The sequence below is a fragment of the Myxocyprinus asiaticus genome, chromosome 27 (genome assembly GCF_019703515.2).
Source record: "Myxocyprinus asiaticus isolate MX2 ecotype Aquarium Trade chromosome 27, UBuf_Myxa_2, whole genome shotgun sequence".
NCBI classification, from domain to species: domain Eukaryota; kingdom Metazoa; phylum Chordata; class Actinopteri; order Cypriniformes; family Catostomidae; genus Myxocyprinus; species Myxocyprinus asiaticus.
In genome coordinates, this window is record NC_059370.1 from 26,917,584 (window position 1) to 27,028,013 (window position 110,430).

Below are 110,430 nucleotides of genomic sequence, written 5' to 3' on the forward strand. Positions count from 1 at the left end.
GAGTGGAAGGAAAAAGTGTGGAAGAAAAAAATGCACAACCAACCGAGAGAACCACAGCCGTATGAGGATTGTCAAGCAAAATCGATTCAAGAATTTGGGTGAACTGAGGCTGGGGTCAAGGCATCAAGAGCCACCACACACAGACGTGTCAAGGAATTTGGCTACAGTTGTCGTATTCCTCTTGTTAAGCCACTCCTGAACCACAGACAACATCAGAGGCGTCTTACCTGGGCTAAGGAGAAGAAGAACTGGACTGTTGCCCAGTGTTCCAAAGTCCTCTTTTCAGATGAGAGCAAGTTTTGTATTTCATTTGGAAACCAAGTTCCTAGAGTCTGGAGGAAGGGTGGAGAAGCTCATAGCCCAAGTTGCTTGAAGTCCAGTGTTAAGTTTCCACAGTCCGTGATGATTTGGGGTGCAATGTCATCTGCTGGTGTTGGTCCATTGTGTTTTTTGAAAACCAAAGTCACTGCACCCGTTTACCAAGAAATTTTGGAGCACTTTATGCTTCCTTCTGCTGACCAGCTTTTTAAAGATGCTGATTTCATTTTCCAGCAGGATTTGGCACCTGCCCACACTGCCAAAAGCACCAAAAGTTGGTTAAATGACCATGGTGTTGGTGTGTTTGACTGGCCAGCAAACTCACCAGACCTGAACCCCATAGAGAATCTATGGGGTATTGTCAAGAGGAAAATGAGAAACAAGAGACCAAAAAATGCAGATGAGCTGAAGGCCACTGTCAAAGAAACCTGGGCTTCCATACCACCTCAGCAGTGCCACAAACTGATCACCTCCATGCCACGCCGAATTGAGGCAGTAATTAAAGCAAAAGGAGCCCCTACCAAGTATTGAGTACATATACAGTAAATGAACATACTTTCCAGAGGGCCAACAATTCACTAAAAATGTTTTTTTTATTGGTCTTATGATGTATTCTAATTTTTTGAGATAGTGAATTGGTGGGTTTTTGTTAAATGTGAGCCAAAATCATCACAATTAAAAGAACCAAAGACTTAAACTACTTCAGTCTGTGTGCACTGAATTTATTTAATAAACGAGTTTCACAATTTGAGTTGAATTACTGAAATAAATGAACTTTTCCGTGACATTCTAATTTATTGAGATGCACCTGTATATATGATCCATTACTAATTATATTATCAGCATAACAATTTGAGTGAATAACTGAACCTAAAACATTTAGATGCTTTTCAGAATTTGAATGACTACAGTACACAATTTTAGTATAATTACACTCAGGCTGGCATGGACTCTACAAGTTTGTGCAAATCCTGATGATCCATGCTATTCCTACATGATTTGGAAATATTCTAAAGAAAGAATGGATGCAAGGAAATACAAACTTTCATTCACACAAATTTGCCCATTTGAAGAGTGATCTAAAATGTCCTTCTTCCTTTTGCAACATATTATATATATATATATATATATATAATTTATTTTATTTTTTTAACTTGTTTATGCCCAGGTTTAAATGGGATCCTAAAGTTTTTATGTGGTCTCAGACCTTTGGACTCTGTGCAGTATATGCATTTGAAAACTGAACATTCACTGATAAATGCTAAAATCTTAAAAGCATTTGACAGCCTGGTGCCAATTTACAAAGTATATAGTGATTGTATGACCCCATCTAGTGGTTGCTTGGTAAAACAAACGCAACTGCTAGTAATATAAAGATTTCATTGTTATTTCCAGTGACAGAAAAGCAAAGACATTTCGAAAGAATTATCTTTTATATAACATTTATTGTATAATGTCATTAAGAGTCAGAGACAAATCGCTGAAAATATCAATGATACAGACCCCTAGTTTACACCAGGGCATACAAAATTGTAAGATACTCTGGCTAAGGCTGCCTTAATTTCAAACACATCAATACGTGACATTAAGAAGAATTAGTGATAAAAAAGAAAGGTAAAGGATGATTTTTAAAGCAATTTCAATACAAAATGATTTTGTAATCTGGCTTATTGATACTGCTTTGACTAATTTATAGATTAAACCTAACAAAAGACTCTTTTTATAGCCATTTCTTAGACTGGACAACTTATTTGAGGGCTGCAATAGCACCCTTCTCCTGGTTTATGAGACTATCATTATGAATAAAGTCACTCTCCAAGACTGCAGCTGTACTATCTTAAAGCAACACCACAAGATTTGCCACCTTTACATACACGTATCCAAAAGGCTGAAAAATATTATGTCATATGTGACTCAGGCAAACAAGTACATTTTCAAAACATACCTATTGACAGATGAAGCAGTTCTGAAATGTTGAGAAAACATTTTTTAGTATTTCAAGTCCTGTATTCTGAAAATGGAAGGTATTATCCATAAAGTGTGCCCCTTTAGATACGAAACAACACATCAAGTTTCTATTATTAAATTACATTTAAATAAAAACTATTCTGATTTGAGTCCCTTTTATACAGACTGATGTGATTTTTGTGCACGTTTCTCTGGATCACTGCAGTCTCCATTGAAGTCATTAGTAATGTGTGGCTCAGCATGTGTTTGACCATGGAGGTGAGATCATTAACAGCTGTGATGACAAGTTATCTTTCTACTGTGTGAAGAGGAATATAACTACAGCCCAGAGGATCTATGAAGCTCAGGTTTTGGATGAACTATTGTATATCACAAAAAATTGTGATTTCCACTTAAAAGTAATTGTTCAGTACAGGTTCAGCCATACTGCATTCAAAACAGGGTTGAAAACAAAGCACCCACCCTTAAGTAACTGGTTTTCAAGAGCAAAATGGCAAAATGACAGTAATCATCTTTAGAACAGTGCACAAAATATCAAATCTGAGAACTTTAAATAAATTAACAGTGCAGGTGGGTGCCTGTTTACCCTTGTTGAACACCTAGCCATTAGAGCTAGACACACACGGAAAAAAAAAATTATGGCACAATCACCAAAGTAGAACATTTGAAAAAAGTTTTCACCCAGTTTCAAGTCCATGTATACAAGTATGTTAAATCCTGTGTAACATTGCAGTTTTAACATTCCTCGGAATGTGACACTCAAACACAAGAGAGGAGAAATAAAAAAAAACATGAATCCTTAAGGAATAGTTCACCCAAAAATGAAAATTTGCTTATAATTTACTCACCCTCAGGCCATCCAAGATGTATCTGAGTTTCTTTCTTCATCAAAACAGAATTTAAGATTTTTAGGATTTCATTTCTGGCCTCCTCATTTTTTTGACAGTCCAAAATGCATATTTAGGGTGCATCAAAATAATCCACACGACTCCAGTCGACAAATAAAGTTCTTCTGAACGCAAACGATTGATTATTTTTAGAAACAAAACAATACTTATATACTTTTTAACTACAAATGTTAGCTTCCGTACATCTCTGTGACGTGCGCTCATGAGAGGGATGACATAAGCTCGCTGGTAAGGTCACGTGTCACGTGGAGTCAGGACGTTTACAAGAGAAACTTGCACAGACCAAGCACCGTTCACAAACCAAAACAGTCCAAACCAATTTCAAAACAATATATAAGAAAATAAAAAAAACATTTCCAAATAATAATAATAATAAATAAAAAAACAATGTAAACAATGATGCACTTCCTGACTCCTCCTCCACGTGACTCATCCCTCTCATGAGCGCGCGTCACAGAGATGTACGGAACAAGTATTGTTTTGTTTCTAAAAATAATCAATCGTTTGTGTTCAGAAGAACTTTATTTGTCAACTGGAGTCGTGTGGATTATTTTGATGCACACTAAATATGCATTTTGGACCGTCAAAAAATGGAGTACATTCACTTGCATTGTTTAAAGGAGGAGGCCTGAAATTAAATCCTAAAAGTCTTAAATTCTCAGAAATTCAGATACATCTTGGATGGCCTGAGGGTGAGTAAATTATCAGCAAATTTTCATTTTTGGGTGAACTATTCCTTTAGTTTTTAACCATACATCTGAAACTAGATTAAGGCCCTGCACAAGGCACAAGCACACAAAAAATAGTCCATGGCTTGGATAGAGAAGGTTGTAGAGCTATTCTGTTTAATCAGGTCTTCCAGACAGTTAAACCTTTACAACACCTCCCAAAACTGCTATGGAGACCATCACAAGTCTGAAATGATCTTCTGTTTAAAGGGATAGACCACCCAAAAAAGAACATTCTGTCATCATTTAACCCCCTCATTTAATTTCAAATCTGTATGACTTCATTTTTGCCTTGAACACAAAAAAGTTATCTACAGTAGCAGAACATGTGACCCTGGTCCCCTTTCACTTTCATTGCATGGAAAAGAGCACCTTAGACATTCTGCTAAATATCTCCGGGTATAAAAATTATATGAGGGTGAGCAAATTATGACAGAATTTTCATTTTTGGGTGAACTATACCTTTAAGAGTAAAGTACCTGCCTCCATTCTCCATTATCATGCCAGAAAGCTTGCCACACATAATGCTCAGAACGAAAAAAGCACAGCTAGCAGCTTTCATTCATCAATTCATAATATTGCAACAACAACTAGAAAAAAGCAAGCTTTGAAGTGTATTCTCTGCATTACTATTGCAGTATTTCAATCCTTATAAATTATTGAGGACAAAAATATTATTTCTGATTCTACCAAAGTTTATGGTGATCATGGCCAGAATTGTGACAGAAATTAGCAGTGAGATTTCGAGGCTGTACTCATTAGCACCTCACTCATGCATAATCAATGAGCTCTTCTTCAATTATCAATCTCTTGGGCCAACTGTTTGCCTCCCGGCCACAAATGTGAGCTACACATAAAAAAAGATCTGGCCAAGGCCCAGCAGTACTGGCAACATTTAAATCTCAAATATATTTAAAAAAAAAAAAACTAGCTGTTGGTATAAACTGCATCAGCTGCAATATTTGGCATCCACTCTGACGTTAAATGAACCAAACAGTGTAAACCAATAAACAGCTGTTCTATATAGAATGAGTCTTTGATTCTTTGGTGCTCAACTCAAGTTGGAATTAAGTTGACTAATTCAACAGTTGTTCAGCCCATAAAAATGCATCAATCGATTTTCAAAATCTTCAAAGCTCATCAAAACTAGAAAAGCAAACACCAAAAGCATGTAATCTTGTTTTTAACAACCCAGATCATACCGACGTGCTGTCTTGCAAAGTGTTATACATCCAAGCACAAGAGATCTTTTGTATGTATAATGATCAAGAAAAAATTGATCAAGATTTATCCAAAAGTGATCAAGTTTTGTGGCGAGAGGAAACATGAGTGATCACTGCCTCTTGTAGTTCAATCAAAAACGTAGAGTAAAAAAAAAATTAATTCAAATTTGTTCTTCCATGGTACATGCATGTGATGACAAAAGAGATAAAACATACAGGCATATAATGTGTCTCTGTCCTAGCTCTGAGAGAAGTATTCTAATACAATGCGTAGATGACCCAGTCTGTCCTTCAGGGAGGTAAGAGACAGTACGGTGGTCTGATAGGCTGGATCTAACTGTAGCACAGACAGCAGCCACCAGCACCAGGCTGGCCCATTAGCAGAAGCCTGCAATACAAAAAACACATTCATTCTCATTAAGACAATTACTATTCAGATCATTAATATGTGTGTTGCTGACTCTTGTGTTATATGCTATCTAGAGGCAGACCGATAATTGGTTTGACTGATATTTTTACCAATATTAACACTTTTCTACCTAATTGGTAAGTGTTTCTTTAAAGTGATAGTTCATTAGTTAAATTTAATCATTGTTTACTCACCCCATGTTGTTATAACCCCATATGACTTTCATTTTCTTAACACAAAGGGAGAAATTGTGAAAAACTTTTGTGCTCAGTGATGTCATACAATGGCGTTTATAGTGACCACCTCTTCTTGCTTCAAAAGGACGCAAAAGTATAATTCAGAAGTCTAATAAATTATTTCATGAGAATCATGATTATTCTGAAAGCATACGATAAGGTTTGGTGAGAAACAAACTGAAATCGAATGTATTATTTAGTGAAACTGTTGACCGACCTTTGCTCTCCTCTGCACGTTCTTGAGACTGCACAAGAGCAACTGTAGTTTGCAAGATGGGGTGTTCAAGCGAAAACTTGTCTTGTTTATCTAAAAACAGGTCTGCCACAGCCATACTAACAAAAGAACACAACACAGCTGCACACAAACCAGAGAACGAACTTACTAAATATGTCTGATGATGAGTTTGTAGTCAGAGAATAGATGCATTTCTATGCCCAACCTTATTTGTTTGAAATGGAGTTCTGAATTAAACTGAGAGAGAAAACATGATGGCAAACGACACGTGATAAAAGGTATATTTTCTATGTTAATCAGAGTTTTTGTCCTAACCAGCCATGACAAGTGACGGTACATTCTGTCGATCACTTGATTTCTATTTTTGGCATTGCGCTGGGTAACCCCATCCGCTGTGATCTGGCATCAGTCCAAAATTGTTCTCATAACAGTATATCGAAGTCTGCATCTCACTTGCCAGTTAAAAATTACTTGATTTTGGCCAAGACACCTACTGAATGTTTTCACTGATGTCTCTCTCTTCAGTCAGAGATATGTCACAAATACTCACCGGTTCAGAAAGGAGAAGAGGTGACAGACAATCCTGCCTCCTGTAACTCTCTGTTTGATTGAAATCTCAGTTTCAAACAAATAAGGCTGGGCATAGAAATGCATCTATTCCCTGACTACAAACTCAGACATACAGTATTTAGTCAGTTCGGTTCTCTTGTTTGTGTGCAGCTGTGTTGTGTTCTCTTGTAAGTATTGCTGTGGTGGGCTTGTTTTTAGATAAACTATTTTTCGCTTGAACGCCCCATTTTGAGAGAGGGGGCTGCATGAACTTAATCTCGTGCCCTGACATGAGTATAGCAGAGGAGATCAACGGTCAGTCAACACTGAGCACATTTTTTCACAATTTCTCTCTTTGTGTTAAGAAAAAAAAAAAAAGAAAGTCATATGAGATTATAACAACACAGGGGTGAGTAAACAACGACTGAATTTTCATTTTGGGGTGAACCATTCCTTTAATATTAGCGCTACTGATAAATGACACCATTTGGTGTGTCTCAAAAGAATAGCACCCAACAATGCCATTACATTAACGGTAAAACAACAGTGTTCACATGTAAAGTAACTTAGTTATGTAATGCATTGTTTGCAAAAAATACTCAACTTTTCTACATTACAAGCACTCATTCTCAAGTGTGAAAATTGTTGCATTTCAAATTTCCAATTAGACATAGCCCAAAACAAAGACAAAAACACAACACAAACCCATTTAGATTGCAAAACAACAAGAAATGTAATGCCATAAATAAATCACAAAAATATATGCCGATTTGTTTTTTTATTTGTTACTGTTAAAAATTAAGGCTATCAATAGGTGTTTCTTCCACTTCGGGCAATTTCATGTCCCAGAAGATGATATTTATTGTACAGATTTTAACCTCTTTATTTTTGTTATATGAAATTCACATTTAAAATCACTTGGAAACTTTTAACTAGGCCTTTTCAAATGCCTTTTATGTTAAATTTATTTTATTTTTTTGCCTTGTCCCAGATGTGAACTTTCAATATTAAATTATGAAAATCCATTATAAAATAACAAACTATTATAAATTATTGTTTAAAACTATGATAGTCTAAACAATGAGTGAAATAAACAAACCATTTCAATATGTATTGTGTGAAAATTAAAAAAAAAAAAAAATGTTTACAATTATGATAAAGTGTAAAAATATTATGTAATTGTGTGTATTTTGGATACATACATTGTTAGCTATGAAATTAGCCTCAGCAAGACAAAAGAGTTGGACATTTTATTCCAAAAACATAAAAAATTTCATTTCCACTATGGAACACTATTAAACACAATACCGCCACACTGTGGTGGGAATTTGCAAGAAAAAAATAACAAAAATGACATAAATCTCATGTGATGCATGTTCATACACTGCTGAACATTGCTAGTAGACAAATTATATAAAAAAAATAGCGAGAATGTGAATTTATTTTTTAAACAAAACTTTCTAGAAGTCCACAGCAGTGCTCAAAGTTGAAGAAACAATCCAACAGATTAAGCGACTAATATCCCTCTAGCACCTGGAGGTCCCCGGAGCAGTTTGAAAACCACTGATATATTAGAACAATAATCCAAAAATGGTTCTGCATACTGGTTATCAAACATTTAAACGTAAAATAACTAGTATCTGTATCGGTCGTAAAACAAACAAACAAACAAAAAACAAAAAAACAATATTGGTCACTTTCTTTTGCTAACTGCAAATGAATGCACGTTCTGTGTGTGCTCTGACCTGAATGTCGTCCTCTTTGTCAGGCATGATGCCGTACTGGCGACTGATCTGCTCCTGAATTCGGCTGTTCAGACGGTGGTACCACTCCCTTGCCTGCTGATACACACTGTCGTGGAGAAGCTGCAGCAATTCAAGCTCTGCATCTTCAACCTAAAATAGATGCATGAAACAAATGACAATTACACTTAGCTTGTGATTTAGGTCCTGCTATCAACTCGTCCTCCAATGCATTAACAAATGTCAAAATAATGCTTGCATAATCCATTTATATAAATGGGTTTGAAAAAGCTTGAATTTGTCTCTAATTATGGCAATTCAAGAGAAAAAACACTAACACTGTTGCATGGCTCTACCGGCCTGAACCTTAGGCTAATCTAATGGAAGTAATTGCATAGCCCAAATAGCTTGATTATCATAGTGACAAAAAAGTCCACACCTTGGTGTTCTGATAACTTCTGGGTGGCAAAACATCAGTCATACAATGAAAACGGGTATGGTAAAGGTTACCAACCTTAACCTTTCGGTTTCTTAATTTACATAAGGGCCGTAACTTCATTTACATTAGGACTGCAATTCAATTTACATTGGGCAAAAAAAATTTGTGTAAACTGGGTAATTTTTTTTTCATGTTTCGATACAGCTTCAATATAGCAATAAAAGACTAAAGCATCTTCACATAAATGGAATGGCTTTATAAATGGAAGTGTCCATGTGGTTTTTAAACTTTATGGATTGTTAAACAAGTTATGGCAATTTGTAATCTTCAACCTTATGATCCTCCAGGTACTCAATATCAGCAGTGTGGTAGCCATCTCTCTGTCCTCTCCGAAGCACTCGAAAGCGACTGCCTCCCACTGTATCCACATAGGAGCGGCCATCAGGAAGCACATCCAGATCCAAAATCTCCAACATGCAACCATAGTCTGCAAAGCTGTGACAGAGAATTCAGGTATGAACCTTTGAATAACTCATTCTGTAAATAGTCTGAGAAATAATAAGGCCTAAACATAAGATAAGTGTACAAAAGCTAATTCATTCATTCATTTTATGTGTGTACCCTTTGCCATGCTCATAGCTGCACATGCCAAACTTCTTGGTGCCCGTCTCCATGCATCGTCGCATCATTAGACGGTAGCGAGGCTCAAAGATGTGCAGTGGGCATGGGATGCCAGGGTAAGCCACCGTGCACACAAAGATTGGGATGTCCTTAGTCAAACTGTAGATAAGTATACAAAACAATATAAGCTCACACATGTCGCTAGTCTTCTGCTATTCTAGATTGTGCCTATAAACTATATGTTTTATCGCATTTCGTGAAGAAGGGGAACACTGGGGCTCGTCCAGATCTTGCAAGAAAATTCTGATGACAGTAACTTAACTTGCAATATATAGGTAGGATCACTGTTGTTTGTTACTACGGAGAGAAACACTCACTTTGAGAGCTCTGCCATCTCTGCCTCATGCACCTGTTTCCTCTCAGGCAACTGCTGGGGGAAGAGGCGGGACATAATCTCCTGCAGCAGCACTGTGGGGTTGTACTTCCTGTTCTTAAAATACTGCAAATAGGTAGTGATTCAGTGAGACCTTGTTATGTAATTAGATGTGCTCTGTGTAAAGATTTGTGTCTGATTTAAAATGTTTTAATCTGTACTGCCATGCAAAGGTGAAACAGTGACTTAATATTGGTCAAAACTGAGTAATGACCGAAATCTGGTCTCTTGGACTAGGATCTTTCACATGAGAAACGGTTTGGTTGAACTATGCTCCAATTCAGAGAAAACTGAGTGAGACTATTTTATACTCCACATTTGGCACTAAAATCAAAACAACCTTCTTTTCTGTTTCAGTGTTGGCATAGTTACTGCCTTGTGGCCTTTTAGAACAGTTCAGGTGAAAACAGTATTTAAAGGGATAGTTCACCCAAAAATGAAAAATTCTCCAATGATTTACTTACCCTCCTGGCATCCCAGATGTGTATGACTTTCTTTCTTCTGCAGAACACAAATGAAGATTTTTAGAGAAATATCTCAGCTCTGTAGGTCCATACAATTCAGGTAAATGGATGGCAACATCTGTTGAAGCTACAAAATTCACATACTGTAAAGGGAGCATAAAAGTAATCCATATGACTCCAGTGGTTACATCCATGTGTTCAGACACAAAATGATAGGTGAGGGTCAGAAACAGATCAATATTTACATCATTTTTTTCTCATAAATCCTCCTCCCTGCACAGTATGTGGCAATATGCACACAAAAACAGAAGAAGGAGAAAGTGAAAAAAAAAAGGGCTTAAATATTGATCTGTTTCTCACCCACACCTATCATATCATTTCAGAATCAGTTGTCTGGAGTACTTTTATGTTACCCTTATGTGGATTTTGGAGCTTAAAATTTTTGGCACCCATTCACTTGCACTGTATGGACCTACAGAGCTGAAATATTTGTCTAAAATCTTTGGTTGTGTTCAGCAGATGAAAGAAACTCATACATATCTGGGATGGCGTGAGGGTGAATAAATAATGAAAGAATTTTAATTTTTGGGAGAGCTAACACTTTAAGTGTAGTTAGACATGTTTCGACTAAAAAGCAATCAGTTTACGTATAAAAAAAGGTATGTTTTTAAAGTACCTCCTGCAGCGGTTGTTTGCAGAGCGGACAGCGGAGGTTATGGTCGAGACTTCTCTCGATGCAGTTTTTGCAGAAGGTGTGACCACAGGGTGTTGTCACTGGCTCATAGAACAACCTGTAAAACATTGATCATGAGATGGGCGCAAATCAAAAAGAATAATAATAGATCAATTACCCTTAAATGAATCACACTGCCCTCAAATCAACAGAATACTGAATCACTGAATTTCATCAAACCATTACAATACAGTGGGGGAATACTATGGAGAAAAATACTGTTTTCCCCGTGTCTTCAAACTAGCAAGTGCCCACTATAATCTAACATTTAGCTTCTATAGCAAAGTTAAAAGAAATGGAAGCGTCCACTGGCCAGAAATAAGGCCAGTGAAGCAGGACACACTGTAAATCTCCACTGACCTGATGCAGAGAGGGCATTCAAAATCAGCAACTGTCAGAACACTGAGGCAGGACTCTCTGCCCACACTACACACACCTACAGAGAGAATAAAAATCAAATCATTTAATTACAAAGAAGTCTGAATGGTCATCCTGTAGGGCTGCCCCGACCAAAGATTTTCCTAGTCGACTAGTAGGAGTTAATTTAAGCCATTAGTCGACTAGTCACACGTTTATGATATTCATTTAATTACTTTAGTATTTTTTTTGGGGGGGGGGGGTCATCAGAAAATGGTTTGAGTTCCAGGGCTGAGAAAGAATGTTATAAGTTACATTGCTAACACTGTTCTACATTACAGCGAAATACTAAACCGTAATAATGTAAATTTTACAAGTGTACACATGAAGTGAGCCGCAGTGACACCGGCAAAATCGGTAATGATTCTGAATGTGTCGGGGAAAAACCAGCAAGGAGACTGTCTGAACGTTTTGTTAATTTATAGAGAGAAATGCACATTAGGGTTGTGCCAACAGACAATGGTCAGAGTGGGATCGACGATGGTCAGAGTGATCGCCAATAGCTGATGCCTTTGACGATGTCAAGACGATATCTGGCTCGTTTTCCCATTAATGTCTTAAATTATTATTATTATTAGGCTATTATTATCAAATTAATATTACAAATAATTTGCCTGTAGACACACAGACACGCGCTTGAAGAAACACACTTTATTATATTATTAAGAACAGATGACACGCTGTTTGTACGGAGGCGTGCATTCTCGTGGAACACGCGCATGTAAAGGGTTCTCACTCCTTCTTTGTTTATGTTTTTTGAATTTATTTATTTTTTGTGCAAGAACAGTCTCATCTATGAGTGCTGCAAATGACCTCAGACATCTCAGCTCAGGAGGTGTTTTGAGTTCAGTTCACTTTATTTCCAGAGCTGTGTTCACTGTATTGTGAACACAACTCTGCAGCCTATACATCTGTGATTAAATCATAAAATAATACAAAAACATGCTCACCTCGAACCATGATTTATATTTCAGTGATTATTATCATCATTATAATTATTATTTTTACATTTATAATCGTTTTTATGTCTTCATTTGTGTAAGTAATTTTCCGCCATGATGTTAAGACGGATACTTGCCTGATGGTAAATGGAAAGGTGTGTGTGTGTGATATATATATATATATATATATATATATATATATATATATATATATATATATATATATATATATATATATACTATTCTTTTATCAATTCATTGTTTTAATTGATTTTTCATTTCGTTTGGAGTGCAATTTGAATTTAGAAATTGTATTTGATTTGTATATGTATTACAAAGAAATATGTATTTGATTTAAGTTTTTCATTTTTTTAATAAATTAATGTAATTTTCAATGCAAAAATCACTAAAGCAAGAATATTCACTGATCCCTCAGCCCCAGGGTTGCCGATGTAATTGGATATTGTAATATATATATCGTGAAGGAGGGAACAAAACAAATTTATTCACACACAAGATGTATTTTCCCGGATAACGAAATATATACCAATATAGAATGCACAGATGAAGTAGGTTTTTTGCCAGAGAGATGTTGACAACTGTTGTAAAAGTTGAACAACACACATTTTAAATGCACTTATTTTTTTTTTCAGTTTCATCTGAATTTTTTGTTAAAATAAATAAAAAATAAAGTTCAAAGTTTGAAATCAAGGTGTCTTGCTTTATTGTGTAGGCTTAACCTAACCCTGCTTAATGAAAATTACCACATAGAACCACCTAGTGTCCAACCAGCGGTAATACTGGTGTTCATCGTTTTTATGTGGAGTTTTTTGACAAACCGACCAATCAAAACTTGGTCGACCAAGACTCTTCTCATCGACTAACCTTTGGTCGACTATCAGGGGGGCAGCCCTATCATCCTGGTTTACTTTCTAACCATGCCTTTGATTTCATCCATATGGTATCAATCATTTATCTGCTACTAATAAACAGTGAACTTACAAAACCTCCAAGTAATCTCCAAAATCAAAGTGAACATTACTCATGTATAATTTATAAACTATTACTAACATGTTAATGAATACATTTTTATAGCACATGCTTACTTGCCTTATTGCTTTTATAAAACAGGTACTTTCATTAAATAACAATTAAACATTTAAAAAACATTAAAACATTACTTTAAGCAAATTAATTGGGCTCTATTCTCCCACCAGAAGATGTAGTCCTTGACATGTAAATAATAACAGAATGCTATTCTGTGGGTACTTGCAGTGATATATAAAGTATCTACTGTAGACAAACAGGTGTTTCAAGTCCATTTATTTATTTATTTGGTTTGTAGCCTTGTAATAAGCTCTTAAAGTTGGGTCCTGATCATCCAATTGGCATTTATTTTACGAGCTAGTTGTGATTAACATAATATCTTTACCTCTGCTCTGTTTCTCCTCCTTCTTCATCATCAATTCCTCATCTTCCTCTGCAGTAGGGAGGAAGGACACGGCTTGACACAGACTCAGACAGCACTCGCCACTGGAGCCATGCTTCACTTTAGCTGCATTCTGGGGCAGAACATGGTAGAGGCAGAGTGAACAAAACTTTTTTTGTAAGTACAGCTTCAGATAAATTCTAGGAAGGAATTTGATATATATAGCGCACATTACAAATGTTACATACATAACTACATTACATAAATTACACAACAGCGTAAGTGCAGTAAGTACATCGCACCAGGTCAGAGTCAGTTTGACCCTCAGCACTGTTATGGGGGAAGCGCTGACCATCTGTGCATGAGGGGCTTACAGTGCTGGTGATAGGACAGGGGTCTTGCAGGTACTCGGCCACCACATGCAAGATCTGTGGAACCTCTTCTGGTACAGCCATGCCCTCTGCTTCCAAGATCTGCATATAAATCAATGAATTATCCATTTTATAAACCATTAATTCATGTTATTTAAGCAAAGCATGTTCCATAATTGAATTTTTTTAATCAAAGTTAATCCTCTAAAAATGTTTATCGAAACGTGTTGGTCTTGATTTCTAAAGACTTAAATACGTTTATGGCGAATTTATTCTTCTGCCTTTTCTGAGAGATAGAAAAAGGGGCAGAGACTACTGCTTGAAATGTGAACATTTAAACACCACTGGGGCCAGCCTTTAGAATATTATTTAAATATGAGTCGCATGCTGTCCTGTGAACAGACTACATGTGAAATATTAATGCGGACCAATAAGAAGAAGGTGTTTAACATCTGTATGACGTTTTCCTGAAAATGCGTGCTAGCAATCTGTTTCGACCATCTCAACGAACTCAAACACCTTCTTTTTGGTCAGATTTTGTTCGAAATTACATCATAACCATTCTTTCTTTGATTTGGCACCTTAAGACCCACCTTCTTAATCTGGTTTTTAGCAGGGGCAAAGTCAGACTGCTGTTTCAGGCAATGGTTGAACTGGATGAGGGCATCAGTCTGTCTGCCCATTTCAAGAAGCACATTCCCTTTACGAAAGAAACCCTACAAGCACAGATTACAGAAAAAAAGATTATAAACCCAGATAATCCAAGCAAGCATTTGTAGAAAAAAGAGAGAAAATCATTCAATCTCTCCCTCAACCTGCAATGATATATAACAGACTTACGCAACATGTCCGAACTTTTATTTTATTTTTTGTGGAGCCTTGGAATCTTGGTTCTTTACATTTATGTCTATTGTAATTCTGGTAATTATATTAATTTTATTGTAATGCTGGTAACCAAAATTCATTTTTAATAATGAAAAATGAGTTCCTGACAATAGGAGTTATTCTTATAAAATATTCTAATCAGATACCATTACCATTACAAATAACGGTAAACTCTTTTCCATACAGTATTTTCAGCAGTCCATCTGTAAAAAATGTTCAAAGTGCCCTGCCAATAACAATCTAGATGCAATAACTATGAAACCGTGGCAGTCATCATCTCAATGCCATGCCATGAGAGTGCATAATAGTGACAATCTGGAAAACTGACATGTATCCACAAAGTACGTAACGGGATATACAAACAATAATGCTAGGAGTTGAAGTGAAACTGATACATATTTTAAGCATGACTGAGTGCAGGGCACTCTGCTGTTACGCATACTGGCACTGTTACCATAGTTCATCACTGTTGATGCTAGGGTTAGGTGATAGGGCGATGTAATCGGATTTCGGCAATATCTGACAATTATCTACAGATGATGATCGGCAACATCGGGAAATTGCAAAACCATAGAGCTTGGAAGTCGCCAAATATATTAAATAGCAGCATAGGGTATGAAATTAGCACCCATCAAATGCGGGTAGCCTATATCATGTGCATGACGGACAATTTTGCTCATCTACCAGCTACTGTGTCGGGCGACCTGTAAGAAGTCTCGGAATGACACATGACAAGAAATGCTGTTAAACACAAAGACACGTGCTTGAAGAAACACACTTTATTATATTTTAAAAACAGACGAAAGAAAAGCTGTTGATGTGTGTGTCTGATGCACTGTTTGTTCAGTAATTTAATTTTTCAAAGCAAAACCGATAAAGCAAGAATATTCACCGATCCCTCGGCAGGGGGTTGGCGATGCAATTGGATATCGCAATATTTTTTATACAAATATCGTGAACATATTTCTTAGATATCGCCCAGCCCTAGTCGATGCCATTCCTAAACAGTAATCAAGCTTAAGCCTCGCCCTCCCTGGACCATATAAATAAGTACTGGTAAAAAACATGTAATCAGCTAATAGATGGCCCTCACCTCAGTCCAGTTGGGTCGCACACAGCAGAGGTCATCCAGGTCACGGAGGGCATCAGAAAAGCGACGGAGGCCCATGCAGGCCTCGGCCCGCCAGACTTTTAGGCTCACATCATCAGGGGCTACCGAAATATGAAGAGATAGACAGGTAGGATTCAATACATCACAAAATATCACATTTGGATCGCAACTGAAACTGCAGAAAATGCATGAGAGAGACCCAGCCTGTCTGAGAAAGCAAAAGTGAATCTGTGGGTTCAGTTTCAATCTGTCTCAAGCTTCACAGAAGCGACTCTGACCACACTGAGAAAAACTGGTTTCCGAGTTTGTGCTTTCTGTAGGACTTGATATGAATACAAATATAAATAACAATATCAATACAAGGATCTAAAGTATTGACACAATTTTTATATACAGGTGCATCTCAATAAATTAGAATGTTGTGGAAAAGTTCATTTATTTCAGTAATTCAACTCAAATTGTGAAACTCGTGTATTAAATAAATTCAATGCACACAGACTGAAGTAGTTTAAGTCTTTCGTTCTTTTAATTGTGATGATTTTGGCTCACATTTAACAAAAACCCACCAATTCACTATCTCAAAAAATTAGAATACATCATAAGACCAATAAAAAAAACATTTTTAGTGAATGGTTGGCCTTCTGGAAAGTATGTTCATTTACTGTATATGTACTCAATACATGGTAGAGGCTCCTTTTGCTTTAATTACTGCCTCAATTCGGCGTGGCATGGAGGTGATCAGTTTGTGGCACTGCTGAGGTGGTATGGAAGCCCAGGTTTCTTTGACAGTGGCCTTCAGCTCATCTGCATTTTTTGGTCTCTTGTTTCTCATTTTCCTCTTGACAATACCCCATAGTGGTTCAGGTCTGGTGAGTTTGCTGGCCAGTCAAGCACACCAACACCATGGTCATTTAACCAACTTTTGGTGCTTTTGGCAGTGTGGGCAGGTGCCAAATCCTGCTGGAAAATGAAATCAGCATCTTTAAAAAGCTGGTCAGCAGAAGGAAGCATGAAGTGCTCCAAAATGTCTTGGTAAACGGGTGCAGTGACTTTGGTTTTCAAAAAACACAATGGACCAACACCAGCAGATGACATTGCACCCCAAATCATCACAGACTGTGGAAACTTAACACTGGACTTCAAGCAACTTGGGCTATGAGCTTCTCCACCCTTCCTCCAGACTCTAGGACCTTGGTTTCCAAATGAAATACAAAACTTGCTCTCATCTGAAAAGAGGACTTTGGACCACTGGGCAACAGTCCAGTTCTTCTTCTCCTTAGCCCAGGTAAGACGCCTCTGACGTTGTCTGTGGTTCAGGAGTGGCTTAACAAGAGGAATATGACAACTGTAGCCAAATTCCTTGACACGTCTGTGTGTGGTGGCTCTTGATGCCTTGACCCCAGCCTCAGTCCATTCCTTGTGAAGTTCACCCAAATTCTTGAATCGATTTTGCTTGACAATCCTCATAAGGCTGCGGTTCTCTTGGTTGTGCATCTTTTTCTTCCACACTTTTTCCTTCCACTCAACTTTCTGTTAACATGCTTGGATACAGCACTCTGTGAACAGCCAGCTTCTTTGGCAATGAATGTTTGTGGCTTACCCTCCTTGTGAAGGGTGTCAATGATTGTCTTCTGGACAACTGTCAGATCAGCAGTCTTCCCCATGATTGAGTAGCCTAGTGAACCAAACTGAGAGACCATTTTGAAGGCTCAGGAAACCTTTGCAGGTGTTTTGATTTGATTAGCTGATTGGCATGTCACCATATTCTAATTTTTTGAGATAGTGAATTGGTGGGTTTTTGTTAAATGTGAGCCAAAATCATCACAATTAAAAGAACCAAAGACTTAAACTACTTCAGTCTATGTGCATTGAATTTATTTAATACACGAGTTTCACAATTTGAGTTGAATTACTGAAATAAATGAACTTTTCCACGACATTCTAATTTATTGAGATGCACCTGTATTACTGATCAGACCAGCCCTACTGAAACCCGACACCCAAGTTTTTCACTCATTATTACATTTGTGTATATTGTGAAGTAAATTGATTTGATTTAATATTTTAGATATTACATGTGAATTCAGGCTTTTTTGGAGCATTTTAAATGTTTATAAGCAAAAAGAGAGCAACACAAAAGCCTTTTATCACCCTCTGAACTGCAGTTCCTTGCATAAGCATTGCTCCCCCCCACCTTTACGGAATATGAGGCATTGAGCCTCTCAGTTTCCAGGTATTAAAGCACACGTAACTTCAATGTACTGTAACTTAGATCACTTGGATGTGGCTGCATTAGACATGCACCATCTAACAGTGAGGAAAAGAAACTACCTTCTAAAGATTAAACACAAGGTCCTTCACCTGCTACAAGATAAACAATAGAGGGGGTGGATGAGCTTGCATTAGAAATAAACAAAATTAAACTACAAAGTGGTGTGACAGTGACTGGAAATCCAAAATCCCATAAGAGCAGAGTTGGACAGAAATGCAAACTGTATCTGTCACGCTTATATATGTGCACTTCGACAGATAAACAGGAATAAACCAGTGCAGTTGCCAAAACAAAACAAGATTATGTCATCGGATCCATGGTTACACAAGAGGGAAAGTATACGTGGGGCGGAACTCTCAGCATACAGGAAACCTCTAATTAGATTAAAAGAGCTGACAGACATCTAGGTTTTATGAGGAGGGTTTATGTTACTAGACATTTCACTAGACATTTCAGTGTAGTCATTCAGTGTCATTCACAGCCATTAAGTCACTGTAAAATGAGACATGGTTCACCAAAGGACAAAATGGTACATTTACTGTAGGAGTAGTACTATACATACAGTATATTAGAAGAACTATATGATATCAAAACAAAAGATATTAAACAAGTAAGAGATGCAGACCAGTTATGAAACTGCTAGCTCATTCTGTCAGGGGATGCATTAATTGCACCTGACTCCCCACAACTACATCCATGCATGATATTACAATACTTTCTATGATATAAAAAGTCTCCTTTGTGCATATTGTATGTCTAGGGGGACTTGTTATTTCACCTACGTCTACCCTGGAGGTGCTTCAATTTACCCCTGGTTTCTGTCAGAGTGTGATACATATATTAGCAGCTCACAACATGTTTTAACCCACTTTATCTGCTCATTAACCCTTTAACAGGCCCAAGATTATGAAATCACTGTCACTTTCAACAAGCAAATCACCTCTCTAACTCGTTTGCAAGTAGGTGGATCACAAAGTCGAACAGTATCTAACAAAGTCTTCAACAAACCCACACTGTAAAATGCAGCAATCTAGGGCAAATGTTTCTAAAAACAACAGATCTCCAACTCCTCTATGCATATGGGTTTCAAGTTTGTCTCTAGGGGCTTTCTTTCAATTTTAACTATGTCTACCTTTGTTTATAGGCTGTAAGGGCTTGGTCTGTAAATCAAAACCATACACAGAATTAATTAGGCTACATCACTTATCTGCATTCACCACATAGTAAGAACATGAACTGAAATTAGCTATGCACTATATCTCCAGTCCCCTGTAAAATTATCCTCATTTAATTCAAACAGTGTGAGTGAATGTTAACTTGACCAGATGTTGGCAGTACTTCAGTAGTGAGTGGTAGGTTTGCAAAATCATTGGCCTTCGGCATAATTAAGTGTGCTGTCATTGCTGTTCCATTGTTGCACTGCTCTCATACTCTGGTTTTGAACTAATGGTGTTTCGTTCATAAACGTAAATTAATTTTTAGTGAATGAATCGTTATTCACTTCCAATTTTTTGGTGGTTAACAACTCTGAGTCAATAGACGGTTTTCCATCATCAGGCCTAATGATTACCATGCTGAAGCAATATGGGCTCACTGGCATGGTTACAGTTTCTTTTTCCATCTTCGTGCTTCAAATTCAGGTTTGGAATCAATGGACTGGGTAAGTTACCTGATTGAAAGTGGAGGCCACTGCTATGTACTCCAAACACCCCCCTCATCCCCCACCCAATGGGGGTGCCAATAGGGATCTCGCCTAGGGCGACAGAATGGTCTGAAAGAGCCCTGGATCACTGAATGAAATGTCTAAGTGTTGTTTGGTCTGTATATCAGCACTCTTGGAACGGCACTCATCCAATCAGGTTTGAGGACAAAAACTAACTGTTGTACAGAGCTCAACAGTTGGGATCCAGAAGTAAAAATCCTATAATTTCTTTCCATATACCAATTGATTTTTACCGATAATTTACAAATCTTTAAAGACAGACCTTCCGTGAGCTCCAAGGTTGTTCATCGATGGTATGTGCTTTTCTTGAAGCCACCTGTCCGCATTATTTCAACATCATTGTTTAGAAAATCGTTTTTAATAGCAACGTTCATCATGAATACTACCCCTGGTCCAGCTGAGAAAGATTTTATATATAAATATATATTTATACATATAAGTTTTATATATTTCCATCGTTTAATATTCGATTACGTCTTTCGCAGTTCTTCATGGGATTGTAAGGGGAGACTAAAAGAGGTCCCCCTGTTGCACAATGTATATTTTGCGAACAGACATCAAGGCGGTTGCATAAGGTTATTTTTCCTCCAAAACCGGGTTTTCATCAACAGACATGCTTTACTTACCCATCTCTATCCCTTCATCCGCAATACGCAGCGCTTCAGTAAACTCGCTCGTTTTCAGTTTCTCCTGAATGTGACACTTCATCTTGGTCTCTTCGGGGCAACATTTCTCAATGACGCTGAAGAGTAACACATTGTTTTTGATGTTCTTTGCATCCCTCTGTTTTAATCGTTCTTTGCAAGTGGGGCATCGTGAGGGCAGTAAAGCGCCCATGCATCTCCTGCAGAACGAGTGACCGCAGCTCATGGTCATCGGCTCGCACATGAGGAACAGGCAGATCGGACACTCCAGCAGATCCATGCCCGCGTTTTTCATCCGGTGGCAGCTTCCTACTAAAAGCTGCACAGCTGGTCAAAAGTGAAGGAGCTCAAATTGTGCCCATGAAAAGTGGCATGATTCAAAAGTTGGATAACACGAGTCTTTTTCTTTACACAACGCAGATCTGCCCTATCTCATTTCATGAACACTCCTTTTATAAGCTCCTAATGGCCGATGGCAGTTTCTGCGAAATGGTGCCAGATTTTTAGGACAACTGACTTTTATATCAGACGATGGATTTAATATGTATGGCTATCCGTTGTCAATCATATATCAGTCTTTGTTGTAGGAGTACCGTTTTCCCTTTTTGTGCATGATGAATTGGTTCACTCCGCTTCAGTCCGATCACGGTGGCTTTGCTGACTCCGAAGATCTCCATCAGCGCAATGCACAGACAAAAGAAAGGTCTGATTTAAACAACGGATCTATGTTTTCTGCCTTGCAGGACCAACATCTTTCTCTCGCGCTTTGCATGTATTTGATAACACTGGGTTCGTTTCTGACACCATTATATTACATAAATAAAAAGCATGTGACGCGTGCTGAGGCTTTCCATTGGCTCCGCGCTCCACGTTGACACCCTGTTGTGAAACAGCGACCGCTGCGTTTCATAACACGGAATCTCGCGCACTAATTCGACGACTCAACCGGGCAATATTTTTTATTAAGGAAATTGCGTCATACGCGTACAGGAGTTCAGTAATTTATGTCGACGACGACATAATGGAAACTATTCCCGGCTTGTTTTCTTTGTGTATTTCAGTACGTGCATAAGAGGTTTTCCTTTTGATATCAAATGCATGCAGTCCACTGCATTGTGCAGTCTTTTTACTGGATTTTGCATTATAGGTCAGTGACCACTAATAACCTTGACCAAGCATTAAGATTACAGACTGAAGATAACACTGTGTGACCATTTCCCCTAATGTGCCCGTATGTAAAAATAAAATAAAAAAAATAAATAAGCACTCTACACTTTTGCAAACCATTTCTTACCTAAGTTTCATACATTATATGATGTGTATGAAAGCTCATTTTCTGTATGTCAAGGTACAGATGGTGGCATCCTTGTGTAGCTATATAAGTTTAATTTACTGTTCAATGACAAGGAAACAGCATGTTAAGATCGCATTAAGAATAGAGCAGCATTGTGAATATTGACCTCATGGACATGTGAACCAAGGATACAAGAATAAGAATGAGCTTTATTGACAAGTATGCTTACACACACACACTAGGAATTTGTCATGGTGACAGAGGCTTCCAGTGCAAAGAGAATGCGAAAAATATACATATACAACATATGCATATAAACATTACACATATAAACATACATATAAACAGATATACATAAACCGTGAAATAAGAATAAAAAAATAAGATACAACAGATATAGAGGAAACTACAGTAGGGCAATAATGTTCAAAAAGGTTATATAGCGATATACAGTTATGTGCAAGGTGATTTAATGTATTGGAAGAGGTAGGATGTCATATAAATAGAAATAGAATATAAATATGAATGAATAGTTGAATATGCACATGATTGTATTGCCACAATGAATTGTTCATAAGGTGAATGGCCTGAGAGAAGAAACTGTTCTTGTGCCAGACTGTTCTGGTGCTCAGTGCTCTGTAGTCCATTTGGTTAAAATGTGTCTCTTATTAGACTAAAGTGCACTTATGTAAGATTGCATAAGTGCATTAAAGGTTGCATAAAATTTGCACCACCTCCAACCATTCTACATGAAATAAAAGTGCCAGTGAGAATAGCTAAATAATAGAACATCACATGGCACATAAAATTGTCCTCTAGTGTATTTTACTATATGAACAAGCCCAGTTTCAGGTAAATTGTGTGGAAATAACTCAACTATGTGGTAGTTTACCACCATAATTTAGTCATGCCTTCACTACTACACTACAATATTCTATAAAGTTTGGCTAAAGCTTGGGAAGCAAAATGTAAAACTTAAAAGAACATTCCGGGTTCAACACAAGTTAAGCTCAATCAACAGCATTTGTGGCAGCATAATGATTACCACAAAAAATGATTTAAATTTCTCCTCTTCATATATAAAAAAAATAAATAAATAAAAATAAAAAACATATCAAGGTTACAGTTAGGCACTTAAAATGGAAGTGAATGGGGCCAATTTTTGGAGGGATTAAAGGTAGAAATGTGAAGCTTATAATTTTATAAAGCACTTACATTCATTATTCTGTTAAAACTCATGTATTATTTAAGCTGTGAAGTTGTTTAAATCATCATTTTTACAGCTGTTTTAGGGTTTTGGAATTTGTTGACATTACATCGTCATGGCAATGAAGTTGTAAAATTGGCTATAACTTTACACAGAAAAGGTTAGTAAGTTATTTTACCACACTGAAATCATATTAACATACATATTGTTTACGTATTGTGGCTATACTTTTGAAAACTTTTTAACGTTTACAGATTGGCCCCCATTCACTTCCATTGCACTGTAATCCAAATTTTTGCTTTTATAAAGAAAAGGAGGGACAAGTCAAAAAATGTTGTGGTGAGAAATCTTATGCCACAAATGCTGTTGATTGATCTTAACTTGTATTGAACCCGGAATATTCCTTTAAAGAGTGGGGTAAAATGTGTATTTTTGTTTAATTCATATGACTGAAAAAAAGAAACAGCAATCAAAAAGCACAACAATTCATACATGAAAATGAAAAGATTAGTTGATCTCTTTTTTATTATTTTATACATACAATTCTACTTAAGTGACAGTGTAGGCTATCAGCTTGCTGGCAGAGTTTCTGTGACAACGATGAAGAACTGGCATTCCCTGAATAATAACAAAAACAAACATAACAAATTCCTTAGACAGCTCAAGTCATCTCATCAATAATACTGCACATTGCAGCATCCTTATCCCACACTTTGTCCCTCTTAGAGAGCATATTCTGGTCCATTTGTGGAACCATGCAGCTAACTCCTGCCTCATCTACATCCATAGGCTCTGTTTTCAGTCTAGAAGCTCCAGTTGAGCCTGCAGCCTCCCCTGTGCTGGAGTTGTTTTGTTGTGGCAAATCATCAGGCAAGGAAGCAAGACACCCCTGGATCATCTCCACCACTCGCTCCAGGTGCTTCTGGAAACGCTCTGCTGTCTCCAGCCTCTGTCTCTTCTGAACCTCCATCATGACGCGAAGCGTCTCCCTGGCCTGGTGGGGTCGGTACTCATTTATGAGGTGATGCATGTGGACAAAAATGAGTTTCAAGTCCTCCAGCTTCTCCTCTCGCTTAATGCTGCCTGGGCTTTTAATGAGGATGTCCAGAAGGTCGAGGAAGTTTACCAGGATGGACATATTTAGCTTCTTCAGCTCTCTCTTGTGGTCAAACTGCATTGGGTGGAGGCGCTCAATGCCCTGGCTCTCCAAAGGCCGAATGATGAGGTCATCACATTGGAAATGATTACCAAACATCATATAACTGTCTCGAATAGGTGGAGGGGGTTTAGGGACCAGTCCTTTTCGCACATTCTCATCCGTGTACTCCTTGATGTACTGCATAGGAGGTGGCGGAAGAGCACTGACCTGCTGTGGCTCCCCCATTTTGACTATCTAATAAACATAAAAGGGGACAAAATCAAATATATTTATTAGATACATCAGTGGAATTACTCATTACTATTAATATTCATTTAAACTTTGCCTAAAATATTTGCAATACATGAGAAATCAGTAACACGTCACAACAATGTTGCATTAGTTAAATTAGTTAACATTACCAACGAGCAATACTTTTACAGTACATATTGATCTTGGCTAATGTCGTTTTTAACATGCACTATTACATTTTTAATATTGTTTAAAAAAGATGTATACTTAAATAAGATGTTTATTTTAACATAATTGTATGTAGATAACATACATATCTTAATGCATTATGAACTAACAACTCAATTAATATTAAGCAAGATTATTACAGTCTTTAAAAAATAAAATACACTGTTCACTGTTAGAGCATGATACCTAATTCATTAACTAATGCTAATGTAAAGAACCTATTGTAAAGTGTGCCAAAATAATCTGTTCCAAACCGAATTTGCTTTTCTAAAACATTTTATTGTAAATCAAACATAGTGGAGAGTATAGCAAATACGTTTTCCAACAACGTAAAAATTACTTTTTTAATCAATAATACCGGTTTATAATCAATAAACACAACTAAGCTAACTGCTACCGTTCACCAAATAAACGATACAAAGATTCACAAAGCATTTGTCCTTACGGATCTCATCACTGCAGTATTCAACAAAATAACACATACCGAAACTGCAGCCTTTATTAATAATAAGTCAGCTACATAAAAAGATAACTAGTAAACATAGAAAAGACGCTCGAGTCGTCTAGCATGTCTCGACTGCATCAGATTTAAATATGGAGCGACTGGATTGGTACCCAGTGCCCCAGCAACGATTAATTTCATTGGCCAAAGATAAATGAGGCGGGTTCAAAATAAAAGCCTGTTAAATGTCGTGATAAACGTTTGAGCGGACATGAATTATAAAATTAATCATGCTGACGGCATATTTGCTGGAAAATGTTCTATTTTCTTGACATAATTTCGCACCTCTTTAACCCCCACACAAAACACTAAAACAATCTCATTTTCAGCTGTCGTGTATGCACTAGCAGAGGTGAACAGTAATTAAGTCATTCTTTGATAGCTATTATGACACCGATGCGGTTGCCTTATAAATGTCTGCGGTTAGAGAATTTCACCCTCGGCCCCTAATGTATCCTCTTCAAAATATTACTACTCATGCAAGAGAATTTCTAGGGCAATCATATTCTAGTTCACTGTTTCCCTGACAGTAAGTAGAAATGGTCAGATGAATCCTGCAAATGAACCTGATAATAATGTATTATTATTAATTATTATTATTGTTAGTAGTAGTAGTAGTAAAGAATAATTATGTAATATGTATGCATAAGTTATCTCATATGTAATCATGTCATTGTGTGTACGTGTGCGCGCGCGCACGCCTGCATTTGATTGTTTGAGAGTTTCTCTTGCAGCCTACCTCAGGAAGAGGTTTAGTCAAGTATCAACTCCGGAAACCTATGCTTTATATATCAGTATGAATTCTACCAGTGGATAACTAGTGATTGCCTCACATCATGAGCTTCGCCATGAGTCAACTTTCCATGTGGTAATTAAATATCCGAATTTCACCATGTACCCACGGGTTATCTTAAAGGACACCTTGTACAAGAAATCACAGCAGAAGAGAAGAACTTCACCATGCAATTACAAAGAGAGAATTTTCGTGTTAAACACACAGGATCTGACATACTATGAACATCGACCTGGGGTAGGTATTCACACCTTCTGAAGACATTTTACTGCAACTGTCATGCATTATTTGCAAACGTGAGCAATGCTGTAAGTACATATCATAGCCTACCTGTGATGTACCAGTAGAATAGAATAACAAGCCATGCCTTTTATATTGCCCTAGAAAAAGCCAACTCAAAAAGGTTGCATTGAGCTATCACACATCAAGTGTGTGGAGATTGTACGCAGTGATGTTCCCATACCCTGTAATTACAAGTACCCTTTCCAGGTAAGAATGAGGTGAAGTTCTGCTTAATGTCTTTGTTGGGGTAAAAGAGCACATATAGAAGACCTAACTAAACTTAATCAGTGTTTCTCATTAGAGTCTTATGACTGAAAACAGAATAGGCTACCAATAAACATTGTGTGTTTGATTTTTGTTTAAATTGCACACATTTTTTTTTTTCCGTTAATATTTGTTGACAGGTCGCCCATGACAGCTACTATCTTTACATCTTTGCTCCAGACAATGACTGCAGGTTAAAATGGGTCAGAGCTCTGAAAGAAGGTGAACAGCTGTTACAAAGTGCTATACACATATTTAAGAAAACAGAAAAGTGAAACGGAACAAAAAAAAGTTGAAAAGAAAAATACATTCTTATTTTTTGTGTAACATTATGGAAATAATATATGATCTTTTTAAATCAATACTTCAAATGTAAATACTTAAAAACTACCAATTGAAAAACTTTAATTTTTTTGTCTCATTTCTTTATCCTATCAAGCGACACAATGTAACAACTTGTTTATGAAGTATCACCCTGATTTCTGGGGAGAAGGGAAATGGAGATGTTGTCATCAGACAGATAAGCTGGCAACGGGATGCAGTGAATATTATCCCAATGGAGGTGCAAACTGTTTTATTGTTGCATTATGTAAAACAGCTGCTCCCACAGCTGCAACAGTAAATTTTCGTCATTGTCATAAATTTATAAGATTTTGCATTTTATCCTACAGCCAAACCTCTTCCGCCAACTCCAGATCCAAAGGTTTGTCATTCAATGTCTCTCCACTGGTTTCTAACTGAAATGCTTATGTAAACGGTTTCCACAGTCATAATAAACCTGGAAATATCTGGGAATTGAGATTTCCAGGCCTGGAAAAATAATGAAAGTGAATACAATCTTAAAACGTCATGGAAATTTCTGTAGTGAATAAAATTGTTATCGTTATGCTCATCTCTAAATTCATTATAGACATGTTTAATGTTTTAGTTAGCTTTAAATTTCAAGTTATTTTTACATTTTCAAGTTAATTTAAATCTGTGTTTTGGTTGTTAGAACAGTTAGAATGCGAAGTATAATCGGGATGGTGTTTTAATGAAATGCTTTTAATTGAGCTGTTTGTGTTTTTTCTTCCAGCACCGATCTTTAGATTCAGAGGAGAGAATTGTTGTGGCCTTAAGAAATTTCAGCCCTGAAGAAGATTCAGACCTTCCACTACATAAAGATGAAGAGTATGTTGTTGTTGACAGTTCGGAACCAAACTGGTGGACTGTGAGAGACAAAAATGGGTAAATATCAAATAACATTTTTTTGTAATCTTTTAAGTTTGATTTAGGTAATGCCTTGTAGATGTGAAGAATGACAGCATAGTACATACAATATTTTGCATTGCCAAATGAGATCATTAAACAAAGTACATGCCACACACTTTCAACCCACTCTCATGTATGTCAGGCACCAAGACTCATTATGTGGATAGATATATAGTCTGAAATACAATTAGGCTATATATGATATATGATTATATAATGTTTTTAGTTGTAGTCTTAAAAGCAAAATAAATTTCATGGTACATTAATTTGATTTCAACTTGATTTCCATATGGACCAGTTTCAGGTTATTTCAAGATTAGTTCCTCATCCAAAAATGTAATTGCAAAAATACTACAAAGCCTCAAAATAAATACATAAATAAATACAATAGGGTATTGATTTTCAAACATGTGAAATTAATTACAAGAACATGTAATGTATTTCAGCATAATTGTCTGGAATATCACAATGTATTCACTATAATTGATAGTTTACAAATTTGAGCAGGCTTCATTTAGACATCCACACTGTTTAAAAAGATTAAAATTATAGGGTAGAGACAACTATCAATGGATGAGAATCAAATAATAAAAATGCTAAAAACCACGATGTGCTTTGTTGGTTCATGTATATCCTCTAATCGGCAAGACCACCATGAAATGCTTTGCTTGAAATCAGGTGAAATCTTGTCCATTTATTATGTTGTTGAAGTATTTAGCATGAAACAATGAGAATTTGTGAGTATTTTACTTCGGTGGAATTTATTAGTTTATATAACAAATCAACAAATGCCTAACCATGTTGCACTAATGCCATGATACTAAATCACCCATAAATTTAAACATTTAAAAACTTTATGACTATTTAGTCAAGGTCAAGTTTACTCCAGATCCAATAGTACGCCATAAAAAATAAAATAAAAAGAAGTGTAGGGGGAAACCAAGCAAACCAGAAACTCAGGGCCCGACACTCCGTATAGGAGCTTATGGAACTCATTTACAGAGAGTGAGGGGCAAAGCCATGGAAGCCTCGAAAGCAATTTTGAAAATTGGCATAGATTAGTGTCATAGATTAGTGGAGGTTGTTCTAGTGATTGTGACGGAACTTTCTACGTCAAACTGCTCAAGATATTGTATTAGTGCTTTAAACGTGAATGGAAATGGTTTTGACCAAAATACAAGCAAAGATCTGATTTTCTGTTCTATTTCAGAAATGTTGGACCAGTGCCTTGCATATATATTGCAGAAAAAATTTCAAACAACATTGAGAAATTTGAGTAAGTTTTGTACCATATATTCGATGAAGTGTGTGTACATGTTACTGTACATGCATGTTCACACTATAATGTTTTCTGATTGTTCAAATGCTTTGTTCTTTTATAGATGGTACAATAAGGACATGACCAGGACAGAGGCAGAAGAGTTACTAATGAGAGAGGTAAAGCAACACTAACAGCAATTAAACATATCATATCAACGCTGAGAATGTTTCCATGTCATACTAAGTCATATAACCGTAAACTTCAGCTTCTTAAATGTTTGTTTGTTCAGTTTGAAAAAAAACAAAATAAAACACACTTAGTCAAAATGTGTACATCACTTCAATAAATTTTCACAGTTTTTGGGCTTTGCAGAAAGTTGGGGTTATCTGCAAACCTGCAAGAGCATCATCTGCAGACTGTGCAGGCAGTGTGCAGAGTTCAAACAGAAATCTACAGCCTTTAAACCAGAATGTGGCTGCTATATTTCCTGTCATGCCTGTCTTACATGTTATGTTTTAAATATGAGAGCAGATCTCAAACATGTATGTGAGGTTTGAGTCAGGTCAACATGTCACCTTTAGTACCCATTAGCAGCAACTGGCATGAACTCCACCTCAGCAACAGAGCCATTACTGCTTCCCAGATAACAAGTGCCATACAGATGCTTTAATCTTTACACTTATCTGTCATAATGAAATAAGAATAATATGTTTTTACATATGAATGTTTGTTTGTATTTTTCATATTCGATTTTAACACAAAAAGATAAGTATTGTTATGAACCATATGAATTTATTGTGAACATTTACAGAACAAGGACGGAGGTTTCATGGTTCGTGACTCGAGACATGCTGGAGTCTACACAGTGTCAATATTTACCAGAGCTTCAGGGTAAATAATTGAACACAGTTAAATTAATGTTGCGATGACTTTCATCACTACAAATACTGTTTCTTCCCACTTCATCGAAATGATCTCTTTTAATATTATCTTACATTGGTGCACTGACTCTTGATGAACTTTACTCATCCACAGGTCAGATGGAGAAAAGTACCCACTAGTAAAGCACTACCAGATCAAAGAGACAGAGGGTGAAAACGTCAAGTATTACTTAGCTGAGAAATATGTGTTCTCGAGTATTCCTGAGCTCATCCGTTATCACCAACACAATTCAGCTGGTAAGGTGTTAAAAACGTACTAAATTTAGAGTTAAATGTGAATAATAATTCCACCTGTACACCACAGATAACTACATGAGAGTTTCCTTTTTCTACTGTGCTTATAATCGTGGCAGGTTTGATAACCAGGCTGAGGCACTGTGTCTCTAGAAACAACAAAAACTCTTCAAGGATCAAGGAATTGTCATCAGGTATTGTACAGTAGAAGTTACACTTTAATGATGTGTTAATATGTGTTAATACAGAATAAGACCTACAGTTGGGAACCACTGGAAAATGTCCTACCATTAGGAGTATTTATAGGTGTGTATACTAGTGTGTAAGATGTGCCATAACCTGGTCAAAACTTGTATATCTAACAGAGAAGTGGGAGATTTACCCAGAAGAACTGATTTTAAGTGAGGAATTGGGCAGCGGGCAGTTTGGCTTGGTATGGAAGGGATGCTGGCATGAGAGGCAGGTGGCAGTTAAGACTGTTCGAGAGGGTTTCATGTCAGAGGAGGAATTTAAAGAGGAGGCGCATATTATGATGTGAGTAACTAATGCTGTTTGTGATTCAAAGGACAAGGAAATGTTGAGAAATGTTAATTCCAGAACACTAAAATGTAGTAAAAGTAGTATTTAATACTAGTAGTATTTTATGGTCTCCCTCTCCAGGAAACTGTCCCACACTAAGCTGGTACAGTTGTATGGAGTGGTCACTCAGCGCTCACCAATGTATCTGGTATTTGAATTCATGGAAAATGGCTGCTTGACAGACTTCTTGCGTGCCAAAAAAGGCTGTCTTTCCCAGGAGGTACTCCTTGGGATGTGCTTGGATGTAAGTGAGGGGATGGCCTACCTGGAGAGCTCCAACTTCATCCATAGAGACTTGGTAAGCATATACTGTATTATAATGAGTAATAAGGGTCTACGGTATTTACCTTTTTTTAAATGGAATTTCTTTTTTGGGATGAACTATTGTGCATTTGTTTTAAAATCTTGTTGTTTAACAGGCTGCAAGAAACTGTCTGGTTTCTAAAGATCATGTGGTGAAGATATCAGATTTTGGAATGACCAGGTGAATATAAGTGCCTCAATATTGAAGACACCCAAGTCACTACTTTTTTAAGGCCTCAAGGCATGTGCAATGGAACATTTTCACCTGTATCTGCAGGTTTGTCCTAGATGACCAGTACACCAGTTCATGTGGAACCAAATTTCCAGTCAGATGGTCCTCTCCAGAGGTGATAAGGTTTGGGAAGTACAGCAGCAAATCAGACGTGTGGTCGTTTGGTGAGTCCATATTGATACATTCAGGTAATGTTAATAAAAGGCTTTTGAAAAAGCAAGCTTCAAAAAAGGAAACATTAAAGCTGAAGTTTCAGCAACGTCTACGGCACTAGTGTCACCAAACTGCAAAAATATATAATTTCTTTAACAGGTTGTCCGAACACTCCCCCGTCTGCCATTGGTCCTGCCCCAAACTCATGCCATTAGTTGAGTCAATGTTGCTGTGTTATGCTGGATGGGATGCTCAAACAAACAGAGCAATGTTTTGATTGTGCCACTGCTACAGAGCCAGTGTTTACACTTTTTGGAAAAATATACCTACAAATGACTTATACAGTAGTTGTGTCTGCATAAGTTGGGATAGGATAAAGTATTTTAACATTATAATTTTTTTTACATACTTCAGGTTTAAATTAATCACCACCCATCAGCATCAACACATTCTAAAATTGATGGGTCCCCTATGTATATCTTGTTTAGAGAATAATTTGTACCGACCAACGTTCCATTTCCAGGTGTGCTTATATGGGAGGTGTACAGTGAGGGACGTATGCCCTATGATAACCGTAGCAATTCAGAGGTGGTGGAGACACTCAATGCAGGACTGCGACTCCTGAGACCCCGTCTCTGTCCACAGAGTGTGTATGAGTTAATGCAGTGGAGCTGGAAAGAGGTGAGGGAGGAAATTGATACACCTTGCAAACATATGTCCACCACAAAAAAAACATCATGACATATCAATGTCAATATATATGTTATCAATGTGTGTTTTGTTCACGTTCTGCTTTAACGTGGTGTTGTTTGTGGTACGTGTTAAAGGGATACTTCACTCAAAATGAAAATTCTTTCATCATTTACTTACCCTCATGCTATCCCAGATGTATGACTTTCTTTCTTCAGCGGAACACATTTGAAGAAAAATAGAAAAATGTCTCACCTCGGAAGGTCCTTAAAATGAAGTGGATGTTGATCAGACCTTTGAAGCTCAAAAAATCACAGACAGTCAGCATAAACATCATCCACAGGACTCCAGTGGTTAAATTAATGTTTTCTAAAGCAAAATGATTGTTTTTGGTGTGAAAAAGATAAATATTTAAGTACTTTTTAACTATAAACCATCGGTTCAGGTCAGCAGCAGTATGCACGTTCACACGGTCTCTTGTGTGACATATTCGCATTGGCATGTTACGGATGTACTCTCATGTTTTTTATATCAGTTGAGACATCCAGGATAAGCACACAAACGCACCATTGTGAAAAACATACAGATACAAATACAAAACTAACTACAGCGTTCTTTCAACTAAGTTGTAAACAGCACTGCTCTTCCGGGTTTGTCGCACGTGCATCAGTTCTTGCATGAACATGCCAACGGGATTATGTCACATGCGCATTCTGCCAATGACCGGAAGCAATGCCTTATATTCAAAAAGTACTTAAATATTCGTACATTTTTTAATAAATTCATATCGCTTTAGAAGACATTAATTTAACCAGTGGAGTCGTATGGATGACGTTTATGCTGACTCTCTGTCCTTTTTTGAGCTTCAAAGTAGAGGTCTGCTTTCTGGCGGAACTCCCACAGGACCCGATTAGATTTCTTGCGGCGTGGGACTCAGTTTCAGAGTTGAAGGCAGGAGCGGACGGTACTTCCATGAGATATGGATGGGAGCGGGCGGTTTAGGGCTGGGAATCGATTCCAAAAAGAATAGATTCCGAGGTGTTGGGAATCGAGAATCGACTCCAAACTTTGAAATTGAGTCGATTCCTTCCGGGGAAAATGGTTGATATTTTCAGACTGTGTTTATTTCCTCGACCACTGAAATACTACACATTTTTAGAAACCTAACAGCACTAATACAATTTACAATTTACGTTTGTTCATCTGTATGAAGTAATCCCACAAACCCTTCAACGCATCTGCTTTCCAGACCTGGATAGTCTGCTGGTATTTTACTTTGGATTAAACTAATAATCAAGTAACATGCCAAATTTGTGACAGTAATTTGGCATACAATAATAACTTCCCCGATGTTACAACACAAGTCTACAACAAGAAGATGGCAGAGTTGAGTCAGCTTCCCAGTTCACATCAATAAATCTGTATGTTAAAGTTTAAATGATCAATGTGCTGCACTTATAAAATCGAGAATCTAAGGCTTCTCTACTCATTCTTGACATTTTTACAGTGTTTTAAAACCTTTTGCATATATTTATTTTTTAATTAGCCTACATTTTACACAATTTTACATTAAAATTATATTTAAAAAAAATTAATAATTCAAAAACTAAATGTTAAATACAAGTTAAAAATTTATATATATATTTTTTATATTTTATGAAATAAACCAGTACAACATTTGTATTGATAAAAATAACCATGACGGAAACTTTACAACTCATATCCATCCGAGTGGTGGATAATTTGTATTTGAAGCACAACCTCTATCTGTGGCACTCAGTGGCTGACACATTTTTTTACAGTCATATAATTTTAACCGGTATATCAATGGACGAGCTTAATCCTGGAACAGCGAACAAACATTGTGACATATAAGGGGACAGCTTGCTCACATGTGACTTTTATTGGCATAGTTTTGGTCCGTTTTGAAAAGTCTGAAAATACCCTTAGTTGATTTCAGTTAATAGCAGCATGGCTATAAGATCAGCACCAAAAGCTGAATACCTTTCATGTGCAGTGATTTCAGTTCTTGATAAGGGGATATCCAAGCAAAATACCCTTGAACATTTTAAGTTTTTAATAATCTGTTGAAACCAGTGTGATATTGAGCAATTACTGTTATCTGTTTAGTCAAGTTTCTTTTTAACAGTTTTAAATGGGGATTATTTTCATAAGTGATTGTTATTTGTTTAGAAAGCCTTCTTACTGTGTGTCTTTGCTCTTGTAATTCCTGACAGCAGATGGTGTTCTTAGGTCCTGACGTGTTTATTAATTTATTTGCTTATGTGTCTCGTTACTGTCATTTCTGCCATAGCAAAATAAACATGGCAATATTTGTTTAACAGAAACCTGATGATCGCCCCTCCTTTGCTCTGCTTCTGCACGAACTGGCCTGCCTTGATCAAGATCCTTGATTCTGATCACACCATCATCTTTACAAGATGATTTTGAAATTATGAAAATATTGTATATTGTACAAATTACATATTGTATTTATTTGTATATTTTATTTATTTACCAGATTCCTTATTTTTACAATTTATTTCACATTATTAGTCACTGAATGGCATTTATCCTGTGTTTCTATACACACAAGACTTGCATGATCCTACACATTCTACATTTGTCCCTTAGGAGGCACACATGAGTCATAAAAATAAAAATAAAAAATAAAAATGTCTGTTGTTTATTAGTGTAACGCTGTTACATTTAACAAAACATCACATTTTCAGTTTGGAGCTGAATCCATGTGCAGTATTTATAATTTTTGCACAAGGTTGTCCACAAAATAAACTCAAATACATTTACCTGCATGAAGTAAAAACAAGTAATATTTAAGCTGAATTGTTGATGTGATTTGATTATAAGTATTTCAAAGGTTTTAATAAAAGTGGATTTACTATAAATGTCTAAAGACTGTTTTTTCTTATAACTGGCATGCAGTTCTAGGCACATGATGTGGACCTGCTGTTGATGCTAATTGGTGCATTGTAACAAATGCCTTCACTGGTTTCTGTGACAACGGCACTGAATAGAAACACCTCAGCATGCCAATGTTCAGTGTATATCCAGCTCCGGGCCAACTAGGCTCCAAAGAAGCTCATATTTATTTAATCTGTTTCCAGAGGGAAAATTATATTTTAAACTGATGTAAAGAAACAAGGAAACAGACATATATAGGCACAATCAAATCTTGTATATATACCTTGATGTATTTGTGGAGTATCTGACTCTTAATCTTTATGTTCATGAAAAATGTAAATAATCAAAAGTGCATTGTGAAAAGAGGGCTAAGTGTGTCAGAAGTACAGCAGGAAATGCATATTTATGACCATGGACACAAACACACACACACACACACATCTAAAATCTGCACTGCTCTAATATTCTTTGTTTATGATCATACTCTTTTTCTGTGACCCGATTACTTATAAAAATCGAGCATGTGAACTGATGATGACTCACTCTAAAGATGCTGTTTTATATGGGTGCCTGTCTCTTTAAGAGCATGCACTTGCAGCCATTTTCTGCTTTTTGTGTGGGGTGGATAAGCGGATAGATACCGAACCCCGAGCATCAGTTCTACTACACCGAGCGAACGTTATTTCGCACAGTTTCTCTCCGCTTTGCATTAACCGTCCGTTATTTTAAGAGCGGACATGCAATTAGCAGGTAAGACCATTTGATTCTGTTTATGAATTACAGTGATGAGAGGGCTCATTCGACGGTGCGCGATGGATGATGGCACGGACCTGCTCGTGTAACGTTATTCCCCATGCAAGCATGATGCTCAGTCATTTTATCACAGCAAAGGAAATTGCATATTTGTTTTATAGCTAACCACACGTATGCGCACATCTGGGGGCGCTTTACACTAATCGGGTGAATATTGTTTAATTGCTGGATTCATGATGGAGAAGTGCCGATAGCATCTCTTCGTTTTATGGGTGGGGTGAGGGACACTCTCTCTCTCTCTCTCTCTCTCTCTCTCTCTCTCTCTCTCTCTCTCTCTCTCTCTCTCTCTCACACACACACACACACACACACATACACACACCTTGATGTGAGATCTAAGGCGCTTTATCTCTATTTGTTTACATAAGTGCATGATTAGATTACTTAACTGTCAGTAACGTTCCATTCCATTGTGACGTAAGAAAATTAGAACGTTTCTGTTTTACTCAAGCTGACGAACGTGCTGATGTCTGGCGACTGGGGGGGGGGGGGGGGGGGGGGGGGGGCTTTGCTGTATTATCGCCAACTGAACTGTTATTTTGACGCCTGCAACGATTAAAAATCGATCTGTTGTCTGGGTGCATGACACGTTGAATGACTGATTCCAGTCTTGCTCACTAATTGAGTATTTTTTGCTCATGTTATTATTTTATTTAGAGTTTATATGCTGTATAATGAGGTCTGATGACAACGACTAAGCTGTAATACTAATTTGTTTATTTAAAAAAAAAAAAACAACATAAAAATTTGTTTATTTTGTATCAAACATCATTGTGTCGCGTTGAGCCACCTCATGTATATCTCTCATATCGTGTACCTGTTACAGTTGAAAAGAGAACAAGGAACCACAAGTTTCCTGAATATTAGTGAGTTATTTAAAACCATACGTGTTCCTTTTTAACATGAGTAAAAATTCACAGTGTATAACAGAACGAGACTGCTTCACCTGCTGATGGAAAAGATACATACATAACTACATTATAAACATTCATAGAATCTATATGCTAACGGATTGTTTCAGTGTATTCTGCCTGTACATAAGGGTGATTGTCTCAGTCAACCATCTATTACATTTCCTGAGACTCCTGTCTGTCTGATTGTGGCTAATTGTGTGCAAGGCTTGCAGAGAGGACAGGGGTATGTTGTCCCAGATAGTGGTGGGACCCAAATGTGACTTTCTTTTAGTATTGGAAACTCTGTTATGACCTATCTAATTTCTTTGGTTAGATGTGAAGGCATAGCATGCATTTCAATGGATTGCAGTTCCATTCTTATGTTAGAATCGGCAGAGAGAGCTCATTATTGAATGGTTGAACCGGGGCCTGTTTGAGAAAGTTTTAGGCCAGTTGATGAAACTGTCACTTGCCCTACTGGGTCACTACTTCTTACATTCATTGATCATGTAGCCTGCATGTGTGTGTGTGTGTGTGTGTGTGTGTGTTTTTTTTTTTTTCTTGCAAACTGCAGAAGAAAATCCCTTGTTGTTTTTTGGTCATACCATATGAGGCAGCTTTCAGCTTCAGAACATGTTTTGGAGTACCTGAGAGAAAAGCATGTGGTCTGATTTTGTCATGCAAGCTTAACATGTAGGAATTAGGGCTGAAATGATTAGTCGACGTTATCGACAACGTCAACAATAATTTTCGTTGTCGAATAGTCGTTTGATCTCATTTAACGTAACATGAGATCACATTAAACTCTAATGATGGCGCGCGAGAGCAGCACTGCAGCTCGCGCCTGACTGAATAGGGGAAGAATTACACAGATCACAGTCCAGATGCACACTAAACTTTCCAAACAGCTTCAGGTGATGTAGATCGCAAAGTATGAGGGAATTATAATGCAAAAATACAAAATAAGTAAATACAGAAGCACTCTCATTGTGGAATAAGTGGAGCTGGAGCTGCGGCTCTGCTGAAGCAAAACTTGCGTGTCGAGCGTCTTTAAAGGAAACACCCCGGTGTTACATCTTAAATGCAGTTATATTTAATGTGTTAGAGCTTTATTAAAGTTCAAATAATATGGAAGCAGATCATGTAAATAACTACAAAAATATATCGGCGCCTCTTCTATGAGTTGCGCGAATGTTCCGATCTAAGGGGGAGAGATTGAAACTGCACACGGCTGATGAACACTGTGTTGTGGGGACACTCGTCCCTTACACACGCTTGCTGCAGCTAGATTATAACGTGATGTCTCACGACTTATTGAATCATAATATATGTCACTGTGCATTTCTTAAAAAGAGAGAGATTTTTTTTTCTTTTTTTTTTTGTGAGTTAAAGATGGATTGAAGTGAACAGAAGGGTGAGAGAGGGTAGTCTTCACCCCATTACACACTGCAACAAAATACGTTTTTGTTTTGGCTTGTTTTCCGATATAAATATCTAAAACTCCTTTAAATTAATGTATATTTTCTTCAGCAGCTATACTGCAGAAGAAAAAATGGTTATCTGAGAATTTTGAATATAATATTAAAAATACATATATTTTAAAATATCTAAAGATGCATTCACATGAGAAGCAGCATATAAGATATTTAGACTTTCTTTTAGAGAATAGATCTTGAAAGTATATTTTGTCTTTACTGCACTCGCAGAAGTGTAACCAAGTGAAACAATACACCTATATACAAATTACACTTATATTTAAGATACATTCTCTTAAAGCAAATCTAAATATCTTATATGTTACTTCTCAAGTAAATGTATCTTGTTTTAAGGATTTTTAGACCATTTAAAATGGAAAAAAGACAAAAACACTTGATAAAAATAGGATTTTTTGCAGTGAAATTCTTTACTGAATTAAACTTAATAAAAAGTATTTTTTCCCCTTTATTTTAGTGAATGTCATTAAGAGGTATTTTTAAAAGATGATTTTGTCCTCTTTAAGTCGGAGCACAAGCTGAATAATCGGTTAAGAGCTGATGATTAATCGTTGCAATAATCGCTGAATAATCGATATAATAATCATTAGATTAATCAATTATCAAAATAATCGTTAGTTGCAGCCCTAGTAGGAATGTGGACAGTGTACCCTAACGTACTGTGTCCTGGGAATCAAACATTGTGGGAAACTAGCACCATCAGCATCCATTCCCACAGACAAAATTAATAAAAAAGAATGTCTAATTAAATGAATTCGTAAAACTTCATAATTTATTCAATGTGTAGCCATTTGTTAATAAAATGAAAATATATTAAGTAATTTATATCAATACAACAACTTAATTCAGAGTACTTGCAGAGCAGTTGCTGTCCTTATTCATAGGATTTGTTAGGATGCTTTGCTTTGAATTCAGAGTTTTTTTCCACAAACTTTTAAGGGCGAAACACACTATGCAAGGACATGAATGCAGACGCGTCTAGCAACGCAAGCTCGATTTCATACGTTGTTGCTTTTCAAAATGTGTGAGACCGTGCAATTCATAACACAAAACAAGTATGCATTGCATTTTCAATATTGCCACAAGGGGTGCTACAGTGGACATTCTTGTGAACCGTTTTTACTGTGAGTTTTCTATTTCAAGTCGGCTGTTGTAATGACCGAATTTGAAGAGAATATTGCAGAGCAAGTAAGTTAAAGTCAATATTTATTGCAACTTAACTTAATCTTCTCTTACCTTAGTCATCTCAGACGGCTTCTTTGACATGCTGGTTTCTCCTCTCAAAATCCACTTTTTTTTTTTTTTGGAAGACAGAAGTTGGAAGCGTCAAGCACTCAACCCAATGACACAAACACAACTGTACAATCATAAACAGGGAAATGTTTCTCTTTACAGTTTATATATACAGGTGCATCTCAATAAATTAGAATGTCATGGAAAAGTTAATTTATTTCAGTAATTCAACTCAAATTGTGAAACTCATGTATTAAATAAATTCAATGCACACAGACTGAAGTAGTTTAAGTCTTTGGTTCTTTTAATTGTGATGATTTTGGCTCACATTTAACAAAAACCCACCAATTCACTATCTCAAAAAATTAGAATATGGTGACATGCCAATCAGCTAATCAACTCAAAACACCTGCAAAGGTTTCCTGAGCCTTCAAAATGGTCTCTCAGTTTGGTTCACTAGGCTACACAATCATGGGGAAGACTGCTGATCTGACAGTTGTCCAGAAGACAATCATTGACACCCTTCACAAGGAGGGTAAGCCACAAACATTCATTGCCAAAGAAGCTGGCTGTTCACAGAGTGCTGTATCCAAGCATGTTAACAGAATGTTGAGTGGAAGGAAAAAGTGTGGAAGAAAAAGATGCACAACCAACCGAGAGAACCGCAGCCTTATGAGGATTGTCAAACAAAATCGATTCAAGAATTTGGGTGAACTTCACAAGGAATGGACTGAGGCTGGGGTCAAGGCATCAAGAGCCACCACACACAGACGTGTCAAGGAATTTGGCTACAGTTGTCGTATTCCTCTTGTTAAGCCACTCCTGAACCACAGACAACGTCAGAGGCGTCTTACCTGGGCTAAGGAGAAGAAGAACTGGACTGTTGCCCAGTGGTCCAAAGTCCTCTTTTCAGATGAGAGCAAGTTTTGTATTTCATTTGGAAACCAAGGTCCTAGAGTCTGGAGGAAGGGTGGAGAAGCTCATAGCCCAAGTTGCTTGAAGTCCAGTGTTAAGTTTCCACAGTCTGTGATGATTTGGGGTGCAATGTCATCTGCTGGTGTTGGTCCATTGTGTTTTTTGAAAACCAAAGTCACTGCACCCATTTACCAAGAAATTTTGGAGCACTTTATGCTTCCTTCTGCTGACCAGCTTTTTAAAGATGCTGATTTCATTTTCCAGCAGGATTTGGCACCTGCCCACACTGCCAAAAGCACCAAAAGTTGGTTAAATGACCATGGTGTTGGTGTGCTTGACTGGCCAGCAAACTTACTAGACCTGAACCCCATAGAGAATCTATGGGGTATTGCCAAGAGGAAAATGAGAAACAAGAGACCAAAAAATCAGATGAGCTGAAGGCCACTGTCAAAGAAACCTGGGCTTCCATACCACCTCAGCAGTGCCACAAACTGATCACCTCCATGCCACGCCGAACTGAGGCAGTAATTAAAGCAAAAGGAGCCCCTACCAAGTATTGAGTACATATACAGTAAATGAACATACTTTCCAGATGGCCAACAATTCACTAAAAATGTTTTTTTTATTGGTCTTATGATGTATTCTAATTTTTTGAGATAGTGAATTGGTGGGTTTTTGTTAAATGTGAGCCAAAATCATCACAATTAAAAGAACCAAAGACTTAAACTACTTCAGTCTGTGTGCATTGAATTTATTTAATACACGAGTTTCACAATTTGAGTTGAATTGCTGAAATAAATGAACTTTTCCACGACATTCTAATTTATTGAGATGCACCTGTGTGTATATATATATAGCTGTAAAGGATGTAATACAGTGAAGAGGAATGCATATTTTATTAACCAGACCCCAACCGCAACCTTAAACCTAACCGTCAGTGGAGTGAAAATGTATTTTTAGTGGGAAAATGGAACCTCCGAATTGCGCTTATCACTGATTAGCCAATGCGAACGCGATTACTCCCTGGTCTCAACATGGGATGGGAACCCGGGTCTCTCAAACGGCCGACACAGTGTGCTTCTGGTCATACTACAGAGCAAGGTAAACACGTTTGAACCAATGCAAAAATGTCTCATGGGAGTTGCTGCTTATCAGTAACTCGGCATAATGGGGCTGATGTTAGGGTACTGTAACATTTAGAAGCAATATTCCAACTTCCTTTGTGATCATGTTGCTTGGAGTGTGGTGGTGTCATAGATGTTTTTCCAGAGTCCGTATTTGAATAACAATGGTTCAGCTTAGTTTGCTCTGAGGTTGTTATAAGTCTGAACATGTCTCACACCACCACCTTACATGATGAGCCCTTTTAACAGTTTAAAATGTGTAAAAAAACCAAAATAGTTTATACGGATGGGCGGATCGATACTTAAGTATCGATTCTCCGATACTGATGTGGTATCAAGAATATCGATCCTCACATAAAAATATTAATTCTGAAGTTTTTTTTAACAAGTAATCTTATTATTTAGATTACATGAATATTAATGCATCTCATAAGCAATTTTCTGTTTAGGCCCATAAATATATATAACAAAATTAAGTAATAATAAAGTTACTAATTTTATCCAAAGAATTCGTAAAAATTCAGTTTAATAGAGGTATCGGTATTGGTATCGATATCAGCGATATTGGCCTAAAAGTACTTGATATCGGATCGAAAAGAAAATAAGTGGTATTGCCCATCCCTAATAGTTGAATGAAATTGTGAGGTACATACACATTGACAGGAAGCCCCACCATTGAACAATAGCAGTGACATGTCAGGATTGTTATATTGCTGTAGACACAGTATGCATTTGCCATCTGGTGGTGGGTGAATTGGGTAAATTTACTGATCATGAAACTGTATTTTGCACAACCGTTTATTTAAAAAAAATGTCAATGGAAGTATTTTGCTGTTTTTCCTTTCATAATCCTTGCAACAGTTATGAGCCAGTCTCCATCTCTCTTTTTGAAATTTCACCTGTCTAAAAAAGCTTGAAGACCCCGTAATGATGTTTTCCATCTTATGTTTGTTATGGTGACTTAATACAAGGATTGCTCTATGTATGTTTTTATGGAGAAAAAAAAGCTTTAAGCATTCTAGATAAACTTAGACTATGATGGGAAATTTTCCAGTGATGTAAGGGAGACATTATTACAGAGATGAAAAGATGAAAAAGTTATTTTGAATATACTGATCACCATTTTAAATCATAACGTATGAAACAATTACATTAAAATCAGTTTATGTGTCAGGTCTAAATTGCCCTTAATGCCGACAGAGCGAGTTATTGTTGTGCATAAATGTTCAGAACAATGCAAAGAATTCAAAAACAACTAAAAAAAGCAGAAAAAGACTGTCACTTGGCAGTTGGCATGTCACATCCCGCACAATAGAGGGGGTATACAGAAGGGTTGGGCAAAGTTTTTTGGTACAGGGGCCACATCGGGCTTTAAGTCAATATGGGGACCTGGCTTGAGCAAGCTAAACTCACATGACACGATCAGACTGGCCTTCTTCAATGCGAAAAGCTCTTTCAGATTCGGCCGTGGATGTTCAGATGTTGAACTGCTGCTTGAGACATCCTCCACATCCATGATTAATAGCAGTTTGGCGCCAGTCAACCCGGTCAGCTGCCCTTCAAGTTTTCTATGCATGTTTTGATTTGATGGGATATCAAAATAAAATCAGGCAGGGAAGTAGCAAGCACAGATTGTGGGAAAATAGCACAGTAAAAGTACAGTTACAGGCCTTAAAATGTACTCAAGTAAAAGTATCCCATTTTAAAATTCCTGGGAAAAACTACTTTATTACAGTAGAAAGAGTATTTGTAATTTGTTACTTTACACTCCTGGGCAAATGACATGTTAACAATGGCCTTTTGCATTACAAGGTGTTTCCTGAAGCTTACACCATACACTAACCCAGTAACATGACGTTGACTGTCGTGATATGGCATACATTGTTAACTGGACAAGATCCTGCTTACAAAGACCTGATTTTGCCCCATCTTTGGTCCTCTGAGCTACTCTAAGAGATCTGAGACCGTTATTCCATCGTGTTATTCAGCAATGACCTCCAACCACCTGATCAGTGCATAGGGATCATTCCACCAGACCTGTGATAGTGGTTGCAGGGTGCTACTTATGTTGTTGCTTGCTAGACAAATCATTGTCGGTCATAGTTTTTGGTGATTTTGAGACAATGATTTCATTTGCACATAGAATAGATTTCACTCTGTGCATTGTTACTGTGGTGTGTACATTTTTTCTCTTTATATAGTTCACATTTCTTTGTCTCACAAGCTCCACACATAGTTCCTGTTTGCTTCTATTTTTCATAAGAAAACCTTTGTGCTGTTCCACATAAGCTCCATATTTAATCCCACAGTGCCCACAGGGGATCTCTCTTCCTGCATGTGTCAGGTGTAATGGTCAAACGGACACCTTGTTTCCCTGCTGCTCTGTCAAGCTTTAAAGAAGATAAATCTTGAAAATCAGCCTTCTTCTTGGACAGATGGCTGATAAGTGCCTGCAGGAAGAGAATTTCACTTCTAGCCACCTGTTTTGGAGTGCGTTTCCTGTACAACAATGTAACTCACTGCTTAACCATCATAGTACGATGCATCGTTGGAGAAATGAACAAGCTAGTCGCAAAAAAACAAAAGTTTCCCCAAAAAATGTAGTAACTATGTCACATCTATTATTGTAACCACGTTGGTTCTACAATAAAGAGCTGTCATTAATGACGTCATGCAGGGGGTGGAGTATAAAACTTCTGCATATATTACATTATGGTAGCTCATTTGTCCTACATGTACTGCAGAAAGCTAGCTAATGCACAAAAGCTGCTGAAGACAATCTGTGTAATGTGACATCAGACATTGGGGTTCCCCCGATGTACTTGAGAACACACTCTTCAAAAACATATAAGAACGGCACTTAGGATATGCGTTAACATGGACAAATAAGTTGTGTTTTCCAAGAGAAACCGTGTGTTAAATTGCTTTCTCTGAACAGCCTTTAATCCCATAAAAGGCGTTTGTGACTTTTCAGAATGTTTCTTTCTGCAAAACCACATAGTAAGCAGTTATCTTCAGTGCATATAAACGTCAGTGCAAAGTCTTGACAGAATGAAAGATATTCTAAGCACAAGTGGAGAGCTGTAGTTCCAAACACACAACTTTTTTTTTTTTGTATCCCCTTTTTCTCTGAATTTGGAATGCCCAATTCCCACTACTTAGTAGGTCCTTGTGGTGGTGCGGTTACTCAACTCAATCCGAGTGGTGGAGGACAAGTCTCAGTTGCCTCCATTTCTGAGATCGTCAATCTGCACATCTTATCATGTGGCTCGTCGTGCATGACACCATGGAGACTCACAACATGTGGAGGCTCATGCTACTCTCCGCGATCCACACGCAACTTACCACGCGCCCCATTGAGAGCGAGAACCACTAATCGCAATCACGAGGAGGTTACCCCATGTGACTCTACCCTTCCTAGCAACCCGGACAATTTGGTTGCTTAGGAGACCTGGCTGGAGTTACTCAGCATACCCTGGATTCGAACTCACGACTCCAGGGGTGGTAGTCAGTGTCAATACTCGCTGAGCTACCTAGGCCCCCACAAACACACAACTTTAAAATGCTGTTTGCAAATGTCCGTTGGAACTACAGTTTTGGAAAACACCAAATCGTTGAGCTATGTTGGTAACTCTCAGGAATGCAGAGGCTCAGGACCCAAACGCAGAGTTAAAATAAATGAATTTATTAATACAAACAAAAAGGGCAAAAATCAAACCAAAACTCCCACAAGGGGGAAAAACCAACATAAACAACCACGTAGGGGAAAAGCAATAAAGGAAGTAATCCGGGCTGGGGAAGAAGGTAAACGAGGCACAGGACTGACCGAACAGGAACAAGGTAGGGGAACAGGACTGACAAGGAATGACCGAAAACACATACAGGACCGACTAGATCACAAGACCTACTAGCACTGGACAGCACACATGAGAAGACTAAAATAGGGAGAGAAATCAAATAGGTTTACAGGGGACAGGTGAGGCAAATGAACTAATGATAAGCAAACAAGGAGGCGGGATATGATGTAAGACAGAAAGACACATGGTGATACAGAAACAAAACAAAGCCATGTGCTCTCACAAGACAACAAAACACACGAATGGCATGAGCGCACATCGCCAAGACAATAAGGCAATATACGCCGATGCCAACCGACAAACAAGATGTGAGAATGCGTAGCAGTGCCAAACAAAGCGATGACATGCATTCTCACACTAAACGAAACAGGCGACAAAAGCAATACAGGACACCTGTGCGAGAGTTCGGCCACACACACACACACACACCTGACACCTTAGACCGAAGTGACTGATCCTCTGCACAACATGAAGACAGCGACCCAGGCGCGCAACACAAGCGTGACGCGAGGCGCACCCCTGTTCGCGAGAGACAAACTATTGACGCGAGTGCATGCTGCCAAGATGATATAAATGCGATGCACCCATGTCAATAACAGACAGACATGGAGCACGAGTGTCCAGACACCGTGCTCTCGACATGAAACAAGACAGACCGAAGAGTGCACGGCAGGGAATACAACCGAAACTGTGCTCTCACACAGACAGACACTGAAACACAAGACAGACATGGAACGATGATGCCATGGTCCTGTCAGATAAAACCCCAGACTGACAGAGTGACAGGACAGTGACAAGTAACGATTGAACTTGCTACGATAGGTCGCTAACGATGCTTTTGGAAAATGCACCCCTGGGTGCACCCAAAGATGTGGTCTAGTGCAGGGGTTTTCAAACGTTTCGATGCCAACGACCCCCAAATATGATAATCTCCTTGCGAGGGACCCCCTTCCTAAATTATTATGGCATCTCTATATTTTCATTTATAAAGACCCATTTATAATGAATGAGAAAATTAGTAAGTGTGATATTTTAAAGACAGCTTGTTGTTTGCAAAATTAAATAAATGGCTTTTATATCGTCATTGTATTAAAGTCAAAAGCAATTATTTAAATATATAGAAAATATTTACTTAAATTGTTATGTTACTTGTATAAACCTGAAGAGGAACATTTTCAATTGAACTGAAATTTATTTGTGGGCTTTAGAAACCAGAATAAAATCGTAATGTTAAATTTGGTAAATGTTTAACTTTTTACATAAATTTTATATACAACTTATTGTTCTCTGAAATTTCTGCACACCCCCTTGTGGTCCCCAGTTTGAAAACCCCTGGTCTAGCGCACATTGAGCTTTTGTGCCTTAAATCGTTATATATGGCTCATGACATTTCCCCATCCCATTTCCCCTCACTCTCCTCATTTTTTCCTGTTATGTTCCTGTAGCTCAACTGGTAAAGTATAGCGCTAGCAACACCAAGGTTGTGGGTTCGATTCCCAGGGAATACACCGATAAGCATGCTGATAGCATGTAGGGATGGGCATTTTGGCCATTTTGTCTACTCGAGTACTCGTCGAATAGAATCTGAATAGAATCTTCAGCAACTTCCAGCAACTTATTTTGAGAAGGTTGTAGAAGGCTTCCCAAAACATTTGACCCAAGTTAAACAATTTAAAGGCAATGTTACCAAATACTAACAAAGTGTATGTAAACTTCTGACCCACTGGGAATGTGATGAAAGAAATAAAAGCTGAAATAAATCATCCTCTCTACTATTATTCTGACATTTCACATTCTTAAAATAAAGTATTGATCCTAACTGACCTAAGACAGGGAAAGTTTTCTACGATTAAATGTCAGGAATTGTGAAAAACTGAGTTTAAATGTATTTGGCTAAAAATATGGTGTGGTTGTTTCAAGGAGCACAATACGAAGATACTTGACGTACAAAAATGAGCTGCATGGTCGAGTTGCCAGAAAGAAGCCAATGCCACAAAAAAGCCCGGTTACAATATGCCCGACAACACCTTGACATGCCTCACAGCTTCTGGCACACTGTAATTTGGAGTGACGAGACCAAAATAGAGCTTTATGGTCACAACCATAAGTGCTATGTTTAGAGAGGGGTCAACAAGTATTGTGCTCCTTGAAACAACCACACCGTCTTTGTGGATTTTTCTTTGTATCCTGAACAATTCTTCTGGCAGTTGTGGCTGAAATCTTTCTTGGTCTACCTGACCTTGGCTTGGAATCAAGAGATCCCCAAATTTTCCACTTCTTAATAAGTGACTGAACAGTACTGACTGGCATTTTCAAGGCTTTGGATATCTTTTGATATCCTTTTCCTTCTTTATAAAGTTCCATTACCTTGTTACGCAGGTCTTTTGACAGTTCTTTTCTGCTCCCCATGGCTCAGTATCTAGCCTGCTCAGTGCATCCACGTGAGCGCTAACAAACTCATTGACTATTTATACACAGACACTAATTGCAATTTAAAAAGACACAGGTGTGGGAAATTAACCTTTAATTGCCATTTAAACCTGTGTGTGTCACCTTGTGTGTCTGTAACAAGGCCAAACATTCAAGGGTATGTAAACTTTTGATCAGGGCCATTTGGGTGATTTCTGTAATCATTATGATTTAAAAAGGAGCCAAACAACTATGTGATAATAAATGGCTTCATATGATCGCTATCCTTAAATAAAATAATTTTTGCATGAACAGTCATATTTTCAAAATCAATGCCAAAATTTCACAATTTCTGCCAGGGTATGCAAACTTTTGAGCACAACTGTATGTGTATATATATATATATATATATATACACACACACACACACACACACGTTATTTAAAAATAATTTTTTACCACTCTCCGCCCCTGGTTATTATAGGCTGTTATAAAATAATCTGTTACAAAATGTAAAAAAGATTGCATAATCAAAATATAATACATAATATTTTGTCATTATGTGAAGATTCGCTGCCCAACTCATTAAAAGAATGTGCACAATGCACGTCTCTGTCTGTTCTTCCTTCAGGTTAGCATAGTAATCTTAGTAAGCACGCACCAGTTTTTTTAGGACTGTCTGAACCGTCTATTTTCACATCGCGGTTGGCTTAACAGGAGACATAAACATCGCATTTTTAATATGCGTGTTAAGTTGAAGTTCAGTTTTGAAGACGCTGTTCCATATAGCTGCACTCTGTCTAGCTGTTTGAAACACTCGCAATGCATTGAGTCCACTGCCACATGCCTGGTGTGTGTGTGTGTGTGTGTGTGTGTGTGTGTGTGTGTGTGTGTGTGTTCGCTCCCGTGGGAAAGCCATGATGCTCCGTATTGTTGTTGCTGTGATGATTCATGAAGCGTTCCATTCAACTCGGAGAGTCGGAATTTCCACCTTTCAACTGGGGAAGGTGCAACGGAATGACACTTTATGCCGGACTTCTAACTTGGAAACTCGTGCGGAAATCTTTGACTCCCATTTTGTCGAAATGTAGGTGTGTGTTACTTCACGCAAACATTTCGGCACCCAGGACAGGGTGGTTTACAGTGAGTGACAAACATTCAAAACAAAAAGTGAAAGTTCTTACATTAAATGATAATAAAACATGTTTAGCAAATGTTTTGCAGAGACAGGTGTTCAAATTACACTCTCTTTTATATATCGTAACTATAGCATTGCAGCGTCGTATATCAGTTTTGGTTGCATTGAGACATCTCTGACAATCAATGTACCCCTCAAAATCATAACGTAATCAATCTCAGAATTAAAAATAAGCTCCCTCTTTGACACGCGTGTTTAGTTGTCAGGTAATTGTCACTGAATTTTGAATTGAATGAAAAGTCACATCATGCGTGATCACTATCGATCATCGTTTTCATGATTGATCATTGCTGCCACGTCCGAGTACCCGAGTACTTGTGCCCATCCCTAATAGCATGTAAAAACTGAATGGACTGTAAGTCACTTTGGATCAAATTGACTGCCAAATGGGTAAATTTAATATGAATAAAAAGTGGCTAAATAAAAAATGGCAAAAAGTTGGTATAGCCCAAGACTCTTCTGAGTCATAATATAATTTACATTTATTTAGTTAATAATATAATATTAATAATGCATTTTTAATTTTATATCTTTTTTTTTACTAGAACATGCGTTGTGTGGAAAGGTTTCATTACATTCTTTTTTCTTGTAATTTGTAGGCAGTAGGTTTCACCAGTGAAACCAAGTGAAAGTCTTTAACTAGAAATCTTTTTAAGATCATAACATTTCTCTTTTTAAATACCAGCCAAACTGTGTTGCGGCATAAACTTAGTCAGAGTGCATCATCCTTGCAAGTTCATGGCCTGATTTTCTTTCAGATTGGGCTGTTTTGTGAGTGAACCTGTGTCACCATGACAACCCACGTTACCCTGGAGGATGCGCTGTCCAATGTGGACCTGCTGGAGGAGCTTCCCCTCCCAGACCAGCAGCCATGCATCGAACCCCCACCCTCCTCCATCATGTACCAGGTACAGCCCATTATTCATGATCACAAATGCATTTTAATGTTGATTTTATATAGGAGTGGGCCTATTTTTGTGTCCATCACAGTTATGTTTTTCTGACCTTCCATCTGTTTCTAGGCAAACTTTGACACCAACTTTGAGGACAGAAATGCGTTTGTCACTGGTATCGCCCGCTACATTGAACAGGCCACTGTCCACTCCAGCATGGTAAGTAGAAAGAAGGACTTTGTGAAACAGCACATTTGGATGGGAGGTCATGTGACCAGCGCAGCAATAATGAAAGGATGTTGCATTATAATGTTGTAACAAAGCTGCTCTTTTGGTTCTTATTGAAATGTTTATCAGTAGGGCACTGATAAGCAGAAACAGTTGGTTTATCTGATGTAGCTGGGCATTTATTTGTCATCGTGATAATTAAATCAGCCCACATCTTTTAAGTTGGATACCCTGTAGTTTTTTTTTTACATTTACCATGGCATTACCATGTAAATACAGTACATGTATACATATACAGTATATGTATGTGATAATCATTTAGTACCACTGAATATCTAAGTACCATGGTTTTCCATCACTATACTAGACGTTGTACATTGATACTCTGCTTTTACGACTGATACTAAAACCAGTTGTTTTGTTCTGTTTTTTGACATATTTAAATAGTCATTATTCTGCAACAATAAAAATGTGCATTCTGAATATTTTAATAGGGCTGGGAAATTTAAAGGTGCTATATGTAATATTTGTACTGTACTAAATCATAAAATGACCATAATGTGTCATTAGAGATTTAGGAAACATGCTAAGTTGAATTGCTGGCTTCTCCGATAACAATGTTACAGCCAGTACATTCTACTTTGAAGTTTCTATTCTGGGCCGTAATTTCTGTTTATGTTTTGGCCTGTGTGATCCCTCCCACTGCCTATTCACCAGTAGTATTTCGACACCGCCGGGTTGCCAGATTTGAACAAGTTTGCAGGCAAACAACACTGCGTGCTGCAGCCATGGAAGCCGGCAAACAAACTGGATCAGAGATAACAGATTCCACCCGACCTAAAAAGCCTTGCCATCCATCTAAAAACCACCATGACCAGAGGCATGGTAAAACAAGGAAAAAAATTTGGACTGCAGTACCCATTTCAAACGCTTGTTGTCAGTCTTAAATATAGCACCTTTAACGTGTTAATTTCTGCGATTAAAAGTTTTTGTGTAACACATTAAAACAATTAACGCAATTAATGCAGTGTCCATTTGTTTTTTACTTCCTGAAACTTCACGCGATAGGAGAAAGGTGTGTTGAGTTGTTCCTTCAGCAAACTTCAGTAAAGTAAACTTCAGCGTTTAATACGTTTTTATATCTGTCTAATAATGCATTGGCAATGCACACTTAAGTTTCTCTTGCCAAAAGTTTGATATGAATTGTATCTGCCCATTTGATCTTATTAATAAAAATAGTCCACTGAAAGCGGCAGAAAATGTTGCCCAACTTTTAACTATATCAATTCCACTGATTTTATGGCATGTATAAAAACTTTAGTTAGTTTACAACTTTATTAATCACCCATGGGACAATTGGAAGTAGGGCTACAGACACTAACAGACAAAAACATTTAAGGCAAAAATACAATCAACAGTACATTAAAAACAGACTGAAAACATATTGCAGCAGAACTTGTATCAAATGTGTCTAATTAACTCTATCCGCAAAAAAAAATAAATATAAAATGAAAATTTTAACATACATGTTTAATTAATTAGAATATATGATGACAAAGCAAGTAAATATAGTAATATAAAGTAAATGTATAGATGACATAAGGATTAGTAAATTATAGAATTAGCATTTTTGAGTAAACTATTTCTTTAAGCATGAATGGCTGGTCAGTAAAAAGTTCAATCATTAAACCTGACAGCACATTAAATTTCAAGCTGCTGTACCTGTGAATACACAGTGATCTAAAGGCATTGCTGGGTGCTATTAAACCGATTTTCTAGCTATTTACTGCACCATGGTAGCGCCAGTGTACTTTTTTTAAGGGCTTTTTTTAAATCAGCTCTTTTCAAGGGCATTTTTCAGTAGGTATTTAATTTTTGTAAACCTGAACCAAATGTGAAATGTTTTAAAATGAAGAAATCCATTTGGCAGTACAACGCAAAATTTAGCAACATGTGCAACAAAAATTTATATTTAAGGTTCACAGTGTAAAAACCAGGCTCGCTGTTGTGTTCCATATCATCAGATTCAATTCTGGTTAAGCAGAGGCAGGAGGCCGAGAGCACAGGACAAACACCTCTTCACAAAGGCAGCCTTGTTTATGTTTGTTGTTTTTTTACTGTTTTGTTTGTGTGGGGGTTTTGACTTGGATAGAATTGGGACTGAAGCAGTAACTCCACCTCTTCCTCACACAGCTTGGTGGATGTGCTCAGACTGTCAAACATGAGTACACTTTGCTCAGTTAAATAGAGAAGTCCTCATGGACAGTAGCTCCTCTTTGCTTCAGCTATCTTCTGATAAAGCTCTAATGAGCACATAAATGTGGTCTTTGTAAGACTGCACGTAGGTGGTTGTCTGAACACTGTTGTCACAATAAACTCTGATTTGTGTTCAAATACAGTACTTGCAAGTACCTCATACTTTGTATTCTTCTTTTCTCACTTTTCTATAATTAATTCAACCACAACCATAAAATGAACAAGTTCCATTCAGACTTAATGTAAATGTTATATTTATTTTTGCTAATAAAGTATATATTTATACTTTAAAACATGTAATATTAGAGTTTTAAAATAAAGTGTAAGCCAGGGGCGATTCTAGGATTTCAATCTTAAGGGGGCTCAGCTCCCAATGACACTAAGTGGGTCCCACACCGGAAGCATCTGGTGGATGACATGGCATGTTCAAAAATTCGAAATAACTGTTTTAAATGAAGGTACGCACACCGGCACTCACCATCTGTCGGCGGCGCCCAGCATGACTCCAGAGGCTGCTCAAATTTCTGCCGCGCCACGGAGCTCAACTCGCATATTTTCCATTAAATTCGACCCAAATCATTATCAACGGACATAGATTATTTACTGTAGCGTTGTTCATTCTTGAAGAAGGGAAAAACCTTGGTAACTTTTGTATGTACTGTCTGCCACCTGAACCGCATCGACGTGCCCTGTGTTTGATACATGTACCGTGTCCCAGCCGCGACCCAACGCATCGTTGCACTTCTTGTCTGGTGTGCGCCCGCCTTTAGATGTGCTGCACATTTAATGTATTCCACTCTTTAGCATAGATAGTGGGTGTGGCAGACAAGCCTCTTGTTCATCAGAAAGGAGGAAGTGGGAACCGAGTTATCAACCAAAATACTTTAATAAAACAAACATAACATAACACTGCTTTTCAGCATAACCAAAACACACATTGGCGCGCACACATGGTGGCTGCGTGCATCTCTCTCTCCCTCTGGTTTCCCCAGCTGCTCCTTATCTCTCTGTCCCACTGATTGGGGCAACTCAGTGCCAGGCATGCACCTAAATGGGGCGTATTCTTTTAGTGGGTCAAACCAATCGTATGCTCCTTCACAGCCCACACTCCAGTGCTATTGGCTCGCGCTTTAGTCAGTCTTGAAGGCAAGAAAAGCCACCAAAGTACCTAGCGCTTCAAACAAGTGCAGCATTCCAGCTGTAGCTGTTTAAAACACTTACGTGATGATTGCAAAGTCACAGATATTTAGGGGGGCTGAGATGAATTTTAGGGGGGCTGTAAAACAAATTTCAGTAAGTAATGCTCTTCATGAGCCTAAATGTAGGCTGTTCACAGTCACCAAGCAACTTGTCAGCCTGGCGAATGCAACTGATATGTGGTCGACTGTGGCACATTCAGTCAGAATTTGGAGTTGAAATGTTTGTTTTGTAATCTCTCTTTGGCGTACACTGAGAATATTTGGCATTCAAAATCTTGCTGCCAGCAGTTATATCATTTTAATATTTGCATACAACATTGTGATTGATGTTTATCAAAAATCTAGGGTACATGGTTTATTCATGGAAATTGATCCATAATTGGGAAGACCCAATATACTCTGAGAGCAAGTGTTGTGATGTGACAGTACTAGTTTGCTCGCTCCCGTTATAATAAACAAATCTTTACTATAAAAAAATAAATAAAAAGTTTCTTTATTTTTGGGGGGTTAATTCATTGATTATTTCCAAAAAAGTGGAGCGAATAAACATAGATATTTCTTAATGTTTACCCCAGTTATAATGATTGCTATACACTCCTGCATTTCAACAAAAGCCTAAACACTTTTCTCTTGCTGGCTTGCAAGCACTTGCATCTTCTCAGAAAATGCTAATGTAGTAAGTAATGGCTGCAGGTAATGGTGAAATAAAACTAGCAAATAAGCCCCTGATGGATTGTTGTTTTTAAACATTCAATCAGGAAAAGTATTTACAGCACATTTTCATGAATTCACAAAAGGATAGATTGGTGGTTATACTTTAAATAACAGCAGTTCTTTTTCCTCTTTTATTTTTTTTCCTTTGCTGAGACTTTAAGTTCATTCTGTGTGACTTTCTTCTCAGAATGAAATGCTGGAGGAGGGACATGAGTATGCTGTCATGCTGTACACCTGGAGGAGCTGCTCCAGAGCCATCCCCCAGGTACACACACAAACACACGTGCATCATGTCTGAAATGGCTCTTAGTATTCTAATACATGCAGAAGAGGAACTTGATAAGAACTTGAACTTCAGTATCGCTCAAGTTACATATGAAAAACCTTTGGGAAGTTGACTGTGGTGTGACATGTAATATGTACTCTGTCTAAAACTAATTTAAACAGCATTTTTCTAATTGTTTTATATTCTGAAGCCCTTTTCATTCGACTATCTCTTATCTTAAAGACATAATTGAATTGACTGAGTACAACAACATGATTGGCTTACTGAAAGGAAAGAAAAGGCTCATTATTGGTGATGTCAGTTCTGAAATCCGGCCAGTTTGTTGACGCCCTATTGTGCTTCTCAGGTGAAGTGCAATGAGCAGCCAAATCGAGTAGAGATCTATGAGAAGACTGTGGAGGTGCTGGAACCTGAGGTCACCAAGCTCATGAAATTCATGTACTTCCAGGTGAGAGATTAACTAGAATTTTAGGCAATTTTATACAGTCTTTAAGATTCATCCATATTGCACCTCAGGCAGTAATAAATCCCTGATTAAAGGTGAAGTGTGTCATTTTTTTGAAGTTAAAACAATTAAGCATAATATTATGCAGAGACAACTATACGGAAGCCATTTATAGGATGATTTCCTGAAAAAGTCTAAACACTGTGGATCTGTGTAGCTATCAAAACATTGCTCAGTTGGTTTGAGCATCCCAACCAGCCCAGCCCCTGCAAGCAACACTGGCTCAACCAATGGCATGAGTTTGGGGCAGAACTATCTGTTTGTTTGACCAGATGAGGGAGTGTTTGAAAAACCTGTTTAAAAGAGTCCTTATTGTTACTCTTCCAATTGGTGATGCAGAAATGATACACTTCAGCTTTAAGAGAAAATGTAATGTAGTGCATTGTATTAACAGCAACATTCATCTCTTTAGCGTAAGGCCATTGAGCGTTTCTGCAGTGAGGTGAAGCGACTGTGTCACGCTGAGCGCAGGAAGGACTTTGTGTCCGAGGCCTATCTGCTCACTTTAGGAAAGTTCATCAACATGTTTGCTGTGCTGGACGAACTGAAGAACATGAAGTGCAGTGTAAAGAATGACCACTCTGCTTACAAGAGGTATTACAGAGTCACACTTCCATCTACAAATCCATTTTGGTCCAAAAAATCCCCCTGTAAATCACTCATCTGGTGGAATATTTGATCACATGTTGCTGGTATTTCCAGGACCTCTTAAATGTGTATATCCGTTTCTTCCTTTCAGAGCTGCTCAGTTCCTGAGAAAGATGGCTGACCCACAGTCCATCCAGGAGTCCCAAAACCTCTCTATGTTTTTAGCCAACCACAACAGAATTACACAGGTACATTTAACTTCAAATCTGATCACCATTAGGGCTGGGTGATATGATGATATACAGTATATCATGGTGACGATATAAAGTGTCAGTTGATTGAGATTTTGCTTTATGGTGATATGTAAATATCATTGTGCGTGGCATGAACGTATTATCAGTGGGCAGGGCTTTACGTGAGACTGAGGGGGGAATGAATTGTGGCTGGTAAAAGCATTGGTAATTTGCACGTGCTGGAATTGCGCCCAATTCACTAAAGGAATAATGCAGACAGGGCAAACATGCAATTCTGATATATATATATATATATATATATATATATATATATATAGTGGAAGATGCAGCAGACCACTGTGATCTGACACACTCTGCTGTGCAGCGTTACTGTGATCCAGTTAATCTCTTTAACATGCCGAAAGTTCGCTTGATGACACTGCGCATCTGTACTTCTCCATCATTTGATCATTATTTGATTAATTATTGCTGATATAATCGATAGAACCATCAAGAAAATGAAAAGAAGCTTATTATTAAAACAGGTGCAACATCTGAGTTGTTGGTTCACACAAGTGACATGCTGCAGAAAAATTTTAACTGCAAACGGTCACGTGACTGTAATCTGTTTTACCACCTCAAAATGAAGCACGCTAAAGAACATTATTGAGAAGATGCACTTGGCATGAATTAATTTCTATTCAGCATTATGGTAAGGTTGGTAAAGTAGTTTTTTTTCTTTGACTGTTTGTCAAGTTTCAAATAAAGAGGAAATTATATAAGTAGTTTTCATGTATAATGTATTTAATTTACTGACTGGATTTTCAAAAAATAGGCATTACATTATGGTTATTTTTTATATTAACCAATTTTATTGATTTTCTAAAAAAAGAAAACAAGAATAACTGTATCGTGATATATATCGTCATCATGATATAAAATGACTCCTTATCGTGATAGAAGATTTTAGTCATATTGTCCACCGGTAATCAGTATATATTCATTAATATATGCATTTGCCTTTGCGGTAATTGTTCTTTGCTTGGAAATTTGCATGCAATTTGTCATATTTTGTGTGATGTGTTTGTGCAGTGTCTGCACCAGCAGCTAGAGGTGATTCCAGGTTATGAGGAGCTGCTGGCTGACATTGTCAACATCTGTGTGGATTACTATGAGAACAAGATGTACCTGACCCCCAGCGAGAAACACATGCTGCTAAAGGTGAGAGCTGATTTCCATATCTTTTTAGCTTTTTTTAGCTTTCTCAGCTAAAAAAGAACTCTTACAAATGAAGGCATATCTCTGTGTTTCAGGTCATGGGTTTTGGCCTATACTTGATGGATGGAAATGTCAGTAACATCTACAAGCTGGATGCAAAGAAAAGGATAAACCTCAGTAAAATTGACAAATTCTTCAAGGTGAAGAAAAACTGTCCAGTTCTCATGAAAATGTACCTTTTTTCTGTCAAACTCCTCTGGTTTTAACCTGTTTGGATGTCATCACAGCTCCAGGTCGTGCCTCTATTTGGAGACATGCAGATCGAGCTGTCACGGTATATAGAAACAAGTGCCCACTATGAAGAGAACAAGTCCAAGTGAGTACTCGTGTCAGCGAGTTGAGTGGCAAGCGCCACTCAAATTTTCTTCAGAAAATGTAAAGGTCTAGATGATTTTGTGTTTTTACCACAAGTCTTTGTCACCAAACACATTTATCTCTCTTTTTTACCTTCTACAAGATACAGTTGTGCTCAAAATTTTGCATACCCTGGCAGAAATTGTGAAATTTTGGCACTGATTTTGAAAACCTGACTGATCATGCAAAAATCTTTTATTTAAGGATAGTGATCATATAAAGCCATTTATTATCACATAGTTGTTTGGGTCCTTTTTAAATCTCCCAAATGGCCCTGATCAAAAGTTTACATTCCCTTGAATGTTTGGCCTTGTTACAGACACAAGGTGACACACACAGGTTTAAATGGCAATTAAAGGTTAATTTCCCACACCTGTGGCTTTTTAAATTGCAATTAGTGTCTGTGTATAAATAGTCAATGAGTTTGTTAGCTCTCACGTGGATGCACTGAGCAGGCTAGATACTGAGCCATGGGGAGCAGAAAAGAACTGTCAAAAGACCTTCATAACAAGGTAATGGAACTTTATAAAGATGGAAAAGGATATAAAAAGATATCCAAAGCCTTGAAAATGCCAGTCAGTACTGTTCAATCACTTATTAAGAAGTGGAAAATTTGGGGATCTCTTGATACCAAGCCAAGGTCAGGTAGCCCAAGAAAGATTTCAGCCACAACTGCCAGAAGAATTGTTCAGGATACAAAAAAAACCCACAGGTAACCTCAGGAGAAATACAGGCTGCTCTGGAAAAAGACGGTGTGGTTGTTTTTTTGCATGATCAATCATATTTTCAAAATCAGTGCCAAAATGTCACAATTTCTGCCAGGGTATGCAAACTTTTGAGCACAACTGTATATGAGTTTCAGTTTTGCCTATATGCTCATCTCTCTCTCTCTCTCTCTCTCTCTCTCTCTCTCTCTCTCTCTCTCTCTCTCTCTCTTTCAGGTGGACCTGCACTCAGAGCAGCATCAGTCCACAGTATAACTTGTGTGAGCAGATGGTGCAAATAAGAGAAGATCACATCCGCTTCATCTCTGAGCTGGCACGCTACAGTAACAGTGAGGTGGTGACAGGCTCTGGGCTGGACAGTCAGAAGTCGGATGAGGAGTACAAGGAGCTCTTTGACCTGGCACTCAGAGGACTGCAGCTGCTGTCCAAGTGGAGCACTCACGTCATGGAAGTGGTACGTGTGTGATTGCCTTCATACTGCAAAACATCCTTTTCTTAAACTGTATTTTATCTTTTCTAGTAAAAATATCTAAACATCATTTAAAGAGAAAGTTCACCTAAAAATGAAAATTCTGTCATAATTTACTTATACTCATGACGTAGTTTAGCGCTAAAATCATGTGCCACTGTGAACAAGCTTTTGTCATAGCGCTCAGGCAACAGACTTTCACTGAAAAATCACTTTGATTTTTTAGTTGTTTCTCACCAAAACCTCTCATATCATATGAGTCATATGACTTCAGTAGGTTTGGAATATGATGCACGAGTCACATGGACTAATTTTATGATACTTTTGTGGTCCATTTTTTTAACCTTTAATGCAAGGCATTATCCACTGCCATGATATTGTAAAGATGGACCACGATATTCAATAAAAATTATCCTTTTATGTTCTACATGAAAAAGAAAGTCATTCATACATGTTTGAAACAACATGAGGGTCAAGTTACTTTCATTTGTACAGCACATTTCACAACACACACAGCTTTACAGAAGATTATGCTGTAACAGAAAATTATGTTGTAATGTCTTAAGTCCTCACTGTACAGTTTAAATGAATAATGCAATTGAAAAGCATGCCTTAAAGGTGATTGTATATATAGTAAACTAACAAAATGAGGGTGAATAAATTAATACAGAATTAGAATGTACTATTGAGCTATTCCTTTGAAACTGGATATATACTATATTGCCAAAAGTATTCGCTCACCCATCCAAATAATTGAATTCAGGTGTTCCAATCACTTCCATGGCCACAGGTGTATAAAATGAAGCACCTAGGCATGCAGACTGCTTCTACAAACATTTGTGAAAGAATGGGCCGCTCTCAGGAGCTCAGTGAATTCCAGCCTGGTACTGTGATAGGATGCCACCTGTGCAACAAGTCCAGTCGTGAAATTTCCTCGCTACTATATATTCCACAGTCAACTGTCAGTGGTATTATAACAAAGTGGAAGCGATTGGGAATGACAGCAACTCAGCCACGAAGTGGTAGGCCACATAAAATGACAGAGCGGGGTCAGCGGATGCTGAGGCGCATAGTGCGCAGAGGTCGCCAACTTTCTGCAGAGTCAGTCGCTACAGACCTCCAAAGTTCATGTGGCCTTCAGATTAGCTCAAGAACAGTGCATAGAGAGCTTCATGGAATGGGTTTCCATGGCCGAGCAGCTGCATCCAAGCCATACATCACCAAGTGCAATGCAAAGCGTCGGATGCAGTGGTGTAAAGCACGCCGCCACTGGACTCTAGAGCAGTGGAGACGCGTTCTCTGGAGTGACGAATCACGCTTCTCCATCTGGCAATCTGATGGACGAGTCTGGGTTTGGCGGTTGCCAGGAGAACGGTACTTGTCTGAAGGCATTGTGCCAACTGTGAAGTTTGGTGGAGGGGGGATTATGGTGTGGGGTTGTTTTTCAGGAGCTGGGCTTGGCCCCTTAGTTCCAGTGAAAGGAACTCTGAATGCTTCAGCATACCAAGAGATTTTGGACAATTCCATGCTCCCAACTTTGTGGGAACAGTTTGGGGATGGCCCCTTCCTGTTCCAACATGACTGCACACCAGTGCACAAAGCAAGGTCCATAAAGACATGGATGAGCGAGTTTGGTGTGGAAGAACTTGACTGGCCTGCACAGAGTCCTGACCTCAACCCGATAGAGCACCTTTGGGATGAATTAGAGCGAAGACTGCGAGCCAGGCCTTCTCGTCCAACATCAGTGTCTGACCTCACAAATGCGCTTCTGGAAGAATGGTCAAAAATTCCCATAAACACACTCCTAAACCTTGTGGAAAGCCTTCCCAGAAGAGTTGAAGCTGTTATAGCTGCAAAGGGTGGGCCGACGTCATATTAAACCCTATGGATTAAGAATGGGCTGTCACTTAAGTTCATATGCGTCTAAAGGCAGATGAGCGAATACTTTTGGCAATATAGTGTATTTACTTGGAGCACAATTATGTAAAATCACGAGACTTGTTCAAAGAGAATATATTTTGAATTAATGTCCTTTTTCTCTCCACATTGACACATATTTTTTTATTGTTTGAAGAATAAACCTGATTTGTGTTAGATTTATGCTTAAAGGAGCACTAAGTAATTATTTAACCTTATAACGCCGTGTGTATCAAATATGATAGGCAACGTTTGGCGGCTCCTGTTTCACTCTCTGTTCAAGCTGAATATAAGTAACCTGAGCTTGGTTTAAATTTTGTATATTATTTTATTGAAAAAGCCAGTTGAAATTACATGTATCAAATATCATACAACAGGCTTTTGAGGTATATGTCTCAATCACCATTAGATTCCATTCATTCCCAAAAAAAATAAAAATAATAATAATAATAATAATAATAATAATAAAAATAAAATCAATCACAGAGCTTTGAAAATTCTAACTTAAATTTTATAAGATATATTTAAAATTTGAACTAATATTTCTGTGTATTTTCAGATCTGCAGCCTTCTCTGCCATTATAAAGATCTCATTATTTTACATTACAATCTATTATGATGTCATCTTACCATAACAAGTTTAACAATTTCCCTTTTTAAATGTCAATATAGTGTTTGGTGCATAAAATACATATGCTAAAAATTATTTATTGGAAAAAAATATATATTTTATTAATATTGTATTTGATGTGAAAGCCCAGGGAGTCCTCTGATAATACCCCAAGATTTACCACTGTAGCTTGTATGGGCTAAGAAAAACTGAAATAACAAATGTTATGCTAACCCTACACAAAAATGAATTGCTGGATCTCAGGAGGATAACGACCTTTAAAGCCTGATGTATCAAATATGTATCAAATTTATAGTTTGTCTAGTGGTACTAAAAACAGTGTAATGTCTATATATATATATATATATATATATATATATATATATATATATATATATATATATATATATATATATATATATATTTTTTTTATATTTATTTTTTTTTCTGACAATTCATTCATATGTCAATGTGGCTTACTTTGGCTTACACTGACACCTAGTGGCCTGGAAGCTGCATCATTCAAACACAGTAGTTTTCAGATACCAATGCCATTGTCGAAATTCACTATGTGTAGTAAGCCATAATTAATTTAATCCATGAATGAAAGTGTTCATTTCTTTATAAGTAAAAGTTTTTAAATGAGGAAAAAAATTACTGAGTGCACCTTTAAAACTGAGAAAAGCAATTTGCCATTAGGGTAAACAATTGTACTTAATTCAAGATATATTCTCTGAAAACAAGTCTTAATATCTCACACAAATTTCCTTCTCAAGTAAATTCAGATAGAAATACAGATGAAAGAATACTCAAAAATACAGATTAGGGATATATATATATATATATATATATATATATATATATATATATATATATATATATATATATATATATATATATATATATATATAGTGGCCGTGTATATATATACACCGATATCAACAAGGCATTTCCGTCCACAGAACTGATGCTCACTGGATGTTTTTTGTTTTTGGCACCATTCGGAGTAAAATCTAGAGACTGTTGTGCAGGAAAATCCCAGGAGATCAGCAGTTACAGTAATACTCAAACCAACCCATCTGGCACCAACAATCATCCATGCGATTATCTAATCAGCCAATCGTGTGGCAGCAGTGCAGTGTATAAAATCATGGAGATACGGGTCAAGAGCTTCAGTTAATTTTCACATCTACCATCAGAATTGGGAAAAATATTTGATCTCAGTGATTTGTACAGTAGCATGATTGTTGGTACCAGACGTGTTGGTTTGAGTATTTCTGTAACTGCTGATCTCCTGGGATTTTCACGCACAACAGTCTCTAGAGTTTACTCCGAATGGTGCCAAAAACAAAAAACATCCAGTGAGCGGCAGTTCTGTGGATGGAAATGCCTTGTTGATGTGAGATGTCAACAGAGAATGGCCAGACTAGTTAGAACTGACAAAGTCTACAGTAACTCAGATAACCACTCTGTACAATTGTGTTGAGAAGAATAGCATCTCAGAATGCTATTATGAGATGCGGGTTGGCACTGTTTTGGTAGCACGAGGGGGACCTACACAATATTAGGCAGGTGGTTTTAATGTTGTGGCTGATCGGTGTATGTGTAATATATATATATATATATATATATATATATATATATATATATATAATGTATGTATATATATATATATATATATATATATATATATATATATATAATGTATGTATATATTTATTTGTTTTTTTGACATTTCAAGTCTCCATATTTCTTAGAATCATTTTTAAATGTTTAATTCTTTCTGTAGTACTCTTGGAAACTAGTCCACCCGACAGATAAGTTCTGTAATAAGGACTGTCCGGGTACAGCTGAGGAATATGAACGTGCTACACGCTACAACTACACCAGCGAGGAGAAGTTTGCCTTGGTGGAGGTCATCGCTATGATCAAGGGTCTTCAGGTTCTGATGGGGCGGATGGAAAGCGTTTTTAACCAGGCCATCAGGCACACCATCTACTCTGCCCTGCAAGACTTTGCACAAGTCACCCTAAGAGAGCCGCTGAGACAGGCTGTGCGCAAAAAGAAGAACGTTCTCATTAGGTAATGTGAATGAAAAGATCTCAGACTTTACATAATACTTACATCAGGGCTATTCAACTTCATCAATAAGTGGACCAGATGGAAAAAATTCTTCAGGGCATATATTTTGTTAATGAAAACCTTCTATCTGATGCTGTGTTATAGTAGGCCTATAATATTTGTTCACTATATAAATAAAACATCTGTGTTTATAGCTTACATTTTTTTATCAAGAGAAAAAAAATTCAGCAGGAAAATTCTGGGAAAAAAGATGCTTTTGAAATTGGTCCAAAACAGAGAGCGTAAATCAGACTGGCACTAAAAATGTTATTGAATGATAACAATGAAGTTTGTTATAGATGCAATGATTTAACCTTTTGACTGTTTTAATCTAATGTTTTCTTGACCAAAATAATGACAAGAACTCTTCTGTTTCTCCAAACTCACTCTTATCAGTCATCCATGATTTTATTTCTTTAATCTTCCCATTCAGTCAAAATGATAAATAATGACTATTTATAGCACAACCTCAGAGAGCATCTAAAAAACACTGCGCACCTGCACAAGACACTGTAAAATCATCAAGATGTGGTGGGAACAGCCCATAAGACATCTGACAACCTCACGCAGGCCACTGAAAATTTCAAATGGACGTGGCCCACAGGACACCAGTTAAATATGCCTGACTTACATAACACATAACAGGATTTTCTCCTTAAAAATAATAATAATGGCTTGCACAGCAGTTTATACATAGCTCTGCAATATGATGTACAGTTATACTGAAAACGTAAAAAAAAATGTGGCTTTTTTTTTATCTCCATGTAGTGTTCTTCAGGCCATTCGTAAAACCATCTGTGATTGGGAGGGGGAAAGAGAACCCCCTAATGACCCTTGTCTGAGGGGAGAGAAGGACCCCAAAGGAGGCTTCGACATCAAAGTGCCCCGTCGTGCTGTTGGCCCCTCAAGCACCCAGGTATGTCAAGTTTACATCTTTATAAGTATCTTTAATGATAGTTGGCGTGCTGTATTATCATTTGCTCTCTGGAATACATGATTCTGGTTAATCACAGCACTTTGCCATCAAGTAGTTTTGTGTAATGACCACTAAACTGTAGAACTGAACATTGCCTCTGCATTTTGTTAATTTCTTACACTGTGTGAGCTTCATGTCTCTCATAGCAGTCTGCAGCCTCTTCTCAAATAATCAAATAGTTTCATCTTTATATTTCATATTTGATGTCCATTATAGAGCACAAGTTGCATCCTGAAGGGCTTTATGTTGCGATAATGGCTGGCTGACTGTACGTTATCCCTTTTTCTGAGTTCATTTGAGCAGTGTCTTTCTGTTCCTTTATATCCTGCAGCTCTACATGGTTCGTACCATGCTGGAGTCTCTAATCGCTGATAAAAGTGGCTTTAAGAAGACTCTTCGCAGCAGTCTGGATGGCCCCATCGTTCAGGCCATAGAGGACTTCCACAAGCAGTCTTTCTTCTTCACCCATCTCCTGAACTTTAGTGGTAAGAAAACAGTTATATCATCTTTATGTCAAGCACATATCCATGGATTTCTCTTATGACCTTCTCATTCTCTCCTGATTGTTTGTCAGAGGCTCTGCAGCATTGCTGCGATCTATCCCAACTCTGGTTCCGAGAGTTCTTCCTAGAGCTCACCATGGGCCGTCGCATCCAGTTCCCCATTGAGATGTCCATGCCATGGATCCTCACAGACCACATTCTGGAGACCAAAGAACCCTCCATGATGGAGTATGTGCCACATACTGTTTATGTACATACCTGGTTATTAAAGCTATAGTGTGTAATTTCTGTGCCACTAGGGTCACCATATGGAATTGTAAAAATGTTCTCGAACACTTTTTCTGTCTGCTGTTACTGTAGTTGGACAAAGAGAAAGTCCTGCCCCAAACTTATGCCATTGGTTGAGTCTATGGCAGTCTGGTCGGGATGCTCGAACAAACAGAGCAATGTTGAAAGTGTCAGAGAGCCAAAGTGTTCAAATTTTTGAGGGAAATCAGCCTTCAAATGGCTTCCTTATAGTTGTCTCTGCATATTAAGCTGGGATAGGAGAAAATAGTACTTCAGCTTTTAGGTACAGTATATGAATATTAGCCAATTGTGTCTAAAGTTTTTGACTTCATTCTTTTTTCTTTTCTTTTTTTCACAGATATGTGTTGTATCCATTGGACCTTTATAATGACAGTGGTTACTATGCCCTCACCAAGTTCAAGAAGCAGTTCCTCTATGATGAGATAGAGGCGGAGGTAAAGGATTTATTTTATTGTAGGGCTGTCGATTTAACGTGTTAAATAAGTGTGATTTATTATATAAAAATAACACATTTGTGCAATTAATCATGCCCCCTGACGCGTAGGTAAATACTGTAATGAAAGTACACATTTACCTACCATACGAGCAATTCAAGCTTGAAGTACATCTATTTTTACGACCCACACCAATAGGTGGCAGCACACCTCAACACCTCATAAGCAGTGCAGCCACTGAATGATGCTGCCTTCATGTGCTATCGGAATGATCCTATTTCCCACTTCTGAAGTGGTAATTACGAGTATGTCGTGTTCAAGTGCTTTGTTGAGGGAAAAGCGTTCATTCATATATATTTTTTGATTAACTTTTATTTTGACACTATAAAAAATATTACTCAGCTTGCGGACGATTAATGGAATTTTGGTCAAATACAAGCTATTTTTACGGTGTAAAAATGTACAACATGCATCAAATGGTTGCTGATATACATAAATTAATATGACCAAAACGGTAAGAGCTAACAATTAGCTATATTTAGAAAAAATTAACAAGACCTGTCATTCACTACAGAGACCGTACTCTCTTCTGCCATGTTGAAAGTTTACGACTCCTCCCATCTCAGAAACTCGGGTATCAAAATTATCTTAGAGTTTCCCAGTCGTAATTACGACTTGAGGGGTTGTTCATGTGCAACATCCGAGTGGGAAACTCGTATTTACGATAACATGAAGGCAGCATGAGAACCGCTCACTGAAGAGGAAGTACAACAGAATACGGGAATCTTGAGACATGATTTTCAAAGTTTCTACTGCTTTCAACTTGACACAGCGTTATAAAAATGTGGTGTTTATGACGCTGAATACCAGTGAGATGCTCTAAACGCGTCTATCTGAGGCTCACACATGTACATAGAGTGACAAATAAAAATAGCACAGAAAGAACTCGGTGCAAAACAGATCACTGTCAACTGTAGGCTTGTTCAGTGATATGAGAATAAAACAAACAATATATTGAGTTCTTAAGCCACTTTTTGTGTTGTCCAATGAATGCTTTGTTCATCTGCCAAAAAAATGCAATTTATTTCAAACTGATTTTCAGTCCATATTATATATGTATTATAGGCCCTACATATTATATTTAGAAATATCTTAATTATTAATTATTATTACAAATAATTATTGATATGGATTATCTTCATTTGGGGGCCTTTCTCCACAAATAATGTATGCGATTAATTAGGTGAATTAATCTGCATGTCATGTAATTAATTCGATTAAACATTTTAATCGATTGACAGCCCTATTTTATTGCTTCATCCCTGTTTATTAATGTAGTGATGTGTCAGTCATCCCAAAACTAAAGTCTTCTCTAATTTTGGTTTAGGTCAACCTGTGTTTTGATCAGTTTGTTTACAAATTAGCTGATCAGATATTTGCCTACTACAAAGCAATGGCTGGAAGGTAAATTATCCCTGTCTCATGTTAAATATGTCAGTGCTGTTTCTCAAGCAAGTTAATTTCACAAGTCAAAAGAAAGACATTAAGGCCTATTCACACCAAATTTGTGACAAATTTGCAAGACGAACTGCCAACGAAAAGTCTATTCACATCGAAACTGAAACAAATAAAATGAAAAACAATTTTGCCCCTGTACAATAGGCGACACTGTTGCTGTTCTAGCAACATATTTTGTTTTCCTGTTTGGACCTTAATCAGCTGTCAGTGCATACGATTAATATTTTTTTAATGCCAAGACATTTATTTAATTAATTTAGCAATAATGTTTCATTATGTTCTTGCAATGTTTTTGATGCATTTTAAGAAATATATAGAATTTGAGTTTTTTTTATACAAGTGAGATGAGTAAAGAGCGCTGTTGCATAAATATACAGTACGTCCTCTTTATATTTGCACATGTATTTTGCTACGAGAATATTCCAGACGGACTGAGGGACCGAACTGATGTGTATAGCACCATATGAATACGTTGTTTAGTGTCAAAAGCTCGTTCTGAACAATCATTCCCACCAGAAAGAAAAAAAAATTGGTATGAATAGGCCTTTAGTCTGCTACAGATGCTCTTGAATTTTTGAATAAACGTGTGGTTTTGTCTCTGTCTCAAAGTGTCCTTCTAGACAAACGCTTCCGTGCAGAGTGTAAGAACTATGGTGTGATCATTCCATACCCACCATCGAACCGCTACGAGACGCTGCTCAAACAGAGACATGTGCAGGTGCGACACAGCTCCGCCAGTTACAATCTGAAACTCAATAACAAAAACACTGGATACGATCAGAAAACCTGTGAGATTGAAATGCAGTCATCAAGAATCAGTTTGTCCATTTTTAATGTGTAAAAGACTGATTGTTACACTGGATGCTCTGAAAATATGAATATACACAGCACATTTGTATTTGTTTCATAGCTGCTAGGTCGCTCTATTGACCTGAACAGACTGATAACCCAGAGGATCTCAGCAGCCATGTACAAATCTCTGGATCAGGCCATCAGCCGCTTTGAGAGCGAGGACCTCACCTCCATAGTGGTAAGAAACTGCAAAATTGTCCTAACCATTTGTACATCTTAAATGTTTTCATTTTGACAATGATCTAGAAATTCAAAGACTCCAAACTTGGCTTGTGTGTGTTTCAGGAGCTTGAATGGCTGATGGAGATCAACAGGTTGACTCATCGTCTGCTGTCTAAGCACATGACACTGGACAGTTTTGATGCCATGTTCCGTGAGGCCAACCACAACGTGTCTGCTCCATATGGTCGCATCACTCTGCACGTCTTCTGGGAACTGAACTTCGACTTCTTACCAAACTACTGTTACAATGGCTCCACCAACAGGTCTGTGCACATATGCTGTAGGTGCACACAATAATGCATTTCAGTGTGTAGATGGATTATAATGTTGACAAGTGCTATTTGTCCACTGTGAAAAAGGTTTGTGCGGACAGCCATTCCCTTTACCCAGGAGCCTCAGAGGGACAAACCGGCTAATGTCCAGCCTTACTACCTGTATGGCTCAAAGGTCTGTAGGCAGCATTTTTATACATGAGACATTCAACCAGTCATGAATGTAAGATGAATTTTTAAACTCCTCCATGTTTTTTTGTTTTTATTTAGCCTCTGAACATCGCTTACTCCCACATCTACAGTTCCTACCGGAACTTTGTGGGTCCCCCGCACTTCAAAACAATCTGCCGCCTTCTTGGTTACCAGGGCATCGCTGTGGTGATGGAGGAACTGCTCAAGATTGTCAAGAGCTTGGTATTTTGTCTCTCTGATTTTATGAATCAATCAAGCTGATTGTTGAGTTGTTGTTTTTTTTTCCTTCTTGAAATTCATGTTACCAAGTGTATCTTCCAAGCAGGCATATGAGGTTTATAAACCACACTCAATATCTGTTTTTGTTTCAATATTTCACTCTTCCTGTCCATCTGTCTCTTCCAGTTGCAGGGCACCATCCTGCAGTATGTGAAGACCCTCATAGAGGTGATGCCCAAGATCTGCCGTCTCCCTCGTCATGAGTATGGTTCACCAGGTGAGATCAGCGCCAACATCACTACACAGAGTACCACTCCTTATACTTTCTCAGTCAGTCTGACAGTGATCTGCCAGTATAGTCAGTCTAGAGCTACAGTCTAATGATTTACATGTGCTGTAGTGTCATGCAAGCTTGTATGAGGAGGTTTTTCCCTCTTTTTCCATCTCCTGGCATTTGGTTTAAGTGAAGGCAGTACAGAGAAGAATTTTTATGATGGAAATTACACTCTTTAAAACATCATTGACAAGTGCACTCAGTAACCTTTTTATGTTTGCTGACACCTAGAGGCATAGATCAGTGGTTTTCAAACTGGGGTCCGGGGACACCCAGGGGGCCGCAAGGGGGTGACAGGGGGTCCGCAGAAATTTTGAGAGAAAATTTAAATATTTTATAAAATGTATGACAGAAAAATACAATAATAATAATAATAATAAAAACAAGCTGCAAAAAAAAAAAAAAAAAAAAATTAAGTGTTCATTTCTCCTTCCTTGTAACGTTTAGGATATATGTCATAAATAGGTATGAACATATAGAAACATATTTGGAACAATAATTACTGCAAAAAACAAACAAAAAAAAATGCTATACAAATATTAATATATAAGTATAATATAGATTTTAAAAAGATTCACTAATAATTCTCTAATATTCTAATATTGGGTACAAAATACTACTATTTTGTATAAAATAGTATATTAACTATTCTCCACATGACATTTTAATAATCTGTTTTGACTTCAATATAAAAAAATTAAAGTTAATTATTTAATTTCAGAAGAGAGTATAATTGAGTAGGTTTACATAAACAATGTACACTGAAGCTGCCTTTATATTTTAGGAAGGGGGTCCCTCGCAAGGGAAACATCACATTTGGCGGTTCATGGCATTAAAACGTTTGAAAACCCCTGCCGTTGATGCAGCATTACTCAGGAGCAACGTTTCTCATTTACAGATGCCTGTGTAGAAATGCACTATTTGCAGTCAGCCATGATTGTTATTTTTTTCCCCGTGAGTGAAAGCATACTTTTATTTCAGTAATCTCCTGTATTTGTGAGTAATATTCAGCTGGTCATGTGATCTCAACATGGTGGCGCTCATGAATGCCAGCCCAGCACCATACTGTGTGTAGAATAAAAACGACAAACGTTTTCATCTCATGTGAGTGTACGTTTTAAACATGTTTTTAAAGAATACTATACATTTTTTTGTTTAAAATTTTAGCAATTATCATTAAAAAAACTGAGCCTTAGCTTAAATTATTAGCTAAAAACAGGCCATAGTATTTATATCTCTTGTTAAAGTTAGAGGGCTGTCATTTAAAGGGATAGTTCACCCAAAAATGAAAATTCTCTCATCATTTACTCACCCTCATGCCATCTCAGATGTGTATAACTTTCTTTCTTTTGCATAACACAAATGAAGATTTTTAAAAGAATATCTCAGCTTTGTAGGTGCATTCAATATAAGTGAATGGTGGCCAGAACTTTAAAGCTCCAAATTCATATAAAGGCAGCATAAAAGTAATCCATATGACTCCAGTGTTTAAATCCATGTCTTCAGAAGTGATCTGATAGGTGTGGGTAAGAAAAATTTCAATATTTAAGTTCTTTTTTACTGTAAATTCTCCTCCCTACTCAGTAGGTGGTGATATGCACAAAGAATGCAAACTGGCAAAAAAACAAAAGAATAATGTGAAAGTGGAAATTTTTAGTAAAAAAAAAAATATTAATCAGTTTCTCACCCACACCTATCATATAGCTTCTGAAGACATGGATTTAACCACTGGATAGTTTTTATGCTGCCTTAATGTGCTTCATAGTTCTGGCCACCATTCACTTATACTATATGGATTTACAGAGCTGAGATATTTTTCTAAAAATCTTAATTGTGTTCTGCAGAAAAAGAAAGTCCTACACATCTGAAATGGCATGAAGGTGAGTAAATGATGAGAGAATTTTCATTTTTATTTGAACTATAAAAAAAATCTTTCATTTACTTGTCATGTTGGTCCAAACCCATATGACTTTCTTTCTTTCATGGAATGCAAAAGAAGATATTGTATTTAGCAGAATGTCCTTTCTGCTCTTTTCCATACAGTGAAAACATGTAGTGACTCTGTGCTGTACAGCTCCAAAAAGGACAAAAATCACCATAAAAATTGTTCTATGACTCATATGTTGGCCCAGACAGAATCCGTTGACTTTAACTAGGGCTCGGAAATTGAACGCGTTCATTTCTGTGATTAACAGTTGACTGTTTAACATGTTAAAAAACAATTACACTATTAATGCAGTATCCATTTTTTTCTTTCTTTTTTTTCCTCTTACTTCCTGAAACTTCACTAAAGTATTTCCCCAATTCATGTGGCTAAAATTGCCATATATAAATTTCCAGGAGGTACACGCTTGACTTGACTGCACATCCTAGCACAGACACTGATTGTGTGGAGCAGTACACGCTTATTCATTACACACAACGCATTCATTCTGTCCGGGGCATAATAAACACTGCAGCGGATTTATTGTACGGCGAATGGAGATTTCACCTGCAAGCGGTGAGCCAGGTGTGGCAAAAGAACACGGGCAAGCTGCCGTGTATTTTGGCATGACCCAAAAACGCTCACTCACTTTCATTTGAAAAAGTGTCAAAAGCGAAAACTTCCCGAAAACTTGATTTTAATTTGTTTTATATCTGTATGGCGTGAGGAACAGACTGAATTTACTTAAAATAGTGCCTAACTATATGTCAGATCTCTGCCTGGAATGTTTTTGATTCTGATAATATGTGATGTGGAATGTTTGTCAGGCATCCTGGAGTTCTTTCACCATCAGCTGAAGGACATTATCGAGTACGCTGAGCTCAAGACGGATGTATTTCAGAGTCTGAGGGAGGTGGGCAATGCCATCCTCTTCTGTCTGCTCATCGAGCAAGCTCTGGTGAGACCTTAACATTCATAGCTCTCTTGATCTCTGACTCACAGACTCACATGCATGGGTGTCCGTAAAGTGTTTATGTAGTTAGTTTGATATAGAACCTCACCCGTTCAAAACGAATTTCTATTTTAGGAGTTGCATCCTGTAATTTTTATCAAATAATGTCAGCAATTGATTGGTGATGTTTCCATTATTTAATTTTGCTATTATATAACATTATTTTATATTGCTTTTCGTGAAAGTGTTTTACTGACACACCAAAATTCAAGGCACTTGACCTGACTCAGCAGGGCTTTGCTAACCAGCTGCATAAAAAGCCAACTTTTAATTTGCAGAAGGTGTGTGTGTGTGTGTGTGTGTGTGTGTGTGTGTGTGTGTGTGTGTGTGTGTGTGTGTGTGTGTGTGTGTGTGTGTGTGTGTGTTTGTTTGTGTGTGCGCCAGCTATTTCTCTTCCGGGATGCATGTGTGTTGATGATATTGAGTGTGCATATTAATGATTTACTGTGTGTATGTTAATGAGTGTGTGGGTGGAGGAGAGTCCTGCCGTCTGCCCCTAAAAAGCAACTTTATTTCTCATTACACGCTGGCAACAACAACAGGTGGTAAGGAATTAGGCCTCATTCATACAACCTAACCACAAAACGACTGAACGCACACTCTTCCTGGTTTCTATACTTTTTCTTTAGTCACTTTTGTGCCGTGTTCTGCCATGGATTCAAGGATGAAAGCTACACATAAAAAAACTTGAGCAGTTATAATATGAAGTTGAATGGTGAAGTTTGGATTTTGCACATGCTCATTGTGTTAATATTAAAAGGCTTCTTCGGGATCATTGCTTCCAAAGGAAGTCTTCCTTGCTTTCATGGCAGTAACGACTCCTCTGTCTGGCTGCCTGTGATGTTCTGTGCTGGTGCACATCTGCTTCATTCACTTCTCTTCTTCTGATGCCTGTATCTCTCTTGTGTTTCTGTATGGGTCTCTATCTGAAGCATAGTGAATGTGTCGAATGATCATTGCACGCTGATCTCATTAACATCTTCTCTGTCAGGGCGCTCTTCTTCTTGTTTGGGTGTTGTTTGGTGCTTGTTTGATTATTGTGAATTAAGTGATTTTGCTCAAATGTGTGTATCTCAGTGATTTGAAGGTCATTGCCAAGAGATGTTTGCTCCTTCACATTGCATTTGATATAGGGTTTCCACCTACTGCAAGAAGAATTATTATTTAAGTTTCTATTATATTTAAACTCTAAGGAAAAATCTGCTTGGACATGTTTTGGTACAGATGTATAACAAAACAGCCTATACTATAACCAAACTAAGAATAAATGTTAGCAGTATCTAAAATGACTGTTTTGACATTATAAATGTGAGAAATGTTTGGTGGAATGAATTATTCTTATAAATTGATTTTAATGCACTCTCTTGTAGTATAAACCGTAAACAGTCCAGTGAAATACTTAAGTATTGAGCCAGATCCTGCATCAGTATTAGTGGTGTTGCACTTTCATTTGTTTTAATGCAACCTGGTCTTACAAAATCACGGTACAATATCTACATTTTTGCTAAATGTTTTTTAAATGGCCCATTGTTAGTATCGTGGCAGTTTCCTGGTGAAATGAACACTAGATGCACTACAACTACAAATCACGAGTAAAACTGCAGACTATTTGAAGACATATCTTTTTAAACTAGCTTTTGATTAATCTATTTTATGTTTTTTATTGATTATCGTTATATTCAATTTGTATGTTTTTAATTTTGATTTCCCTACATTAATTTTATTTATTTATTTTTACCTTGGTTTCATTTTTATTGCGAAGATTTGTTTTACTTTCTCTGAAATGTTGAATTCTATGTTTTTATACTTCCAACTGTGAAGCACTTTGAGCTGCATTTTATGTATGAAAGGTGCTATAAAAATAAAATGTATTATTAATATTATTATTATTATCAGTTGAGAAGGCGATAGATTTTTACAAACCTGATAAAAGCGTTTGCCTTACATAACTAACTACATTTACCAAGTTGTTCGAGCGTGACCAAATTGCACAGTAGCTAGCTCAACAGTAGCTCACTTTAACGAAAACGAAAGGATTTTTTGCAAAACGTAACCGAAAACGGGAACGAAATCCATTTCAGTTGTCCCGGAGAGAAAACTATTTTTAAATGCTGGTAATCGGTTAATAACCAGTTAACTTGGTTACAAAATGTTTTCATTAAACCAAGGACCGAAGGGTTTATTATAGAAAATGTTCAAAATTACACCTCCTTGTTGCCTGAAAAAATTAGGCTTCTCTTTATAGCAGAATATAAGCATGCACTCTGATTGTGCAGTGTGCGCGTTCATGAAGAAGAAATCATTTAAAGCTATTCATTGATTTTAGGTGGCCAAATTAATTTTGAAATATTTGTGAGGATATATTTAATATTAAGAATAACAATACATTTATTAAAAAGACATTACTTTATATACTGTAGGCTTCTGTATACAGTTCTAAACGTATGATTTCTGTCCGGACAATTCCCCTATATATGAAAAAAATGAATGGCTTATTTTCGCTTATTTTGGGTGAGGCAAGTGGCTTATTTTGAGGTTGTTTTTCCGAAACAGGTGCTTTGTTTCTCTTGAGAGATCTGGAAATTCTGTTTTTTAAAAAAAAAAAAATTGGTATTTCACCCACCCTTAGCACAGAGTACTGTCATTGTAAAAAGAATGTTATTAAACCTTCTTTTATTTCATTCTAACCGGTTACCATTTGGAAAGGAGGCTGTGGAACGATGGAACCAGAACAAAAATACTGTTTATGCTCCGAACGAACTGAAATAAAAAACATTTAGTTTTTAGTCCCTGGCTGCACTTGCCATGCAAAGGACCGGGATACAAGTTGACACATGAGCCAAAAGTGTAGTGAAGCACCACAAAATAACATGGTTGCTTCATCAAATGCATTTTTCATCTCAAATTTGCTTTTGCAATATTATCATTAGGTTTAGGATTTAGGGTAGGGAGGTACTGTTGATTTAAAACTCAACCTATTTTTTAAGTGGAGAACACTACATGGACATTTCACCATGGAATTGCAACAAAATATGCAATGAACCACGTAATGTCATTTTGCAAAAATGTTACGATAGTCACATAATTTTTATGAGATCAGGCTGTTTAAATGGCTAAATGTATTTATTTACCATTATTGATATGTGGCATCTCAATTCAACACAAATTTCATCCCATTTAAGATCTAAATTTAACATTTCTTGCACATTATGACTAACCCATTTTCACACTGATGAGTGTGTGTGATGTTTGTGTTATGTGAAAGGTTTGATTCAGATTTTAGGTTACAGTGAGATAAAGAACAGTGTTTCATTTGTTGCTCATCATGTTTCTGTGCTGTTTTAACTTAGTCGCAGGAAGAAGTATGTGACTTACTTCATGCTGCACCATTCCAAAACATCCTCCCGAGAGTCTACATCAAAGGTGAAAGTATAACAGTTTAATATCATTAATAAATACAATTTCTCTCCAGTGCTTGCTGATAGAGCACTTTTAATATCTCTACCTTCTGAAATCTTGCTTTAATGTGTAAACTCTGCAGAGGGTGAACGACTGGAGGTGAGGATGAAGAGGCTGGAGGCAAAATATGCTCCTCTTCACCTGGTGCCCCTCATTGAGAGACTTGGGACCCCACAGGTGAGGCACTCGTAACCATCTCATTTGTCATTAAGGGAATTTATATGGAACCAGTGGTGTTATTATTTACTTCAAATTTTCTAGTAAGTAAAATTTTATTTAACTTTATATAGCACCTTTTAAAACAGTGTTTACAAGGTGCTTTACAGAAAAATTATGTACATAAAGAGTTGCATAAAAAATCAGCAGGGTAAGAATAAAATAAGAGAGTACGCAGAATACAAAAGGGTCACTTTTTATATTAGGTGGCCTTAACTACTATGTACTAACATTAAATATATACAAGACTATGCATTTACTGTGTAACTACATGTTTTTCTGCAAAATTCCCACATTTGCTGCTACTGAGGTTGAGGTACAGGTAGGTTTTGGGGTAAGGGTTGGGTTAGGGGTAAAGTTAACCATGTAACTACAAATGTAATTAAATGCAAGTACTTTAAATGTAATTACAATGCAACAACATGTATGTACATAATAAGTACATTGTATCAGATGGTTAAGTACATAGTAGTTAAGGCCACCTAAGATAAAGTGGGTCCTTGTAGCAGGGTAAACGGGCAAGGAAGAGGCGAGAACTGGACGAAGAATCAAAGTAAAGTTTAATTAAATAAAAAGACACAAACATAAACACATACAGGGCAGCTGCCCATAGCTCTCTCTCTCGAAGTGCCACCTCCGGCGGCCTTTATCCATCTCGTCGGCTTGATTAGCCTGATTAGGGGCCAGGCGTGCATCATCGGCCCCACCCTCCTCCTTGCCACAATGCTCCCTCCTTTCCTTCAGGCCGGGGAGCCCCCGGCATGGGGAGGGGGGGCATGCCCTTCCGGCCCGCCTGCCGGCAGGTCTTCCCCACCTTCTCGGACCTGGGAGGGAGACAAGGGGTGGGAAAAACAACAACAACAACAAAAAGAGAGGGAAAGGCCAACACAGAGCGACAGCGGGAAAGAGAGGAGAGTGAGAAAAAAAACTTACTCGCCGGTTCTCTGATACGCCATAGCCTGGTCTTCGGTCACTCCTCCACCCTCTAGTGGAGGACAGCTGCTCCTCCCCGGGTGGATCAGAGGCAGTCATCCGGCCCCTGGCGGACGGAACACCCCGCCACGTTTTGGTGGATGGTAGGGGTCTCCTTCTCCCCTGGCAGCAGTTCTCCCGCTTCAGGCGGTCAGTAGTGAGCCCCTCCCTGCTCATGGACAGCGGTCTCCCCTTTGACCGTGCCACATTTTAGCGGCCGGTAGGGGTCTCCTCCTCCCCTCGCAGTCGACAGTCGTTCCTCCGCTTTCAGGCTTTGGGGTGGATGGTAGTGGCGAGGACTCTACTACGGCGCATCCCTCCTTCTTCCCGGGTTTCGGCACCAATGTAGCAGGGTAAACGGGCAAGGAAGAGGCAAGAACCGGACGAAGAATCAAAGTATCCTCCATGCCACGGTCCTTAAAAAGAATTTAAAAAAATTATAGAATAGAAGATAAATAGAAATAAAAAGAATCAAATGCAAAGCTAAGTAAGGAGAGGAAATAATATAAATTGCCTAAGGAAAAGCCCTAGTAAACTGTTGTTCAATTAGCTCTCCATTGTAAAGCATGTTGTTTTTATTTCTTAGCAAATTGCAATAGCACGGGAGGGAGACCTGCTGACGAAGGAGCGTCTTTGCTGCGGGCTGTCCATGTTTGAGGTCATCCTGACGCGCATTCGCAGCTTCCTGCAGGACAACGTGTGGCGAGGCCCTCCCCCCACCAACGGCGTCATGCATGTGGACGAGTGCATGGAGTTTCACCGTCTCTGGAGCGCCATGCAGTTTGTGTACTGCATCCCTGTGGGCACACACGAGTTCACTGCAGAGTATGCCAACATTATGCACATATCATCTTTACTATGTATAGATTCAATAATACGTCATAAAACTGAAGTGTGTTTGGTGTGTTTAGGCAGTGCTTTGGTGATGGCCTGAACTGGGCTGGCTGTGCCATCATTGTGCTGTTAGGACAGCAGCGTCGCTTTGACCTCTTTGATTTCTGCTACCACTTGCTGAAGGTCCAGAGGCAGGACGGCAAGGATGAGATCATTAAGAATGTGGTAGGTGTTGTTTCTGATGCCGAAGACCTAGGGCTGGGCAATATGAAAAATCTAAAAAAAAAAAATTTAAATGATATTTACTGTATATCTCGACATTTATGTATTTGAATTTTAGATATATGGATTTTTTTAATTTGAATAATCTTAATTTCAACTAAATGGCCATTGTAGCCCAGTTGATTCAATGTTATATGTAAAAAGTAAAATGCTATTAAAATCTAGTTAAAAATAAACAAGTCATGCTGTTTTTAGTAAATGAACACAAGGAACAATTACATATAATTTTTTTTTATTTATATGCATGAATATAACAATACACAGCCATATTTACGTATATATTTTTTGTACTAAAACATTGTAATGTATGTAAAATGCTATGCAGGAACAAAAAACTAAATGTTGAAACAGACATTGGAATCGATGCATTAAAACTGACAGTTTTAACTGATTCTCAGAAATGAATCAACCTTTCCAACTCCATTTTTGCTATTAAGTTTACTTAAAAATTCTATTAAAACACCTTAGTCTTAACATATATACTTGTGAGTAGCAAGACAAGAATGATCCCAAAAGAAAGTCCAAATAAAAAGTTGATTAAAATGATCACAGTATTCGCAATGTTCTTATATATACACCGATCAGCCACAACATTAAAACGACCTGCCTAATATTGTGTAGGTCCCCCTCGTGCCGCCAAAACAGCGCCAACCCGCATCTCAGAATAGTATTAGTGAATAGTGAATAGTGCCAGACGGGCTGGTTAGAGTATTTCTGTAACTGCTGATCTCCTGGGATTTTCACACACAACAGTCTCTAGAATTTACTCTGAATGGTGCCAAAAGCAAAAAACATCCAGTGAGCGGCAGTTCTGCGGGTGGAAACACCTTGTTGATGAGAGAGATCAACAGAGAAAGGCCAGACTGGTTCGAACTGACAAAGTCTATGGTAACTCAGATAACCGCTCTGTACAATTGTGGTGACAAGTTTTGAGATGCGTTTTAGCGGCACGGGGGGGACCTACACAATATTAGGCAGGTGGTTTTAATGTTGTGGCTGATTGTGTATTGTGAATAATTGAATTGCCCAGCCCTACACAGACCTTAACTATTAAAATGGCCAAACTGACACAGAAATTAATTACATAAACATACTAACAAAATCTGTACAGTAATGATGCTGTGTACTTTTGAATGTGTGCTTCTATATTTAATGTCATTGGCAATATTAATGACTTTCAGCCCCTGAAGAAGATGGCAGACCGCATCAGAAAGTATCAAATACTCAACAATGAGATCTTTGCCATCCTCAACAAGTACATGAAGGCGGTGGAGACGGACAGTTCGACTGTGGAGCATGTTCGCTGTTTCCAGCCTCCTATTCATCAGTCTCTGGCAACCACATGTTAAATGAACTTTCTTTGACCCCCAACTGTCCTATCCTTCCTCTGGTGTGACACTGATCTCAAATGTAGTTTGCAGAGCCTTTGGGCTTTCAGGATTGCATTGGCTTCATTTAAACAGGAAACAAACCTCCAGTCTTGTCCCATGGTTAAAAACAGTAGATTTCAGACTGTCCCAAATGCTATTCAGACCTTTTTGAATTTCAACACTCAACATCCCTTTAAGGTTTGGAAGAGATTTGAAGTGAAATGGGTTTGGAGATTTAGGACTGTCACCAGAGGACATTTTAACAAATGTTGTTTAAGTTCTGTTATAAAAGAAATATAAAATACTTTTTGAATTATGAATAACTATTAAGAGAAAACATGATTGATGTCATTTTAAGATTTTTTTTCTTTACTTCATGCCCATACAGATATAATTTCATTTGTAATAGCATTTGCATGTTCCTCACAAACCCCAACTATTCTAATTCTTTAATATTGTTTGTAATACACAGTCCAAGAATTAGAAGCAAGAATACACTGAGTTATTGACGTTTATTTAATTATTTCTCCCCTTTCAAACTTTTTTTAGACACAGAATTGTTTACAACATTCTGTTCTGTTTACTGTGTTACAGCACTGGTTTACAGATCGTTGAATTTGTAAAGTACTTTTTCCATTGTAAATGTTGCAGTTTGATGCTGTCGAGAAGTGCACGTAGTACTTGTTCTAATTTTATTGGTACTTAACTGGTATCAGTATTTGCCTCAACTACTGAAAAGTAACCTCACATATATTGTCTGTCAGTTTAATATCAGTCTTTGAACTGTTAATTTGGGCTATTTTATACACAGTGAAAATGAAGCAGTTCACCAAATCACTTGAATTGTGCTGTGATGACATTTAAGTACCTTTTAGCTGTTAAAACTGCAGTAAGGACACTGCATTATCTTGACAAATAAGGGACAAAAAGGGAAATGTCAGATATCCACTGTTTCAACATTAAATTTACTACAGGAAAAAAACAAAAAACAAATCAGTATTCACCTTCATAGGCCCTTTGCTTTAACAGTATTACACAGATTGGCAAATATTCTGTTTTCCATTTTGCACTGTATTTATGTGGCTATTGTAAATGTAACCTCATGAATACTCATTCTATGGTTCCCTTTTTTTTTTTTTTTTTTTTTGCAGGAGTTTTGAGACTGGTTTTGATCTGTTTTAAATAACTGTTGAATTTAATGGGTATTTTCCAGTAATCTATTTATGCATAAAAGTTGATTTGCTTGCTCTTTGAAGGGGTTAATAAGTGAACAATGATGGAAAAAATGTTCTGAGTTTAAGGACGTGTGGTTTTAAAAATGTAAGCATGACAGGTTAATTTATTGTCATCATGGATCTATTTGTGACATGAGATTTTTTTTGTTCATATTGTTGTACAAGTGATCATGTTTTGAAATACAAAAAAAGAGAAAAGTAATACAATGTACAACAAGTGGTTCTGAACAGGAATTATAATTGTTGCATTTCCATTAAATAAAAAAAGATCTAACTGAAATGAAATGATGTTTTATTATTTAACTTGTGTGTGATTCAAAAAATTTATATTTCTTTGTGTTCTTCTTTGTCTTTAAAAGCTTCATAGGCTTTTTATAATTGTGTTAATGCTGAAACCCTGTTAAAAGATCCAGTATTTTAGTAGTTACAGACTGGTTTTTGATCATGTCTTCCAAAGTTCCATGTTAACATCTTTATTCTTGTAACTAAATCAACAGGCACTTTCAGTGAATCCTTTAGACATTCTTTTGATATCAGTAGCATGATGCAACAGATTATGCAAATTGATGAACAATGACACAGTGTGCCATTATTTTATATCAGCTTCAAACATGTCTTGGGCTAGTAAAATTATTTTAATAGATTTATTTATATGGAGATCAAGTCTTCAGATATTAATGTGCAAATGCTCAATTGGTGATTTAATAAGGTTCCTGTCATTTCTCTCGCCTTGGGTAGTTCTAAAAAACATAATTAATTGTCTGGTGTTTAAGAACACTTGAACGCAAGAAGCAGCACTTAGCACTATATAAACATTTCCTCCATTGGGGGATGATGGCACTGCTGGAAGTTGGAGGAATCCTGTAAAACACAGATATTTATTTTCAAAGTTAACTTCTTAATTTGTGGAAGTTTCAAATTTGTTATGAAGACTTTCTTAGGTTACTCCTATGTCAGTATGATTATAGAACTCATAAAAAAGGAGTGTTTCCATGAGCTCTCCGATTGGCTGAGTGGGGTGTATAACTGATGGTTTGGGACAGACAGAGGAGGATGGTGCTTTTAAATGGCACACAGAGTAAATGTTTGCTTTCCATCAATAAAAATGACACCCAACACCCCAAGCCACCAAACAGCTGTCTCTGACAATGGAGAGAATGGAGATGTGGTAGTCTGAGAGAAAGAGAGATAGGCGAGCTGTAACCAATGAACACAATGCTAGCCTCAAGAGTGAAGGAGATGAACATGGAAAAAAATAATTGCTCATTTATTATATCGTATTCTTTATGTGAAAGTGTGTGCACATTTAAGAGGCAAGACCAGCAACCCAAAAGAAGAAAGAAAGAAAGAAAGAAAGAAAGACAGAGAGAAATAATTCTTTAAAATGTCTGAACATTCTTTATTTATTTTTTTAAATGTCAAGCCTTTTTAACAATGTCACCTTACCAATAGATCATCTGACCATTGTTGCATTATAGCTCGTTGTTGTATTACCTTGAATATTAAAACAATGCTTTAGGCCTTTTGCTATCTGCCCATTTTTGTAACAATGACATTTAATGATATCCTTTTATTGAAGGCCTGCGATTGCTCAAACTCAAAGTCATTTGTTAGAACAGTTGTAATAAGGGCAGGACGTGGGCAGGACGCTGGACAGAGGGCGGGAGATCAGCACGCACTATATGTGACTCAATCTGTGCGGATCAGTACACTTTCCAAACTTTCAGTGACTGGATTCCTAAAGCAGTTTCCACACAGTAGTGTTGAGTTTTCAAATGCTCAGTTATTTTAATTGAGATGAAAACAGCATTTGAATTAATTCACTCTTGAATTGATAACAGCATTTATTTATTTATTATTTTTGCAATTAAAAAATACCTTTTGAAATAGAAGACATGATCGACGAAGTGAAACGAGAGACAGCCGATCAATGGGTGCCATATTATTCCAACGAGGTAAGTAACCCATAAGATTTTTATTTTTTATTTATTTATTTATTTATTTTATGCATTTTTACCATGTAGGCCTAATTGCTTTTTTACAATAATCGGATCTATGAGGATTAGGTCCTATTAAGGCCTAAATATGAGGTTACAAATAAAATGTGAAATATTTTCTGTTTTCTATTTTAGAAAACACATTTTTCATGTATCATAAAAGATGCATAAAGAGATGGGCTTTTAGTGTAAAATGTATTTCAAACCCGCATATTTCTTCTTACTCAGTTCTCATGGGCCGTTCACACCGAACGCGTTTAGGCGTTCGTCTTCGCGGTTTTTCAATAGTTTTTCTACGTAAACATGCGCTAGATGGACGTCTCGCGCAGGAGCGCCGTGTTTTAAAACGCCGTGTCAGATTCAAAAGAACTTCAGCTTTTAAAAACGTTTCAGTTTTATTCATTGCGCTGCTTCTTGTTTTTTTTTTTTTTTTTTTTTTTTTTTTTTAGCGCAAGAACGAATTCAGTATGAACGGTCTATAATTTTCACATCACCTAAAACGAAACAGATTAGTGCAGTACAGCTTATTTAATAAGAATACTATAGAAACAGGTGACTTGAAATCCGTGTGAACTTTCCTCTTTTATCCATAGGATATCACTCGTTTTTCCCTGCGTGACTGCGTCTGTGTGTGGTCTCACGGCAGTTAATTGACTGACTCAGTGATTGTGTTGAATGTCTCGCACTTTGACACTCGTGTATGACTTCAAATCGGCCCAGCACGAGTTCATAATTGCGGAATCCGAAAAACCGACGCGGGGTTCCGACTTGAAAGGGCCGAATTATTAAGAACGATGCCAATCGGACAAAAAAGAACAACCGAGGACAGCAGTCGCGCTCCAAAATACCCCTCTGTCACACCCTCTGCCATGAGATAGAAAAAAGACGGACGGTGAGTGACTTAAAAAGAGACAAAACAAGGGTGAGAAGAATAGCCGAACTAGCTGGATAATGGGGTTATCGGCAGAGTGGGTGGTCAGAATACATTTACATGGCGTTATCCAAGGCAAGACGCCAAGGTTCGCTGATGAAATAAAGGTCAACGATCTCAAGGGATTTATGGACGCCGAATTCAGGAATGGAAGTCCAGTTGATGTACACTTGAAGTCGAATATTAAAGTTGTAATAACAGTATTAATGACCCTAATAATGCAAAACTAAAAAGGTCAAAGAGCATATGTAATCTCAAATGTAGGTTTATTTTCTAAATCCCCCTCAGCAACAAATTCTTATACATTTTCTTAATTAATATCAGGCCTAATATAAAATATAGCCTAAATATTCTACAAAAAGTCCTATATTCCATAAAAAAGTATATAAACATTCACTGTATCCAATTAGTGAACCCTTTAAATGGTCTGTAATTTATTATATATAATTGATTTGCACACACATTACAATAACAACATTAAAATGAACAATTAAGAGAATGTTTTAAAATGTTTTGTTATATTCATAAAAGAAAATGTAGCCTAGTTTATGTGGTAACATCTAAATTAATTTTAGATAGATATAGATTGAGGTAACAGTAGCTGGGTTTCCATCCACATATTTTTATGGGCATTTTGGGATATTGCATAAAAATTGTTGGATGGAAACTCTATGTGAATAAAACTCCAAAGTGCGCATAAAAAACCACAAATACGCTCGTTTGAGGTGGATAAAAAAAAAAAAACTCATAACTGGACTAAGCAGCAGACCAAACGTTGCACCTGAAATGATGCTCTGGTCATTCTAAAATAATGGTGTCTAGAAAATCCAAAGCCTGCATATAGTTTGTAGAGCAAATAAGTAAAATACAAACTTGAACTGTGCTGAAGAGCGGGTTTATTGACACTTTTGAAAAAATATCTTATGTATCTGCCTGGAATGTCATAAGGAATGAGGATCGCACACAAATAGTGCTCCCAGAACTGTGTGATGCGCTGTCGCTTGCAGACATGAGACAAAGTTCTTTACAGTTTTTGTCTGCATCTTCTAAAACTCGAGTATTTTATTTAAAAAAGACTCACAGAGACTACAATTCTTCTGGAAGTGACGATTTTGACTTTTGAACACATGGGATGGAAACACAGCTTTATTTGCACATTGTTTGTGCGATTCTATGATTTTTTTTGCATAAATTACATTTGCAAATTGGATGGAAACATGGCTAGTGGTGCATGTTCATTGTTCATGCATGTTTGTATAGTGTTTATCTAGTTCAATGAAAAATGATTTACCATCTTTGCAGGTTTACTATGGGGCAGACAGTCTACCGTTGGGTCCTAGAGGATATTCCCCCCCAGAACATCACTACCAGAGTTACGGCCACCCGTGTGATTCAATGACTGGGGGAGATCCAGGAAGGCTTGGTAGCCCAGTGGGAATCCTGCCTCCACCAAACCCAAAGGGATACCCTGAGAGTGACTCCAATGAATCAGAGATTCCCGCACTGAAATCAGTTTACCGACGGATCTTAAGCCACGCCAAGCCACCGTATTCTTATATATCCCTCATCTGCATGGCTATCCAGCAGTCGCCAGCCAAGAAACTGACTTTGAATGAGATCTACGACTGGATCCGGCAGCTCTTCCCATACTATAGACAGAATCAACAACGGTGGCAAAACTCCATCCGCCATTCTCTCTCATTCAACGACTGCTTCGTACGAGTACCAAGATCGCTGGACTCGCCAGGGAAAGGATCATACTGGGCCTTGCACCCCAACTCTGGTAACATGTTCGAGAACGGCTGCTATATGCGTCGCCAGAAACGTTTCAAGTGTCAGAAGGCAACGTCGCCTACAAAAAATGCTTCGAAAAAGGCGGATGGAGAAGCTGTGAAAGAGGAAAGGAAGAAAAAAAAGGTGGCGGTCAAGTCAGCCGTCTCCTCTTGCAAGTCACCTGTACCTTCTCCTTCGACTGACACCACAACATGCCATTCAAACAAACTAGGATCCTATCCCACCACCAATGCACCTTCTCCTTCCCCGCTTCCCCAGCACCATACTCAATCACACACTTCATTCCTTTCCCAGCCTTCAGAGATCTCAACACAGAGATCTCAACCCTCTCTAAATTTAACTTTCCCAACAATGTCCAGCCCCAACCTACAGTCTTTACCCCCAATGTCTTTGGAAACCAACATACACAGCGAACCAACCACACAACACCCCATCTCAGTCCCACGTCTTGTGGACTTCCAGTACTACGAGTCCTCTGTGAACTACCCAGTTTACAGCCAGTCTAATTCCTATCCTCATAACCTCACTTATCTCAGAGGAAGAGAAGAATCCTCATATGTAGGAGACTCTATGTACTACCCTGGATTTAGTATGTGTTCCGCATCACTTCTGAGCTCTACCTGATAAATTCACCTCATTCTGCATAGTATAGGAGAGTATTGAGGCCAACTGATGAGTTAATGGCTTCTTTATTTAGATACTCAGTTATTGATGTATATACTAGTTTATGGACATTACATAGCTGGACAGGCATCTGTTATCTGATGTTAAAGACTTTTTCTGATTCTGTTTGAATGCTTTGGATAAATTCAATTGGATTAAAGGTGTTTCAAGATATATTTGAACATGTCCTCCTGGTTTAATGTGTAGAACTCAAGTCAAATTTTTAATGTCCAAAAAGTTGTTAATTTTATCATTCATGGATGTATGTGTAAGTGTGTGTGTACAGGTTTGGCTATACTTGTGAAGGCCACTTTTTTTAATGTACACTAAGATAGTGAGGCATGAATTTAGATTTTTTTGGATATTTTCTGTGGTCATCCTTTCTTAAAAAGGCTCATAAATCAGCCATATCATGTTTTGCTTTCTATCTACTGATATTAAAAAGTTTGTGTGAGGGTTAGGTATAGGGGTAGAGTTAGGGTACAGAAAATATCCTTACCTTGCCATTACCAAATAAAACTATTGTGTCAACGAGATGTCCTGACTAATACAGTGAAACAAACACAGGTGGGTGTGCAGATTACAATCACTTTCTGGATTTCACATTAATTTACTGCAGCATTTTTTTAATTCCTCAAAGAGAGTGTTTGAGGGAGAATCTGCTCAACAGAGGCATTGTCTTGCTCACATTGTAAAGGGTAAACATTACTTCCTGACCTGACATTCCACACACTATCCTGAAGAAGACGGTCACAACTAGTAGCCCTTAACATTCAGAACCTACAATTAAAAAGCAATAAGAATGTACATTTCAGACAACAACAGAGAAAGGAACTCTGAACAGAAGATCAATTAAATGTAAGTAATATAATGCATTTAGAGACAGTTCACCCAAAAATCTAAACTGGTAATCATTTATCACCCTCACGTTGTTTCAAACCTGTATGACTTTCTTCTGTTGAATGCAAAAGGAGATGTTAGGCAACATGCTAGTCTCAGTCACCATTCGCTTTCATTTCATCTTTTTTCCATACAATAAAATAAATGCTGACTGAGTAACATTCAGTCAACAAATAAATAGTAACATTCAGCCTTACATCTCCTTTTGTGTTCTTTTGAAGAAAGATAGTCATATGAGCTTGGAACGACATGAGGATGAGTAAACAATGGCTGAACTTAAAATTTTTGGGTGAATTTTCCCTTTAAGTAACTAGGCAGGCCAACATTACAGACCAAGATGTTTTAAAGCTGAATTAAAATGTGTATGTATTGAGTGACCTTGTCCCTAAACAGGCATAAAAGCCTGCAAACTGAACCCACCAATCAAACTTGTGATGACAGGATAGTGTCCAGACATGGCTTTGGAGATTTTGACTGTTTGGTATTGGGCTGAATGCAGGCAGTGGAAAGGTTGTGACCCCCTCCATCCCTCCTAGCCTAACCTTTGATTCCTGGGTAAGCAGGATTGTGTTTGAGTGTATGAGAACAATGGGAAGACACTGGTTTTAATGGTGGACCTCCCCAAAGCAGTGTCTTCTCAACAATGGGACACAGGGACACCCACAACGATCTGAGCAGAAGCCACAGACCGCTCAGTGTGTGTCTGAGATTCAGAGAGAGGCCGAGACGTGAGGAGTTCATGAGCTTTCAGGTCTTTGACTGGGACAATGTGATCAGTTCCAACACAGATTGCTGTTCTCTTTAGAAGTCTGTCGTTCTTCTTTTGATTGACTTTCAAATTTTGCTGAATACTGATATGATAGATGGACTGTGCCTTTATGACTTTCTAACAATCAGAGTCTGTCAGCATATGTGTATTCAGTTCTAGGTGATAGGAGGGTGTGAATTGGAATTTCTGGGGTGCGAAGATGCTGTCTGCAGGTCATCAGTAGGCCAGCTGTGGATGCTGATTATGATGGGGGTTTTTGGGGGGGGGGGGGGGGGTTAGGTGGTAGGAGGATGGAGTCTTCAACCAGGTGCATCAGACTTTTGACTATTAGTGAAAAGTAAGTTTGTCAAACTCTATCACTCCTGCTTATCTGAACTGATTGATTTTTTTTGCACCTTAATATAGCTTAAACCACGTTTTATGAGGTCAAAAACATGATATTTATAATTTATTTGTAATTTAAATACAGCACAAATGTTAATATTGTACTATACCTCACTTCTAAATTCATTTGGATTACAGCATCTGCCAAATGTAATGTAAATGGGTATTTGACGCACAACATGTCTGTTTTCAAGATTTCAGGTTAAAATGTCTGAATGTATAAGGAAAAGTGTATATTTTAGATCTTTTAAGTTTTCATAATTTTTAATAACCTTTTTACAATCACTAGTTCATTTTAAAGGGTTCTGCAGTGCGACAAATAAGTGACAAATATGTTCAGAAGTAAAAATATAAATATTTCTCAATTACTTGTGGTCATAGAAGAAGCATGCTTAATAATTTTAAAAGAATGAAACAAAAAGCGGTTTAAAGATTTAAATATTTAGGTAAAGATGGAATATAGCATGCTGCATCACAGAACATGTAAACTTCCCAAAGGTTTTTCATGTCCACAAACGAAATATACAAGATAATAAAAAAATTCTTAACATTTTGACAATGACTGCTTAAAATGTTCTGCCCTGTCCTGCCACATCTGATGAGGGCTTTGTTCCACTTGTCAAAAAGCCTGTGTGTTATTGGCTGTAGTGTGGAAGCTGCCTTGTTGGCATGGCAGTGACCGAACAGACCAGGCCATGTTGTTTACACAGTGGCCAGCTTTTTATTGCCTGTCTGTGCCTGCACATCTCCTTTCACAAGGGCTCGGGTAAATACGCCTGTTCAAATAGCCATCACTCAGAGGCAGTGACAGCCCTGTACTGCTTCCCTTGGCTTTCCATCTTTGGCTGAACCCCCAACTCACCCCCTCCCTTCAGGCCACGCTCCCTATCTGAATGAGAAAGCATTCAGACTCCTGCTACATTTAAATGAATGCCAAAGAATTCATGGCAAACATTTTGATTAAGGACATAAAAGACATTAAAAACACTGATTCAGATTAAAGAAACAGTTTTCAATTTTCTTAAAAAGTGACACCATTTCAGCTATGTGCATAGGATAAAATAACTAACCTGGCCAATTCAGATCAAATTATTCATTTAACGTGCTCCATGGTGATCCACTATTCATCTCCTCTTTTATTCTTTCTTCATCTCTGTGTCTGTCAGGCGAGCTGATCCACCTGTGTTTGCAGAGTGACAGTGGTGTGGTTCTTTCAGGACAGTCAGATAAGCTAGCAGCAAATAACAAAAAAGAAAAAAAAAAAAAAAAAAAGGGAAAAAGATGAGGGACACCCAGGCATCTATTTATCCCTTTCTTCCTCTTTCATCCCTTTGTTATCTGATTCCTCTATTCATTGCTCGGCCTCTCTGGCCTCCGAGACTACTGTTTAGGGTGTGCACCTTGCTCATTTTCTGAAAGCACAGAATTATTGCAGTTTCTGTCTGCTGTATTCATCCATTGTTGTTTTTCTACTCTCCATTTGTTCCTGCTTTATGTTCCAGTTTCTGGTTTAATAACAGAAGTGGTCAAACTCATCATCAGACCCCTCTGGCTCATTTGTGGCTGCAGCATCATTCTTTGGTAAATCTTCTTCCTCTAAATTAGAGTTTGAATCTGGATTTTTTTTTTAAACCCAGACACTTCAAGGTTAAAATGACCTTTACTTGATAAATACTAAAATTAGGCTCTGAGGAGGTTGTTCTTTCTTTGAAATTTGTGAGAGGCAAATTCTAAGATCACGAAAGGAAAAGGTGGCTATGTAACAAGCACTACAGCATAACAGAAAAAAACATGACAACTTTTAATGAGAATAGAGAATATAATAATAAAAGAAAAATAATACATTATGAAACTACAAAGATTTCTTCTAGAAAACATTTTAGATATTAAATACATTCCAAAGCAGCTTCAGACGAAATCATATTGCCAAAAGTGAACGATCAACTAAACAAAAGAACAGCCCAGTCTTTTCAGCCAGCCCTGTATGGGCTGTAATGTCTCAAATTAAATGTTACCATTTGGTTGGTCTGTCTCCTCCACTTCATCCACCCCATGGGAATAAAGTTTAAAGAGTCCATGAGCAGATGTATACAATAAAATAAACAATATTGCTATGGAATCAGTGAGATGTTGAACAGGAGGATGGAAAGAACAAAACTCACTGCTGTTTTTGGGAGTTCACATGTGGACAAAGAAGACCTTCGATATCTTCATCATCATGGTATTTTGTTTGATGATTATCTAAGTTCTATTTTGACCAGGAGTACGCTTTCTCAACTACAACCACATTCTTCATAGTTTTCATCATCTATTTCTTGATTGTAAACCCCTTCCTATTCAGTCTTATCATCTGCATATACTGTAATTCCTCAAGGCTAATAAAAAAAGTCAGTATAATTCAGTGTGCGTGTAGAAGATTCATATTGACAGAAACAAGATGGTCACATGATGAATATTTAAGAGCAGAGAAATTAATGGTAGTGTCAGGCATCCCACACTTTTAGACCAATTAACGTTCATGAACTTTTCAGTCATTTATGATAACTAGATGAGGAGGGAACACTTTACAATAAGGTTTAATTCATTAACATTACTTAATGAAAAAAAAAAATTTGGAGCGGGGTGTACTTAAAAAACAAAAAGGAAACAATTTCCACATAGAAATTGCTAGTAAATTTAACAGGCCATATTTTCAAGTAAAGGCTACACACAATTCTTGGTGGCTGTAGTAAAGTTTACTTTGCAATATTATTCACTCTTTGTTTTTACATTTTGCTCAAGCATTATAGCACCAAATTGAGGCTTATTTTTAAAATGTAAAAGTATTTTAATGTTTTATGTACTTTGTAATGTACTTTGTCATGTGCCACATGACACACAGATGCCTTCCACAGGGTAACTTAAAGGTGCATTCAGCAATTCCTGAGAAACACTGTTGATATTCAAACTCAGCTGCCTAAACAAACACACCCCTCCCTTCAGTGCTCCTTTGGAAGATCCGCCCCCCCAAATTCATGCACATGTGTTTTATGTACACCAGCTCCAGACACTCACAACTCTCCTACTATCAAATCTAACATCACAACCACAGCATATATGGGTTCGGTGAAACAGCTAAATTTATGTTACCCACCTATCGAGAAGTAAAAGAGCAACTTCTGCATCCGTCTTTAAGCCTTTTAACTCTCGGAGGTCTCTCCACTGCTGAAAAGCCTCACCGATGTTGACGCGGCTCCTAGACCTCGACTTATCATAATCCTTCTTTTTTAGTTTATCTTCTGCTGACCTTTTTCTCTTGGTCTTTTTCTCAGCCATTTGTCCTCTGTGGACTTTAGAAAGTTCGCATCAGCCAGATTTGCTATCGCTCTTCTAATTAATTTCCCTCTCGCTCTGCCCCCACCACCCATCCTGTGCACGTGCAAGAACCACCCCCTGTTGCTGATTGGCTGGAGCAGTGTTGTGTGGATCGATCCGATCTACTCTGTTTTTGTCCCAGTTACAGAGCCAGGGCTGTGTACAAATACTAGATTTTTTTTATCAGCCTTCCCACTGAACGGACAGCTAGCAGACTGTGAGGAGATATTTGCAGAATTTGACAAAAAGTGTATTGGATTAGAATTACTGAGTGCACCTTTAATGCATGCTTTGTATTCTATTACACAACATCACCTTGCTGGCAAGTAGAAGCAAGGTTTAGAGTTACACACACACAGACCTGAACACTTGGTGCACAAAACACAATGACGGTAAAAATCAACAGATAACTTTATGGATCATGAACGGGTAATTTTGAGAAGAAAATGAACTTCGGACTTCACAAAATAAGAAGTTATCAAACATAACAACAAAACTGACAATAAGTAACGGTGTAAATAGACTTGCAAACTGTGAAACCATGCAAGCTCATTAAATATTCAATCCCGGTGTATGCTGCCAGCTTCAAACAATTAAGTAAAATGTACTTATTTTATTTACCTAAATAATTTATTAAAAGTAGCAAATTATTATGAAAATGTTTTCTACTTTGGGACTGATACATGATGATGCATTGTAAAGATAGCATTAATTTTTTACATATTTGAATTGAGTACAAATGTTGTATTTACTTAATATTTTTACGTTCACGCTTTAACTTATTCAATGTAGAAAGTACTTAATCTTTTCTGTTATATTTACTTCACAACACAATTATGTTTCCAATGTAACAATAAAAATCTACTTTTACAGATTAATTTTATTAATCTTTGTTAATGTTAGTAAATACAAATACAATTGTTCACTGTTTGTTCATGTTAGTACATTAACTAAAATTAACATATACAATGTTTGATTTTAAAATGTATTACTACATGTTGAAATGAACATTAACCTATTAACTAAGATTAATATATACTGTCAGTGTATTGTTAATTGTTAGTTCATGTTAACTAATGTTAATGTTAACAAGTGGAACCTTATTGTAAAGTGTTACCAATGAGGATTTTTAAAAACACATTTAGATTCAGACTGATCTGCTAATGAATCATTCAGACTGATTTCTGAACCAGTCCCATCTGAAAAGACCAGAATTACTGGTCACCAGCGTATGCTGTGTTTTGGATGCTGGTGTGATTGTGTCCCACCAGACTTTTAAACTATCTTAGTAACCAGCTTCATCAGAAAGACCATGCAGCACTTCATTGTAAAGTGTTACCGATCATTCTTGTTGGATCCCATTAGAATTGGAAAGATGGTGTGCAAGACATGCAAATTGAATCATACATAGCACTTTCCATTTATTCTCAATATCTGAATACTACACACAATTATGTTAAAATAACAACAGTCTGAAATTATACTCTTTTTTTTTCTATGAATAAATATATGTTGATTGCGCTGCTGTGATTTGAGATCAATCTGAAGCTGCATCCTCTTGCGTTGACTGAAGCATTATTAGAAGTACAGGTCAGGAAAGAATGCAAGTACACAGTTATGTAAAACACACATATCTCACAGAAATATCTAATACAGTGGCCCCAAAGCATGTAGACACTTATGATAAACCTTAAGTTACGATATGATAGGTGTTGGTGAGAAACAAATCAATATTTAAGTCATTTTTACTGTAAACAAAGTCTTTCTAGCAAGTCAGTCCACTGTCAGCCATCTCTGGAACGCTCTCGGGAGGTTATTTCCAGTCATGCCAGAGCAGCTCCTATCTACTTGAATGGGGGAAAATCTCAAAAACAGTTGCTCAAGATTACGATCAAAGAGCATATTTCAAATCAGCCAAAGAAATTTTAATAATACTGGAATCATAAATTGGGTTTCTTTACCTCATATTACGCTAAAACATAACGTTCCCGGCTTGTATAGCTAATGCGCATGCGCATAATCGAGTTGATTGACAGGTGATGTCTGTATCTAAAAGGTGATTGGCTCTTTTACCTATAAGGCGGAACTTCCTTTAATCCTTTCTACATCTGTTGACCGTTGGACACTAGAGCTTCTTGGTTGGGCGTTCCGATTTGTCCCATTCATTTTAATAGAAGTGGCCCGTCACTGCTAAATTATCTCTGGTTACACTTTAAAAAAATGTATCAATATGTTTGTGTAAATATACAATATGTTTAAAAATGTATCAAAGACAGCACATGCACACTTTTCAAACAAAACATTTCAGAAAAAAGTGTATAAGTGTTATAGATAATAAAACTATATTGTTCAAAATTAAGACAAAAGTTATTTGGACACTTTTGGCTTTCAAACTTAACGGAACATTTCCATAGTTAATGCGTTAAACGACACCTGTGTTTACTCTGATAGAGGCACCTGTGTGAGATTGGGGGGAACTGATTTTATACGTCTGCTAAATTTGCCTCGGAACTAGTTTGTTAAATGTAACCGCAAAAACGCCTCAGAAAAGTGAAGAGATTATTCATTTATATATGTTTTCTAATGCAATGAAATTCAATCGTTTTAAGTGTGTGCTTTATACGGATTTTTTGACTAGGATTGTAAAGAGACAATGCCGCCCTCTTCTGGCTGCCAACGGTATAGGCCCACAAAAGACTGAATTTAACGTGGACAAACTTTGTCATAGCAACTGATAGAAGCCTCGACGTCCCAAACCAATCTAGTCTAAGTAATATAAAGCATTTAAACGGTCATTTAATTTTTAAACGGTTTTTACTTTTAATAGACTTCGACACAAAAGAAAGGTAACAAATCAGACGAGAGCACTCACTTGTGTTGTAGACTGTCGTAGCCTCATCTTTTGTAAGTGTCATCGCGCTCCTCACTCTTTATAAAAGATGTCATGTTGAATTCTCTCTTTGAATGGCACCCTGCACTCACAACAACCACAACGGCCGGAGGATTATGCGATTAGGTATTATTCTGTGCGAAAGAGGGTCAAAAAGGAAAGGGTGGTCAAAGGAAAATCGTGGTTTTAGAACCTATACTAATTAAAGGCTTTGACTACTATCATGTTGTTCCAAACTATCTTTCAGTGAGCGCAACATTTGTTTTACAACCCTTGATTATTTTACAAGGAATTTCACGGGATACCAAACCTTGACAAGCATTCAGTGTCTCAGCAGGAGAACATCAAAACATTGGCAGTAGGCATATGTTACATAAACTATAAATATACGTGAAATATAAATGTATTAAAACTACTTATACCTAAAATGTATAGTGATTCAATGTATTCATTTACATAATAAAGTGAAAGTTCTAAGACAAATTTGGACTTTAGATACTTTAACCTGGTGAAAATGTTCCAGTCATGTACAAATGATAATAAATAATGACAATCCTACATTTTATGGGGTTTCCTGCTTTTAAATTTATAGGGATAGTTCACCCAAAAATGAAAAATCTCTCATGACCCTCATGCCATACAAGATGTGTATGACTTTCTTCTGCTGAACACAAAGATTTTTAGAAAACTATATCAGCTCTGTAGGTCCATACAATGCAAATGAATAGTGGCCAGAACTTTGAAAGTCCAAAAAGCACATAAATGCAGCACAAAAGTAATCCACACGACTCCAGTGGTTAAATCCATTTTCAGAAGTGATACGACAGGAGTGGTTAAAAAACTGATCAACATTTAAGTCCTTTCTTTTTTTTTTTTTTTACTATAAATTCTCCTCCTTGCCAAGTAGGTGGCGTTATGCACAAAGAATGTTAATCACCAAAAACAAAAGAAGAAGAATGTGGAGGTGAAAGTGGAAATAGAGATTTACAGCAGAGATGGGCCACTTCCATTAAAACGAATGGGAGAAATTAGAACGCCCAAGCTCTAGCGGACAACGGTCAACAGATATAGAAAGGAAGTTCCGCCTTATAGGTAAAAGAGCCAATAACCTATTAGATACAGACATCGCCTGTCAATGCGCATGCGCATAAGGGATACAAGTTGGGAATATTATGTTTTAGCGTAATATGAGGTAAAGAAGTACAGTTTATGATTCCAGTATTGTCAAATTTTATTGCTGATTTGAAATATGTTCTTTGATCTTATTCTTGACCAACCATTTTTGAGATTTCGGTGTTCCCCCATTCAAGTAGATAGGGGCTGCACTGGCATGACTGGAAATAGCCTCCTGAGAGCATTCCAAAGATGGCCGACAGTGGACTGACTTGCTAGACTTTGTTTACAGTAAAGATGACTTAAATATTGATCTGTTTCTCACCAACACATATCACTATTGAATATATTTAACCACTGGAGTCATATAGATTACTTTTATGCTGCCTTTACATGATTTTTGGACCTTCAAAGTTCTGGCCACAATTCTCTTGCTATCAATGGATGGTGATATGGCCCTTCAGACCTGAAAATCTTCGTTTGTGGTCAGCAGAAGAAAGAAAGTCATACACATCTGAGATAGCATGAGGGTGAGTAAATGATGAGAGAATTTTCATTTTTGGGTCAACTATCCTTTTAAGGGTGTTCCCTATCAAACTACCACATTCTTGCTGGCCGTATCTAGAAGGGAACCGTCTTTTTGGCTGGAAAAAGTCTTGCGAGAGTCGCATGCAACATTCATACAGAGTGTTTATTTAGGGTCCCACAGAAACTTTACACCTACCCCTACCCTAAACCTAACCCAAACCTTTACTCCTAAACATAAAGGCCAAAACATAATTCACGCAAGTGCGCAAACGCAGACTTGAGCACTTGGCCAACGCATAGTCCCGTTGTACATACATTACGTGCGCTCTTGCGTTGCTCTGGCGGTTACAAACCTCAGACCACAAGAGGGCAACAGATTGTTTAGGCATGACCACGAAACCGGTGCTGCATCCGAAACCAGGACATTGCTGCCTTCGGAGGCTGTATACGGAGGCAGGATGAAAATAAGGTGCTTTTCAAACTGTTCAGAGACCAGTTTCCTTAATAGTTCCATTCATTCAAAACAGCTATCAGTTCAGCCATTAACTGATTAGGCAGCAAGTCAGCTGCCTACGTTTTCGGATGCAGCCTGGATGTGGTAGATGAGTCGATAGTTGAGGAGTGGGGAGAGACACAGAGAAAAAACAAGATCATTTGAATGGACTGGGGACAAAAAGTCATATATATTTTTAGAAAAGATTCAACTCAAATTGCTGCCCGTGTCCGCCATGACAGTTGTTGATTGAAAGAAGAAAATACGCTCTAGACCCCCTTGCGGCAACGCTGAGAATGCAGCGCAGACTTGCATTGAATTATGAATTGAGCGCTGACACATTTCACAATGCAACGACGCGTGAAATCAAGCTTGCGTGGCAAGGTGCGTCTGCTTTAACGCACTTGCGTAGAGTATGTAACCTTAAGTGACAGCGAATGCGACTCTCGCGACACTTTCCCAGCTAGACGGTTCCCTTCAAGACATGACTCATAAAAACTTACCACACGGAACTCTTGTAATCAACGTTTGTCCCTGACAGACAGTTTCAGATGCAACACAGGTCTGTCATGTGCCAAAGCGTGAATTCCAAACGAAGTGAGCATCCATATGCCCTACTCCTTCCGAAGGGCTGAGCCCTTGGAGTGAGAACTCTGAAGGGAGCAGGGCACTTGCGTCTCATGTATGGCCGTTTGGAACACCCTTGATGAAGGGAGTAATGAAAGACATACGTCAGTTCCACTTTATCTTCGCCTGAAACGTTACCATGACGACACAGCGCAGCTGTTCTAACAACAGGAAACTCTTATTTATTGCTGTCAATTTGTTGTTGCAAATAGATGTACTTTTTGTAGTAGTTTTTTTTCTTCAAAAATTGCCTTTTGTGTCTTATTTAAAATTGCTTACTGTTGTTGTTTTAATAATAATAATAATAATAATAATAATAGTAATATCTGTACATAAATGTATATAAAATACATGAATGAACATTTCCCGCCAAAAGTTATTTGGTGCACGAGAGGTCTTAATACCACAGGGTTTAAACTAGCCTACAGGAAACAAAATGAGCCCTGTTTTTGGAGTATCTCTCAGCTTATGGCTGTCTACTATTTTATGTATGAGGACGAATGTAAACTGCGGAGGAGAAGTATCTGTTATAAAAGGGATATAGCGCTTGCCCGAGCGGTAGAACATGTAATATGTTCTGATCTACAACCTTGCTTTAAAATATATCCGTAGGACACGCCACCCAGGGTCACGTGATCATAAACGGTCAAACAAGAGCCGTTTCGTTGACATTATTTAATTACATTATAGCACATCGTCATCTGGTGATGGATTGTTTTTGAAGGGCTCTTAAAAGCGTGAAATTGATTTATATTTTTCCATATCTATTCCCATTGATGAGTGATCAGTCACATGACACCCGATCCCGGAACTGAGCGCCCATGAGTAAAGATGGTAGCCTCCATTTCACTAGCTTTCTGGGAACCCTGCGCTAGCTGAGCACAGTCATAGAGATGAATGGGGATGCTAATGGATAGCTCTCTCCAGGTATTTTATAGCTCCATGGTAACACCAGCAGCTAGACAGCCAGCAGGGTTCCGCATTTATTGCTGAAATGAATGATAGGTCAGTATCAAATAAAGATGAAATCATATAATTTTATTATTATTAACAGAAATCTGCTGTCATTGCTACTTGACCCTTTATTCTAATGGATTAGAGTGCTCAGTGTCTTATCGATTATGAGTTTTGTTTGCTTCTCCCTTAAAGGAGGATTTGTTTTTCACATTGTCGTTTAACCAACAGGCTTCCAAATTATTTCTAATGTATCATCATTTGATGATCTCTCTGTTTTTGTGATCAGATTTGAGCAAACGTGAATGAAGTGGCTTTGCAGGTAGTATACAGGTTGAACAGGTAGTCCCTCACGCGGCGAGTGAGTTAAAGGTAAAATATGGTTACATTCACGAGCAAAGTGTGGTGTAAGTTAGAGGCAGCCAGCCGTCATCTTCCTATAGTGCTGAATGCAATTCTGGTGTTCTCTATCACTGTGGTGGTCAGCTATCTCATGCTGGTTGAGGCTCTTCTTGAGCCAGCTCAAAAGAAGACCAAGTGGTCCACCATATGGAAGGCCATGCATCTCTTCGCTCAGTACTTCATACTGGGCAATATAGCAATCCTTATATTTCATATTCAATTAGAAATTCAAAATCGGAAAAACAAAAAACTACTTGTTATTTTATTATTCGTTTACGAAACCAGTATTGAAAAACAAATAATGACTTGTTTTTCATTATTTCGATTTAATGCTCAAGTTAAAAACAGGAAGTTGGAAAAATAGCCACAGGACACCGTGCATCTTGATTATTTGGTTTCACTAATATATAGGGATGGGCAAATCCAGGGCCGTAGCAAAGTATTCAGGGCCCCCTTACTGTATATTGCTCTGGGCCCCTTTCCTATTAAAAAATACAGTTTAGAATTTGATGTGGGGCCGCTAGAATCATTACCACCTTTCATCCCATTAGCTACGGCCCTGGGCGGATCGATCCTAAAGTATCGATACTTCAGATACTGATGTTGAATCAAAAGTATCAATCCTCACACAAAAATATTGATTCTAACATTTTTTTTTTTAAACTAGGGATATTATTATTTGGTTACAGTGAACATGAACGGTAATCATAAGCTTCAAAGTGAAATAAAAAGATTAGGCTATATTAGCAAATACTTGTGCAGGATGGGAACTAATACTTCTTCCAGCTACCTTAAAGGAATAGTTCACCCAAAAATGAAAATTTGAGTTTCTTTCTTCATCAAAACAGAATTTAAGATTTTTAGGATTTCATTTCAGGCCTCCTCCTTTAAACAATGCAAGCCACGCACATAATGAAAGTCTTTGCTTGGAGATGGGCATTCATTTCATGTGTCCTCCATAGCACACAAAGAGCTGATCAGACTGTCCGCACAGGGCATAACAAATGCAAGGATTGCTCCTCATCTGAAATAAATGGAGGAGGGAAGAAAGCTTGAAGGTGAACCACCTGCGCTCTGAAGGGCGTGGTTAGAACCTTAGGCACATAGCCTTTTCTGGGTTTGACAGTTGCTTCAGGTATGTGATCCGTAGATTAGTCGCCACATAAACTTTGAGCATTGACGGAGTGGGTCCTGCGTCTAATCATTCTTGAAAAATATGAGAATTTCATGTATATGGCAGTTAGTCTTTGCCATGTGAAAGACACCAATCAGTGAACACATTCCATTTTAGCGCGTAGTGGCGTCTCGTGGACAGTGCTTTGGCCTGTAAAATGGTGATCATGACAAATGCGTCAGTTCTGACACGTTTAATGTGCTCCATTCAAGGGCCACACATGCCAGTTCCACAGCTTGGGCTGGGGATGTCAGATTGTGCCTTGTGCCTGAGAGAGGAGATCCCTCCTCAGCGGTATTTCCCATGGCGAGCTGTATAACATCTCTATCATTCCGGAAACCATGGCTGATTGGGCCATTTCGGCGCAAGTAACAGAACTGTTTCCATGTCCACCTGGACTATGCTGATGACAGAATGAAGGAGGCGCACTGGGGGAAGCACATACTTGCGTTTCGCTGGCCATATGTGGGCCAGTGTGTCATGGCAACATATATACGCTTTTACTGTTGTGTTGTCCAAACGAACCAGAATGTGGTGATTCACAATTTCGGAATGAAAGGCTCTCAAAACTAGAAAGACAACCAGTTATAGGCGGTTGACATGTCATGGCCGTTTCGCACCTGTTTCCAGGTGTTGAAAGTCGGTGTCCATTACACTCTGAACCCCAACCTGTGTTGGATGCATTTGCGGTCAGCACTTTCTTTCTGAAAACTTGACCCAGCCTAACACCTTGTTGGTAAAAGGCTGGCGCAGTCCATGGTGCTAGAGCAGTCAGACAGTGATTAGTTACCGCAATAAACAGGAAAATGAAATTACTTCAGTGGTAATGTATTTTCAGTTTGAACTGAAACAGACACCGAAGAATGGTCTGTATGCGCTCATTCATGAGGTGTGCACGCATGAACTCGTAAAAAGGAGATTTACTGGCTGGGGAAAAGTGCTTTTCGCCAGTTGACATTAGACCAGATTTTCCATATGCAAAGCAGTAAGTCTCTATGTTTGCTCAGTAGTGACTCTGATTGGCTGGTAATAACCAGTCGCTGAGGTAATTCAAAACACACACACCATTCATTTTCAATGAGACGAGCGGAGCATCAATACATTTCGTGAATGTGCGGGGATCCAGAGACAGACTGAAATGAAGGACTTTAAATTGATATGCAGTTCTCTCGAACGTGAATCTAAAAAGCCACCTGTAACGTGGTGCAATTGGTACATGAAGTATGCGTCCTTCAGAACTATTGACGCAAATCAATCCTGAGGATGGATGTGCGATAAGATCTGTTTCTGAGTTAACATTATGAATGGGTGCGTCACAAGCACACAATTCAAGCGTCCCAGAACTAGAATGGGCCAAAGCCCGCCATCCTTCTCCAGAATGAGGAATAAATGGCTGTTAATCCCATTATGTGTGTCGCAGTCTGTACACGCAGCATCGGCATATCGTGTGGTCAGACCACAGATTGTGCTCAATTATTGTAAACACCAGCTCAGACATGTCTGTGAGGACTTGCCATGCATTCGCGCAGCCGGACAGCAGGCTTATTAATTAATATAAAACAACCTCTATTGCATTCTTTGTGAGAAGTTTGTGTATTTTGTCTTTGGACGGATCCGTGGAAGACAGAACACTGTTGAAATGGGGCGGCCGATTTGCAAATTGGATTGTATAACCATGTTCAATAGTTTTTTGTTAGTTTTATAACAGTTTTCTTCCCCATGATCCACATTGGAGAGGATGTAATCACTGCGCGGGCACACGCTAGGATTTTGACAGTTCGTTATGAACTTTAGGGAAGAATGGGGCAGATCTACGAGACGCGGTCGCTTGACGGCATCCGGACTGCAGGAGCCATTCATCAAGGGGAGAATGTGTAGGTTCATCTTGAGGAGACCACTCAATATCGACTGCCCTTGAAGGGACGCAAATCATCTCCTTGTCAGTGGCGCATACATGCTCATCGCCCTCTGGGGGGAGTGGCGATAGCATCATCCACTGACCACTCGCCTGATGCAGCGAGAGACATGACATCATCATCATCCCCAGCGTCAGAACTGCCGAACGAGACAAGTCCGTGCGCCCCTGCAGAGAGCAGGAGCTCGTCACGCACATAATGTATCGGTATAGATGCATTGCATGGAGATTGAGGGGCTTGCGGGGCATGTGCCGTCACAAGGTCCACCTCAAATTCACCCTGCTTGAACTCGTGGCCCCGCCTTGCCTCATCGTGTGACCCCTCGGATAATACAGAAGAGATAGGTGGAAGGGCGTGTGAGGCTGAATCGTCCCTCAGAACGAGGGCGATTCACATGCGCAGCATCTTGAGACTCATGCCCTCACAGTGAGGGCCGTCTGTCTCCATGAGCGCTTTCTTCCACCAGAAGACGAAGGAGACGTAGCCATCCACCAGTGGGCAGGGGAGCTCGCTACCATCCGCCAGGAAGTGGAGAAGCCGCTGCTGGTTGCTAAAGGGTGGAGGAGCCGCTACTGTCCACCAGGGGGCGGGGGAGTTCGTCGCCATCCACTGGGAGGTGGAGCAGCCACTGACATCTGCCGGGAGGTGGGGGAGCTCTCTGCCATCCGCCAGGAGGCGAGGTCCAGTGCTGTTGCCCGGCGTCACGGAGGACCGCTGCCCAGCTGACCGAGGACCGAATAGCGGCGTGGTCAGGAATCACAGTTTCTTTCTTTTCTCTTTCTCTCCCTCTCTCTCTCTCTCTCTGTCTCTCCCACCCTCTTTTCCTCTCCCCTCCCCTCCAGCCGGCCGGCAAGGACATGGCCAAAGGGGCAACTCCTTCCCTCCAGGGTGGGAGTAAGTCAGTCCGGAGCTTTCCCCGGCCTGAATCGGGCGGTGGGGGTATGTGACAAGGAGGAGGTCATGGCCGGGCCGTGAGGGTCCATGCCTTTTGCTGAGTATCCCAATCAGTGGGAGAGAGATAAAAGGAGGAGCCGGGGATGCCAGAGAGAGAGAGAGAGACATACACACACAGAGCTGCATGTGTGTTCGTGGTCGACGTCTGTTATTATGTTCCAGTTTGATGTTTTGTTATAATTAAAGTCTTGTTGAGTGTTGATCCGGTTCCCGCCTCCTCCTTGCCCATCCTTTACCTGTTACAAAGGCTTCTAGATGAGAGATGAATCGGTGTCTTGAAGGAAGAAAATTCTGAGGAATGGTGTTTGTGCACCTGCTTTTATAGCAGACAGCTATAAAAACCATAGCTCAAACACCATAGTCAATATTAGAATATTGCCATTATTGTAGAGAGGTTTCAACAAGGTCGTGTGGAAGGGCAGCTCCCCATATGCGTTTGCATGCAATGTCAAGTGTACTGAGTTGTAAGGGAACTGCCGCGTATACAACCAAGTAGCTAAAGGCTACCCATATTCCCAGCTTGAAATGAGTACTCTTCACTGCCATGTAAATACTTATTGCCTTATATTAAATATTAAATGTAATAATATCTTCCAATTTATTTGTTATTATTATTAATATTATTATTATTTATCATTTGTTATTTACTGTTGTAGCTGTTATAATTCACTGAATGCTCATCTGTTTTGGATGCACCCTACGTTAAGTCTGTATATTCCCTGAACCGCATCTTGCTTTGTTCATTGCACTGCAACATGTAAAAATGAAAATAAACTGATTCTTTCAATACTCTTTGATGATTTCTCATTTCAAAAACGCAAACACTGATGTCAATTTAAAACAATGTGTGTGTGTGTGTGTGTGGGGGGGGGGGGGGGGGGGTGGTTTACGAGGACTTTTTTTAGGTTACAAACTGGTAATTACAAGGGTATTATGCTATAAATGTGGTTTGTGAGGACATTTCTAGTGTCCTTTGTAACAGGGTTAAGGATGGGAAAGGAGGAGGCGAGAACCAGCTGAGCAGTAAAAATAATATTTATTTGAACAAAAATATACACACGGCAGCTGCATGTGGCTCTCTCTCTCCAGAACTGCTGCGTTCCGCTGCATTTATCCCTCTCCTTGGCTGATTAGCCCAATTGGGGGCCGGGCATGAGTAGTCATGGCCCGGCCCCGCCCTCCTCCTCGTCACATCCCTATAATTCAAATCGCTTAAAATCGCTTTTTTTTTTTTTATGTAAAAATGCAGAAGGTTTTTTGTGAAGGTTAGGTTTAGGGGTAGGGTTAGGGGATAGAATCTATAGTTCGTACAGTATAAAAATCATTATGTCTATGGAGAGTCCTCATACGGATAGCCGCACCAACATGTGTGTGTGTGCCGCGTCACACTTATAAATTGCTTCACGTGGCAATTATTGTCCTAATGCTGATTCGCATGAAGACGAAACTCTGTGTACATTTTACTCTGACAAATTTATCTGAACAAACAGCAGAGAACTTTTATTGTGTCTCACAGCATTGAGCAAGATGACGGTGCAGGTTGACCAATCCATGGGGCCAATTTTTGGAGGGTTTAAACACAGAAATATGAAGCTTATAATTTTATAAATGCATTTACATTTATTCTTCTGTTAAAACTCATGTATTATTTGAGCCGTAAAGTTGTTTAAATTGAAATTTTTACATTCATTTTAGCATTTTGGTGTTTGTTGGCATTACACCGTCATGGCAACAAAGTTGTAAAATTGGCTATAACTTTACACAGAAAAGGTTAATAAGTGATTTTATCATACTAAAATCATATTTACATGCATATCTTTTGTCTTGTGACTATACTTGTGACTATAAACCGTGAATATTTAAACATTACAAAATTGGCCCTCTTTCACTTCCATTGCAAATGCCTCACTGGAACCCAGATTTTTGCTTTTTTAAAGAAAAGGAGGGACGAGTCGAAATAATTTTTTATGGTAATCACTGTTATGTGACAAATGCTGTCAGTTGAGCTTGACTTGTATTGAACCCAGAATATTCCTTTAAGCGAGTATTATTCAGCTGGTCAAGTGATTCTGAAATGGCAGCCCCTGTGAGGGCGCCCCTACTCCATGTAGAATAAAAGAGCTTTTTTAAGGTTACTGGTTTGGCTAGACTCCTCATCTCAAGTGAGTGTTCACGATTTTATGCGTACATTTCAAAATTACATATAATTTCTTTAGGAGTCAAACTTTTTTAATGGGGAAAAATGTACTAAGGTGCACCTTTAATTTTGATGGGAGTGAAATCGAGGCTATGAGGGATAGATGTGTCTCTTCAATGGCATGCACTGTATAAAGCTGCAAAAGGTCCTACTGTAGATCACATCTCATTTTTACAACTCATGTTTTCTGGGGGTTTTGGTGTTCTGAAATGTTTTTGGAAAGATGTTTTCAATATTTCATCAGCTGAAAGCTCAATACTACTTTAAACAACAGTACAACCCATTGAAAAGACTGTACGTCTGTTCCTCATAGTCTCATTTTCATTCCTGTCAAAAATTAAATATAGTGCTACACCGAATAAGGTCTATATATTAACACATGACTGCCCATGTTTACATGTCAGTGTTCATTGTTCAGAGTCGTGGCCCAGTTTTGTGAGGTAATTAGGAAGGAGAAGGAAAAATGCTATTATTCCTAAATGCCATAAAAACTAACAGTTAGAGTGAAATGTGTGTTAAGTTTGTCAAAACCTGTGCTGATCCTGGCTGTGTGTAGCACCTTCTGCTCTGCAAATCTTTCTGAAGGATCCCATAATTAGGAAAGAGTCTCTAAAGTTTATTTTTAAGAAGGTTATTAACTAAATATAGTCTGTACTTAAATTTTTTTAGTGACACATTTCAGTGCGATCTGCCAGAATGAAATGCAGGATTTGCAATTAGGTTGTTATTGAAAGATGGTGCAGGGCGAACTATGTCATTCCTGACAGCGAAACATTCAGCGTGTGCATAGTTGACATTACCATTGATTTATAATATAGAACTGGATCGCTTATGATGTCAAAACAGTGAAGCCACTGTGCTACCATATTGATATGCCCAATATGCCTATTGTGCCTGTTGAAAATCATCTCATTTCAGTGAGTAAACATTAGTCATTCAATCACAGATTTTATATCAGAAATCTGCCTGTACATCTCCACAACGCAAACGTCCCACACATGTAATTATTTATTTATTAAAGTCTGGATTTTTTCCTACTTCTTGAAAGCCCGAGCGAGTTAGTTAGTAATTAGTATTAGTAACTCCGAGGATTGGTTTTTCCAGCAGGACAATACTCCATGCCACACAGCCAGGTCAATTAAGGTATGGATGGAGGACCACCGGATCAAGACTCTGTCATAGCCAGCCCAATCTCCAGACCTGAACCCCATTGAAAACCTCTGGAATGTGGTCAAGAGGAAGATGGGTGGCCACAAGCCATCAAACAAAGCCGAGCTGCTTGAATTTTTGCGCCAGGAGTGGCATAAAGTCACCCAACAGCAATGTAAAAGACTGGTAGAGAGCATGCCAAGACGCATGAAAGCTGTGATTGAAAATCAGGGTTATTCCACCAAATATTGATTTCTGAACTCTTCCTAAGTTAAAACATTAGTATTGTGTTGTTTAAAAATGAATATGAACTTGTTTTCTTTGCATGATTCATTATATTATGTCTCTCTTAACAACTGACTATCAACCGACAGCCTGAATGTCAATACAGTACAATACTGTACATTCTATATATATACTTTTTTCATATATATTTTAATTTTTATTGAATAATGTGTATCTATATAGTATCTATATAGTAAAAAACAAAAAAAACAAAAAAAAAACAAAAACAGCATATTGTATACTGTGCAATGTATGTTATTATTGTATATTGTTGAGTGTAATTGTGTATAACAGATGTTTAAATTGTGTTGTGTTAATTTGATGTTTTAAGTTGTGTAATTATGTATAACAGATGTTTAAATTGTGTTGTGTTAATTTGATGTTTTAAGTCGAGTTTAATTATGTATAACAGATGTTTAAATTGCGTTGTGTTAATTTGATGTTTATTGTAGATTGGCGTATGTCTCATCACTGTCACGACTGCTATGTTGATCGGAACTGCACCCAAGAATTTCACACACCATTGCACTTGTGTATATGGCTGTGTGACAATAAAGTGATTTGATTTGATTTGATTTTGATTCGAGGTATGAAAACAGCATCTTTTTTGTTATTTTGACCAGTTGTCATTTTCTGCAAGTAAATGCTCCAAATGACAATATTTTTATTGGAATTTGGGAGAAATATTGTCAGTACTTTATAGAATAAAACAAAAATGTTAATTTTACTCAAACACATACCTATAAATAGTAAATCCAGAGAAACTGATAATTTTGCAGTGGTCTCTTAATTTTTTCCAGAGCTGTATATCTATATCAAACAGTATAGCTCAACTAACTTACTTCAGTGGCGAACATATCAGCGGAATATAAACAAGTTCACTGAAACTGAGGTAAGATGCAAACAGACATTATTAGACATATTTATTGCGAACATTCAAGTGTTTATTCAGAATTACTTGTTTTTTGTTTTCATCAAAAAGTTCATTTTTCTCGCAGTCACTTGAATAAGAGCACGCACTCTCTCTCCCTCAATCACACGTGCAGCGGGCGCGCAGAGGGAGACATGCAAAGGAAGGGTGGTCAAAATTCAATTGATATGCTAGGTTTAAATGGCAAACGAACACATATTCATGACATGTATCCATGTATGACTACAGAGAGTGCTTTAATATGAAAACAGGCAAATCTTGGAAATTTTATGCGGATTAAAAATCATGGTTTTACTTTTTTAAGGACCCTCTGAGGGAAAAGACCCAAAACAAGCAGATATTACAGCTTTTCCTACTTACATTACAATTTGTGGACAGTTTTGCCACTTCCTTTGGTATTTGTTGTGATGCACTGATAGGCTGAACACCGGGGCAGGTGGATACTCTGACATCACGATCCACATATATCTTCACCCTCGTAACAATTTCACCCATAACAAGCAAATTAACATTAAACATGATTGTCACTTGAGGGTGAAATGCGACTGAACTATCCGGAGGTCGGAGATGGTGAAACGGGCTTTTTCACCTGTCAGTCATTGATGCTCTATGACAATTTGGGCATACAAAGATGGCCGCTTGAACACTTCCGGTGGCTTCACCTCCAGCTGGTGGACATTGCTCATTTTACATAAGAAGAGTGCATCTTATAGCAGCAACAACCCATTATTTCTAAGCTTGAGAGAGAGAGGGTGGAGAATGGTCATGTAAAACCAAATTAGGACTGTTTTGACGCAATAAAACTTGACAAATATTATGTGGACATCAGGGGAAAAAAAATAAATGATAAAAAATAACCCCTTAAAATATTTAACCAAAAATACCTCTGAACATCTGTTTTTCTCCCCTCACAGGACAGGTGACGACACGAGCATTCGTTTTTGCGTTCATTGTGTAGTGGGCTTCCTTCTGGTTGCTGCCTTCCTGTTCTTTCACATGATTAGGATGCTAAGGGGCCACATGTGAGTGGTACTCCCCCCGCCAACCTTACAGCCTAGGAGTGCTGGCAAACATCAGAGAATGCCTGGACAAGCACTGGTACATTTGCTGGCTCTGTCCACTGATTCCATCCCTGCTGCCTGGAGACGGTATAAACTTCAATGTGACTGGCTCACTGGAGCCCAAAAAGTAAAGGGTGTGTGCACTGATAGGCATTCTGTCATTGTGATTTAATTTATTGGCGTAGCTGATGCAGAGTGGCATGTTGTTGAGCCTGAAGCAGTGGTTGCATGCTTCTCTCCCACCAAACAGTTTCCAGCTCTTTTTTTATCTGAAGAACCAGCAAAAAATGGACGTTAATTTGTAATTTCACTTGACAATATTTTTTTCCTCATTACAACAGCCTTATTTGTTTTAAATGGTGTTTGTTTGGTGGATCTGATGTGGATACTGTGGTGCAATTTAAAAAAAAAATATAACAAGTACTTAATTTTGTTTTTTTGTTTATTTGTGCAGTCATTGCTTTACTAAAAGAAAATAATCTATTTGTTTTGAAGGGAACTCTTTTTTTTTTTTTCCCAGAATGAATTGTTTTCACTCCTCATTTTAACAGTCATTGACGTGTCAAATAATACGTTTAAACAAATGTGAATATTCTTTATGCCAAGCTGTCAATTAATTTATTTTTTCCGAGGTATACAATAAAAGTCATTTTATTTGTATGGCACTGAATATTGTTTACATTCACTGTTAATAATTACTTTTATGTTATTATTTTGAGTCATTTTCAGTGTAATAGTGTAATAGGCACTTATATGGACCTACGCAAACATACTAGGGCTGTGCATTGCAAATTCATTAAAGTGTATTCTTATCACGATATCCCTTAGAAAGCTTTGGTTTATTTCATTTCAGACACTGAATTGATTGCTATGTAGGAAGAGCAAGACAAAAACAATAGTGTTTAAACAGTGCACTGAAAGATATAGTGGCCCCATAAATATTTGGACATTTAAGCCACACTTAAAATATATAAAAACCATTACATTAGACAACAAAATATCTAACAAAGTGACATGTACAATCAAATAATGCTAAACCCTACACCAATCAACTGAAGCCTTTTAAGTGGAGACTTTTTTCATTGTGGTGGAGATGTGGAAGATTTTTTTTTTCATGTGTTATTTGTTATTCAATATAATAAATGTATATCTACAATATGAGCAGCAGTAATGATGTGCATGACCAACTAATTATTAGACTCACTATGAACGAAGAACATTTTACTGAACTTCATCAAAGTGGCATCTGCAATCAAATGATGCTAAACCTTTTCTCAGAATTAAAATACTGTAACTTAGCTATTTTTACATTTACTTTAAACACGGGTGCCCTAGCAGAGTAAACTGGTTAAAGGGATAGTTCACCCAAAAATGAAAATTCTCTCATTTACTCACCCTCAGGTCATTCCAGATGTGTATGACTTTCTTTTTCTGCAAAACACAAATGAGATTATTTTGAAGAATATCTCAGCTCTGTAGGTCCTAACAATGCAAGTGAATGGTGACCAAAAATGTAAAACTCCAAAAAGCTCCAAAAGAGGCAGCATAAAAGTAATCCATACGACTCCAGTGGTTAAATCCATCTTCAGAAGCGATATGATAATTTTTTTTTTTTTTTTTTTTTTTTTTTGTGAAACACATAAATATTTGTCATTTTTTAATATAAATCCCCACTTTAACTTTCACAATATTTTTTCTTTTTTTTTTAGGCAATTCGCATTCTTGTTGGGACTAGTCAAAGGTGGAGATTTATAGTAAAAGAAAAAAAAAAGGACTTAAATATTTATCTGTTTCTCACCCACACTTATCATATCACTTCTGTAGATATAGATTTAACCACTGGAGTCATTGATTACTTTTATGATGCCTTTATGTGCTTTTTGGAGCTTCAGAGTTCTGGCCACCATTCACTTACATTGTATTGACCTACAGATGTGAGATATTCTTCTAAAAATCTTTGTTTGTGTTCAGCAGAAGACAGAAAGTCACACACATCTGGGATGGCATGAGGGTGAGCAAATGTGAGTAATTTTGGGGTGAACTATTCATTTACCTATGGACATAAATTGTCCAAATGTTGTTAACTCTGAATTTTGATTAGTAGGGCTTATAACTGTTTCACACTGTATCATATACAAACTAGCAAACTATTATCTGTTAAATGTTTTGCTCGAAAGGTTGTCCTACATTTCC

General features: G+C 37.8%; 5 protein-coding genes and 1 long non-coding RNA gene across 7 annotated transcripts; 3 read left to right on the forward strand and 3 right to left on the reverse strand.

The window, feature by feature from the left end:
* Nucleotides 1-1,349: 1,349 nt before the first annotated feature.
* On the reverse strand, nt 1,350-22,013 carry LOC127417693 (LON peptidase N-terminal domain and RING finger protein 1-like). Of its 2 annotated transcripts, none has more exons than XM_051657855.1 (12): nt 20,782-22,013; nt 16,143-16,261; nt 14,758-14,880; nt 14,168-14,266; nt 13,797-13,926; nt 11,367-11,442; nt 10,950-11,064; nt 9,754-9,875; nt 9,377-9,535; nt 9,088-9,250; nt 8,320-8,469; nt 1,350-5,533 (listed from the first exon to the last, which is right to left on the reverse strand). In XM_051657855.1, the coding sequence occupies exons 1-12, from the start codon at nt 21,092-21,094 to the stop codon at nt 5,384-5,386; spliced, it is 1,719 nt and encodes a 572-aa protein (XP_051513815.1). In that variant the 5' UTR covers nt 21,095-22,013; the 3' UTR covers nt 1,350-5,383. The 2 variants fall into 2 exon arrangements, with proteins under 2 accessions (XP_051513815.1, XP_051513814.1); XM_051657854.1 differs by having other exon boundaries at nt 14,096-14,266; nt 20,782-22,012.
* A 1,776-nt stretch (nt 22,014-23,789) lies between these two features.
* On the reverse strand, nt 23,790-25,547 carry LOC127417711 (mediator of RNA polymerase II transcription subunit 7-like). Its single transcript, XM_051657892.1, has 2 exons — nt 25,403-25,547; nt 23,790-24,693 (listed from the first exon to the last, which is right to left on the reverse strand). Exon 2 carries the CDS (start codon nt 24,682-24,684, stop codon nt 23,962-23,964), a length of 723 nt encoding a protein of 240 aa, XP_051513852.1. The 5' UTR covers nt 24,685-24,693; nt 25,403-25,547; the 3' UTR covers nt 23,790-23,961.
* A 627-nt stretch (nt 25,548-26,174) lies between these two features.
* On the forward strand, nt 26,175-35,291 carry LOC127417692 (tyrosine-protein kinase ITK/TSK-like). The gene is made up of 17 exons (XM_051657853.1): nt 26,175-26,450; nt 26,598-26,702; nt 26,900-26,981; nt 27,199-27,321; nt 27,431-27,462; nt 27,835-27,986; nt 29,221-29,286; nt 29,393-29,447; nt 30,083-30,162; nt 30,307-30,449; nt 30,566-30,640; nt 30,812-30,980; nt 31,107-31,323; nt 31,445-31,509; nt 31,606-31,724; nt 32,237-32,394; nt 34,749-35,291. The coding sequence occupies exons 1-17, from the start codon at nt 26,313-26,315 to the stop codon at nt 34,815-34,817; spliced, it is 1,848 nt and encodes a 615-aa protein (XP_051513813.1). The 5' UTR covers nt 26,175-26,312; the 3' UTR covers nt 34,818-35,291.
* Nucleotides 35,292-35,922: 631 nt separating this feature from the next.
* On the forward strand, nt 35,923-81,073 carry LOC127417682 (cytoplasmic FMR1-interacting protein 2-like). The gene is made up of 29 exons (XM_051657825.1): nt 35,923-36,075; nt 50,019-50,168; nt 50,283-50,372; nt 54,738-54,815; nt 55,183-55,284; nt 55,754-55,935; nt 56,081-56,177; nt 57,255-57,383; nt 57,476-57,580; nt 57,668-57,756; nt 58,736-58,973; nt 63,305-63,597; nt 64,405-64,552; nt 64,944-65,097; nt 65,187-65,343; nt 65,762-65,858; nt 67,246-67,322; nt 67,986-68,094; nt 68,287-68,406; nt 68,514-68,713; nt 68,810-68,897; nt 68,993-69,136; nt 69,320-69,410; nt 72,219-72,349; nt 75,754-75,826; nt 75,945-76,039; nt 77,637-77,875; nt 77,962-78,109; nt 79,348-81,073. Exons 2-29 carry the CDS (start codon nt 50,052-50,054, stop codon nt 79,513-79,515), a joined length of 3,759 nt encoding a protein of 1,252 aa, XP_051513785.1. The 5' UTR covers nt 35,923-36,075; nt 50,019-50,051; the 3' UTR covers nt 79,516-81,073.
* A 1,424-nt stretch (nt 81,074-82,497) lies between these two features.
* Nucleotides 82,498-86,234, forward strand: LOC127417700 (hepatocyte nuclear factor 3-gamma-like). The gene is made up of 2 exons (XM_051657873.1): nt 82,498-82,726; nt 85,002-86,234. The coding sequence occupies exons 1-2, from the start codon at nt 82,667-82,669 to the stop codon at nt 86,115-86,117; spliced, it is 1,176 nt and encodes a 391-aa protein (XP_051513833.1). The 5' UTR covers nt 82,498-82,666; the 3' UTR covers nt 86,118-86,234.
* Nucleotides 86,235-92,616: 6,382 nt separating this feature from the next.
* LOC127417719 (uncharacterized) lies at nt 92,617-97,284 on the reverse strand. The gene is made up of 3 exons (XR_007893320.1): nt 97,091-97,284; nt 94,436-94,587; nt 92,617-93,688 (listed from the first exon to the last, which is right to left on the reverse strand). It is a non-coding gene; the product is annotated as an uncharacterized LOC127417719 (long non-coding RNA).
* Nucleotides 97,285-110,430: the final 13,146 nt, after the last annotated feature.

What these genes read in the sequence shown, in the direction of transcription:
- LOC127417700 (XM_051657873.1), top strand. Translation starts at nt 82,667, where the DNA reads ATGATCGACGAAGTGAAACGAGAGACAGCCGATCAATGGGTGCCATAT. An exon ending in TGCCATATTATTCCAACGAG is followed by an intron (nt 82,727 to 85,001) that starts GTAAGTAACCCA and finishes CCATCTTTGCAG; the next exon opens with GTTTACTATGGGGCAGACAG.
- LOC127417692 (XM_051657853.1), top strand. Translation starts at nt 26,313, where the DNA reads ATGTACCCACGGGTTATCTTAAAGGACACCTTGTACAAGAAATCACAG. An exon ending in ATTACAAGTACCCTTTCCAG is followed by an intron (nt 26,703 to 26,899) that starts GTAAGAATGAGG and finishes ATTTGTTGACAG; the next exon opens with GTCGCCCATGACAGCTACTA. An exon ending in GGTCAGAGCTCTGAAAGAAG is followed by an intron (nt 26,982 to 27,198) that starts GTGAACAGCTGT and finishes TATCCTATCAAG; the next exon opens with CGACACAATGTAACAACTTG.
- LOC127417693 (XM_051657854.1), bottom strand. Translation starts at nt 21,094, where the DNA reads ATGAAAAACGCGGGCATGGATCTGCTGGAGTGTCCGATCTGCCTGTTC. An exon ending in TGCGACCCAACTGGACTGAG is followed by an intron (nt 14,881 to 16,142) that starts GTGAGGGCCATC and finishes CTGTGCTTGTAG; the next exon opens with GGTTTCTTTCGTAAAGGGAA. An exon ending in GTCAAACTGACTCTGACCTG is followed by an intron (nt 13,927 to 14,095) that starts GTGCGATGTACT and finishes GTTCTGCCCCAG; the next exon opens with AATGCAGCTAAAGTGAAGCA.
- LOC127417682 (XM_051657825.1), top strand. Translation starts at nt 50,052, where the DNA reads ATGACAACCCACGTTACCCTGGAGGATGCGCTGTCCAATGTGGACCTG. An exon ending in TACAAAGCAATGGCTGGAAG is followed by an intron (nt 67,323 to 67,985) that starts GTAAATTATCCC and finishes TCTGTCTCAAAG; the next exon opens with TGTCCTTCTAGACAAACGCT. An exon ending in TCATGAGTATGGTTCACCAG is followed by an intron (nt 69,411 to 72,218) that starts GTGAGATCAGCG and finishes AATGTTTGTCAG; the next exon opens with GCATCCTGGAGTTCTTTCAC.
- LOC127417711 (XM_051657892.1), bottom strand. Translation starts at nt 24,684, where the DNA reads ATGGGGGAGCCACAGCAGGTCAGTGCTCTTCCGCCACCTCCTATGCAG.